The sequence below is a fragment of the Molothrus aeneus genome, chromosome 7, assembly GCF_037042795.1.
Source record: "Molothrus aeneus isolate 106 chromosome 7, BPBGC_Maene_1.0, whole genome shotgun sequence".
Lineage (NCBI taxonomy): Eukaryota > Metazoa > Chordata > Aves > Passeriformes > Icteridae > Molothrus > Molothrus aeneus.
This window is the reverse complement of record NC_089652.1, coordinates 12,514,425-12,658,603: the sequence shown is the minus strand read 5'-3', so window position 1 is coordinate 12,658,603 and position 144,179 is coordinate 12,514,425. Positions and strand designations below refer to the sequence as shown.

The 144,179-nt window shown below is 39.7% G+C and overlaps 2 protein-coding genes across 2 annotated transcripts; both read right to left on the bottom strand.

Annotated features, from left to right (window-relative positions):
• Positions 1 to 28: 28 nt before the first annotated feature.
• Positions 29 to 23,241, bottom strand: FAM117B (family with sequence similarity 117 member B). The gene is made up of 8 exons (XM_066553811.1): positions 22,713 to 23,241; positions 15,866 to 16,014; positions 11,315 to 11,407; positions 10,689 to 10,802; positions 5,269 to 5,412; positions 4,032 to 4,257; positions 3,047 to 3,167; positions 29 to 843 (listed from the first exon to the last, which is right to left on the bottom strand). The coding sequence occupies exons 1-8, from the start codon at positions 23,239 to 23,241 to the stop codon at positions 525 to 527; spliced, it is 1,695 nt and encodes a 564-aa protein (XP_066409908.1). The 3' UTR covers positions 29 to 524.
• Positions 23,242 to 32,897: 9,656 nt separating this feature from the next.
• Positions 32,898 to 137,867, bottom strand: BMPR2 (bone morphogenetic protein receptor type 2). The gene is made up of 13 exons (XM_066554016.1): positions 137,753 to 137,867; positions 86,188 to 86,361; positions 84,729 to 84,908; positions 58,528 to 58,638; positions 57,915 to 58,006; positions 55,677 to 55,907; positions 52,127 to 52,241; positions 50,382 to 50,542; positions 49,183 to 49,330; positions 48,090 to 48,226; positions 44,379 to 44,551; positions 42,063 to 43,324; positions 32,898 to 40,366 (listed from the first exon to the last, which is right to left on the bottom strand). Exons 1-13 carry the CDS (start codon positions 137,826 to 137,828, stop codon positions 40,116 to 40,118), a joined length of 3,111 nt encoding a protein of 1,036 aa, XP_066410113.1. The 5' UTR covers positions 137,829 to 137,867; the 3' UTR covers positions 32,898 to 40,115.
• Between the last annotated feature and the right edge of the window lie 6,312 nt (positions 137,868 to 144,179).

Genomic DNA, 144,179 nt, shown 5'->3' with positions numbered 1-144,179 from the left:
AAAAAAAAAAAAACAGGGTAGGGGGATCATCACCAGGAAACACCATCTGCTATAAAGCAGAAAGGCAAAATTTTGTTACAAAATACACATTTTCATACAAAAGACATCTTGCAAAACCATCTGATTGCCCCTCCCTCTGCAGATTACAATGGTAAATGGGATCAGCTGGCTGGTCTTGAGACTTGTTTTAGTGGGGAAAAAAAAGTCAGAGGACACACACCATCAAAACAACTGGTCCTTTAAATGGGAAAGGATTATGATAGTCTTTGTTTTCACCAGTGTTTAAAAAAAGCAGAAGAGAAACAGAACCAGAGTTTTCCAAAGCAGGAAGTACAACAGCGTATCAGCTGCTGCATCCTCCTGAACTTCTCAATGTGCTACAAACTGTCAATTATACAAACAGTTTTGATTATGGCAGTGCCATAAATTGTTAAAACAATGCGTGTGTGTGATCAGAAAGGTCCGGTCAACTGGTTCCATTTTTTTCCCAGTAGTTGCCCAGAAAAATATCAAGACAATCTAAATTATTCTTCAGCTTCCTCAATACATCCTGACTGCTGGAGCAGAGAGGTCTGTGGCATTACTGTACTTGTTCCACGAGAGATTCTGTCTTGATCTGTGCTTGTAGTCAAGGAGGCCATAGAAATGGGCTGTAACAAACCAGGTGTCATGCTGGAGGAGACAGTCAGGCTGTGTGTAGTGCCCTTAAGTGTGAGATCCTGTGTGGGAAGAAGTGGCTTGAGGATGCTGACAAGACAGAAAGCAGAGCCACTTTTCGGAATGAAATTCACTTTGTTCTTGTCAGGGCAATAGAAGGCTGGAATTTCGTGCAACGGTTTTGGCCTAGAAATAAAATACACACAATAGTTTTATGGAACAATCAAATTCTGCCAATGGCAGGGAAGTATTGCTGAACACATCATCAGAAACAAGTTGAGGTTTCAATGTGAAGTATTTCAGCTACTCAATAATGCCTTAATGACACTCACAGCACACAGCAAATGACAAGATGGTTTAAACTGCTTGTTTAAAAGTGCTGCAACTAACAGCATGTTCTTAGGGCAGGCTGTTTCCAAACCAACTTCATGCTTGATCACAAACCCTATCCATGAATTAGCACGTTCATTATATGAGAAAGTATTTTCAATCATTTTCTCCAGAAACTTTCACAACCCAACAGTTCTGCCCCACATACAGACACTATTTATACAACAAGCCCTGTGAAAGAAAGCTGGCATAGCAATGATCCTAATACTGCATATCTCAAAGGAGTTCATAATCATCTGGGGTTCCCCTTTTCTATACTTTTGCCTTCTTTGCATGTTCACATGAGTGTGCCCTGACTCTCTGCAGAAGATGACTCCAATCTTACTAAAAAACTCAATGCAGAGAGTAAAATGTAGTTTTCCTCATCAAGTACCTCTAATCTGGGAAGGAAGTGTGAACACAAATTTAGATCCTGACTTGCAATTTTGCCATCTCAGCAAAGAACTCAGCCCAAGACATGCTTTAAGAAAAATAGAGCTGAAATGGAAATCATGGATAGCTTAGGAATGCCTTCTGTGCTCTAACGCTGCAATGCAAATCTACTTACAGTAGCCAAAGTCTACTTCAAGACAGAACTATAGAAATCTGCTTTAAATTCTCTCTTTACTGCTTGAAAATAGCCACCAGAAACTTTTATTCACTTTTTGTTGCTGCCAGCATTGTCCTTTAGCCTATAACCTCTCCCTCCCTTCCTTGTGTTTGTAAAAGAGCCATGTTCACTTCTTTGTTTTACTAAGCCAAGCAAGCCAATCTTCCATTGTATTTTTGTAGAGATAGTTTATTGTGAAAAGAAATCCTGCTCATAAGATAGGGTACATTTCCATGCTAGTTGATTCTCACCAGCATCCAGAAAATACAACCCCACTTGTAAATTTTCTTCCCAAATGAAAATCCTGTATAGGATTTTCAAACAGAAATTCCATTAAACAAAGGTTGAGCTTTAAATAGTTACACTCATGTATTCCACATACACATGGAATTCAAGTAACAGATGTGAAAAGATGTTTTTTCATCAGACCTCAGTCCATCAGTGTCTGAGGACTGCTATGGCTAAGTAGAAACTTCTGCAGAAGCTTTTTTCACTCTACAGCAGAGCAGTCCTACAGTTATGCAGAGAGGACTTCCGCAAAGAAATGCAAACGTGAGTCAAACTGCAATAGAGTATGTTCCTGTAGCAAGTGAATATTAACTACCTGTCAGTGATACAGTTTACAATGTAATACAGACAGGTAACTTCACTCACTGTAACCCTTGCCACATTGCCATGGGACAGGCTGTAGAGACCTCTCAAAATCCATTTGCACAGGTGAGCCAAGCTCATTTTCTTTTTAACTAACATCTATACTAGATGGCATTCTTGAGATAATATAAGAGAATTGTAACCAATCTATACTCCTTGTATACTCCATGTGACAAGATGGAATTTTTAACTGTAGTTTAAGATTCTAGTATACAAGTGACATAAGGGTATAAAAACTACTCTGAAATAATAAAACATAACCTCCTAGAATATTCCCAAATCACAAAAGCTGGCTTTTCCAGAATAATCAAAGCATCAAATACTCAGGATCAAGTTCACTCTCCTGTCACTAGAAGTTTCACGACTTCACATTGATTTAGCTGAAAAGAATATGGTCTTCAGAGTCTAGATTACTGGATGTGCCTGTCAAGCTGTGACATAAATTCACTGATGTTACAGCCTGTTATTACCTCTCCCCCTATCTGATTATTTGAGTTCTTCTCCCACTATCTGCCAGGTAAGAGACTCCTCTCAAATTATGCTGGTTTTTAAAAAACATCACCCAAGATTTGAACACTAAATTTCAGCAGTAAAATATATTCAGATATGCCAATATATAGTCACACCAAAAAACAGAGATCAGGTTGTTAGCATGGCTTTAGCAACTGGACTAATAACTTCTATCTGACACAAAATCAATAAAGCAAAAATTAATCTGATTCTTAGATGTTATTTCTTATGTAGCAAAAACCAACTTACAAGTTTTCCTCAAAGACTTTCACCTTTTCACAGCCCTCAGGAGGTTCACGCTTGAACATGTAGCTGTTGTTGGGTTTTGGTGAGGTAGCGTATTTTGGCAAGGGAGAATTATTCCCATTTTCTGCAGGAAGAGAGTTGCTCATTACATAAATGTGACACACTATAAAAAACCAGAAGAACTACCTTTAAATGCCCCCTGAATTTAAAGCCATTTCATTACCAATGTTATGAAATTCAAAAACATTTCATTTGCCTTCAAAGCCTTCATTTGCACAAAAGCTTTCTTATCTCAATTTCTTTCCTTCTTTCTGTTTCCTCTTATAACATTTTCAGGCTCCTCTGCAACATCTGGTCATTACTGGACATTTTCAGTTTTTAACTGCAAACTGAAATCTATGGTTCTGTACTGTCACCATCTACCCAAAAGAAATGGGCAGAAGCCATATTCTTTCAAAAACAGAACAGGTTTATGTTGAATTATAAAATTCTCCTAGGATCTCTCAAAAGATTCCAGATGAAAAAAGAATAATTAAATAAACCCTAAACACTTAAACTTTTATGGGTATGTCTATGAAATGCTATAAGGTTGTAGATTTTGGCCAATATCATAAAAAATACCCAACACAAGCAACAGGACTACTGTGTTCTTTCACCTGATACTGTACATTCTTGCTTCTTCAACCTGCTTAAAATACTCAAATAATCTATTATTTAAAATAAAAGCTTTTTGGAAAACACATTCCTCAGTCACATCTATCCAGTTTTAATTAATATGTGTGCACACATATGGAGCATTTTGAAAAAATCTGATCATGTACAATAAAACATACAAAAAAGCCCACATTCTACCATTCCTCCATGGATGCAGGGAACGAACCCTCTCTTTTACCGATGTAGCTACTGTAGTTACTGTAACTACTGTACTGTAGTTATGTAGCACATCACACAAGTTCAGCATTGTTGAACTTCTGAAGTGACACAGTACCTTTATCTCTGGAATCACCGAGCAGATCATCTGCAGAACACGGGCTTTCCTCACTGCCTTCATTACAGATGGTGAGAAAGGAGCTTGGAGACACGGACTGGGAGCGGCTGCTGTTGTTGCTGCCCTTGTCTGCTCCACCGGGCGTTTGGGTGTCAATGCTGCGGGTGCTGCTGCTGCGCTGCGCCAGCGGAGGCGGGGCACGGTGCCCGTCTGGAATATCTTGAGGCTGTTAGAATCAAAGGTATCAGACAGCTGCTCTTGTCTGGATAGCAATTGCTTTAAACTCAGTAATGGTGAGGGTCTTTTTGGGTTTTATGAAGCCATTTGAGGAATAAAATTTTATTCGTTACATGCAACTTCAAAAGAAACTAAAATGTCAGGTTCAGAAACTAAGGACAACAATTTGTAAGATTTCTCATCATCACAGAATTCCTGAGGCTGGAAGTAACCTCTTGAGATTATCAAGTTTAACATCTCTGCTCAAGCAGACTCAGGTAGAACAGTGTATCCAGGACTCTGTCCAGTCAAGTCTTTAATATCTCCACAGACAATGATTCCACAGCTTCTCTGGGCAACTTGCTCTGGGCTTTACACACCTTCACACATTAAAAAAAATCCAAACAAACAAAACCCTAACATTTTAAAATTTATGCCTATTGCTCCTTTCCCCATCACTGGGCATTACTAAAAAGAGACCAGCTCCCTCCATTTCTGCACATGAGATGTTTATATACATTGATAAGATCCCTGGAGCTGTCTCTCCTCAAGGCTGAACACTCCCATCTCTCAGCTTCTCTTCATATCAAAGACATTCTGGTTCCTTAATCATCTTTACAGTCTGTATTTCTGATACTTTAGTACTAAATTACCTCTAAAAACCATTAAAATAAAATGAACATTAAAAATGGGCAAATTATTGTTCACCTAACATGGGGATACTTCAGCATGGGCAAAAAAAAATTAATACAAAAAAACTCTCAAAAGACATTTTGCTTTTCCCTGTTTTACTGAGATTTCTTATTTAGAGGAAAAGGTTCAGATTCAAGCTTTAACTCTTTCATTCCTTTAGCTTTCCAAGAGACTTTTCAACTTACCCTTATTAAAGAAAATAGTAAATAAAAATATAAATAAAATTAATTCCATACAAATTTAATTCAAAAACAGTGCAAAAAAAGTTTATGATCTCAAAGCAAAACAAAAATAATTATATAGAGCAAAGATGGTAGCAGATACATACAACAAGTTGTTCCTCCTTGTCTCCTGTCTCCTTAATTATTATCTCAATCTCTTGATTCAATCCTTCTACACTGTTCCGGAACCGTGACCCCGTTGATTTGGTAATAGGTATCACAGGAACAAGAGCACTCTTTGGGATGTGAGCCTAAAGAACCAATAAGAAAACAATGTAGATTTATAGACAGAGACAGTAAGAAAACAATGTAGATTTATATACAAAACAAAGTTACTATTTCTACCCAAAACAACTTAGGGAGAACTCCACATAAAGAATAAAATCCCAAACCCAAATGTTAATACTTAGTTGCTTAAGAAGGAAGATTAACAGTTTAAAAATCTAGTGTTTCAAAATATGCACAAAAATTTCATTCTCAGAAAACACATTACTGAAATTTCCCAGAGCTCCCTTTGGCACACTACAACTTCTTGAGATTTCCCAGTCTCTCCATTAGCATCTGCCCTCCTGTTAAAAAAGTCTCCCTGCCAGAATATTAGAAGATTCTGTACTCATTAAGCAGTGGTGTACTCCAGGTAATGTAATACTTTCTGCAAAAATTCAGTTCAACTCAAAGAACAGCACAACACACTTAAGTCACAGTAAAATTCCCATGTAAAATTCCTGAACTCTGTGGCCTAGTGTGCCATGATTGAGAGCAACTCCTCTAATGCATGAAGGACCAGCATTATCTGGTCTTCAGAATCTATTTTTGTGAGGGGGCCTTATTTTAATTTTTCCTTTAAGTAACAAGACTACATAGACAGAACGAAAGCACTTTAATTTCCTGTGTACATTCTCAAAAACCACACAAAGCTTGTCTGGCAGAAAATCTACCTCAGAAAAATTAATGTACACAAGACATTTTCATCACAGACCATAGTGGAGATTTCTTGTAACAATCACAAATCTCTACAGCAGCAGAACTCATGAATTATATTGGTTCTACTTTCCTGAAACATTAGGTTAGCCATAAAAAAACCCCAAAACCAAACATCTTAAAAAAGACTTGCACAAGAACTACGAAAGCTTCTGTTCAGGAAATGCTTGTCACTCTGTTTCTGTCAACAAAAATGAGACAGTCTCATGATGGCCAAACTTGTAAAGAGTTTCTAAAGTCTTGCCTGAAGATGAAAAAAACCACTGGAGAAGAGCACAAAAAAGTCTGAGAAAGCAAGCCTGCTAATTCTGTTCCAAGCAAGGCCTTGGATCAACAATCCAGTTAAACTAATACAGGTTGATATTCAGTAACAATGTAGATATATCAGCACACGTTCAGGAACTAAAGGCTGTTTATGCACCCAGTTATTCAACATACACATTCTTAGGACAAGCTGAGCTTGTTAAAAAGTAGAACACAAGTATGCTTTAAGATTTCAGCAGCCATTAGCAAAATGTGGGAATTCTTCACCTTTAAATACGATTGCCTACCACAAAAATTCTTGGGTTCATGCTAGTATTTGAAGAGCTCAAAGTAAATTCAGTAGCGTTCGATATAGTTCAGTACAGCATGTCTCACTTCCAAGAAAAATAATATTCTGTACCTGACTGAGGATGATTTCTTAGCCCAGGGTGCTAGAGGTTGGAAAAGGAAGGAGGTATTGTGACATGGGTGGAACAATCAGCCTCAAAACAAGAAACTTTATTACAAATACTGCCTTCAGAGAGGTCTGCATGGACACGCAGGAACAGGCCACCAGCTCTGGACTACTTATCCAAATACCCGGAATGCTCACAAGGAGGCAAGGTGCCAAGAACAGGATAATAATGACTGTGCTCAACAGTAACACACTGGCACAGAGTTTTCAGTTCTGAGACTTACAGGTATGGCATACACCCATGAGGTAGGAAAAAAGGGTGATGACAAATCTAAATTGTTCACAGGCATTTCAGGAAAAATGCTCTAAGCTCTTCCAATTTTTCTCAAGTAACAAAACTTTAAACAGAATCCCAGGGCTTGTGATGCTTTTGCATCAAGCCACCTCTAGGCTGAATGTATCATGGTAATACTACTCAAAAAATGAAATGTTCCACCTGGTAAGCTGGTGACATCAAAAAAAACACAAGCCCCCAACACTGTGAACTGCATGCAGTTGATCTCAGTATCAATCAATTGGTCAGACACTGGGGACACAGGGTTGCTAGGAAAATGAAAGGAGCAGAGGCCTTGATGGTTCAGAGTGCCATGTAAAAATGTAATATCAGCCAAGTGCACTGAGGAAAAAAACATTTTGTTGGAAAAAAATAATCCATTTATTCTTCCATCTGTTTTCAGTTCTGGCCTCAATTCTTGTTTCTTCCTTATACCAACACTGAGAATATAAAAAGATCCCATTGCTTTGACTCCTGTTCACAGATTTAGTACCATGCAATTAACTCAAAATGTTCTCAGAAGCATCCTGAGATCACCTGAATAAGCTATGACCTTTCTGCAAACCCCTCTTCCAGTTAAAGAGAGACAAAGGAACATTTCCTAAGTAACGAAAAAACCACACAAACAAAAAAACAACCATTCGTTCTGAAAAAAAATCAACGAGTCCTTGCTGTAGTCAACAGCAAGGACTCGATCCTCCCCAACTATTTCCTGATTGTGAGCAGAGGGTCAGGAACAGCCAACAAGCTTATTCTATAGAGATTGTGTGGATTTCTTTCTTCACACAAAAATCATATTAGAAAGAAGCACAAATAAACAACCAATCAGAAGCTTAGCTAGCAAGAATCGCTAAAAATTTTGCTATAATTCAAGAATTGCAGTAAAGTTTAAGTAGGGAAGAAAAGAGGAAATAAATCCACTGAAATTTCTTCTTTTAACTAGAAAAGAATTCCATTTTCCAAATGTTAAACAGAGTTTACCTGGTCTCTGTAAAGGAACTACTGACACCATTTCCTAATACGTTTTCTCACCTTGTCAGGAATCCAACTCCTTGAGCTCAGAAATCTTTACATGACCCTTTAGAGTCAACAAACACAAAAGTTTCCTTCAAGCTAGGAATGTAAAAAAATAATTTCTAAATATTCTAATGACTAAATTCTGGTTTCCACACAGTCCTTCCCACAAATCCTGAAGGAACAGAGCCGCTGCCAAAAATTCTAGTTTAGCAGTTCTCAAAAAAATAATGAGAAAACACAGGAACTTTGCCCTTTATGACTACAGTTACAGATTTTCACTGAGTTAAAAAACAGCTGCTAAATGCCATTAATCTAAACGCTTCACTTACTCTTTGAATCCTTCTTTAACTTCTTGCCTTTGCAAATAGCTTGACACAGCTGGCACAAAATTCACCAAGAAAAACAATGTTTTGTTTTGTAACACAGTCCTGGAAAAGCTGCTTTGCTTCAATTTATATTTTATAGTTTGTTTCACAAGCCCAAAAACTAATTATCCATTGCACAATATTTTATTCATGTACTATAAGATTTGGCAGAATGTAAAGACATCCATACCAGAAACAAAATAATAAAATTAGTACATTTAAAAAGTTGTATACATAATTTAGGGAGGTATTTTTCAGAACAGCATCATTGTTGTTCACTTTTGAAATTAAAACTCACTAAGATCATCTGTGCTAGAGTGGCAATACCTTAGCATTCAGATAACCACAGGTTTGTAGAATGCCAAGCAAGCCTTTTAAAATGCATGTAATTCTCCAGTGTACTAAAGGGCCCACATCAAAAGTCCTTCAGTATACTTTTTGGTTGAAAATGTCCTCAAGTTCTACAAATTCAGAGAAAACACCTTAATCAAGTATGCTACTCTGTCTTTTGTTTTGGTTTGGTTTTTTTAACCAAAAGTTTGACACATTTTGTATGTTGATTTTCATGAACTTTCTCAAAACCCCCTAGAAAGGGATTGGGTCAGCTGTCTTTCTTCGTTCATAATTTTGGACTGTTCTGACTTGAGTAGTCAGTAAAATAAGCAGCACAGTACACTGCACTCACATTTCAGTAATTCCTAAATTGCTATGTCAAAAAATGTAATTCTAAAAAAAATTCCTAAATACTTCCAGTAGCAGAGAATTCAAACTCCTGACAAACTGAATTCAAGAGGCACACAAATCCTGAAAAGACATGACTGCTAACTAAATGTCCTACAGCAGGGATAAGAAGTTAGGGTCTGAGACAAAAGGTGCTCATGACTTCTATACGAAGTAGGAGTTAAGAACAACAGAGTAGAAGAAACTCTATTTTCTTATTTTCATTCTTGAAGTAGAACACATTCACTCAGACACCTGACTTTGAAAGAAAGAATCAAAGAACCTGACCTAAATTACTTCCAGAAGGACGGAATGACAAATGAAAATTTTTATTAACTGTTGTCAGATTATGATATTTGTTGGAACAATTAATGGCATTTCAGGAGTAATTGGGAATGTAATTAGATTTTCAGAGAAGTTTCACAGCTGAACTACTTTCTCAATTCACAACACTGACAGTTTCCTAGTTTCTTTCAACTACACTGCCTTGCCAAGGCTATTGTGAGGGATTTGCTCTTTTTGTAACTGTTAAAAAAACTGTGTGTATCAAATGTACATTCATGAGATATCAGTAGTGAGAGAAAAAAAACTTTCCTTCTGAAAAAAAATTACCAAACTTTTCTATTGGTTTTCCTAAAGTTACTCAACAAAAACACACTTGAAAAATGATCTGTGTTTTTGAAAGCCTATAATTTTTTTTACACCTGCTATCAATTGAGCTAAAAATATTACACCTCTGTCAACCTGACCTCATTAGAAGCCTTGAAATAAAACTGAAACTGCACACAGAACGTGTGGTGGCCTAACCATCACGATTTTTGTAGAAGGGATTATTACTTTAAGTCTCAAGGCAAGATAAATGGGAAAAAAAGGCAAAATCTTAAAAAGGCTAAATGATGTTATGAAGTGTGTAAACAAATAAATAATCTCATGGAGTAGCCTTTTGTCAGGTAAGCTCTCTAAACCTCATCACAGTATTAGATGAGTGTTTGGCAAAACAACAAAATGTGCTCAGAAAAGCTACTTCTTATTTGAGTACACAGTTTTACCAGCAGTTTGCTCCATGCCATACTCTATGTGCAAAGTCATAACTGCCACAGCAACATGTAATGAAGAAGATGGTCTGTAGTTTTAGATTTACCTTATCTGTCATCCTTTTGTGGAACCTGCAGAATGCACTTTAAAAACCTTGCTTCAAGGACATATTTAACTACCTGAAATTATTTGAAAGAGGGAGTTCAAAGCCAGCTCACCCAAGTAACAAAAAGATCTGGGCTCCCATTCACTCAAGCAGCCAAAAGAAAGAGCTCTATTTCACAGAATTCACCTATAGCTACAACATATTGAGCAGTCTGTGGTATTTTTAAGTTCCCTCTAAGACAAATCACAACCTTGAAAGGACCTGAAAGTAGTATTAGGTACCCAATAGAGGCAAAAAGCACCCAGCCTTACCTGACTGTGGTTAATGGCTGCGTGGTTGCCATGAAAAGGGGACTGCCTTTCCTTGTCCCGATGATGCCTGCTGCTGTGTTTGCTTCTCTGCAGCTGTTGACGCAATTTTGCAATCTAACAATGGGAAAATTCACATCAGATTTCAACAGGTGTATTCAGGTACACAGGTAATTCCACCCATTTACTCCATCACTTCTTTAAAACTATTTACTACCATAACATTCATAATTACTCCCAGCACTAGATTACACTCAAGTTCTTTCAAATCGAGTATGCTAGCTAGCAGTTCAGCTGACCCTCAGAAGACACCTCCAGAGGTTTAGTGAAAAACTTGAAATAGATAAAATTTCAAAGTAGTGAGGTCGCTGCTGTTATTTCCCTCTTTGATAAAAAAATGTCACTTGCATTTAACATTTTCTTTCCCACACATTCAGATTGAAAATATTAATTGACCTGCATTTTTATATTAAATCAATAGCAAATGAAAAGCAATTTCATATTTTTTACTAAGTCCGCCATCTGTATAATTACACAAAGTAGTAAAATACTCGTGCCTTCCTGAAGCATCATGGTAACAGTGCATACCAAAAAAACATTTAAACCAAAGTTTTCAAGTAATTTCTGACCTCCTTGAGCTGTTCATTGCTGCCCCATGATGATGAACGTTTGTGTGAACTTCTCTTCTTTTCTAAATATTCTTCAGCCCAGGCACTTTCTGTCTGTAGGAAGAAGATTACAGGACTAATTAAAAAAGGTAATTGCTACTTTCTGGCAGAATATTTGGAGACAAATTAGAAAAGAGAACATTTAAGATATGCTAGATTCAGAACTGAAAATGAACAGTAAGTAACTAGAAGCCTTTCTCACAGGTAAAGTATGAAAAAGCAGAGTGAAACTATATAAATAAAAAACCCCAAACCCACAACTTTCAGACCTAGTGTAATATAGGGATGTGCTAGTTTCTCTTCCAAATGACTGAGCATAAGGCAGTACTCACAGCCAGATGTACCACAGGCTGCTACAGAGCTCTGAAGAGCCACTGTGAACTGGGGGAGATGTTGTATTTCATTTCCTGCACAGATGCTGACCTTGTTATTTCTGAAGCATTAGCAAGGGTGGCTTGGTGTAAGCACTGTGAAAAGCCTGCACCAGCACAGCTTCAAAACCACGTTCTTCCTCTCAAGAATGAGAAGGAAAGCAAGGCATATAAGCACCACTAGAGCTATTGCAAAGTAGGGAATAAATTTATTAATGCCTCAGAGGGTTCCAGGTTCACAGTTGGCCCAGGCCAAGCAGAAAGCAACACACATAATATTAAGCTGATTTCACAGAGCCATTAGTGTTTAATAAAAAATCTCACAAACATATTGTGATTAAGGCGTTTTGAGACATGCAAGGTATCATTAAGACACACAGTATCTCACGTAAGAAAATGCACAGGCAAGCCTGTGATAATACTGCATGATACTGCTTTATGGGCAGTTTGTATTCCCACCTAGCCACCTCCAGGAATGTCTTCAAACACAGTGAACTGTAAAGGCTCTAGAAGACAGATAGTAGCATCTACCAGGAATCTCTGAGCAGTCACAGGAAGTAAGGGGAATAACCTAATGAAGCAAGGGGAAAAATCTCTGGAAGCATTTTACACACTGAAAGAGACAGAGAATTCCTTGAAATTCACTCTTGCCACCAAGCAGTTCTTAGCACACAGCGGTGATCTAGCTAACCTCATTTCCTGGATATCTCACTTTCTCCTATAGAGAAGAACTTTGATTGCCTCAAAGTCTTCACATTTACAGTGTGCCATGGTTGTTCTTACATATGAGACTAACAGCTTGCAGAAGCCACATGCTGACCTTTCCTAGCCCAGCTGCACTTGTATCACAGAAACTCAAGTCTTTTGTGGTATTAATCCCTATTTTGCAGGGAATATGGAGCCTTAACTCCAAATATACAGGTTGCAACCCCACCAGTTTCAGTTACAGACACAAGTTTCATATAAATGAAACCTCCATTATCAGTACTTTTTAATCTTCATCAGTCCAAATCAAAAACTAACTAGGACAAATCTGAAAAATAAAGGTAATAGGGTTGCTTTGAAATTTCTATTTCATAGCAAAATCAGAATCCATTACAATCTGTTTTTCTAGAAAAGCACTCACTGATCTGTATAATCAAATAGAATAATTGATAACCCCCATTCCTAAGCACCAATCTTTGTCTAATCAATTCTCAAATGTCAGTCAGGAGTACCATCCTATCCTCTAACTTCTGGAACAGTAAGCTTTAGCTACTAATTCTAGCTTCCCAACTCAGCACAACCATTACACTTGCCTACAGGAGAATAATTAACACTCTAATTAGTCTTTGCCTTTAATTTATATTCAAGACTTTGACTCAAAATTCAAGAATTATTTAATAAATTAATATCTGATTCATTTTAAAGCATTAAAGTTGTTTTGATGCTCATCCTCAAAACAAATAGTTAGAAATCTTTTCAGATTCAACTATAGGAAACCTGTACATCAAAACAGAAATGCAATAGTATTTTAGCAAGTCTTCTCCTATTTATTCCCCAAATTTTGATTGTAATATTTATTATCAAGAAATAGACCAAATAACCAATAGGCAAAGTGGGATTTATAGTTCTCTGGTTTCTCGAAGTACTACTACTTGCTTATTAGTTACCATGCACAACATCCTCCCTGCTTTCTAGAATTAAGAAGAAATTAATTTAAGGCTGAATTTATTACGGACAGTAGAACATTTCAGAAAAAAAAAGTCTTAAGAGGCAAAAATTTTCCAGTCAAAATGAATTATTTAAGAATTAAAAAAAAATACAAAGTAATTGTTTCATTTAACTTCTAAGACAAACATGTTTCATTTAAAGCAAAAATGATGAGATTATTAACACCTGGTTTATGAGCACTTAATAAGTGCAGGTATGAATTCTAGCCAGACCCTTGGATGCTCAGTAATACACCTATTCATCATCCAACAACTATTCTCCACGTACACAATTCAGTCTAGTTTTATAGCCAGGTTTCATCAAAATCCTCAGCTGCAGGAGGAGTCTGACAGAGAGACAGTGTCTGCATGACCTGGGGTCCCTTACACAGCTCTCAGCCATGACCCATGGCCATCTCTACAAAGGCCTACAAGATGCAGTGTGCCACTAAATGCTGTCTCTTCCCAGTCTGCTTCCTGAATAACTCCCTGTGCCATAACTCCACACAATCAAGACGCCCTGCTTACTCAACTTGAAAGCCTTTTATAACATTGCCAATTAAATTCCTGTTCTCAGAATCAGAACACATTCATTTCTTGTCAGACTTTGTGAAATCTGAAGTTACACACACTGGAACCAGAGTATCTCACCAGTGAAACTTCATCCAAATACGACATTTTCAGAAAAGCTGAACAGTACAAATGGGCAGCCTGATTTATCTTAGGAAACTAACCATTTTAAGTCACATTTTAAACTTGTCCCTGGCTCCACTGGCTGCTCTCAGGAAGATTAAAAGCAGTAATACCTCATCAGTGTCATATCAACATCAGCTTTGGACATACAGATGTATGTCTGTAGCCCTAAACTTTCTACTGGTTTGATAAATTCTAAATTAGGAAGTGCAAAACAGATCATTCTAGTTCTCACAGAAATACACTACCATAAATCACCACTAAATGTACTCATTGTGCAGAAATATCTAATGCCCTTTATGGTCTTCCCACTAACCCTTCAAATACATTTCCTCTACAAAAGCCCCACTACCACAGCAGTTAGATGTGTCAGAATTGGAAGAAAAAGCCAAAAGCAAACCACAAGCCAAAAAGGACGATATCTGGAAAATACAGATTATGAAAGCCTAACCATGATGCAGATTATATCAAAACTAACCTGAATGAGATCAGCTGAACATAGCAAACACTTTGGCAGCAGTAGAGAAATACAATTATTTTGTAAAAAGTATTATTTTAAGGAATCATATATGAAGATAGTTAGGACGCCCGTATGGGTTTAGTTCTGCCCTTTAAAGATGCCTTTTAATAGCTAGGCACAAACAGCCACTCATATCTTATATCACATACCTTTCTCCATCCTCCTCCTCTTACTTCAATTTGCTTACTTTTTTCACCCTGTCTTCTAACCGTTTTTTCTCATTTGTTCTCCTGCAGAGAAAACTTGCTCCTCAAATCTTTTCTTCTTCACTAGCTCCTAATTCCACCTTATCCACATGAACCTATTTCCCTACAAAACACCTTCCTTCCCCACTGATCCACTCTTTGAATAGTTGTCCTTCCTCCCACAAAAGGCTGAGGACCTCAAAAAGGCCCCACAGTAACACTGCAGACCTCATCTGCTCAACCCCCTACACCTTCTTAAACACTGAAGACTATATGGACACATTTTTTCTACTGTTACCAAACCTAACAGGGGTTCAAACACAAGGATGTCCCACATGCTATGAGGTCCTCTTCCAACTGCATTCTGCTTATGTTCTTTGGAATTAGCGGAGACTTCTTGTTGAAACCATGTTCCAGGAATAGGGATTTCATTCAATTGTTTGCTGGTTCTGTTTTTACAGGTGGCATGGGACTGAACCTTTAGAGCTTGTGAAATTTGGTTAAGCAGGTGATGTTTATTGGCAAATCATGTATTTTTTTAACACTTTCCAGTTGAACTAGACTTCAACACCATTCACGGTTCAAGGAGGCAGCTCTTCAATGCATATAATTCTATACTTGGTGCACAAAACCCAGGTGAACATTATGGGGCTTTTACAAACAGAGCATGAAGAGCTGGAGACACACATACATATAAGGATACCTCACTGAGTTCTCTATATAAATCTAAAGTAAACAGTACTTAATTCCAGCCTATCTAGTGTACTGCACCCTGTAAGAACAATAAGAATACAGATGTACAATGCAGTACTGTTTTCCTCAGGCAAGAAGGAAGCGGAACACCTAAAAGATACTACAGTTCTCAGTCTTTACTTAAAGAATGCAAATAATTCACACATGCAGTAGCAAAGGTAGGATTCCTGCAATTTGAAAGTGAATAGGAACTTGTGAGCAAGAAAGCTAAAGTGAACGTTTTCAAGGGAAAAGCTTCTTACATTTAAATCCTGTCTTCACACTTAAGTGCTCCAAAGACAAAAAACCCCATGTCCTACCTGTGTGGCCTTGTCTCTCATACAGGGAGCAGCGTGTCCGTGATTATCCCGAGGCCACTGCCCAGCGAGGTACGGAGCAGCGAGCGTATCCAGTGAAGAGGTGCGGCGAACAATGCTGGAAGGGCTTGAAGAAGGGGGTCTTGATTTGTCTGTTGGAGCAAGAACATTTGATTACAAAGAAATCAAGAGAGAGAGTTTATCCATTTAACAGTGTACAAGAAATCATAAGAAATTGGAACTATGTTATTACGTACACAACAAGATACTTTCAATATGGAAATTAAGTTTGCTTTTCCAGGCTCTATTCTGTTTGAATAGGCTTGAAATCTGTTTTTATGGTTTCCTTAAAAACATCCTTGTGTCACAAATGTTGCATTAGTGCTTACACACCACTATTTACTCCTTTAAAAGTCTAACAGTCATTTGTCTCTTAAATGATGAAGGTGTAGAAGTAATAAAAATAGCTATGTTTACACATAAATAAAGGTTAATTAAGAAAAACTGGGTTGAACTTTTTCAGTTTAATGCTGAGCTTACAGTTCTTCCCACTAGTCCTTCACCTACATTACTTCAAGGGACACTATAAACCTGCATGTTTTAATCACCCAGCAGATGACACATGGCATAACCCTTAGATTCAGAAGTTCACTTGGTAATGTAATGATTTACATTTTACAAGCTAATTGAGACATCTCCTCCCTTTACATGGTAACTACATTCATATTTGCCTGCTGCTGTATCTTCTGCAACACCTCATCTGTAGTGTATATACTGGCATCCTATTTCAAAACAATTTCAATACTAAGAGGAATCCTTATTTAAAAAGGTTAAATACAACAATCTTTGGAAGTAATATGAGAAGGAAGACTACTGTTAAAAATAAAAATTTGTAACTATCCCATCTGTCAATGATGTCTTAAGTAAAGTGGCATAAAAGACTACACCACAAGCTATGAAGAATAAACACTGAAGAAAGTTTCCTCAAAACAGTAACTGAGGTTGGTAAATTTAAGAGATTGATAAGCAACGATGACCCAGGGTTTAGATATACATACACATTCACACATTTTGAGATGAAAAATACAAATCCTAAGCATACTATCATCTCATCTACTCCCCACAAAAATAATTCCAATTATATATGAAATAATTGTGCATTAATCTTACCTATAATTAATAGAAAGTCCTGAAATACATGGCTACAACACAGCAAGCAAGATTCAGAAATCAGATGGAAGCTTTAAAAAAGGGCACTGCAAAAACTCAGTCATCTGTCCTCTCTAGCTATGCCTTAGCATTAATTCTGCACTAAAAGTATTTGTATTATACATAAACTCATTTACAGGCAAAGAAAATTGGGCCTAATTAGTGTCTGAATGCTAGTCAGACAATAAAACCATTGACACCAAAAGTCCAAAATTCAATTTCTAAGCTGTTGCAATCTACTAAAAATACATATGAAAAATATTAATAAAATCTGTTAGGTATAGATTTCAGTGGAGTGGACAGAACTTAAGTCTAGTGACATTCTACACTAAATAGCCTCATGCAAATTTATTAGAAATGTACACACTAAAAATGTGGAAAATATTTCAATTCAACTTTAAGGAAACAATTACTGGCACTATAATCAGCCACACTCACACAAAGTAGTCAGGAAACCTCATCTCCTTTATTATTTCTACAAGTACCAACAATGTACAACCTTACTAGTGAGCTCATAGCAGATTTGCTCTCAGGGTGTAGCAGCAAACATGTTTTGGAGTTTGCACTTAAGACTCCTGTATCAAAGAAATTCTCTGACTACTACTACCACCACACAGCACACTGAACGGTCTGTTTGTATCAGATGACTTCAAAACTATTCCCTTTGTATGTACTATAGGACAATGTGGCATGCTAACACAACGTGTCATTCCTTAAAAATTACACTGGCTTCCAAAGTTAAATCAAACATGTCATTTGTCTTAGAATTAGCTGCCATATCCGCCCTGTTTTTCTTCTCAGTTATTATTCTTCCTCTTCAAGAAGCTTCTCTCTTCTTACCAAGGGGAAACAGAAAGGATGTGAAAAAAAAAATATAAATCAGGAAGTGTACGTAGTCAGCCACATCATCTGCAAAAGCCACTGCAGCAGACAGCTTCAAAACTGGAGAAGCAGAATCTGTTACTCTCTCCTCCCTGCCACAAACAAAACAAAAAGCAAGTGGAAGACTATTTTGCTGAACAAACAGAGAGAATGAGAACTGAAGAGCCTGTTTACTATTTAAGTTCAAGGGGAGCTGCTCATTTCAAGGCACAAAGGCTGTAAATACTCTCTTTTCCTCTAATTTAAAGAAATTCTGTTTTCAAATGATTTATATTTAGATGGGGAATGATGTTTGGACATGTTTTTACTTTTCCACCTTCTCAATATGTCTTTATATGAATTCACAAAGTCTACTACACAATTCTTACTGTTTCAAAACATTTCAATGGGAACATGTTTTCATTGCACTTTCCCTTCAATACTTGAAGCAAGTGTTCAGCTGCTATTTTTCCTTGATGTGACCTACATAACAAGAGATCTGCCTCCATAGAGATAACAGTTACAACAGCTGTGGCTGATGAAAAACAATGGAGCTGTTTCATCAAATAGACACTTCTTAAATATTCGATCTCTTTTAATTGGCCTGATTATCTATCTAAACCAGTATTTGTGATAAATATCAACCCTCCTATCCATCCACCACTAGTATAGATTTATTTAGAAATTAAAATCTTTCTGCAATCCAGTCTCAAGCAAAGCAAATGAATAGAACAAACCCAAGGCAAACATACAGAGCACAGATCAAGAAGTCCACAACATGGGGAAATAACAAGCAAGCTGCCACGTCTTCACCAGTCACCACTGCTGTACAGGTGACCAACACAAGCTGCTACAGGTGACCTGGTATCACACACACCACCTCCTGCAGAGCAAAGGCACCTCCAAAGGCAGCAGAAGTTCAGGTACTCAAACAGTGGGACTGAAGAGCAAAACTGAACAAATATAGATGCTTACCAATAACTAACTGAAAGGTATGAAAGAAACCAAAAAACACAGTCTAACACGTACTGTGAGAAAAGCAGCAGAAAAGCCCAGGATACCACTGAACTCACAAAATTCTCTGACAGTTCCACTTGAGGCTTTTTTAATACAAATGGGCTACCCAAAATAGTGAGAAGAGGTGAGACCCAACCAGCTCCTCTGGCATCAAGGCATACAGCTGACCTTTTTGTTCTGTTTTGGTCAGGCTTTTCCCCAGGAAGGACATTGATGGGATCTCTCCCATACACAGCTGGCACTGTCATCTTTTCCAGAATTGCAACTGATCTCTGGGGCTTCATCTGCTTTTCATGTTTCATTAAAAGAACTGAACAGAGTCAGTGCACTAAGAACAGACACACCACCCAACTGTGTATACTCCCTTTGGAACAAAATCTTGCCTATCATCCTCGCATAAATCTGAAGAGAACTATTCACTAGTAATTCAAAATTGTTCCACTGCAGCAGAGTGACAGAATTAGTGGTGTTTTACAAAACCAAACCTCAGAAAGCCCAAGATGTTCAAGCTACTTAACTCTAAGAAATGAAAGTATTTTTAATCCCAATAAGTGCACTTCCCTAAAGTGCTTGCCACAAGAAACGTACAGTATGATGCTGCAAAAATGAATTCACTTTCTTTACTCCTACCATTTGTCAAACAGCTTAGGTAAGCAGAGCGGGAATGTAATGATACACAAAGTCTTCTCTCTTATTCCACAGTAATATCTTTCAAAACTACTGCAAAACCTTGGTCATTGAGGTTGACAGGTCTGCAGCTACACAAGTAGCCTTTAGTATTACCCTTCCATAGACAAAACAAGTTTTCCTCCAACTAAAACTAACTAACTTTTCTCCTTAATTTTCAGACTGAGTTTAGATGTCCAATACAGTCAACTAGAATATACCAGAAAGTCCAGCACCCAGCAAAGAACTCTCCCACTACCTCAAGGCACCTGAAAGCAAACAACTGCTAAGGCTCTGGTCTTGACCTTCTTGTTTACTCAGCCGGGTACACTGTAACATTCTTGCAGCTGAGCAGTTCAACTCCTCTAAGATGTGTTTCATATAAGGACACAAATAACAAGATCCCATTAGATCTTTACTCAGCGAATAAACCAAGGCAAAAGCAACCAAGATAGAGAAATGTGTAAGCTCTAGCTCATATTACAACAGTGTACTGGTAGGTCAAAACAATGGCCTCTAATGGGAGGCTTGCAGACAGCTGAAGAGGCATATGGGAAAACTGAACCAAAACTGGAGATTGCAGGACAGACATTGCAGTGCAGAAATGAGGCCTCAACAGAGACAGGAAGGGCAGAACACATTAACAGGCAATTGGAAGCTGAATTCTGGGAAAGAAGTGCTAGAGACTGCAGAAAGACAAGTAAAAGATGAAAAACAGGTAGTAGCAAGATCTAGGTTTCTGGTCATATTTAGGAGGGAGAGAAGTGGCAAGAAAAGCATGGAAAATTAGAAATTGTATGACAGAATCTTCCATTTGTAATTATCCCATAGTCAACAGAAAATTCAGTTGAGTATTTCCAACATTTAATTGCAATTCAGATCAGAAAACAAGGGCTAAAAAAACCTCCAAAAACCACACCCAAACCCCACAAAAGTCACATTTGTAAATTCACAAGTTAGGGTTCTCAAGTGTAAAGCAGATTCATGAAAACTAAGTTCAAAACTATTCAACTGTTTCCCAGGAAAGAAAATCTGAAAAATATGAAACTGAGTCTGAAGTATACAACTTATATTTAAATACAACTTAAACTTAGATACAACCAGTATCTAAGCTCAGAAAAAGCTATCATTTGTCTAACCTCAAGGTTCATTTTCATCTAAAGAAAGACGCCTGCAGCTGCAGGAATGAACTAAAGCCATCATTAACTGAGAGCAAGAAACAGAAAAAGTTATTCTGCAGCAGATTCTCACCAATACCCTCAAACGTCCTGTGTGTCTGCACAACCATTGCCTCATTAGTAAAAAAAGTTCCACCTCCACGTTCTCAGCCAACCCTGTTTACTCATTTAGATGAAGAAAAAACCTGACATTAACTGAGCCTCTATCAAGCACTGGACTACACAATACAAATGTTAAGCAATAAGAAAGAGGTTTAACTTGCATTTGGGGCCAGTACAAGTACTGCCTAGGAACTGGAACATGTGGAAGCAATTAAATGGACACCACTCTTCTGTTTTCACACATCTTGTAAAAAGCTAGTGGAGTTATCTTAACACAGGAGAGTGATCAAATGACTTCTTTCCTTATACATGTTAATTCTCCAAAGCAGCAGAGAGGCCAGCATGGTTTCAGCAGGCTTCTCCACAGTGACTAAAAGACAGTGCAATTCTTCCACCCTAAGTGGTCTGACACATGCCTTTACAAACAGTTTTTGAACCTGGACCTCAAGGCTAGCCACACTCTTCCTCATTCTCCAGGCCAGCAGATTGCATCAGAAGAAGACAGGGTTTTGTGATATGTATAAAGTCTTTCAGGTTACTGATTAACAAGAACCTCAAATGAAGAATACACACATTCCTCAATCCAAAGCCTTTAATATAATACAGCCTTAATAAAACCCTCATTACTCTTATCTGGAAAGCGGAAAATCTAACTCATAACCTTATCAGTCCTCTCTTACACTAGCAGACTAGGAGGCACACAGTCATCTTGTACCAACTGGTTATGATTGTCTCATTTGGCAGTACCACTCCTCAAAAGCCAGGACAGGAAAAAAGAAAAAACCCAGCATGGTAGACTGGTTACAATCATTATTTTAGAAAGGGGGCGGAGTATTAGGAGAAGCAGAAGTGTTAAAGGGAGGGCTAGTCCTAGATTTCCACATGTACACTTCTGCATATTAGTCAGCTTTACTCTTTAGATTACCACAGGCAATTTCGTGGAAATGAGTAGCTGCAAGCTTTGATATCCTAAAAGTAACAGATTTGAGGACATTAACACAAAACCTCACTGATGCATTTTTGAGTAAACTTTTAACCCAAAAATAAAAACGACTTACATATCTCAGCCTCTATTATCCTCAGCCTGATGCCTTATATTACTTATATTCAAGCATTCCCAGTAAGATTTAATTATTCAGGAAGTTAAAATGCAGTTTGTTACAACCTGTAAGTTATCACCACGCTATTTTTTTTCTTCACTATAGCACAAGCTTGTCATCACTCTCAAGCACACACGTCCTTCTGCAAGGTTCATGCTGAAAGCAACTACTAAGAGAGACATTGAATACTTTTGTTCTACACCTATGTGCCATGCCTACAGCACTAGTTGGTTCTTTAATTACAAGCTTAGGGACACTGTTTGGATAACACCACATACACCATCTGGCACGAGGTGTGCAGAAAGAGTAATTGCGAAGGCTTCACAACAGCCCCCAAACACCAAATCCACCTTAAGTTTGTGCGCAAGCACCCTAAGTACATCTACCCTCCTGAATCCGAGGCAGTACTCGCGGTACTACAGAAGCGGTCGCAACCCCCACATGGCACGCTTGGCTCTCTATTCCTCTTCTGAAAGCCAGGGCGCAACAGAGCAGCAACAAAAGCAACGAGCCCTTCCACGCACACACACCCGGCAAGCCCTGCCGCCGGCCAGAGAAGGGGCAGGGCGAGCACCAGCCTGGGCACAGCCCCGTCCCTACCTCTGCCCCGGGGCACGGCACGCTCCAAGGCACCGCCGGCCCCAGCCCTGCACCCGCGCCCGGCCGAGCGGCCCGGGACGTGCCCTCTGCCGCTGGCCGGGACCCCCCGCCGCTCACCTTTGCAGACGGGGGAGCTGGGACTCTTCCTCTCCGGGGAGCTCCTGCCCGGCTCCGGCGACTGCCGCCGGTGGTGGTGCCGGACCCTGCCCTCCGGCAGCGGAGGCACCGGCGAGGAGCAGGGCGAGGGCCCGCTGCCCGGCGGCGGGGGCGGCGGCGGCAGGTGGTGGTGCCGCGGGGGGCTGCCCCGCGCCCCGCCGTGGCCACGCGTGGGGCTGCCCCGCGAAGAGGCGGCGCCGCCGCCGCTCCCCGCTCCCCCCGGCGGGGCCGTGGCGGGGCCTCCGCGTCCGCCGCTGCCGGGGGGCGCCGCGCGTGGGAGCCCCGCTGCCGGGCCGCCACCGCTCCTCGTGGGGCTGCCATGTTGTTGCTGCTGCTGCTGCTTGAGCTGGAAGGGCACCGTGGCCCGCATGGGCTGGAGGCGGCTGCTCGCTCCCGCTGCTCCGCCGCCCGCCGCCGCCGCGCCGCCTCCCCCCGCCAGGGAAGTGGCGGGGGTCGGGGAGCCACCGCGCCTCACGCGCTGGTGGGACATTGTCCGTCGGGAGCCGGGGCTCGCAGAAGGCGGCCTGAGGCGGGGCAGAGAGGGAAGGGCGCAAGGCGCGGGCCGCACCTCGCGGGGTCCGACGCCTCAGGTGGCGGTGGCGGCCGCCCCAGCCCCGTCCTGGTTCCCGTCCCACTCCCGTCCCCTCCGCGCCGCTGCGCCCGCAGCCTCCGTGCTCCTCATCAACAATAGTGCCCCGGCCGCGCGCCCCGCCCACCGCGCCCTCCCATTGGGCGCGGCGCCGCTCGGCTCGCGCAGCTACGGCGCGCCCATTGGCTGCGGGGCGCGCGCCTGAGTGGTCGAGCCCGCGCGGGGCCACGGGGGGGCGCGGGGCGGCGCGGGGCGGGGGCAGCGCTTAAAGAGCCGCACGCGGGCGGCGGCGGGGCCGCGCAGCCCCGGCGGGAACGGGGCGCGCTCCCGACTCCCCCCTCACACCCGGCCGCCGCCGCCACGGGCAGAGCTGCGGGCTGGCGGCGGCTCCCCCGCCTCTCGGTCCTGTTCTGAGGGACCATTATCCCTACTCCATCATTCCTAGCCCGAGGTGCGCTCCAGGAGGGGATGGGGCTCCACTGCGGTTTATCCAATCGCTTTGCCACCAGCTCGGTGTTACCGATGATGGCACCAGAGACGTGGGCAATATCCAGGCAGACTTGACCCTCTTTTCCCTTAACTGCTGTGTTTATTCTCCTCCGTTAGGTCAGATTAGTTGCATCTTCATTGTAATCTTTTAATAATATTCGTTACCTGCTGGTATCCACTTAAACAAATTTATACATCAGAGCAGTGAATGAGTGCATGGAACAGGCCTTAGTTCATGTGTTTGGTTATTTAGATGCAAAGTAAACACATGTTAGTACCCTCAACACGAGAAAGAATCAATAAACCTTTTTTCTGTCTCTATTGCAAACGCCTTCTGAGTTACCAGTACTTACACAAATTTTTTTCAATACTGCTCTACAAGTTGCATGTTTAAACTGAAAAGCATTGCTATGATACAAATGGTGTGACAACAATTTACATATTGGTCTCTGTTCATCTTGGTTGTGCTTGGATTTCTTTTTTTCCTCTCTCCTTTGCTGTTTCTGATTGAAGTCCACTTCACTCAAAAATCCCTAATTCCCCTTTGAAGAGCTGTGGCTGACAAGTAAAACAAACCTGAAAATCAAGACACTGGCCCTTCTTAAGGATGCCTGGATACTGGCCTACCTAAAGCCTTGAAGGGTAAAGCTCTTGTTAGAGTCGAGAGCTGTTTGTGAGGAATCAGACTGGCAAAAGAGAACAGGACAGATGTAGTGATGAGGCTGTTGTGAAGTAAGCTCTTGCATTCTGGATTAATTACATTTATTTTGAAAGGCATTATGCTCTCTCACAAGTACTGTAAGTGCTAGTATTATGGCCTGAAGGAGAGCTGCAAGGGTCAATCAAAACCTTCTGCAAAAGGTTGTGCCCAGTCTCAAGAATTACCCTGTGCTACCCCTGAAAGTGGCTGCCAAGTGAAGGCACCAGAAGCCCGACATATCACCATCAGCCCTATTGTATCCCTTCCTTCAACTGTGCAATTTACTTGTTACCTTGTAAATTACACACAGGGACACTTCCCAGTCATTTTCCTGCAGCCACCATGAGCGCTGTTGGTACAATGTGGCAAGGCATCAAAATCCCAGATTCCCCATCATTAATGAAATATCTGGGAGACAGCGTTCTCCTCACTGGGAATGGCTGAGAGACAGAGAACAGTATAAGCTGTGTACTCCATCACTGGGGATAAAGGGATCTTGTAATTCCCTCAGTGACTCCATGTACATATTGAAAAAGAGAACATCAGCTTTAAAGCTCTCCACAGGTAAACACCCAGGAGGTAGAAAACCAGCACCCAGCATGTCTGGAGAAATAAATGGAACCTGTATGCTGCTTTGTCCTTCAGTAGTTTCTGTGACTCATCTGTGGGGCAACACAGCAGAATAAATTTTTGAGAAGGGGAAGAAAATAGTTCAAATCTTTCTGAAAGTCCATTTTGCCATAACACAAAGCAAGGTCAAGAGACAAGGAGAACAAGTTTTTAGGAACTAAATGGCAAGATGACATCATCAGAACCCAAGGGATGTAATCAACAAATAACAGCTATGTTTTCACCAACTGGTAAAACACCACAGCTAGAGAACAGCCCTACCTGGAGCTGCTGGCAGAAAGCACCAGGGGAAATGTTGACTTTTCAGCTCCTCACCCAGTCCCACCAGCAAAGAGGCTGGGGAGCACAAGAAGGACAGCTGAGCCCAACGGGACGGTGGGATGTTCTGCACCACAGCAGCAAGCTCAGCATGTGAATGAGGGGGAAAGCTGGCTGGGGGCTGCTGCTCAGGGACTGGCTGGGCAACTGCAGTCTGCATCACTTGCTTTCTGTGTTCTTCTGTTATTGTTATCTATATTATATACATATGTAATGTCTACTATATTATATTAATATCTATTATCACCATCATATGCCCTATCGAACTGTATCTCAACCCATAAATTTTCATTTTTTTCCCCCTCAGTTCACTTCCCCCACCCACTGGGAAAGAGCAAGCTGTGTGGGGTTAACCTGTCAGCTGCCTGACAGGTTAAACCACAGCAGAAGCCCAGAACAGTGCAGTTATCCTAAAGAAGATTAATTTATACAGTGTTTGTTTCACTTTGCTGAAATTTTCAGTCAAGAGCAGAAGACACAGTTCTTCCCTCTGAGTGGGTGACAGCACCCACTCCCAGCACCTGTACAGTTGTGCAGCAGACTTTCCTCCCAGTTTACACTTATCAGAAATATTGGGAAGCAGTATCTCCCAATACTTGCAAGGAGTATGCCAAAAAGATACTTCTGAAGCACAAAATATTCTGCATGCATTCTCACTCCTGTTACTGTTTTGAAGAGGCCAAAGTGACAGGTACTGATTCATATTTATTTTCATGCTGCATGCTATGGAGCCAAGTCACGACTTTGATTGCAGAAGATACCTGTTACAATTATAGATAGTACTTCCCACATTATTGTCACACTGCAGAGATGACACTGCTCCACAGAGTAGCTGTGAGAATATAAAGCAAAGCATTTATGTGCACTGCTCATCATCAGTTGTGTTGCTCTGCACGCAGCAGACGTGAGAGCTCGACATGTAAAGTCATGTACACAGCCCTACTCAAACACCGTGTACTTCTTACATTCATTTGTTTAAACTGTAACAAATGTGTTACAACAGGATCTTACTCCTACACCTTATGGAAATAATGGAAAGAGCTAAAGCAGGATTATGAACTTGAAAATAGTTTTGAAACTCATTTTCAATTACAAAATAACCCAAACCCTCAAAACAAAACCCCAGCCCCAGATAACTTGGATCCAGATCCCCCAGACTCTCCTTGCAATTCACACCTCTCAGGCTCTGGATTTCTTTCAGCTGTCACCTTCCTTTCTGCCTGCACACTTTGCCAAATGCTGTCCCAGGCCACCTCTGAGCAACACATTTCTTACAGTTTCATGTGGAACCTCTAGGCTGTGCTTTCTCCAAATCCATGACACTCTAAAACTCTGGCCACAACGCCTAATGTAATGGTGCCAGTAGTGATCAAAAAAACAGGAATGAAACTCCTCATCACCACAGAGGCTGTGAGCCTTCTACCTTCAGCATGTGCATCTGCCTTTTAGTGACCACAGTCAGTTCAGTGACTCCAAATGCCCTGGAGTCACATGTGACCCCACGTACACAGGGCCCATCTCCGTGTCTCCAGCTCCTCCCCGCCTGGGAATTTTTATCAACCCACTGGCCCTGGTGCTCACACAGCAGGCTGCAGTGCCACCCCAGGAGGTGGTAAGCACTCCCACATCCCACTGGCTTGGAGGCCCTCAGCACCCATTCAGAGTCCTGCCAAAACATGCCGCTCTGTCCTCAGTGCTGGGAGATGAAGCCTGGCTGTGGCAGAGAGCCCCTTGTGTGCAAGCTGTTGGCTCTTCCTTAAAATACGGCCTGTGGTAAATGCTGCAGATCCAAACAAATCAATCCAAAGGCTGAAGCATATTGAACGCCCTCAAGGGCAGACTGATCAAACACTCAGAGCTGCATGAACAAATCTGGAACCTGCTGAAAGCAGGGATGTAAACAAGTCAGGCAACTGTTCAACTGCTAACACCAAATGAAAAGCAGAGAAACAAGGGTCAAAGAGGTTTAACTAAACTGAGAGGCCCAAATCCCACTGCACACCTAATAAAACAGATAATACTTAGGGAGTTTTCTGGTACTACAGACTGAAAATGTGTGAGTAGTACTGCTCACTGCTCATAATAATATCTATGAAAATTGTTCTGTTAAAATAATAGTAATAATAGTAAACCTTACAGAAAATGACTGTACTTCAAGCAGCTTCAAATATGCTATTGTCTTATTCCAAAATTAAATAAATGCAAAGCAGCACATGTAGAGGAGCAATCTACTGCCTGAAATTGGTTTTTTTAACCTACAGTTAATGTAAGCAATATTGAAGGTTGAAAGACTAAAGATTCTGGGAGTCTAATCTAAACATTGGATTATGCCTCAGGATATTTCATTGCATTTCTCATCTCTCTCCTGCAGAGTGAGTTTGTTTTGCTTGTTTATGTGGGTGTTGAACATCAACTGGAGAAAAATACATTTAAAAAATAGGACAAATATAATAGAATTTACTTCACACAAAACCTGTAAGAGCCTAGTTAATATTCCAGAAAATCTTTGGGGATTTGAGAAGGCAAACAGATTGAAATAAGGTATTAAGATTAAAACAATAAAAAACAACAGATGGGACCTTGGACATAAATCAAACTCCCCGCAATAAGAAAAATGCAAAATGCACTTCTGTCACATTTTTAAGGTACAATCTTTAAGAAAAGTTGTCATAGAAATAACATTCAGAGGCTTCAGTTCCTCACTGGCATTAAGATAACACATTTTTGACAAAGAAACTCAGTTCTCAATGCAGCACTTACATGCCCAGCTTGGGAGATGCTCCCACTGCACATTCCTGGCACTCGTAATTACCTGGGAGAAGAACAAGGTTAATTTCTTTAGAAGCCAGTGCCAAGCTCACCTACATGTGACATGTTTCTCCATGCATACAGATCTGTTTTCTGAGCATCTGTTAAAAGTCAGCAGCAACACTAAGCAATAACCCTGTGGTGAGTGTCTAGCTGCTGAAGGAGCAAATGGAGTCTCATTTTCTTCAGTGATGGGACCTGAAACTGGTTTTGGATGGGGATGAGGGAAGAGAATGAGCAGCAGGAAAAGCATGTTGTCTGCCACATTTCAGAATCTTTTTTTCAGTAACACTGAGAGAAGTGGCCTAGTCCACTTAAACAAGAGACAGTATAATCTCCCCCAGGTACCCTACAAGATGCTGAATGATAATTTGCACATGACTCCTCCAATTCAATAATAAAGCTTGCCTACATTTTAGGAAGCAAGGAATTTTTTATTTATCTTTCAAAAACTTAGCATTTTTAGCTCATATTTACAGAGCTTGCAAATATAATAGATTTGTCTGTATTTGTGTTGTGTTTAGACATTAATGCATTTCTGTATTTCTAGTCTCATGTTAGAAGAACATGTGGAAATGACAGAAGAAATTCTTCATTTATAAACATTAAACACTGATTGCTCCAGCAAGGCACCAGCACAATTTCTGTACTGTGAGGACAATGGAATTACACACTATAAAGTATTTGTTTCAAATGTTGACACTATAAATTAATTTGGTAAGTGACAATATTTCTATACTGTAGGTTTTATGACCATGTTGTAGGATGATAAACATCCTGTGTAAGTGATGAATAGGCATGTAACTACAGACACTTAAGAGAACAGAGAGTTCACTCTTTCTGATTCAGGCCTAAAATCTTATTTTGCTTCTACTTGTTCATATAACATTTAGAAAAGGTAAAGAGTTGGTGGAAAGCATGTTGGCATGGTTTATTCATGCACTGAGAGGCAGTGACAAAATGATTTTTCTTCTCCCTCCACAGACATATACTAGCTCTGTAGTTAAACTAATTAACTCGAGCAGAGCGTGTGATGAAGCATGAGCATGTGATTCTCCAATTTGGGAAAACACTTACTGGGAAAGAATGGATCAAGCAGAGTTCTGAATCCTCCCTTGCACTCAGCCATGGGTAGCAGGGGAGCTTTTAACTTGTTTGGTCACATCTGAACCAGACATCAATTTGTCTCTGTGGTACCATCCTGTCCTCATGCATTGCCTCTCCCATTCAGCCTGAGTGCCTCCAGGAGAGACAGAGAGCCACCACTGAGAGAGAGGATGTCATCTTGGAGAGGAAGAAAGCACAGGTGGGCAAAGCCCCAGCTCTGCTGCTGTTCACAGCCAAGTGCTCAGACAAGGTGTCAGGCTGATTCTGCTCAGCAGGAGCAGGCAGACATTTCCAGCAGCTGTGGCTGCCATGGCTGAGCTGGTGCTTCATCATGGCCAGCCTGCAGAGTGTCTCCTCCTCGAGGCCCAGCCGAGCTGTGCTGGTTTGTCCCAGCTCCCCCAAGGAGGGGCACCTGCCTCAGGCTGCACGCTGAACAAGAGCTCAGCCAGCAAGAGCTGCTCTCAGCTCTGCCACACGCCAGCACGGAGCCACAGCTCTTCCAGCTGGCATCCCACCAGGGCTCATCCTGCAACAACTCTGCCCTTCCTCCTGCAACAACTCTGCCCTTCCTCCTGCTTCCCTCCCCCCCTTCCCCAGCAGAGTGCAGTTCCTCTGCCTGCCGGCTGCACCCCACCCCAGGACAGGGGAAGGATTCCCAAGGCTCTTGGTTTGCCACAGGAGAACCTGTGAGCCCTTCCTGTGGCTGGCTGCTGAGCTGGGGCTAACACAGTGCCCAAGTCTTCTTGACACTGCTGCTTGCTTCTGCCTGGCTGCAAATACTTCTCATGTCAGTCTCAGTTCACAGATTGTATAAATGGATGGGAACTTCTGCTTGTCTGTGCCTTAAAAGCACATTTCCATCCTCACATAATCACAGGGTGAAGCTCAAACACATGATTTAGTTGCATTCTGGTTTTCCAGAAGCAAACAATAAATAAAGTTAGCCCGCTTAATAGTGATTTTAAGCCAGCCACTTCTGAGGCCTGATTCAGAATTATTATTGGTCCTGTAAGAAAATTCCTGGAATGGAAAAAAAAATACAGGCTCCCAATAAAGTGTTCCCAGCTCAGCAGAGATCAGTCCTGCAGGAAATTCTCTGGTCACCCATGCACACCTTGGCTGCACCAGTACAGCTGATGTGTGCATCAGCAATGCCTACCTCCTGGGCTAGTCATACCTATACCTTGCTACAGTGAGTTGTGCCAGATCTGATGTTTTAACTAATCCAGAGACCTGGAGGTGCTGGAAGTTACTCTTTACAACATCTCTGCAGGGATCGATTATTACCTTTCCAATAAGAGGAAAGAGGGAGTGGGACAAAGGGAGAGAAAGGGAAGGGGATGGAGAAAACAGGTGTAATTTCAATATTACAGCAGACTGGCAAAATACCAGTCACTGCAAAGCACACAGACTGTCAGGAACAAAACCAGGAACAGAGCACAAGCCAATCTCACTCCCCACAGTCCTTTGTGCACAAAAGTAGCTTTAGAAAGCTGTATTTCTAGTCGTTCTGATTAGGAAATCTGATAGCTTGTGCCATGAACTTCTCCCAAAAAAAAGGCTGCAATAGGTGACAGGGGAAAGCAAACAGGCCTGTACCTTTCCTAGGATCTGCTTGCAGGCCTGTTACACTCAGTGGCACAGGTAAAACGAGCTGTACAACCTCTGTACCCTTTTTATCACAACGCCCTACACTATCCTTTCCTGCTAGCACTTGGCAGCAACAACAAAGAAATTAGGCCAAAGACAAATGCTGAGTTCTACAGTGCTGCTGATGCCTGAAACAAGTCTCCCTAGCTTCCCTTCATGCTTTCTCCTTCCTCAAATCCACCTTGTGTACTTGAGGTGCTGCCCACTGGCTTTTGTCCATTATCTGCCCAAGGCACCTGTCTGCTCTCTACTGACTGTGTGTCCTTGTTCTCCAAAGGACTTGATGGACCGTGATAGAGGGTGCTGGAAAGCTCCTGTCCTGTGAATTGAAATGCACCTGGGTCAGTGGTTTCCAACATTTCTCAATATTTGCATCCTTAACATTTTTCCAGTGCTCATGTGAGCCCTGTCTGGAAATGCCATTTGCTCAGACACTGCATAGTAAATACAGACTTGCTTTCCTTAATCACCTCCCACAGACCAGCTGTCCTCAGGCAGCCTCATTTGTTGTCTTTGTAAAAGAGGCATCAGTGATCCCCAAAGCATGACTTCAGCTCAGATCACCATTTGTGGATTTCTCACAGACTTTCCCTGTGGTACTGAGAGCTGAAAGAAGATCCCCTGACATAAAGGAGAATACCCAAGTGTGCCATTTAAATTCCAGGAATTTCAACTCTTCCCTGGATGGAGAATGACAATGTTTCAGGTTAACATGAAAGGCTGAATTTATAGAAATATTTTGGTATAGTTGAGTTTTCCTGCCTGTGGAAAATTAACCTTCTTATCCAATAGAATGTGGTTTGGGTCATGGCAGTGAGCAGATGTGTATAATCTCCTGCACGTGGAGAATTTCCATAACATCAGCATTAGCAAGAAGTAAATAGGGAAAAAACCCTGAATGGAAACAAATGGAAGACTGACATGGCTGTGTTCCACAAAGTACGTTCTGCAGCTGCATCGCTGCTCTGGAACAAAGGGGAATATAATTATTGTTGTTTTACTTTCAATTCCCATTAGCAAAGCAAAAGCAAATAAAAGTGGTTATTTCTGCAGGGGAGAGCTGGCAGAGGTCACACAGGGAAATCATGAGGAGACTTTCTTAAGTCCAAGTAGCTCATGCACCCAAAGAAAAATATATCAGTAAAATTCACCATTCACACTCTGTTCCTGCAGGGCTGAGTCAGGCTTCTCAGATGCCCTGAGGATAAGGCTCAGCCACACCTGCTGGGGTAGGGCAGGACTTGGCTGCTCTTACTGTCAGCCAAGCCAGAAGTGAGAATTGCTTTTGGGGACACAGCTACTTTTGTCATGCTGGCCTCCACTCCCACTGTGCTTCCTGCTTCCAGGGAAAGCAAGGCCTGCCATGGTCCTTTCCTGTAGCCAAAGGTTTCTAGGTTCACTTGTGGGGCTGAGATCATTTGCCATATAGGCAGATACTCAACCATACACTACTTGCCTCAGTTTGTTGTTTCCTCCTTATTTATGACAGCAAGAAATGAAGCTTCTCATTCTGTCTCCTTTCCTTCCTTGAATTTTTGAGTTCTTTGGCCAGAGACTTGCATCACTTATTTGCTTGCAAAAATAATCACTGTGGATAGAGAAAAATAAATTAACAACAATTGAGGAGGAGAGATAAAACAAGATCCAAGGTGCAGGATGGATGCCACCAACCTGTGTATAGTGGAAAAGTGTCAGTCAGTGGAAATTTGCAGCATCCTTCTACTACAACTTAATCCATCTTTTTCAGTTCAACCAACCCACACAGCTGCAAGGGGGATTTCCTCTTCCTCTCATTCCTGGAGCATGTTAATACTCATGGCCAATAACAATATGAACCACCAACAAAAGACCATGCTTTTTGTCATTAATATGATCTTTAATAAATGGAATAATGCACCATTTTTACAGCAAGCCTTTTCTCTCAGGCCTAAAGAATAGCCTTTTAAATGTTCTTATCCAATGTCTCTGTATCAATACAATCTCTTTATTTAGGTTTATATATAACAAAGCAATTCTTACAAGTATTCATAGAAAACTCTGTAGTGGCTTTAACAATGTCAGCTTTCATAGTGGCATCCACAGATGATTAAAAACCAAAAATTAGCTTTTTATTTCATACTCACACTGTTCCATGAAACACAACTTATACAGCATAGCAAGGGTATTGCGCAGCTTATACAAAAGAAATAACTGAAAGCAATTATTTATAAATTCATACATGATATTTCCTCAGTCATTTGAGAGGAAAACCAAAAATACCCGTTAACAAAAGGGTTCTGATGAGACTCCATATTCTAGGATTTCTCCCCCTCTTCCCCCAGAAAAGCTCGCTCAGAAAGTAATGCTCTCTTTACAGTCTTTCATAAGGAAAATGGCAGTTTCATATCTTCTTACTTCAGCCTTTACAGAAGACCAAACCCTAAAAATTCATTCTTGCCATGTTTATTTTCCTCTTATACTGCATTTGGGGGGGAAAATAATCAACAGCGATTGTAAAACATTATTCCAGCTTATATAAATGTGAATAGAGCACGCTTTCCTCTAGAGACAAAAAGCAGACAAGAAACATATACATACAAACCATTTTAAATACGTTTCAACAGTGTGAAAGAGAGAGAAGAGTCACCAATCAGGAAATTCAAAAGTGACAAATGAGTCAGCTCATCAGGACTTGCCTGTTTGTTCTCGTGACTTCTTACAAACTACAAAGACCAGAAACATTAACTATTTTCTGAATAAACAAGACTGAAGTGTGAAACTTCATGATACAGTTCTGAAGCACAAAAAAGAAAGTGAATCAAGTGCTCTAGAAATAAACTTCACACATGTTTTCTGTCTTAAAAACAAGTGAATGGGCTACAAAAGTGGAGGTTTGGGAGACCTTGGAACTAGAAAGTTATAAAGGCTAATTATTTCTGCTTTAAAATAGTTACCAGGTGAGGTGCTGTGCCTGATGGACACACTCCAGTGATACATCTGCAGAAGCCTGTAAGGACTGGGAAGAAATCCTTTCTTCCTGTGCTGTGAAAGCATGTGTATGCATTGAAGTTGACCAACTGAACGACTTGCAAATTCAAACAATTGCTGATGAAAACAGCAATAGGCTTTGAAAAATGGCTGATGATTACTCTAAGAATTAGCATAACTCCAACTAGTTCCTGCTTATTATGCACATGTGTATATTAAACCACAGTGAAATAAACAGAAATGGCCATAAGAAGTAACTTGTATTAATAACGCACTGCTAACACGGACCTGCATGGAGCCCAGATGAACATTAAAGGGCCTTGGTGTAAATGAGGATTTATCTTGAACCCTTCCACTCCCACTCCCCCAGTGCAGTTCCACTTCCTGACAATGCCACAGCTGCCCTGTGCTGACCCAGCTCCACAGCCTGAATCCCCCATCAGCAACACCCAGCAAGGCTCAGGAGCCAGGGCTGCCCCTGCATCCCCACATTCCACACCAGCTTTCCTAGGGCTAATCCTCCCCAGAAACCTTTAACAGCACAGCCAGCAGAACCCACCCCTCCTCTGCCCACTGTCAAAGGCAGACTCCTGCTGGATTCCAAGAGCACTGGGCTCAGCCATGAGCCCTGGAGGTGCCCATTCCTTCAGGAACACAGGTGCTGAACATAACATCCGTTCGCATTTGCAGGAGCACAAATCTGTTCTTGCAGAAATGGAAGTTCTGCCCCCAATTTTACTTGGTACAGAAGAATCCCCAAATGAGAAAACTGATTTGTTACTCTTTCATGTCAAAACTGAACCTACTTGGGGGATGGGTGAGATCAAAAAGGGATGTATTTCTATAGCTACAGTTTCATATGACAATACAGAAGCCTAAAATGCAATTTGATTTAATGGACTAAAACACTATGTTTAAATGGCAACCACACATATAACTATAGCTACTACCTAAAAAAGCCTTGTAAAAATTATCACGTTTTAAGTGTTTTGGGTTATTTTTTGATCTTTGAGAGAGGTATCTTAAATTACTCAGCTTCAGATAAAGCTTGTCATGTGCATTCCCAGGCTTTTCTCTTTCTCTCTCTCTCTCATAAATCCATTCCACCCAAACAATCAGTGACAAGTCTATCACAGGAGATCCTGAACAACTGGACTGTGTGTCACAGTCTGATCCCAGCTTTACTGTGATGCACTACAGACAATTTTAAAATGACATATGAAAAAACCCCCCCACATTATACTTTCTACCAGTGCTACCATCTGATGCTGTAACTCACAGAATTTAATCCTGGAACTGACACACAACATACATATGCATCTAAATACACACAGAATTTACATAAAAATATATATATCTGGCTGCACTGCAATATGTATAGTTTTTTCACTGAAGAAAGGCTTGAGGTTGAACAAAAATTAGTAAGCATGTTTTAAAAAGAAGGTTAGTTACCTGTTAAAATGGGTACTGGGAGACCAGACAGAGAAGTTCAAATAATCCCAATTTATGCAAAATATTGCTGTCCAGTCTATGATCTTTCAAAGACTGATCAATCCAATTTCATTTTACTTTGATGAGCTGCTAAAAATCTTCCAGTTAGACATCAGGTCATTTATATGCTACTGTGCTTGGCAATTATTTTTATGGCTTAAACCCAGCCTATTTCAGCAATGGGACCAGCCATCATTTTTATACAAGTAAAAACTACAGCATAATTCATTTCTAATGTATAGATAAATTATGTCAATTTTAAAATTCACCCTAATTAGGCAAGAAATGTCCACAGTAACATTTCAATGGAAGAATGGTTGAGAACTTTTGTATTTTTCATTTAAAGAAAATAACGATCTGAACATCGACACAGTAATGTTGTATTAGTGAATATTTTTTAACATTTAAAAATGGAATATCATAAGAGCAAAATGCACTGAACACTGGAACTAGGGCATATACAATGTATACATATATATTTTTAAGTAAGTATTCATTACTATTAAGTTTGGGGCCAATAATTTATTCCATACAATTAAAGAACTTCCTTATCCTCCTCTCTGAGGCAGGTAGAATTCCAGATTTCTTTTAGAGAAAGCTGACAGGTAGGAGGATGTGAACTTTCTGAACATATTTATGAGGTGGGAGTTTTTTGTTGCTTGTTTCCTGACAATTGCCAGCATCTATCTTGCAATGTTTTGTGCCCAGTGCACCGAAAAAAAATCAAAATGTGTTGCCTTTGAAAATCAGGTAATTTTCTATATGAGAACTAGAGACAAACGAGTGGCACCAAGAAAGCAAAACAAGAACGCAAATGTTGTTTCTGAAAATATTCTAATTATGATACTATCAGATGGTTTTCTTTTAAATTAGGAATACCTTTACTTTAGCTGTGCAGTGTAAGTGCATCTTGGAGTTTCAAGAAAGGCCTTGGTAATACTAACTGGCTAGTATCTCATACTGTAAAGCATTATAAGCAAATTCAGGGAAGTGTTGCAGATAATCTGACCTGTAAATAGCAATTTTAGAAGACTATGAGGCATGTCTGTTCAAAGGGTTAGAATTCAAAAAACCACGTTATGTTGGTATCTCTATTACAGGAAACAGAACAAGGGACAATGCATTAACCTAAACAACTCTCCTGCCTTCTGCTAGTAAACCATTTTCTATACCCAGCAAGATGTTAGATTTTGTCTTATACAGACAAACATCAAAACTGTTTGCTCTATCATTTTACTTGAATTCTCCATTATAAATTACGTAACAAGTATTCTACTATTGCCTATTTGACAGTGGTACAATTAATAGGTATTTACACTACCATTCTATTTTAATTTTGCTGTATTTATCTTGTCTGCAATATACATGAGAAATTGATAGAAAATTATCAACTTTCATAACTTTCCTTTTTTTGAAAATCAAATAAGCAAAATCATAACTCACAAGGAATCACATTTGTTTTCCTTGTTTATTGTACAATATCAACCATCCCTGCTTTTGATTTGTAGAATTCTTTCTCTTACATATATTTTGTTTGGTTAAGGACGATTCCCTGCAGCACGAAAATTCAATTTCATTTAACTTACAGAGATAGTATTCTATGGACACTGGATTATGTGCTGTGAGGGAAAAATGGCATTACTAAATTAAACATTAAACCCAAACTTCTAATCTGATTTCATCTAGCTGTGCAGAATTACAGTATTTTGGTACCTACTTTAGAGTTTGCTTGAGTGACCTTTAAAAAAGAACAGATTTTATCTGTTTAATCTATAGGGTATTTCCTGATAAAATACATTTTTCTATCATGTTACAAATTATATTTACCCATGGTAGATTGCACAGCCAATCTTGCTACTAATTATAATTAATTCCAAAGGCCCTCCAGCAAGTAACAGAAATAGACAAAGGAAAGAAAAGAAGTATTGTTTAAGAATGTTGAAGGAAAACTGCAGAACAATATCTTCATCTGGTATTAAAGTTATTTTGATTGCATTGATCACAAAAAAGCTGGATTTCTTACAAAGGCATGGCCTGCAAAGAAAGGCTAAAAGACTGGTGCAATTCTCTCAGCAGAAAGAAGCAGCAGTCAGAGAAGTAATTTTTCTCTCCCCAGAGTAGTCTGACTTAGAGTCTTAAATATTGTTTTCAGCCCACATTCTGAAATGCTGATGGATGATACATGCAAGGCAAAGAAAAGTCATTGGGATAGGAGTGAAGAATCCTCAAGACCACGATCAGTGCTCACCAAAAAACACCACCAAACACTCCAAATGGAGACTCACAGGAGGCCAGAGGAGAAGAGAGCCCAGTGAGCAATATGAATAGAATGCCAGAAATTCTGATTCAGGTCTTGAAACCCAGCTGAGCAACTGGCAGGTTTTCAACATCTGGGATGTGAGACTGCAGCAGATGGGAAGCCAGAGAGTGAATTAAAAGTCAAACCAGAAGAAGGCTGTGTTTTTAAAAAGGGGTGATATAACTGTATTATACAGGGGGAAAGCATAATTATGCCTCAGAGACAAGAGGTAATATTTGAACTGGTGCTTAAAGAACACAGGGAGCTCAAAATGTGCCTTGTGGCTTGTATTTCTACAACTACACTTACTCAAAGTCTGCATTTATAGTGCTATCTCTTGGAGATATCTAGGAGAATCTAAGAAATGTTAAGAAGTGTTACAACAGAAAATCATAGCAATCAAGAACAAGCAAGGAATTTGGGGAACAGCAAGAATCAATCAGATGTAAGCAAGGCATGTATTAGATTAGCTGTATCAGCAGATAGAGAAGAACAGGGTTGGCAAAGTTTACCTCAGGGGGAAAAAATGGTAAAATGGCAAGGAAACAAATGAGCTTAAAAGCAGAGAGCATCTGCTTCAGTCAGCTGAAAGGAGACAGGCTGGGGGAGGCAATTGTTTGCTGCCAGTATCCTGCCACAGGAGTCTGGCAGGCTGACTGAATTGATTTTCTTTCTTTGAACATCACCAGTTTTCAGATGAAGTGATAAATCTTTGCTTGTTACCAAAGACTGATACATCTTTTTATATCCAAATAGTTTTTACTGAAGGGTTTTCAATTGGAAAGAATGCTTCTCAGGTGGAAGGCTGTTTCTTAGGTGGAAGGAGGTTCTAACTAATAAGAAAATTATTTTCTTTCAGTAGACAGTAAAACCAATCATTCCAAAAAAATGAAGGGTTTACTTGAGATAGTGAATAAACAATTTATCTCAATACATATTACATTCACATTCACTGACAGCTAAAATCAATGTGCATACAAACTGAAAGAAGGGACTAAGCAGAGGGGAAAAAAAAATCCTCAACCCTCCCCCACAAACACCCATGATTTTTAAAAGCATGCAATAAACTTTAACAAGATGAATGAGGGCCTCTAAGAACTCTGAAGGGAGGACGAGTTTCAACTCAACTTGGCAACAACAATCAATTAGGATGCACCTACCTGCATAAGTAATCAGGCTCATTTTTACCCCATCCTGTCTGTAAGGAGGTAAATCAGGAAAGACTTGTGACTCATCACCAAGCTGTTTTGTGCCAAGTAAGATCGATGTTTTTTTTCTCTGTGTAAACAAAATACGTTCACAACCCATCTTCACTCAAGCTTTTAAAGTATGACAATTACTAATATTTCTGAATAAAATGTATTTTTTCAATGTACATCATTAGTGATCTAAATAAGGTTTTACATAAATACAGGGGGTGAAACTGCACACAAAATAAAATGGAAAAAATGGTTGACACTGTCTCCTTACATTTGTTCAACGTTTTGTTACTCAGCTTCACAGGCTGGCATCTACTACTATAAAGGAAACACATTTTGATTAGGGAGGATCAAAAGAAAGGTACGGAGCTCAGATTTTTTTTTTGTTCCTTTTTTAAAGCCCTTTCAAGTTGGGGAAAATTCATGCATTGTCACCTCTGAGCACAATGTGATATTGGCAGCTGCTTCAAGCTGGCTACAATGTGCAAAGTTCACTGTCATGACCGGCTGACTGCTCAACTGTCAAGGAAAAATTAACAAATACAAAAATGGGAACATGTGGCAGTTTTAGAAACACACTTTTCAATAAAGCCTACTGTGAACTATAGACTATTGCACATTTCAACATGACACAAGGAAAATAAGGGGTTCAAAAGAGAATACACTTTGTAACATAGAAATATACAGACTAGCTTGTGCACAGAAATCAAAACATGGTTACAAGACACCACTGCAGTCAAACCTGTCTTATAGTCTGCTTATGTTCTTAGTGACCTTAAGAAACTGGTCCAAACTGATTATCAGCAATACTTTTTTTTGTTACTTTTTTTTAAAAAAATATTTTGAGACCACATCTTTGATACACATATATATATTCCGTGGTCAAAACAGACAGACTTAACTTTAGCGATACTAAATAAAAGTGCAAAAACATTCAAAAATTAAAACAAAATAAAAAAATATGGAAGCATAAGCTAAAAATTTTCTGCATAGCTGAAATCTATTTAAAGCGAGTCCTTGGTAGGGGTTGCTGACAGGAGGAGAAAGCAGTTTTTTAAAATGTCTTCTGCACGTTTTTTTCAAATAACGCAAAACAAAGGTCGGCTTTTGAAGCACTTCACAGGCAGTTCACCCCTGCGTCCTTAGAGACCATGGTAGTGGCAGTGCCCCCCTCTGCAAGGTACACAGCAGTGCTGGATTTGGGGGGCACTGCCTGCTCGCTGCCGTTGTTGTTGACCTCGCAGTGCAGCGGCTCCGTGGAGATGACCCACGTGGACGGACGCCACCGCTTGAGCGAGTACGGAGTTTTCACACGTTTCTTGATCTTCTCTCCTGAGCCTGATTTGCCATCCTGTGAGGAGTCACCTACTGAAGGGGAAAAAACCAAACCAAAACAAGAAAACAGAACAGAAAATAGTATTATGAGGAAGGCGAGATTAGACTGGAGTCCAGGGTTGTTACTTATGTGAAACAGAAACAAAAGAACAAAATCTATAAACACAGAAGCAACTGTGGGGCAGAGGCATGACAGGTCTATCCACTACAACAGCTGCCACTAAAACAAGGGCTTAGATTCTATTCTCTGTCAGAAATTACTTCAGTGAAGTAATTTGTGTTACCTGGAGTGCACATTGGCATCAAACGGGAGAATCAGCATTTGACATTTGAGGGGCTTTTGCAATCATAGTATCTTATATTACCTGCAATGGGAGGTACAAAAGAACATTGCTACTACAGGACAGCAAAGGCTAAAACTTAAATAGTGCACTGTTAGCTCCCCTAATCCTACTCCACCTGGCAAAGCATTTCACCTGAAAACAAAACAGTCCATTCTCTGTTAAGACATTAAGTCAGGATTTGGAATGCTGGGTTGCAAAACTGGCAGAACCAACTTTAACCGTGATAAAACTTCAGCAGTCAAAATCTGATTGTTAAAAAAACTTTACACAACCCCTTCTTGTAACTTAAACTTCAATTAAAGAAAGTCACTGCAATAATATTTTTCTTTATCTTGGTAAGATTTCAACTCACATCAACATGTTAAGACAAAAATTAAAGTTTCTTACTTAAAAGGAAGGCTTAAATATTCCACTGCTGAATATTAAACTACATTTCTTGAAAGATATGTTCTTGTTTGGTTTTAAACCTTTTATTTCCAAAGATGCCTGGCATCCCAGTTTTCTCCACTACTATCACAGCATCTTCCTAAACATAGTCATGAGATTTGCAAGCACCTTTCAAGACTACAGTGACTTCTGGAAATATATTTTCTTTAAAATGCACACCAGGAGATCTTTCCAATAACTCAAACAGGCTCAAATCCAGGGGATGCATCTAATTTAACTATAACTACATGATTACATTTTTACTGTAAAAAGGAGAGCCCCATTGTAACCTCTTAGACTTCTGGCCATAAAACTCTCCAGGAAGTTATTCTGAAATAAACTATTAAAATCAATTCCTTCTCTAATTACATGGATTAATATTTATGTACATGGCAAACTGATGAAGAATTGCTCTAACTGTTGGAGCTAGGACAGCAAAAGAGAAATGCCTGACTGGCCATTTAGGCTGGGCTAATACAGTAATATCAATTGCTTTAAAATCATGAAGCATATAAATAGTTACTATAATAAATTATTTTAATCAATGCATCTTAGAGACAGCTACTCTTGAAAGAATGAGGAAAAGTAAGGAAAAAAAGGTGTAAGGTGCCCCTGCAGGAAAAAAGGACACTTTTTCAATATGCTTTGCAGCTACCAAAGGTAGGAGCCTTGCAAGGAATAATGAAAGTTAACCTAGAGACAGAGTGGATGGGTTAAAAAGAGACAGATTTATTCTGTGTATATGGGAGGATGATAGTGATCTAATATAGTGGAAATGATGGAGACAGGACTTTATCAAAAAGACAGAAGTTGTGCTGAGGGAAATTACATTTATATGAGATCTAATGAGGATGCTTTGAGGAGAAACGGGAGACAGAAATAATTTCTCTCCGAGCAGATATATGCAGTTATTAGGTAGAGAGGTGTCAGGGAACCCGTTCAGCCCTGCAGGCACTTACACTGCATACTACTGCTATCCAAACTACTTGTGGCTGACAGATCCAGCGAATTAGGCCTCTGTGCTCTTCTGCTCTGGGTCTGCCCAGGATTTCTCACTACACTCTGGATACTGGCTGCAGCAGTGTCTGGACAGGGATTACTGTTGTTGTTGTTGGCGTTCGTTCGCCCGTTGTCCAGCGGCCGCTCCCTCCTGTCCACCAGGCGGTCCAGGACACCTTCATCGTGGCCCACCTGCTGCTCCCGCCTCAGCAGGGGCTCGTGCTCATCGGGACTGGAGTTGATATTCAGCCGACTGTCCTCGCCACTGAACTGGTTCTGAAGCATTTCCTGGGCCCTCTGCGCTACCGAGCTGCTGCTCTGGCCAGAGGGCACCGTGCCGTTGGCATACTGGGCTGTGCCAGCATGAGAGTTCATGCCGTGGCTCCTCCCAGCCACTCCGTTCATGGTCACTGTCACCACGTGAGGCTCTGCAGCATTGATTGTGTTCATCTTGGCTACGCCTGTTTCCACTTGCTTCAAGTTTGATTTGTGCTTGCCACCAAATTTTAACCGTGGCTCCTTGGTTGAATTTTTGGTGTTTAGAGGGAGGCTAGTGGGCCTCTTCGGAAGGTTCTGCTGCTTGGGTAGAGGATAGACCTGAGCAGCTGGGACATCCGGAATCAAACACGCCTGACCATTGGTAGCTTGTGTGAAGTCCTGCTGCCCTGTCACCTCTACTGCAAGTTTTATCAGTGGGTAAAGCAAGCTGGAACTAGTGCTGCTCAGTGGATCTGGCCCACTAAACTGCTTAAGTGAATGTTCCATCAGATTCTCATCAGAGCTTTCTTTCAGGTTCTTATCCACTTCTTTTGGATCCAATTTATTTGTCTCCAAGTCCTCCTCTGTTAGCTGCAGACAAACAGGGGTGGGCCCACCCGGCTGCATGACATTTGTAGTGTGTAAGTTTGTTTCATCCGAGTAAGGCATTTCGGATATGGTGGTCATGCCAGTGCTGGGAGTGAGGCCAGCTGTATTGGTGGTGGACAAAGTGGTGACACTTGTCTCGGGACTAGGGATGCGAGCTTGTGCTTGCTGCCGCTCATAGTTAATGGAATTTCTATTCTTTTCCCCTGAAGTCAATGGTGTAGTGGACATTGAATGTTCAGAAGAAATGTTCTTTACTATGCTGTCAGTGTGGTGGATTGAATCTTCAATGTAGGAAGAGGAAGAATAATCTGGATATGGCCTTATCTTTGACACACGTCTATGATGCGACAGATTCCTTTAAGAAAAAAGAGGTATTAAGATCATATGTGTAAAAATCACCTCATACTATAATGCCTCTCATTTAAGAGAGCTGAGCTGTTTATTTTCATGCATAAACTAAGGATAGACACTGTACAAACTGAGGTATTTCAGCAACTTCCTTGAAAAGAAAATTGGTTTTACTAGGGCAAAATTTCATCATGGATGTTATTTCCTAGGAGAACAGTAACGTTCTTTTTGTCCAATATGCTGTTTGTCCAGTTGGCAAAGTACTGCTATGGTTCTACTCTAGATGCAGAGAAGTGATGCTGAAGAAGGTCAACAAAAACCCAACAGACTAAATCAAGAAAGTGATTCTGGGAAAACGTCACAAGGTCCTAACCCATAAAAACTCTACTATTTTGACAATTTAGGTATTTTATGATTTGAACATAATATTTTTTTCATGACAATGAACAGTGTCATATACAGCAACATTATTCTTCTCTCAAATCTGGATTTCTAGAGTATATTATTAAGCACTAAAGTCAGCTCTGCAAATTGTCATTCCCTCTGGATCATATATAAGCAGAGAACACGCAGCACTTCTCTTGCTGAGGTCAGAAGAACAACAACTTAAACAATGGACCTGCACTTTGTTAACTGAAAAACCAGAGGTTTGAGACTTGGTAATTTCCTGAACTCACACTGACTGCAAATTCACAGTTTTTAGCAGAACACTTTAAACAGTAGTTTGATGCATCATTTAGCAAGTGTACTTAAAGACAATTCATTTTGTCACTTTCCATCATGGCAAGCCTGCTGAGACAGTTTGCCTAAGCTGAGTTTAAAAGGCCTCTCTGTGAGAAATACAGTTGTATACATAAAAGGTGCCTGAATTCTGGGGACACACAGGAGATCTTAAGAGCACAAACAATTGGAATTATGTGATGCAATACCCATATGCAGACTAGGTCATGTAACACACATCACTGAATGGGTGCAGCAAGCTGTAGCTTCTGTCCTGGAGTGAGCTGAGCACTGCATTGGGCATTTCCTGCTGACTAAACCCAAATGTGCTCTCCTCTTACCTCTCATTTTGCATGGCAGTTGACATAGGATTGACTGTTGGACTAACTGATTTATTTCTCTCCCAAATCATCATGAGCTCTGCCATTCTCTCCTCAGCACACTGTGCTGTTAGTCGAGCTTCTGCATCTTGATCCCAACAGTCTTCAATTGTTTCTTTAAGTGACCTCACAGCCTGCCAGGAGACAAAACCCCTTTTAGTTATTTTACCTTTATACTGGGCTTCTAATTTACTGTTTTATGGCAGCATTCTGCATGCCTGGAAACAGTCACAAGCTGGTGAAAGAGAGAAACAGAAGAAACACAATTTCATTCAAAGCTAATTTAACCTATTACTAGCAATGTGCAATTTAGTATTATCACACCTCACATACAGACATCAACTGGGAAGACACTTAGCAAAAGCTACATTCACCCATGTCCATACAGCCTTCAGCCAGCCCTCTGATGGATGCATGCTCTGCTCACTCTCCTTGCCTTTTGAGAGCTGTGTCTAAGGATTGCTGATATTGGAAATTCTGCCATGGTTATTCTCACAGTTCTGCTAATGGTCACTGCCTTGCTCCCCTGCACTGTATGCAAGTAACAGCTGTGCTCACTTCATCATCCTTGTCTTCCTGTTCACCATAGTGACATCCAAATGTCTTGTATCAATGAATTTGTCTGCGCCATGGGAGGAGATTTTTGTTGCACTTGTTTTACAGGTGGAGAAACAGAAACACACACGTGCTCCTGGCATCACACTGTGGGATGAGCTGTACAGTCAGGATTAGAGCTCAAGACCTCCAAAACGTGCTGCCATATGTTCAGGGAACTGGAGAGGAAACGACTGAAATTATGAGCACTGAACACTCCTGTCTGCACTCTATCTGGAGGACAAAAGCCAGGCAGACATTTATGGGCCCCTGCTGCCAGCCTATGGCCATGGAGAGGATCTGGTCTACCAGCACAGCTCACACCTACAGCCCAGCTTTAACCTCTCCAGCACTGAGGACTGTGCAGAGTCCCAGCTGGGCACTAAGGCATTCAGTGAGTCTGCTGACTGTCTGTGTGCCAGAACTGCCTTGTGCCCTGCTGGCAGTGGAAGCCGGGACCAGCTCTGAGTAGGAGCCAAGAGCTCCTCGCCCACAGAGTGAGCTCCTGGCATGGCTTGCATCTGGCAAGCACTGCTGCTTGGGGATGCAGCTCTGGCTGCACAGGTGGGGATGAGCTCCCCCACAAGCAAACCTTTCATCTCCCTCCCCACAGCAGATAACAGGGCATAAGCCAATACCCTCCCCTCAGCTGAGGCACATGAGTCAGGGCACTGGATCCATTTTCTCTCCCACAATAAAATGCCTTCATTCAGCTTTTAGGACTTGATTTTGTCACCATTCAGACTAAATCAGTGGATATCCTAATCTCTCTTTCCTCTTCGCAAGACTTTTCAACCAGTGTTTAATTGAATACTGTCTGTCCTTTCCTTTGGTGTGTTAAGGATCATTAAAGGACACAGTAGTGACTGTACAGAGAGTTATCAACACTGGAGTTCTTCAGCATCACATTTACCACAATTATGTGTTTTCTATTAATTTCAGGTTGAAAGACAACTATGCTAAAATGAACTATTTACAAGTACCAGCACTCATCAAAAAGACAGAAGGGACCAGAAATTAGCATTATTCTATTATTCTGTTAATATCCTTCACTGCTGACCTTGAAGTCAAGCGTGGCCCCACTTTGGCAAGTGAGACAAGAATATAGTAACATCTCAACACAGCTTAAAGCCTTTGAATTATTTTATGTACATCCTCTGCTCAGGTTGTTGCTTTATACTATGAAAAACAGTACTGCTAATCAAGGTCTGTAACAACATCGATGCTTCCAGAAGCAGACTAAGACTGCATAGGTAATCACAAATGAGGATTCCAAATCTTTTGAGTACCTTAATTATGTGATTAAAAAAGAAAGCATTATTTTTTATTTATATTTCTCAAATGAAAAGGACAAATGCATTTGTTTCAAAGATGAATTTGCATGAAGGTATTACAACCCAACATAACAGCAGAGCTTTAAATAATGGAATAAAGTCTTTTATCCCATGTATTAGATACAGGAGGTTAGGATGTGGGTCCAGAGTGAGGTTATCTAGAGCTTAATTTTCTACACTATCTGCCCTAGAGTGCTCATTCAGATATTATCCTAGACTGGCATAGGGTGGAGGAAGTTGTTTGACCCCTGTGATTATTATTCTTTTCTCTTAAAGCAATGGTGTAGATCAATTCTTAGAGCTGGAGTTATCACCATTTTGATTATACAGAAAAAAAAATTAGTAACACCACAAAGAATGTGCTAGGCATTTTAAATATGGGGATCATCTAATAATGCTGGAGTCTATCAGCTTGCTAGAACATGATTAACATTTAAAATTGCAGTCTGCAAAACAAAACAAACCTTGAACTGTTTCAGTATTAACTGTCTTCAGAAACAGCTGTCAAGCTTGGTTCTTCCAACACCACATTTGCCATCATGGCTATAGTTAAAACAGCTGTTGTTTGATTTCCTATATAGTTTGGGCATTGATTTCTCTTTTTTCCTCTTCCCCCTTTGCCCCGGAGACTGGGTGGCCAAAAGTGTGTAAGAAAAGCACCTCTCTTGGAAGCTCTCAGCTGGGTTACAACATGTTTTACTGCAGTGCACCACTGCAGGCTATGCTCCTCTCTGAAAGCAGGCTCCTATCTATTCACACCAGGTGAGGCCTTGGGCCCCTCCTTGTCTGCACAGTAGCTACAAACTTATCAACCACCACAGCCTCTGAAGATTGAAGGGCATCATTCAATATGGGAATAACAAGAAGTATCTTTCTAAATAACAGCCAAACCTGGCATTTTCAGATTTGCAATTCAGCTGTGTTACCTTGTATCAGGTGGAATCCAGTCACTGTTTGCACTGCACTTTGCTTGTAATAAGACAAACAGCCCCCTCTAAGCCAAGGGGATTCACACTGCCTGAACTTTGCTGCAGATGAAAGCAAGCACAGGCTCTCACCAGAGTTCAGATGACTTGCTCTAACTTGTTGGCCCACAGCAGCAAGGTTCTAAGCCATAGCTGCACTCACTCAAAACAACAAGCAATGTTATAATGTTTATAGTCTTGAAAAAAAAATAATTGCAGATCAAATGAAGTCATATAAAATCTTTTATGTAGTTAAAATGAAATTATTTCTAGAAGCTTTAGCCTCTGAAAATCTTGAGGTCTATAAAAGTTCAAAAAAGTTTATTACAATGTTTACCAATTTTAGTTTTGGAAGAGTATATTGATGTTTTCACCAGCTATTTAGTTGATATCCTAGTTCAGTTTTATTGGTTTATAAGATGTCAAAAGTCAAAAAATGGCTTTGTGTTTCTCATTCAGCACACAGAGAACACATGGGCACTTAATGCACAATACTACAGACCATGTCTAAAATTAACGTAACAGGTTATCTTCGGTAATCACACTGCAGCATGCAGCAACAACAACAATAGTATTTTTCCTTAAAAGAAATCTGGCTTTCATGTCAATAACTTTTAAAAACTGAATTCAATATTTAAGAAGTCCATGCAGAAACAGCTCTCAATCCTTAAATACTAACAAAGAGGAAAAAAACCCAAACCCTAAAAAATTGCTTTTAAGAAATGAGTACACCCTAAAGCTGGTTAAATCACTGTTTCTTTGAAAATATTCTCTCTCACCAGGCTGTTCTCCTTCCATGCTTCAGGGAATTTTGGTCTTTGCTTCTCTCTAGACACCAAGACTTGCATATCTTCAAAAGTGGGATGGTTTCCGACTTCAGTCTGGAAAGCCATCTGGTACTCTGGCACAGATTCCCCTGTTAGCAAAAGAAAAAAAGGAAAAAAAAAATCAATCACAGATTAAAAGGCAGAGCAAAGGCTTTCAGTTGATGAAAGGCATTATCAAAGTTGCTGTCTATCGAGATGTTCCCCACTTTCCCCAAAGTCTAACTTCCAAAAAAAGCTGAATTAACTGCAAATGAATTAAGTGCTGTTCAGCAACCTTTCAAAGGATAGCATCCTGAGACTGTGCTGGTTCAGTGGCACGTTTGGAATGTCTTGGAGCCTGAAGATGACACTGACTTTCTGTGAAACACCACTGACTGATGATGTTCACTTCATTTGGGAGGAAGCCCAGCAGGATTACAAGCCTCTGCACACAAACTACAGCTGTTTGACTGCAGAGAGTATGCTGCATTTCAGATCCATTCTATATGCTGGAGCTTGGGCAGAAGATGGTGCATGTGCACAATCTCACACGTAAATTTTAAGTCTACTTCCTTTTTGTTTATGTTACAGGTAGGGAGGATTTCCCTAAATTTTCAATGTCCTATCATAAACAAAAGTACAAGTGACTAAAGGCTACATTAAGTCATAGCATTTTTTCATGGTGAAAAGTCTGAAAGACACTTCAAGCACTTCTATCAGTTCTCAGACCTGGAAACACTGCCTTTGCCATCAGCCTAACTCTCAGTGTTTTTAAACTCTGGACAGTAATAATAACAACAACAATAACACTCACATGGCAGCTAGCAAGAGGCCTGCGAACCGCCGGAACAGGTCATACCGAGCCTTTGGGCAGGAGCCACACCTTGCCCCCAGACTCACCGTCCTGACAAGCACCACCTCGAACACTAGATGGCACCGACTCAATGGCAGAAGCAACGGAGGGAACCGCTTCCCTTCTCCACTTACAAAAGCTCGGGCTCAGGAGTGGCTTTGGGTGCTGGTGCCACTTCCTACTGTTACGGTTTTCTGCAGTTCTTTTTCTTACCTGGGAAGAGGTCTGTACATCTCATGAATATCTCCCAGTAGATCAGGCCCAGAGCATACATATCTACTTGTTTCAAAGCAGATTCACAGTCCCTCAAGTTCACTGCTCCTTCAAGCACTTCTGGGGCCATATAGCGGATTGTACCAACCTGGGGAAACATCACATCAAAGCTTCACATCAGGAAGGAATTTCCAAATTCAATTAAGTTTTTTAGTGCCCTATTCTGCTTGGTATTCTCTACAATTAAGGAAAACACAGCTCCTTCCTAATCAATGTCCTCAGTTTCTAGATTCTTACCAGTCTAGTCATAACAAAACCTTTCCCCTACTCTGCCACTGTTTTGTATGTACCAAACAAAATTATTTTGTCCCTTACTTAATGTTCTCAAATGAAATACGATATAGCTGATACAATATAGTTTCTTTTTCCAAATTGCTCTGTTAAACACCAAGGTATGTATGATAACGGAAGAGGATCCTGCTGAATAGGAACTTGTTCTCTATTCCTGGACTGTCAGCAAGGTGCCACCCTACAACTCCCAGAGTCAAAGTTTATTAACAGTCTTGGAAGATACCTATTCATTTTCACTAGGACATGTGTTAGATTAGAGCACTTACTCATCAGTACTTGTAGGAGAGTATTTTGTCAGAGAATTATTCCCTATCCCCGCATTTTAACCAGCAGTTTCCCTGTTTCTTTGATCAGTATGGAAATATCTAGATGGAGCTCTTCTGCACTAGGTTTTTTCAATTTAGCACTTGCTTTCTAGAGGGGAGTGATTAGCACTGTGTAGCATGTTCTTTGAATGACATATGAAGTTTTTCTGTAAAAGCACAGATAACAACTACACTGAACTATTAGGCACTCTTTACTTAAAACACTCACTGTATTTCAGTAGCCTGTCTTAGATGTCAAAGAGAAGATGCAGAATGTGGTATGTCACCATTTCAGAAAAATTAACACCAAAACCAAAGGAACCTGTACGTGGCAACCAAACTTACCTTGTGTCTTCTCATATCTCACACAGAAACTTCAATCTGCCAATCTATCACCTTTCAAAATGGCAAGTTTGTGATGAGTATTTTGAAAATAAAACCAGTTTCTTCCTGTAGAGGCTTCAGCCCCTTCTCACCCATACTGCAGTCATTCCCATTACAGAAATTGTATCCCATGAACATTCATCCAACCATTGTACTCACCTCACTAATGGCTGCATTGTCTTCCTCACCGGGTCGTACCAGTCTGTTCCCAGTCAGTTTCATGGAGAGCCCAAAGTCACTGATGACACACGTGCCATCGTTCTTCACCAGCACGTTGCGGCTGTTCAAGTCACGATGGGATATTGCAGGTTTGTAATGCTCTGTTTGGACACACACAAGTGCTTTTACCATTTCAGCAATTCTACTGTTTGGCAAAATGAGAGAACCTCGTTATGTCTGCTCAGCTAGTATGAAAAGAGAATCACCTTACTTTTTAGAAAGCTAATGTTTTTGTTTCTTTACAATGAGCTCCAGAGGAAGCCATCTAGAGAAAACTGACTGGCACCCAGAGTTTCACTGTATCTATATGATATATTAGGCTACTGCCCTACACAGTTCTAATGTTCACCAACACTCTTCTTCCCAAGGGGTATTTCAGCACGACTTTGGCTGTGGAGACACTGTACACCTAAACATAGACCTGCTGCCACAGCCCTAACAGCCACTGCAAATACTCGCTGTCACTTCCACACTCCTATGTCAAATGCAGCACCAATTATTTACATTACAACTGGAATTATCATTGGCACTTATTCAGAAGGTATGCAGACAAAATTATTCCAGAGAGTCTGAACATGTTCATCTTGCAACAGATCTGACCTTTTCCAAAGAATAATCTCAGTTGTTCTGAATTTTTATTTATTTTGTTAGTAAAGCAGCCAGCAGTACAGAACTCGTTTTAGTGTGGAATTTATTCTATGTGTTCCTTCCTATGTATTTATTTTATGTGTTTCTTCCTAGCATTCACAGACTGTGGCTGTCTCTCCTATATGATGGAAAGCTTACACATTTTCGGTTGCTAATGCACACACCTGTCTGCACATCTCAAAATGATGAAGTTAAGATGATAGCTGCAGTTTCGATGGCACAAAGGAATCCCGATTTGGGTATTTTCAGCACTTTTAATAGCATCTTTAGGTGTCATTCTTTGCTAGTGCTCATGCTTAACATTTGAGATAGTTTGAAATTTTCATCCAAACATTAGCACCTTAATGCAGATATAATGAAACCAGCCTTTTATTTACTGCCAAAACCCTACCATTTCAGTGCCAGGCCATATTCTGCAGCCTGATACATCTCAGAATATCTACTTTATAATTATGATACTTCAGCTGCTGAAATAGTGAGTGCAGCATGCACGCAGACATAGATAGATCCCAATCAATACACTGTCACAGCCAGGATTCTAATAAAGTACTAGAAAATCTAGCAGTATTGTTTGTACACAGCAAAGACTAGGCCCAAACTTTCAAACAAAAATCCAGAGACATGATAAATAAAACTACAGTGGGGTTAGAATATTTAATTTGATAGCATACGGTTCACATACAAACTAAAAATTGCTTTGGTGATTTCTGAACTGCAAAAACAGAAAACACTTCATCTGTTTACCCTCTGCCAGAGAGACAGGCAGTGCTTCAGCTCCTCAGTAATCTGTTGCCATGATACAGCAGCACTGCACAGCTCTGTCTCCTCCTGCCTCTCCCACCTCAGACCCAGGGCTGTCACACAAGGGCCACAGAGCCACAGCATTGTTCCCAAGGAGGGAACAGAGCAGAAGTTGTGAGCAATCTTTATTTGCATTCATCAATTCCTGCTCACAGTAGGATAAAAGAAAGACTGGAATCTATGGCTTGACAGAAATAAGAATATACTGAGATCTTTGCATCCCTTCCTGGCCTTACCTCCTCGAGGCAGCTCCGTGTGCAGGTACGCCAAGCCCCGCGTTATCGAGTGAGCCAAACGGCAGGAGCTCACCCAGTCACTTGTGTGGAGACTCAAATATTTGCACAAAGAACCCTGAAAAGAACCCCAGAAAAAGACAAAACAAAAACTACAGATTAAAATAATTGTTCAGTAGAATAACTCAAAATCTTTTGGAGACTCAGCTTTATCCACTGCTTCTAAAAGGTATAAACCTGCCACTGCTTGTGTGTTTACCCACATGTTTTAAAACACAATATTTGACTGAAGTTTCTTTCATTCCAGTGCTGCCATTTTGTTTCTCCAAAGTGAAATATGAATTTTATCACAGAATAACAGGGACTGCCTCTAGAAAAAAAGATATTCATTATAAAAGTCTTGTTGTAGAACAGAATAAAGGTAACTGCAGACGTAACAGCCTGGGTTTCTAAAATGTGGGCTTTAGACCATTATCACTTATAGAATACTCAATGTCTCTCACAGGTCTTGCTATAATCTATTTATGTATCAAAACAAAAACACCCCAAAGGCAATTCCAAATAGGAGTGAGTTCACATGCACTGAGGAAACATGGAAAAAAAGAATGTCATGTTCCCCTTCTCTTGAAAGTGAAGTTAGATGTGTAAAATGAGGGATCCTCTAGTGATTTGTCACGAAATCTCTAAGAAAACCAGAAGGAATTGTGTCCGTTATGATATTGAGATATTCTAGAAACTGAGACTGCTATCCAAAACAAGACTCTGCAAACTGTGACACCTTCAATGCACAGTCCCCAGTGATTATATACTTAGTTTAAACAAACCAAATCCTCCAGCATAAAGTGCAAGTAATCTGCCTAACTAATTTCTAACAGAAATTTCATATTTTTCCTTGTTTTTTACAGTTTTTAAGAAATATAAGTCCTCTTATTAGCTTCCAAATGTCATCAGCTTAGTTTTTTTTCTTGGCTTAGTGGGTTGAGATTCCAACCCATTCTAACGGAGGCCACAGGACTGTTGTCATGAGGTGACTGGGAAATATTCACTGTATTAAACCAGCTTCAAGATCTTTCTGCTGCAGAGCCTGCCCAGCGCCTGATGTTTTTTAAGCGAGCTGAAGGCTGTGCCTTTATGCTTTTAGTGAAGTTAAATGATAACCAGGAAACATTTTAGCCAAGATTTAGAGAGAGATATATTTGTATTTAAGGCTATCTTGTGAGATCCATGAGTTACACGTTAAATTTGGGATATTTGTTCTGACTATAATTTTTATGAAAGATTATATTTTTAACAATCAGAGATTCCATTTGTGTTTCAGAACAATTTTTCTGTTGTTCTAAAGGGACAAGAGTGTCTGACTACTGGGATGATAATTCTGTGGCTATTACATATTTCCTGCTATGCCATGCCTCACAACTGACTCCTTTACTGACCTGCTACACCTCAGAGTCCCATCAGAACAGCATGCTGATTGATAAATGCACATATCATTCCTCTAACTTACCTATTTCCTTTGGTCTGAAAGCATGTTTGGATAAAAACACAACCTGGCTCAAACCCATCTGTCTTGCTTCCACCAAGGTAACACCAAGAACAATTTTATGTGTAAAAATGCCCTGGCTTGTGTGTTCTTATTTTCAGGAAGGAAAGTATTATGAGGGAGAATGATGTTTTGGATGGGGAATATTTCATCTGCACATCTTGTATTGGTTAGTCCTTATTGAAATCAGATTTATGGCTCCAGTTTGAACACTGGAATTCCCTTCTAGCAGGGCTGCCACAGCAGGCCTCCTCTTCTGCTGTTAACTCCACATACAACAGAACATCTGCTCACTAAAATACAGATCACACTGTGCATTAATTACACCTGCTGTGCACTTTTTCCAATGACTTCCAAACAACCAGTGGATTGATTTTAGACTAATCTTGCTGTTCTTAATACCACATTGGGAAGGAATCTGATAATATGGAGTCATAAGCTTCATCTGTACATTTAATCAGGTCATTAACAGAGCCTATTTACATAAGCAACAAGACACAATTTTCAATCAAATTAAATTTCAACTGAAAATCCTTTCATTCGAGAAAACAGCAAAACCAGATCACCTGTGAAGTCAGTTATGCTGTGCCCTCCTAGTAGCAGAATACTCACTTGATTTTACTTTAGTTTCATTTTATTACATGAAAACATGCCAGTTTTGTCAGAATCACATGCTTTGCCACTGTCCATCTGGTATGGGCACAACTGACCTTTTTCATGGTCACTTCCAGTTTCTGCAATCTCTTCTTAGATGCCTGTCTTACAAGCTGACATGATAGAGTGTGTTCTCACTTAGAAGTTTCACTTAAGTCACTTTTTATACTTGTGCTTTGCTGCCTTACGTTTGTATATAATGCACAAGTGTGTAAATACATGCCTATGTTTAAGGTATGTATTTACATGGCTGCATTTAACTTGCAATACAAGCATATACACAGAGCCTAAAGAACCCTAAGACAGGCCATCGTTACTGCTGTGTAGCACTGTTCTGCTCCTTTTTGCTATTCAAATAAGCAGCTGTTGTCCTACTGCCTAAAAGATCAGGCTTCAGCCATTCCCTTCACACCCCGCAGGAAATGCAAGTTTTCTTACTTGAGACTAAAAAGCTTGTTAAAGAAAATTATTCGATTGAAAAACTAAGGTTCTTTCCCATACACAGGCAAACCCCCCCCCCAAGATAAATTGTGACATCCTTTTTTGCATTTTTATACATGTATCTCCATATATCTACATATACATATATCTACATATTTTTATATGTATATCTTTTTTTGCATTTTTATACATATATTTTTATACATAAAATCATACATTTTATGATTTTTCAGGAAAGCTATTCATATTTATACTGTGTATTTTTTAAATGTTTCTATTTCTGTGTGTACACACACAGACCATGAAGTACCCTAATCCATGAATTTGAGAAATACAAGTCTTCAGTTAGCTGAGGAGATTTGAAGATAGGGTTCTGGAAAGTAAGGCTGCCTTCTTAAGACATGTCCTACATCATCAGTATATGCCACAGAAAGCTTTAAAGAAGATACCAGGATAAAAAGGCACCATGATTTATAGTACCATAAACTAGTTTGACAACAATCTTGTATCTATTACATTTCACTGTAAAAAACCCCACTATTTACAGCTACTGAGCAATGTTATAAGACAGAGATAATGTCCTAAGAAGTTTTAAATTTATTAGATTACTTTTAAGTAAAAACAACTCTTCAAATTCTGTCATTGAATAAGGACAAAATTGACTAAAAAAACCTTGCACCAAAACCAGGAGCAAACACTCCAGAGCTAGGAATTTGTAAGACTTCATTTGGTAGCACTAATCAGGAAGTCTGAAAAGGTATTACAGTAACCCACAACAAGATCCATTAAAACTATCATTGATATGGATTATTTTTGCATTACTGTCAAGAAGCACCACCAAAACCTTAAGTACATCCTTTTCACGTGGCTATTCTTAGGATTCTTAACCAAGCCAACTGATTTCCTTGAAGCACTTACATTTGGGTAATATTCCATCACCAATAAATATTCCATCCGGCCGTCTGCAGTGAATCTCTCATCCCCCACAATGAAGCGGGCGATGTTCTCGTGCTCCATCAGTGGAATCCTGTAAATGTTCCTCTCATTGACAAAGTTCTGACGATTGGCAAAAGAAAAGACTTTCACAGCAACTGGACGTTCATCTAGGGAACCTTTATACACTGCTCCGTATCGCCCCCGGCCAATCAGCTGCAAAAACCAGAAATAATCGGTTCACAAAATAATAGGTGAAGACAAAACCCGAGTTTTCACTCTACAAGAATTGTATGCCAACTTTTATCCTGACTCCTACTATAATACAGTGAAGATAGCAAGTATTTTGTAATGAAAACCAGAATTAGAATGCTTTCATAGAGGCTATTTGAAGTTAGAAACCTCAGCACAAGCCAACATAGGCTTTACTAAATTGATTTATAATCTGAATATCCAGTACCTATATCATAAATAATCTATTCAGTACTTTTATATATAGAATCAATAAAACACATGTGTTTTGTGCTGCTAATTCTCTTACAACTTTTGTCTACTAAAGATTTATAGCTTTTATGTGATCAATTTCATTTCACTCCAGAAATCACAGACTTTAAGGGAAATATTTTAGGTTTAGGACAGTTTATAAGCTTACCTTTCAGTTTAGTAGTAACAAAATATGCATTTGTAGTGCAAAATAGATGCCAAAAAAGGGTAAATAGATTTTACCAGAAGGAAGTAACTAATTCCTGACTACCTGTGAACATTTATTCTAGCCTCCACTATGTTAGACAGTCTTCAAGAATGGCCTTTCACATCTCCATAGTAACTGCAGAACAAAGAAGCGATCTCTACTCTAAGCCAAAATGCAGGACCACCTTCAGGAAGAGCCCTCATTTCTAAAGCTCAAAAAATTCCAACTACATAAGAATTTAAGCATCTATTTAAAATAATTTTCAGGAAGACCCATACATGAAACTGTAAGGATTTCATGAGTCATTTTTTAAACTTTTTAAATACTTACAAATAGAGGAGGAAGAGAAAACAGAAGGAATAACAAAAGTAATGTTTCTAAAGATTATAAAATTGTCTTACAGGAAAGTTTTCAAAAATAATGTATCATTTAATGGAGAGACTTTCTGTTTCTCAGTCCTTTGATATCACTGGGTTGCAAAGCAGCAGCAAGTCAGTTCAAGGTATGAATGTGGAATGTAATCTACCCACAGAGATGTCCAAAGGCAAGCACAGGTTTAAACATTTGTCCTACAACACCCTGTGACTGGAGGCAAGGGGTCAGCTCCTTAGGATACAAGAAGCAGGACAGAAGACACCATAGCATTTCTCTCTCCCAAATTTCAGGCTTGGAGAAAGGCTGCATTATCGCTACAAGTGCTTTCATCTGGGGCTTTGCACATTTCTACAAAACACATTGTTAGGCTCTCCTAAACTCTGCCTCAAGTACTTTTTTGGTGTCAGAAGACACCTAAGGTTCTATGCTGATCAGTGCTGACACCATCAGAGCAACTCACACTGCATGTCTGCAGTCTGCATCTCCAGGTGGGCTTTCTACTGGGAAAAAAAAGAAAAGCACCACTCTGCATCTCAGTCATTCGACTTTTTTTTTTTTTCCTGGCTAAAAGGTTTTTAAAATTCCATATGCTATATCAAGCACACCAACTGGAAGCATAACATTTAGCAGTTTTGTGATGATACATCTAACACCAAGCTGAGCAGAAAGTTCTGGTTGGCCTCTGGTTGCCATGGAGCTGGATAGCGCCCCACAGGGAAGAATGACTACACAGAAATGCACCACTACTGAAATATGCTGCCCTATCTGCAGTAAATTCTATTTTCCAAGAGTGTTACTAAAGAATTTCAAATTCCTACAGTAGGACACTGTATTAAAAGTAAGCAGTGTCAAGCAAAACAGATGGATCTTTTGATGCAATGTTGAAATATAGCACCTTCTAATTTCCCCCACTACCTCCCAGTGTTTCTTTTTTTGTTCTCAAGGTAAAACATGTTCTAGCTAATGCCAACAACATTACCAACAAAATTAGACAAAATGTGCCTGCAGTAATCCCTTTTTTATTTTAATTTTTTCTTGAAGCTGTGATTTAGAAGAAAATATTACAGGAGCACTGATTTCTGTAACTATGCCTGGGATATGATCAGAAGCATTATACTGAATAAAAATGAAGATTAATAACTGAGTTGAATATTTACCTCTAACAACTTTAGATTATCCAGATCCAATGAGGGCTCTGATGCTGCTGCCTCCATCATGTTCATACTGTGCAAACCTTGTTTACGGTCTCCTGGGGAAGAGGGTGAGGAGGAAATCAGCCAGTTTCCTTTCTGGACATGCTCCAAGTGAAAAAAATGCAACTTACCTGAGACCTGGCAGAATTACATATTGTAGGCAAGGATGAAATAAGTAAAAAGGAGTCCTGTAAAATCTTCTCAAAGTCAGCAAAATGAGCAGTGAAGGTGCTGATAAGCCACAAACTACAGATACCTGCTACACAACTGTTTTGATAATTCAAAGTCACTGGCAATAACTATAAAGCATGTTCACCATCTCACTTAAACTGTGCTGAGCAGAGGGTTTGTGGAAGAAAAATGGGTCCCCAAATGCCAGCTTAGAGATGTCATAACTCTCTCCAAACTGTTATAAAAGGGATATCACCATAAAATGTCAGAGAGGAGAAAGGGGAGCAGCATTATGTACAAGCATATAACAGGGACTGGGGAGAGCAGAAGACCTAAGTATAACTCTGAGCAATAACTAAATAAACAATGGAAAAAAAACAATGCCAAAAATATTGTCAATCCCTACCTGCAAGCATCCTGTATCCAAAGAACAGAGCAGCTATGAGAACAGCCAGTACAGACACAGATGCCAGGGCAATAACGATGGTCTCATCTCGATGAAAAGAATGAGAAGAATCTGAAAGCAAACAAGATGAGAACTCCTTAACTGTAAATTTGAAAGAATCAACATTATAAAACATGTAATTGTTATTACAACAATGAGAAGAAAAATGTACTCTGGATTGTCAAACATCCCACATCCTTTTCCCCTCAAAATCTAGGGATGGCAAAAGAGTTGATCAGCCCAAAACAAGCTGGGCACGCATCCATCAGCGGCCTGGCCCAGGCTTCCCTTGCTCTGCAGCGAGAGGCACTGACAGCAGAAAGTGATTCTTCTTTCTATCTGGCAAAGTTCAGCACAGCCATACAAGGCCAAGCTGATGCAGTCCTCATCTGTTATCTGTGCCTTAATCCAGTTTCCTGGTATGAATCAGGTTTGTCAACTTTACAAGGTGTTTTTGTTGTTTTTCCCAGGACAAAAATCTCACGAGTTTGCAAACTGGGCTGCAAATATGATGAAAATTGAATGTTTCACATTCACTCAAATACCTAAAACATACATAAGTCCACTTAAGCAAATATTTCAAAATACTTTGAGGTTTTGATTTGTGTAAGTGCTCAGATAATTTTTTTGGCATAATTCTTAATATACAAAAAGACAGAAGTATCTCTACAGACTGAAGAAGGAAACCTGAAACAAAAATAAAACACTAAACAAAATTAAATGAAACTAGTTTTATTGAGTCTGTTGTAAAATATAATTTGACTCATTTTTGTCAAAATGAGTATCTTGCTTTTTCAGGTTTTCTTGGTTGGGTTTTTTATTTTCCCAGAGAGGAAAAAAGATTTCCTGAAAACATTTATTAGTGCCTTGAAATTTTCCTCCATGTCACAGTCCAGTCTTGCTTCTTTGCAGGCATATAAAAATCCAGCCACTTTAATATAAAAAATTATTAGTGCAGATACTCTTCTGGTGTCAGAATCACTGGAATGTGGTGCTACAAGACCTCATTTACTTTGGCTTCAAAACCAAGTTTGGGAACTATGTTTAAACATGTTTTACATACTGCAAAAAGTACTCCTTAAAAGACTGTAATGAGACCTAACTAGGCTAAAACCACATATAAATGCACACAAGACTTAAACATTGAAAAAACTTTTAGGTGAGACTGAAATACAATTTATCCCAATCTATGCTAGCTGAATAAACTGACAAATTCACTCTTATTGAATTGCATTTAAAAGAAATTCAACATGATTCACTACTTCATATTCTGCGTATGTACATACACAAGAGAACCATGTAAGAAGGAAAAGCAAATTTAAAAGACAACAACTGTCCTTTTTACATAACCACCATGGTAAGGGGAAATAATGAAAAGCTGGTAGAATAGAATGCCAGAGAGAACTTCAGCTGTGACAGAAGTAGGTGAAAAATCATCTATCAAAACCAACATGCAGCTCATATCTGATACTCCCCTTAAATAAAACAGAGCTTGTGATAAATCACGATACCATCAAATTTAAATTTGTTGTCAAAAGAAATACCATCACTACTGGTTTTGATAAAATAACTTTCTCCATGAAAGTTATTGCCATAGCACACTAATGTGGAATATGAGCTGTGACTTCTGTAGTGAGGAGATGAAAAGATACACATTACAATTGTCATCTAAATTATGTATTCAAAACATTGACATACATATCTATTGAAAGCCACAACATCATAAAGGAAACTGTTACATTATACAAACCTATATGAAACATGACACAAGTGCAGGCAGATGAGTAACTGCTGGCAGGGAAATGGTAGTTTTGACTTTCATATTTTTATGAATGAAATTTACATTTTATTGGGTTATCTTTTAAAATATATATTAAATGTGGAGGGTTTTGCATCAGTTCAAGACAGCGCTAGCACGTACTAAGGAGTAGCACGCTTTGAGAGACTGCCCCTTGGGTTATAATCCCAGCTGTATTTTCCTTGCCTGCAGAACTAGAGCACTGCCATTTTCTACCCTCCCATTGCCAAATAACCAGCAATCATTTCCCCCATGGTTTGCCAAATGATATCTGGTGCTCGAGTTTGATTGCTCTTCTTTAGTTTTCTGTACAATCAAAGGCTTAACAACATGCCTCCATCAGGAGGGCCCTCCTCTACCCTGGAAAGGATTTTGCAGTTCAAGGGCATCCTGAGCAACACATTCTTCCACAGCTCTGGCTGCCTTGGCACACTCCCCTTAGAAGCCTGTGAATGTTGACATTCTGCAGGCTGAAGAGATACCAGAAAATCTCAAGACAGCATTTTGCTCGCATCAGCAGCTGAAAAACACACAGAGAAAAAGGATAATTTCTCTCTCCTTCCTTGATGGACCATCCCTTCTGCAGCCTTTTTCTGTTTAGTGGGTAGTTGTGCAGCCACCAGGTAACCTCACAGACGTCCCTAGCCTTCCAGAGGAAAGAATGTTTTAATTTTTTTTAAGGAGAGTTGTTTCATAAGAATTTTAGATTGGCATATCTTGAACTAGTTTTCAATTCTTACAAATATTTAAAAATAAAACTGTTGACATTCCAACAGCCAAATCAGTCCTACAGTGCAAGTTACTACTGTCAGGATGATGAGCAATAGTAATAAATTTAAGAATAAATACAAATTTCTTTGTAAGGGTAAGTGAGCATCTCAATGGAGTGATAACATGCAGTTCAAAACAGCATGAGTGAGTAAAATGCTGTGTGTGACAGCCAGTCATTTCCCAGCAAGGACAACTTCACTATCTTTTGCTTGTAAATCTACACTAAAAGGAAAGCACAAAAATCCTGCCATGACAAAAGGTCCAGACAGCTCCAATTCCTCCCTCTCCTCCAAAATTGTTATTTCCATCAACCCTCTATCTGCTTTGTAAAACAACTACTTTTGATGTTGTCAGATTATCAATCTTTCTTAAACAGAACAAAAAGGATATGTCACTTATCAACCCAGTTTCAAAACTTTCCAAAACTTAACAGAACTCTTATTAAAATCACTGATTTTATTAGTCCTTCTCTGGATATATTTCATCTTTAGTCTTTTACGCCATACTCACCTTTAAATGCCTAGCTAAGAACCATACAGGACCTCTCAAGGCATATGGAGAGGTTCACATTTGCTCTTTTATATACTTCTAAGCAATTCATACAAGTTTTTTATATACATATGCACAAGAGTCATAATTCTCTTGGTATTATTTGGAGATATGTTTTAACTAACTCACCAAAAGACACATCAGTGTAGGTCAATAAAAGTAATCACTAACCTTTAATCAAGGCACTTTTAAAAGAAGGATGTAAAATGCACAAGTATAGAAGATTCTTTTCATGCTTTTGTCCATGAACTTATGGTCTGGGTGAAAACAACCACGACTCATCATGATTAGGACATTCATTATGAAAGCCATGATTTGATATTATATTTTTCTGAACTAACACTTGATTGGTCTTCAACTGTTGACAACCCCTCCCTCAAATCAGTGGACTCTGCTTTTCAAGTTTATTTACAGGACCAGACACACGCCCTACAGCTTCAGTATTTCTTCATCATGTCATTGTACAAACTGACTTTAAACATGTCTAAGAACCACTCAATAATCTCATTTGAATTTTTGGAATCATTAACAATATTTGGGTACATAGTGACAACTATCAACTGATTTAAAAGCCCTGCTTTCAGATCTCAGACTGGGAGTGCTGGTATCTCAGTATTATTCCCAAACCAATGCATTGCATAAAAAAAGCAATGTCATAAAGAGCAGAATTAGCTGCAGACTCTAGAAAATCCAAGGATTAAGGAGTTGGCTGCTGAGCTAAATTCTACCTACAGTTGTACACAGAAGATCTTGTCAGAGCTTTCTACTATTTATGTTACTGTAACTGAAAGAAAGGCTAATGAAGGTGCTTGTTTCACTGCTATTTGTTAGTGAGGCTTTATTTCCAACTTCAACTTAGCCTCCCTGATCTACACCAAATGTGCCACAATCAAAAACTGAACCAACAGAAACTGCTCTAAGGCCCAAACAACCTTAAAAGCCAATTTCTTATCCCACTTGAATGGGAAGGGGAGCAGTGCTCCCAGATCTACTGACTCTACAAGCAGCAGTACAAAGATTCCATGTGGAAGATACCCAGCACGTACACACTTCTGTCTTGAAACATTTTGCCAGTAATTCTTACAGTCTACCAAGTCTACCAATCCCATCACAAAGCAATACCACAGCAGACAGTGTAAATTGTTTTTTCTTTAAAGTAAGAAAAAGAAACAAAGCACAACTCATCAAAACAGAAGGACAACCTCCTTCTGGCTGGGGAGCAGCTGGTAACCAACAAGCCACCATTCCCAGAAGTGTCCTGACCTCATCATCAATAAAGGGCTTGTTTTCAGGTTCCAAAACCCGAGTACAACAGCTCCTGTGTATGGACAAGGTACACACAAATAACTGGGAATGTATTTCAGAGCAAACCATGAAGAGGAATGCTTCCAGTATTCAGTTAGAAGTGAGTCATCTGGCTGAACCCAGCCCTGCTCTTGGGACACTCCCTGCAGGCACTTCTACCACATGAAGCATTTCTCTCCCTTTTCTCAGACATTACTGCCATAACAGTTTCCAAGCACTTATATAGTATATTTGATGAATTGAGGTTTTTGGATTAAGCTTCCATACTGCCACACATGGAAGTTGTCAAACTGCAGCCTTCCTAACCTTCCCCAGGAATGACATACAATGAAGAATACTGCCAGTGCTAATGGCATCAGGAAGAACAATGTTTTTTCTTCAAAGTAACTTTTCCACTATAAACATAAGCTTGTAATATTAATTAATGCAAAAGTATTCCAATCTGCGCCTATGCTTGAAAAAAACTTTTTATTTCCCTCTAATTTAACTTTCAAAAATTAAAGCCTCTTTTGTAGGCTTCCTGTTTCCATAATTCAAAATTAGCATTTATCCTATGACCAAAGAAAGTTGTGAGAAATGAGAGAAAACTGAGAGAAAGCCAGGTAACAAGAGCCAATGGCAAATGAGTCTGTAAACATACAGAACTTCCTGGGAGCCAGAAAGGGGATGCACCATTCTTCTATCTTCCTTCCCCTTCAGCAAATACTGTGAGAACTGCAGACAGGAGGCTGCTCTGGAAAAAGCACCAACCAACCCACCACCACTGCCAACTCCATAGCATCAGGTCAAGCACCCACATCTGTGCTCTTGGAGAAACATTGCAGCCTGGATGATGAACTGTGAGGAAGCCAGGCAAGTTCTCCTATTTCCTACTTCACCATTCAACACATTGTTTCCCCAGTACTATTACTGAAATGAGAGGGTATGAAGCAAATGGAATGGGAAATGAGGAGAAGGAAGGACAGTCTTTTCCCTATGGCAGCTGAAAGCTGTCCAGAAATCTTCTCTCTAACCCTCCACCAAAGGTGCTACACTGCAATGGCCAGAGAGCTCCCTGGGATGCCAGAGAGGTCACTATGACAATGAGACATCTAAAGACAGCCATGAGAAGAGACACTAAGTGTTAACGAAGTTGAAAAACTAGGAGTCCCAAGGGGGAAAATTTGATTGTGTAATTAAAGGCCGTATCCCAACACAAACACACAAAAGGATATGGCCTTGAAACTGTACAAGCAATGACATTGTTTCCTTCTAATATCTGAATATGAAACCTTGGGCTTTGGAATGCTGTTTCAATGCTATATATTTACATGGTGGTGATGACATAATAAAGGACATTTGCACATAAATTTCCACCAGATCTCTATATTGCTATTAAAGCTTTTCATTCCATTTTCAGAAATCTGCTGGCTCTTCATGTAAATGACTCACAGCTGTGTATCTGCCACACACTAGTAAATAATTCTAGAAAATATATGTGTGTATTTAAGTTTTCAGAAGCATTGTATAAAAACATTTTAGACAAACATACAATTATTCTATATAATCAAAACCAGTTTTAGAAGTAATTACCTATGTTCCCACAGGATTTCTGGTAGCTATGTATCAAAAGCAAAGTGATCTCAAAGCCAATCAGTACCAAAATATTAACATTTCTTTAATTTGCCATATCACACATAAGTAGCAACATTAGTCTTAACAAATGAGGAAAACACCATCCTTTAACCTTTACAGCACAACAGTAACATCTGATTGTTCAAAACAACTACAGCTGTATGGACTCTGATCAAAGTCAGTAAAATTACACAGGGATTCAAAAGATCTGCCCATACAGATCACTTTAAAAAGAAGCAGAGTCTTCACGCCATCCTCCAACTATTTCTTTGATGTGATAGATTCAATATGTTCATAGCCAATCTGGTGCACAAGTTGCTCTTCCATTAAGGAATCTCAGTGATAGCGAGGATGAGATCAGAAGGAAGAGGGAAAGCTTTTGGTTCTGTCACCAGCAGTGTGAGATGGAGGCTGCAGGGTGGGGGCAATGTGGCCCTCAGCTGCAGATAACTACAAATATGCTCTGCACATCAGAAAGAGGCCTTTCAAGTATATTTAATTCTACTTGCTTTTAAAGTCACATTTCTTTTCACAGTAGCCCTGCACAATTTTCATGACATTGATAAGATCTTGATCCTTTGAAAAAACATACAATTAGCAATCTTTTCCACGGGCTCACAGACCTCAATTACAATCTGTTTATCTGTTTTGTCTACACAAAGCTTGGATCAAACGTGTCCTCAGAATTCTCCACAACTAGTAAAACATGCATCCTTTACTGCATTCTAGCAGCACATTCCAACCAAACCAAAACACATCATAAGGTCTTTTTTCCTCTCCTCCTTTCTGGACAGTAATCAACATTTCTTTCTGACCAAGTGACCATTGCTTCATTAATGATCCACTGTCCTGCAGCAAGAGAGTACAGTCTTCATCACATTAGAGCAAATGACAAGAAAGCCTCTGATATAAGCACTGTGCCAGAACAACCCAAATTGTTTTATGTAAATCCTAAATTCATTCAGTGAAGATAACAAAACATGTAAGGGGAAAAAAAGTACAAAATTTTAACAAAAAAAAAATGTTAGTAGCCTTTTAGATACCAGGGACACTGGTCAGATTATCACATAATGAAGAGTCCCATCTACACTGATTTAATTAAAAGCATTTAAACCTATATTTTTAGTTAAGTTGGAGTTACAAGGTTGGAATACCTTTAAAATATGGTCTACAGACATTTACAATAAACTCCAGCAGGAGCTGTTCCCAATTTTCTATTAAATCTATGTATAGCTGAGAATGACGAAAGGAAAAAATAGCATTTCCTAACAAATTCTGCTATTGACCTAAGCTTTTACAGGTGTATGTTTTAAAACAACTACTACCCTAATTCTGTTTTATGAACTCATGTATAAGAGGTAAGGTTGCATCTTTCTGTAAGCATTTGACAAATTATTAATAAAATTAAGATCCATGTCCAAATTTTGTAGTAGGACTACAAAATGTTATCAACATGACCATCTTCAATACTTAAACCAAAGTTAAGGTAAGGAACTACTCTTTCACATAAAATTTTGGAGGCACTTGAAGGCACAATGAAGTTAGCAAGATAACTTCTATGGAAGCACAGTGCACACGCAGATGGAAAACACAATGGGAACTGTTTTTTTTGTGGGAGATGGTGCAACATTCTTTAACAGAATAATCCTGCCAATCCATAACCCTAAGGCAGTTTTCTTTCATAACTGAAAATGGATGTTTTCCCTGGACTTAACAGCAAGTCTCTGGTTTCTAGTCTATTGGCTTAGATGAAACAGATAATTTGCACTTGCTTCCAATCATTACAGTGTTTGAAGAAAAGATTTAAACAGTCACAAATATGTTTCCACTTTGCACTTAGCATCATCATATTTGACTGATTTTAACTTTTTATATAAAATTTTATATACTTATTGTCATAAGGTGCCCTTTATGACACATCTTTTCATATTTTTCTCCACATCGGGAGAGCTAAAATTTTAATACACTTTTCACATAATCACATCTCTGTGTGGAACCTGGATGTCAGAAAGCACCAGTCTCTCATGAGACTTGCAGTAACATCAAAACCTGACACTCATGCATCACAGATCCATCTGCCTCCTCAGTGAATGCCTCAAAACATCATACAGCTTGGGCTGTAAAATTTATTTCCCATAATGTGCTCCAGAGGAATCCTGCTATAGCTGGAAGTCAGTCATCCGTGGTGGCAGAGTTTCAGCAGGCAGATCTCTCTTCAAAAATCTGCTGCTGGAAAATGCAATTTGAATGTAAACTTTGTCTCTAAAAGCCCTCCTCTGCCCTTCTCTGCTGTACTGGCTGCCACCAAGCACCCAATCTGGAGTTTTTTTTGATGTTGAAGATTGCCGTGATACATCAAAATCAAAAATGAAGCAAGAGTGGTAATGTCTTTGGCAGGAGAGTGGGTTATGAAATCCCTAAGTGCTCTTTCTTTGATGACTAGATACAGAGAGGTGAATTAGCAGCTTGTCACATGTGTGCAGAAGAAATTAATGAGTTCATCAAAACCCAACAAAACTCCTCTTCCTGCCTTTTCTTCTGGGAGTTCAGGGATCTTCAGTAAAATTTCTAACACTACTGAATAGAACCTTATAATCATCACGTATGTAAAATAAATAGCAATCCTAACACAAAATTAAATCTAGGTTATTCTTTCTGAAGTTCCCTATATACCAATAAATATTTGATTACTAGAGAGATAAAAGAAGTATCTTGCTTCTATAGTCAAACTGTTTTTGAGTACACTTCAACCTTACCTTCAAGCTAAACGGAAAGCTACTTTGAGCACCTAACAATATACTGGGGACATCTTCCATATTGAAACAAAAGTCAGAAAAATGTTTTTTAATAAAAAGGCTGAAAATAACATTTACATTATCCCCTTATATTCATCTTGGACCAACAGGACTTCCTGCTTATCAAACCAAATGGTAACACCAGCTTTAACATATGGCACCCTTCCAGCCTCTGTAATGCACTGGATCAAGAACTACATGTGCTGCAATGGAAAAAAATGAGTGCTTCAGAAAGCCTCTTTAAGGATATTTGAAGTTATTTTAATTCCAACAGGTTAATAGCCACATATTCCATGTCTGTAATGTTCCCAGGCACCAAAAATAGAGCCCAAAAAATTACATCAAAACACTGAAATGCCTGTTTTTATACGGATGAGCTAACAACCAACCCCTCAGATCCTTCAGAAAAGGCAGCTCAGATCCCTTGTGCTGCATTTTTCATGTCTCCAAGAGTGCTGAAGCCCAGGAATGCTGTCTGCCAGGCAGCCAGGCTCCCCCTGCTCCTAGACAAAGCCAGCCCCCCGTGCCAGCCCTCTGGTCGGTGGGAAGGCGAGGCAGGCGCAGGCAGCGTGGGACGCTGGGCCTGTCCCAGCAGGTTGCAGCTGGGCACACCTGAGGGAGTGGCAGTGCCTCTGTTCCCAGCACAGCAGAGATGTGCTGCTGCTCCCGCGTGGGCAGGGACACTGAGCACTCGTGGCCTGTCAGCACAGCTGCACACCTCCTCTCACTGCCTTCCAGCAATAGCTCTTTTCTCTTGTCAACCTTAGCAACAGGCAATGAAGAACGAACTGATTTAAATGACATGATTGTACAGGGTGTTTATTCCAAAACATTTCCCTAAGCATGCAATGAAATCTGGATTATAGCACAATTTTAGGCAGCCAACCTGTTTCAAGTACAAGCCCAAGATCAATACAAACAGGGTAAGAACGAGTTCTGACAAAATCTTTCCTTATACATTTGGTTTATGTCCTAGTATTCCAGATCAGCTAAACCCTAAATCAGCTTAATATTGTAATCCTCAAGTGTAATCCTCAAGTGTAGCAAGTATTTTAGTACTAAAACTTAACTTCTCCTACTCTCTTTAATTCAGGAACGTATTTCTGTACTTCTAGTACAACTCTGTAGAGTGTATATTCTTGTACATAACAGGTTTTGTGAATTTAAATTTGAAGGCCAACACTACAGAGTTGTGAGTTAAACCTGTCTGATATTTTAGAAATATTCACAGTTAGTAAAAGATTGTGTTTGTCTGGCTAATATAAATTCAGACAATGCCTGTATTTTGCCAAAAGGTACACATCTGCTCTAGCTCTTACTATCATGGTTTAGAAGGAGAATGTAACATGAATGTACATGTCCTGTTTTCCCATTAATCCTACCTACTTACTCGCTTATTTTCCCCAATCATCTTCTCTACCTGGCCATATAGTTTCTAACTTTAGCAAATGCTTTTTCTAGGACTTCAAAAATATTTCAGAAGTCTTCCGTAATTTTAAGATGAAAATAATCATTACATTTCTCTATGCTCTAGCATTGTACTGGTTGGTCTTACCAGGTATGTCCCAGATGAAATGGTTATTGATTGGGAGGAACTGAGCAATGAAGCAGAAGCTGGGATCAGACAGAATTCCCCCTCCTACCTCACTCCAGGGCAGCTGCAGAACGCTGTGAACAGCATCTCCCCTTCTCTTCCCCAGGACCACTGGCAGTCTCACTCAGTCTGCACCGGTGTCTCAGAGTCTCAGTCCTGCTCCTCACTCGGTCCCACCCAGCACAGGCCATCCCTGAGGACACTGCTTGCCCTGTGTCCCTGCCAGTGAGTGGAGAAGGGTGGCAGAGCAGCTGAACCTCTCCTGGTTCCTGCTGAAAGCCACCTCTCCTTCCCAGCTGAGAGGCCTTAGCAAGGACTGTTTCCCTCTATTGTCCTTGCTTAAATGGAGATGCAGATGGTTTCTGGGCAGGAAGAACCTCTCTCTCAAAGATACTGCATGGACAGGAGATGCAGCTATTTGGGGACATCCTCAAGCAGAAGGAAATAAAGGACAGAAAAGGCTGTGGGAACCTGACAACCTGCCTGTGAGGAGGAGGCAGTGGCAGGGCCAGCACTCGGCAGGGCAGGAGCTGACACAGTGAGAGGCCCAGAGAGGAGAAAGGCTTTAACCTCCCGAGGACCCCAGCAAAATCAATAACCTCCTCTGCCACACAGCTTCTGTTTCCAAGGCACCAGCTGCAGTGACCTTCTTCAAACAGAAAATTGCATCTTGTATGAAGGCACACAAGTGCACCTTAGATATGTGTAAATGCATTTTCTTTTCCTAAAGGAAAGAAAAAAATTTCAGAACTTGAAATATAAAACAAAGAGAAACTTAATTGTGTTTCTGGCTCTGACACAGAACAGCCTGATCTTAGGTAGGTTACTTTGCTTCTTAGTGCTTTATGTTAGCTAGGTATATAATAGGGAAAACAGTACCTCCCCTAACTTCAAAGGTTATTCTGATTACTTTAAAATAGCATGAAGATGAAAAAGGCAATAATGATAAATGGCAATCCTTAGTTTGCACTTATGCAAAATCCCTTTACAGATCTAAGTGCTTGATTTCAGATGAAATACAGACACCGTTTGATGTTCAGCTCTTGCAGCACAAGGGCCAGCTCAGGCATCCCTTGCCTCCTACTCCCAGGTGCTGTTCCAGCCCAGCAGTGCCCAACAGCTGTGCTGCACAGCCACGGCTCTGCTGAGCTACAGCAGCCAGCGGGGAGACCATGGGAGGGGAGGAAGGACCATATCTGAGGCAACTCCCTGCCAAAATAAATATACATCCATCAAGTACAAAGGCTGGCATCAAAGCTATCAATTCGTGTTACAGCTGACTTCACTTGTATAACATGTTCTGTCTGCCCTACAGCAACAAACTTGTTTCAAACCAGGAATAAATATTTCAACACAAATCTGAATAGGTCATGAGGAGACATTTCATAATCCTATGGAAATGACTTGCAAACGATGTTGGAATCTGCATGATTGCTAGATGAACTTCACAGACTGAATAAAACATACTGAATGATATGGCTTCTGTAACTCTTCTACTTTAAACATATTTTCCATGTAATAAAAACTTTCTTAAATGAATCCCTGAACTGGTCACAGCCCTTAGTATTGGTTTCAGCTGTTTTAATGATGCTTTACAATTAAACTGTAAGTCTAAAACCTTCACAAGACATTTATTTACACAGATACTGTAGAAATTAGAATGGAAAAAGGAGCCTTTTAAAAAATGAATACAAAGAAGTCTTCTGTCAATCTAATTTACTCAAATCCTGACCATACCATGAAATCCTATTAAATGAAAGGCAAAAACCTCAAGTCCCATTGAGCAAGTAGAAATCTTTTTTTGCAAAACAAAAAAACCAAAATTAAACTTGTGACAGACTCATTTCTGACAGATGCTCCTGCTTTAACACATCACAAACTATATAGGCACAGGCAAAGTTTTCAAATGGCTCTTCTGGTTCCCAGCTGGTCACCATCAAAGCATTTCTACACTTCATAGAAGACACTTTTAACACATCCTAGTTTGGTCACTTGAAATTTAAGACACCTTCAATCACTAGTCTAGATTTAGGAATATGCAACTCTATAAGCCTTCTCAAATTGAAAATACATAACCAGGACAAAAATGAGGATTTATGATTGCAAATCAACTTCATGCTTTCAGCCTTATAGCTTCATAGCCTATAGCTTCATAGTTGGGTTTTTTTTTTCCTTTTTTTCCTTGCTTATTCCTTCTAACAACTCACAGGTAATCACATCAGTTATGCCTCTGAGAAGATATTGTCTTATTGTTTTAGACAAGAGTTCTGGTTCCCATTCTGTCCTTTAAAAAAGAATATCCAAGTTTTCCGTGAGTTTTATGATGCTTACACAACACACTTCTTTCTTTCACACTTTTTCTGTCTAAGCTGCCATTTCCTGCAAGGTTTCAACACCTGGAAAGGTCTGTCAGGAGCCCAGTTCACTACAAAAATGTATGAAGTTGTCAAGTACTTGACCACATTTCTACCAAACAATCAAAAGATAGATCCATTACAGGTGGAAGTTGATGGCATTTGCAAGAACATATCTGCTTCTCAGAAAAACCTGCACCTACCTGATAACTGTTTCATTCCATAAGCATCTAGAAAGAATGGAAAAGCCTGCCTTCCAATCTCATTTCAACTGCTCTATCATAACACAGGCTGGCATTGTGCCAATAGCACTTTTGGGAATAAGACATAACCCATTACGATTACCAAGACAGTGCAAGAAATTCACGTCATGCTTCTGGCATCAGATGTGCTAGGCTACTCATCAGGTTTGGCCTAAGCACTATAAATGCCTAAAAAGTGGCAATTTAAATTCTTATACAGGTAGAAAAAAACCTAGAAAAAGCTCTAAATTTACCTGCTTATGTCCACCTACCAACTCACATGCAAGTGTGCAGGCATAAAATGAACATATGATGAACATTTAGGTGACACATGATCTTAGCTAATCAAATACTTAGCGCTGCATCCCTTATTCAACAGGAAACTTCTGTTCCACAACAATCATGGCACAATGACCACACAGCCAGAGTCTTCTTAAATGTAGGACTATGCTCACCTCCACTCCCTGCTCTGAGTAGTCTACTACAGACTACAATATTACACACCAGCTCAGTGTAGGATCAAGTGCAGCAGAGTTGGGAGAACCTACTCAGACTGATATCTTCAGTACTTTATTTCATTTGATCTATTCTGGAATATATAGTGAAATCAAGGATTCACAATTTATGAGTTTCCCCTCCCTTAGCAATATTTAATTATTATTGTCTTCATCACAGGTATCTAACATTTCAAGACTATTATGAAAATTTCCCCCTCCACTAAAGAACTTGCTGGTTTCAGTTTTAATTGAAATAATAAAAACAAAACCGCACCAAACAAACAAACAAAAAAAAGCCCCCTCCCCAAAAACCCCAAACCAACTAACCTTCCTGAAAAGAACACTTAAGTGTAGAAAAAGAAGGAAAAGTAATGTTAGCACACCTAAGCTAAATACTGAAATCTCAAATTAGTTTCAAACCTTTTCCTTGATGCACTCCCTCCCACTGCTCTTACTCACTTAACCATTCTCTTTGTGCCAGACAGAAGTCTCCTATTTAACCCTCCACAGCTGGCCAGGGACAGCCTGCACCTCCCTGGGCTCTGTGTCTCTGGCCTGGGGACAGCAGCCCCAGAGTGCCTGGCACAATGCTCAGAGGTGTGTGTGTAATGCTCCTGCCTGCAGTCTGTACTTATTTCACCCACACACAGCTCCAGTTTGCTCCAGAGATGCCATGAATGGCTCTGCAGCTGGGAGTGTCTCACCCAGGGTGAGCAGGGCTCTGCTCACCCAAACCCACGGTGGGGGCACAGCACAGCCTCACCTGCAGGTAACAAGGGCAGGATGGAGCTGCTGACCCTGCTGATACAGGCAGAGAAACTCAAGTTACTCCTCAGACTCATTGAAAAAACTTGTCAAAAAAAACAGTTAAAATATTTTCTACATGTTCATCTGTCATTGATTTCTCTGGTTTTCCGTGCCTTAATTTGCAGTAAGTTTTCCACATTCTCTCTGCTTTCCCACAGCACTGTGAAACAGCAGTGTCTGGACCTGCATCCAAAGGAAGAACACTGCTCACTGCAATTCACTGAGGCTCAGCATCATCCATTTTGCCTTAGTCACTGCAATTATATCCTCAGAGAACAGAAATGGAGAAAAACAGAGGCACAGTTTGAATATAACCAATCTGTATTTGCTGCAGTTTGAATGTCTACCCTGTCAGGAGTTCATGTTGGTGTGAATGTGGGTATTTTCTCCATGCTTGGGGGTTATTTTGTCTGGTTTTTCTATTGGGGAGCAGGGGGTGGATTTGGGTTTTGCTTCTTTTTGAAGTTTTTATGTGTGTATTATATTGGTTTTAGTTTTCTTAAAGAGAAAAACCCCCCAGGTCAAAGGAATACATACATAAAAACTGTGCTTCTGTTTTACTAGACTAGTACTAATTTATTGGGGTTTAAAGCTATATTTCTACATGCACCACTACTTTAGAGCAGGTTAATGCTTTAATAGGAGAAACAGAGCTACAACCAAGCAAAAATGATCACAGTGGCTCCATACAGTTGGTTCAGCTGTTTAGAGCACATATCAGCAGTGTATTCCTTCAGACAAACATATCAGCTTGTGAACAAATTGACAGACAGGGCACTGAACCACAGCTCAAAGAGAAAAAGAAATAAGAGAAAAAGAAATATTTTTATTTGGCATAGGGGGGAAAAAAAGACTTTCCCTGCTACAGCTCCAACACTTGTATTTCCTGTTCTAGCATTATGAAAGTGAGAAGTGTTTTCACACAGGATGCAAGGATACCTTACACCCTTGCTCCAACTATATATAGCTTTAAGTCAATACCAATGTCTGGAACAAGGAATCTTTTGCTAGTCTCAGAAAATACTTACAGGCCTGCAAGCAGATTCTAAATAAGCCTCATGCCACCAGGCCGAGGGAAGGCAAAAATCCAGGCCAAAGTCAAAAGCTGTATAATATCATTCACAGGTACTCCAGAAGCATTCAGGAAATAATAATGCCAAGAAACATATATGCAGTATTTTGTAGGCTCAACCTTTCAAATAAATGTATATAACTGTAGTTATTAAACATTTGAGTCCACCTCACTGGAATCTCAAAGGAATTTAAAAGAACTGGATCACAAACTCCTATTTCACTGCAACTTGATATTAATGTCTTAGAAAAAGAAGTCCTTCCTCACATCTCTCAGAAAATTATAACTCTTTCTACTTCAAAATAAGAGGAAAAAGCTAAAGCACAATTAAAAAAAAAAGCAAAGGTAATGGAAAAATCTTCACACCTCCTTCTTTCAGTACATTCCTTGCCTTTAAAGATTGAATTCCTAACTCCCCCTGCTCAGACATATCTATACAGTAAATGTTTTTCCATTAATTGATTCTGCAGGGAAGTATACGACACAAACTGAAACAGGGTGAAACTCAGTAAGTTATATTTTAAGGCTAATTAATATATTGATTTATTTCAAATTAAAAAATGTGTTACAGAACAAAACATCTTAGTATCCCAAAAATAAACCACTAATAAATAAACCAGAACTTCTGAGAAAGAAATGTATGGACTATCTAAATAAATCAGATGTTTGGTTTTAGAAAGATCAATAACCATTCTGATACTGAAAACATGGAAGCTAAAATACAACAAAAAAAATCTGCAGACCTCAAATAGCTGACATGAAAAATGAGACCTCCTACCACACAATTTAGTCCAAATGAGAATTGCAACAAGGGAAAAAAGGTCTCTGTTGCACACAAAAATAGACACAACACTTGGTGTCCTAACTCTAATGTTTATGTAATAGTGTCCATAGCAACACCTCACCATTCATTTTATTTAAATACAAACCAGCAAAAATAATAATAGTGAATGGCATACATCAACAACAGCTAATTCAATACATAAGGAAGAAAGGAACATTCCCAAACCTATCAGAGAAAGAAAACAAAACTGCAACATGACTAAGAAAAGTAACACCGCAAAATACCAAGATAAAATAAAAAGACATAAAGAAATACTCAGTATTGGTGTACAAAAGTAGTTATGGATTGAGGAACTGTATTCTTTATAACTTCATTTAGGTCTCCATATAACTTTTTCAGAAACTCACCACACCCTAGTCTGACCTATTAGGCACAGTCAGCTTTCTTCATTATACAACCAACACAAATGTAAACAGACTTTGATATCAACTTGAATCCCTGTTTAAGTACAATTACATTCACAGGACTCTTCACCAAGATTTTAGTGAATACACTGCCATCATCTTCCATTTGGACAGCGACAATAGGAGTTATTCCATCTTAGAAATTGCAGCTTTGCAAAGCCTGCAATTGCTGTATAATCAGGGGTAACACGACCAGGAGCACAATGATTGTACTGGCTCCCCTGGATGCTCTAGGAACTCTGTTTTTCAAGCATGAGTGTTCTGTTAGCCAGAAAGCCAACAGATCACCTCAGGCAACTTCAAAACAACCCTGACATTTCAGTTCTTTAGAAATAATGGAGATATCTATAGCCAGGATGACATATGTCAGGAGCTAGATGCCCAGTTACAGAAACTTCACATTGAGAATTCCAGAGTTAGTCACACGTTCACAATCCAAACACTTGAGGCACTTAGCTGATTTGCCATTCACTCTTTTAATAAGAAGGATGTGAGTCTTTCCTTGTAAGGAAAACTAATTTAAAAAAACTGATCCCCAAAATCCATCCATATGCAAAGATTTTCTCTGATATGTTAAAAGGATGAAGGGAAAGAGACAATCCACATCTTCTATCAAGTATAGCTCCTAACCCTTTTTACACTCCCAACAGAAGATGGTCCACCAGCACAGTTGTGAAAGAACTCAAATCACACAAAGAAGAGTCTCTTAGTGCATTTATACAAAGATAAGCACAGTCTCAAGTTCAGGCTCTGGCTGCAGCACCTGCAAGCACAATCCAACCCAGCAGTGGGCTGCCTGCAGCTCCGCTCCCTGCTTTGGGGGAATGCTGCCATCTCCACCCACAGCCTGCTCTGCACCAGCCTCTGCTCCACAGGAGCCACCTGGCAGCTAACCTACAAAACTCCAGGTCTTCTGTCTAAAAGTAATTCAAGTATCCTTAGAAACAACATCACACTCTTAAAAACAAATGCTTTATTTACCTAGAGCTCCTAGGATTGTGCCAGATTGTCATTAGCATTTTACCTCCAGATACCCTCTCTGAAGATATCCTAAATGTTATAGGGAAAGGAGACAGAAATCAATGTTAAGTAATGTATTGGATTTTCTGGACCACATTATTTTTCAGATAAAGAAAAAAAAATTATCAAAAACAGCTTAATAAGGAAACGTGATTAATGACCAGCTTTGAAGGGCCAACATATTTTAAGTGTTTGTCTGGACTTTCAGTCTCCTCTGAGGCATTGTGCAGAGCTACAGCTGCAACTCAGGTAAGACTGAAAAGCAGCTGGGCTAACAGGTTATTCTGAGAGTAAGTCAAAATGCCAAGAACCCTAAAGCTTTCTTTATAAATTGTATCTATTTCAAAACCACGACAGAGAATCAGATTTTTGTCAGCAAACTAGCACATAGTACAGAAACAAGTGAGGCTTACTGAAAATGTCAAATTAAGGAGCAAGAAAAAGACATGAAAGGTTTTCCATGATCTAAACACTGTTCTACACAGATGAGCCTAATAGCACTGAACACCAAATAAACTAATATTTATAAGTGATCTTCTGTTTTGTACTTAACAGCTCTAGTCCCAAGTCTGTCTCTTACTATGCCCGTAGTCTGAGGACAAAGACTATTACTGTGCTGGGCACAGGGTAGGAATTTATTTGTAGTAGCTGGCAACACCTAGCAGTGCTTTATAATCAAACTTCACAGAGCTCTTGTGCCTTTTAATCTTAACTCCATTCATTGCAAAACTGTTCAAGAAAACCAGAGCAGAGCCATGCTAAAATTCCTGAGGAATGCTTTGTGGGTAATATGGCAGGACAAAGGAGGTTGTGAGAAACAGTGTTCACAGCAAGCCCAGCAGCTCCAGGCTGCCCAGGGAGACAGAACTGCAGTACTTTGAAGCTAATGCCCTCTGTCAGGAGCTGGAGCCACAGAGCAGCCTGTGCACAGCCATTTCTGCCATTCCAGCTCAGTGCAGGAAGGAGCCTTTAGCATGACAAGACAGGGAAAGCAGGAGATCAACACAGCCAACGTGAAAATAAACATTTGAAAAAGCCCAGGGACACAGACAAGCAGAACATCCACAAAACATAAACAGTGTTTCCATTTTGCTTGGCATTGACTTCAATATACACTATCTTGGCTAATTCAGTGAGTATGCTTTGTTGAGCAGAGTTACCTAAACAAAATTCACAAGTCTTTAAAGGAGAAATGCTTCCACGGGGGTGTAGTTTTAACTCTCACTGAAATATCAAAACTTACAGCACCAGCTTTAAAATATTTGAGGAATAGTTACTGAAGCCTATCACCATTGGAAAGCCTGTTGATCTATGTCACCCAAAAGTGCACTGATATGTCAATCTGCCTTCCAGAGAGCTCTTATCTATTTCTCAAATTATTTGTATTAAGTAGCAGTATAGGGTTTGTTTAGAATAATGATGATATGGCATATATGTATTACAGTACATACTGCAGCATGTGGATAAAGACATAAAAATTATAGCACCCTTGTCTATTCTCCACTTTGCCTTGAGATGAGGTGAAACAATTCCTTATCTGTTACCTTTATTATTTACAGTCCAGCTTTCCACTAGTGCATTCTGAAAGAGTATCATTCCTAGGAGCCTTATCTACTTTTACCTTGTGTCTGTAAGGCATTCACAATAGAGCCCCAACACACACTGTCACAAAAGGTATCAGCTAATGATGACATTGAATGTATTATACAACACATAAAAGTCTGACAGTACACAGCATTCCCAGTAAATGGAAAGAGTATCTTTACTATATTTGTATTACCCAAAGATATTTGCAGATCTTTAAAGTCTTAGAAGTGCATAAAACATAAGCAAGTAACTTCCAGCTGAGATGCAAATTAGTGCCTCAGGAACTGCACATGATAACAGACTGTGATTCACTTATTTACAGATATTGGTTAACTTAAAATGCACGTTTTCACTATTACTGAAGATGGAAAAACCAGTGATTACATTATAAAAAAATTGTGTTTCCTTTCTTAATTTTAGATCTTAAATATGAATAAAATATTCGCTGTGGAGTACTAGAAACAAGCAGGCTACTTCAAGGGTGATAAAGATGCAGATCAGACAATTGTATCAAATGAATAAACTAGAAGTTATGCTCACATGTACTTGAGCAACCAAAATCTCTAACGACTCAAGAAAAATATATTTAGCCCTCTGAAACAAAGCACAAATACAGCTCTAGCACTTAACAAACACACCACATTGCAATGTCAAGATATAGAAAAAATCCCACCTCACATCCAAAAAAATTTAGATTCCAGCATATTTTTAAGAGAACTTTGCCGAAGATCCTTGCTCATGGCCCTCCAGGTCACAATGCACTACTAATTCCTGCAGTTGCCTTTCCCACCAAGTGTGCTCCAACAAGAGGCTGACAAAGCAGTAAGGAACGTACTCGTAAAAGGAAAAAAAATTTAAAAAGAGTGTTTGGGTTTTGGGTTCTTGGTGTCTTCGTAAAAATAATATTTGAAATGTTTCTGTTTTTTCAAACAAACATGTTTGCTCTTTTAACATGGTTTTCAGCATTTTGTGGGTTTGGTGCATAGCAGAAATTTAAAAACATTTCCAAAACATTTCAATGTCAGTGCAAGTAAAACACTTCAATTTCATCTTCCTGATTAAATGTTTCTGTAAGAGAAAAAATTTACACATACAGATTTCTGCCTAAGTATGTTTTGCCTTCACAGCTAACATTTCATATGCAAGACTCCAATTTCACATCAAAGCTTTACTTTTAAATACAGTAAAGATTCAAATTTAATCTCAGGAGACTATGATGTCTTAGAAGTTAGAACAGCCAAGTGCTGCTACCAACAATCTTTAAGAGATTCTGCTTTTGATAGATTCAGTTTTAATGGGAAACTGAAGTTATTCGACAAGCATTACCAGTTATCTTGAGAGACTTGCAAAGCATTGCACTGGTTCTACAGAAGTTAAGGCTTTCACTTGAATTTCTAAATAACCTTCTATAGCAATTGCTTTAATACTGTGATTCCTGCAAAAACTTTCACTTCTCTTTCTCCACTACCCTAATCCACAACACCATCACTTTTCCCTCAGTTGCAATGACACAAGACATAGCCTTAATTAGCCAACATTTCTCAAATCTTATCACTAAGCATTTGTAGCAATGTGTACCCAGTGTCACAGCCGCCTCCACAGTTAATTAATTTCCTGAAACCAAATAAACAGCAAAAACACCCCACTAAGCACTAAATTTTAGACAGAAAGGCAACTGAAGGTTCAGGAGAAGACATGTTTATTAACAGCTGGCTAAAAATCCAAATATTTCATAATGAAGCCAGTATATTAAGAAATTGTTAAAAAAAGCCCTACATTTCATTTCCCCCTCTCTCTATCAGCTGCTCTACATACAATCTCTTAAGAGAGACACATACTAAGAAATCTCCATTCACATTCACCTGTACCTCCTTCAGCAGTTCAGCAACTTCATTTTCTACAGCACCCTAAAGCAACTTCCTCAGAGGCACAATACCATCCTCTTGCATCAAATGCTTAACTGTCTCAAAGTAAATTTCTTTTTTTTAGGAGATATTTAGGCCCTTAATTACTGTCTTACTATTTCCTCCCCTGCCTTATAACATAGGGGAAGGTGCATTAACAAGATAGAATGTCTCCTCACTGAAGGAAGAGGTGCCTCACTGACTCCCAATCATTTCAAGGGTACAAGTTTTAATCCTTGTGTAAATCACTCCCACCTTCATCTTTTAAAACCTGAGATCTGCCACCTTGCAAAGCTTTGTCATTTCCTCTTTACATCTAAATCACCTGAAAACAAAAAGAATAATGCACGTGAAGGAAAAAGTTTATTTACAGAGTGGCAGATCAGAAATTAAAGACCAGCTTAAACATCAGCTACAAACTTAGCTGCTCAGGTGCTGCAACCCAGCTGAAGTAAATGCATTTCAATTATAAATTAATATCGGATGCTGTTCTCCAGAAAAAGCAGTTCAAGACAACTGAGAGTGAGCAGAGTTACAACTTTCCAAAATTAGCCTGACATGATCTAATTCAGTTTCAGTGGGAGTTAGATTGGGCCACGTGCCCACAGCTACATGAGTCTAACTGCTGCCTCTCAAAAACAATAGTTAAATGAAAACTGTCTCATTACTATCATAATTAACCTGTCCCAGCCACATACATTTGTAATTACTTCTTTTTTTTAATTGTAGCTTTTGTCAAAGTTTCCACACAATTCCATGAACACTTCAACACAGACTTTTACATATCTATTTCATATACATAGCAAGAAGGCTGGCAAAGAGAAGCAAGAAGGTTACACTGGAAAGATAAGCCTGTTATCAGTGTTTCAGAGTGAAGAATAACTTCCTTGATTGTGTGAGGTGATCTCTTTCTATCCACAACTCAGTGCTCTTATTTAACAGAGGTTTCCTAAATCCTCTAAAAATTGCAGCCGCCATTCGCTGTTATGAGATGAAAACCCTATATAATATTCAACCACATGTACCAGTAACTGCTCAACTCTTGCCAGGGATTTTTTCCACATATCACACAAATACACCACCTGTCATAGAAAAATACATTCTTAACACTCAGTTGCTGCTACATTAATTTATTTGCAGCACCAGGAAGCAGCCTTAAGGGAAAAAATAATTAAAAATTGCTCTTTCATCTTGATGTTATTTTAATGTGAATGTTTCATTACAGCAATATATCTATGACCAACAAGAGAGATCATTTAAGCATTTAGCTACTTAATTTCTATTTAACTGGCTATTATGAATGATTGAAGAACTAATAAATTTGTCTTCAAAACAGTCTCAGAATTTAGGAAGCATTCTGTAGTCATAACAGGCAGATATTTAGCATGTCAAACTAAATATTTGACAAGGCCAACAAAGTAAATACATCTCAACACACTGACCCAGGAAGCCACAGCTGGCCCCTTTTAGAGAGGGTTAAGGGGTATATGAGTATACTGACTGAAAATCTAAGATGGAAGAACAGTGAATCTATCCATGAGAGATTTATCAAAGAAGAAAGTACATATTTCCCTTTTCTTGCAAAAGTGCAAGTTAAAGATAGAGAATGAGCGGTTTTTTCTGAACATCTGCATTTGAGCAGCTCCAAACTCCACAGGCAAATCTTGAAATGAGAAACAGACGCCATTCTCTAACCACTACTTCTCCTGGCATCAGGATACAACTATCTTAATCTCTGCCTTTTTAATACCTCCAGAGTGTGGCTTCTAGACTATCACCCACCCTACAGTATTTGCAAAATTCTAGCTGGAGGGATTAGCAACTAACAGCTACTCAAATCTGCCTGGATTATCTTTAAGATAGAAGAGATGAATATTATGACCACTCAGACGTATGATTGTTTTAAATTACCAGCTGCACATTAGGAAGCAGTAAGGATTAAATTTCAGGCTTCAAGAACCTGTTTGTCCTCAATCTTATATTTCATTTGTACAAAAATTTTGTTACAGGAAGGTTGGATTATATGTATTTATACTCTAATCAAACATAAATTAAAAAAAAAACAACAAACTGTTCTGTTCTACACAGATACAGTTGTGAGATAAATGTTTTGACATCCTAAAAACAACATTGACAGTATCTTAAATGTTACACTTAATTTTTCTAATTGCTATATGTTACGACAATGATAGTTTGGTATATCTAACATGTATTAAGATCTTAATTTTGTCTTCTTGAATCATTTATGGTCTAGCTGTATCTTTCAACACACCACTGTTCAGTATCATAGAAAAATGGCAACCAAAAGATTGTATAAAGTAATTGTTTTATTCCATTCTTATTCTGGGTGGATTTAGCTCAAGGGCCTAACAGTATTCTGCTGTTTCCACAGATCCTTAATTTGGCTGCAAGGAAACATCTTTAAAAGAATAACTGCAAATTTCCTTAAAAATTAAACTTTAAATTGATTAGGGTCATCAGCAAGGTCTTCGGGTTCCATTAGGTTTTAAACTACAGCTGAATTTCTGCTTGTCATTCCAGGAACTTTTTATTCTGTATGATTTTACTGGAAATGAGAAAAAAAACATTTACAAATACTTAGTTATCTGTTGGCTGAATTAATCAGGCTTCACATAATTGTACACCAGTCACCTCCACTTCAACATTTCCAGGATTGTCTAGGAGGTCTCATACCTTACTTTGGGCCATTCAAGAATTTTTTTTATCAAAAATATAGATGAAAAATAATGCTCTTACAGTTCACAGGCTATAGTGAAATAACCTTCTGCAGAAGATTTCCCATGTGACTGTGACCCATTCAATTTAATAATCTAAAAGGTATGGAAACACAGATTGCCACAGCCTGTGCAGCTAACCTTGCTAATGTCCTTACAGCATTCTGTCAACTATAACAGAAAGGCTGGAAGGGTGCCCAAGAAAGGTATCCAGTAACTAATACAAAGCTTCCCAAAAATTCTATAAAAACTCAACCTTGCCAAAGAATTCTGTACTTAATACACGTGCCAAAATATATCTTATTTTGCACAATCTAGCACAAAAATGGGTTCTGGAAGGAGCTGAGAGACCATGAACACTCCACCACTTGGAATGTGGGTCAGCAACACTGCAGGGATCTGTGTGCTGCAGCCTCCCTGCTTTTTCACCCCTTCAGCTTTCTCAAGTATCCTGTACCTCCAGAATGGTGGTACCAGAGTGCTGGATATGAACAGCCAGGAGCAGCTCCATCTCTGTCAGATGCAGCAATGGTAGAGCTTCACAAATGAAACACCAGAGTGGTAAACAAGGCCATCCTTGCTGCTGGAACGGCCCATCTCCATCTCCTAACCCAGTCAAAGCAGACAGACAATTGTGCTCTGAAGCAACCTCCTTTGCTTGTGCTTATGCCTAAAGCCAAATTTGCCTATTATGAAAATGGAAGGTGACACAATAACAAAACCAGTTTGAGTCAGTAGAAATGTATGCTGCAGCACTCAATTACAGCTGGGTGAATTAAGGACTGTGTTGCAGATTTAATCCACCCCATCCCCCCCACCCCTTTGCAAGTCAAGATAGATCCTTTGGTATCAAAAAATCCATTTAAAATTATTTGAAGATCTTATTGCTCAACAACTGAATCAATTCAGCTTGTAATTTTTATCCTTTGAGAAGAACAAGCACAAATCATTTGGTAATAACCTGGTCTTCCAGAAAGGGACAAGGAATTACCTTTACAGCTGTTTTTCCTCCTGTCTAATTTCCCTGCACAACACTAACTCCAGTTACATTTGGGGATGACTCTTACCAAAGTCAAGCAGAGTCTGTTCTGCACTGCACAGTGACACTGATTCCAAATGGTGATTGTTTACTGGTTGTACAAACAGTACTGTCATCTAAAGGGCAGCATGTTCTACCAACTTGCTTTACCCATTCATACTGTACACACTTTCCAAGTTAAAGATCACTGGTTTTTAGCATGCCAAACCAAACCCTCATTTTGATCCAACTTCCTTACAAATACCAGACCCTACAGCCATTTTTGAAAGCACCAGTGATAAGTATCAGCATCTTCACACTGAAGTTAATTCAAACACTATCATTCCTAAACACAAGCTATTCATTTGACATTCTACAGCTGTAAATGCTATCCAATTACACACCTTCATTTCCCAAAATACTTTCCACTGATAAAGAACTCTTGATGTACAGAACAGCTGTACCTCCATTTACATACCTAACTTTATTCAACTTCCCTCTCACAATTCTTATGTAGAAAAGGCTATCCAAATGTTTAGATTAGGCCACTAACTCAGCTTCTTCACAGGTTCTTAACTTTTGGAACACAGTGTAGCAGTGCACCTGCTAATTATGATCTTGCTTCTGACATACCAGGTTAAGGGGTCTGATCCCTTGATTTGGATCTGTATGTTAGGCTGATTTGATAATAAATAACTGAAAAGAAAATTACGTTGCTCAAACTAATATTCTTTGAGCATTATGTCAAAGTTAGCCCTTACCAGAGATATGCAAAAGAAAGAAGTCAGATTTCAGGGACTGTTGGAGAGAACTTCTGATACAAGACCAGTTCTACCACTCAAAACTACCTGTGATTCATGACTGACCAGACAGGTCAGTACCTTTCCAAAGGTACCATAGTGTTAATGAAACCACTGGCCTCTTCTCAACAGAAGTCATGAATCTTCTGAATACCTCCATAGGCTTCTGAGGTTGAGCATCCAAATATCAAAACAGACAAGATTAGAGACCATTTTGAAAAATATAATCTGTATTCAGCAGTTGCCAATACAAACAATCTTGTAAGCATTTCTTTGTGGAGCAATGTGGAATATGAGTGTGACAAACTTCCTAAGGGAAAGCTCTGTTCTGTTTGTCATCCCTGTGACACAGAAAGGTCACAGGTTTCACATTTAACAGTAGCACAAAAAGAAAGCTCTTTTCTTAAAATCTTTATATCATGAAAAGACAGAAACACAAACATCTGACTTACTGTAAGGTGTTGTATCAGTGGGGTCAGGAGGTGGGAAGTTTTCTGTGAAGTTGACATTACACAGGTCTGTACTGCAGCAGCAGAAGCGGTATGTTCCATTCTGAATCAAGGAAGGGGTGGTTGTAACTATACACTCTTCAAAGTGACACTCCTGGGGGTCTCCTATATGAGACCAGCAACCTGCAAAAAGAAGCAAATTACTTTTTTTTCTTTTTCAAGTAAGCATAAAATTAATTCTACTGACTGGATAAACACACCTACAGAAATCCATACATTACCTGATTAAACATTACATAGTGGGGTGAAAACAGTTATCATAATTTGCTTGTCTGACTTTACTACCATCTTTTAAACCTAAACCTGAAGAATTTCTTTTAGAACTCCCCATAGCCAAGGAGAAGAAAATATGTGCAGGGATGAAGGCCAACATTCAGCTGTTGCCTTACTATGATAAAATCTGAATTTCTGAGCCTTCTAAGCAGAAATATGCTATTCCTCATCTCTCTGATACCACAGACCATATCACCATTTTCTGGTCCACAGACTAAATGAGTTGTGACCCAATCCCTTCCTTAGGACACAAGACTGCATCTACAGCTTGGTGCTTCTTGCATAATTTTCAAAATTCTGCCCTTCCTCACTGACAGCATCACTGGACTTTTCTACAGGACCACAGCTTATTGCCTGGCTCATACCAGGTTCTTTGTCCCTGCAGCAACTGTTCATTCCCAAGCATGGTCAACAGCAGTTAAATGTCATTAAATCACAAATACCTGGAAGGGAAAGGGGCAGCAGTGGGGCAGAGGTGAGGAGTCAAGCTGCTCCCTTCAGCAGATTGCCAGATCAAACAGGAATCATGGACTACAACTCCACAGGCTATTTGTAAACACCAGCTGCATTTTCATTCAGCCTTATACTACATTAACTTGCATCCAAGTAAAAAAGAGAAGAATCCCTGAGAATCACAATCAAAACCTGTCTTCAGAAACTGCAAGGCCCTCCACACCTCCGACCTTCATTCTCCCCACAGAACATCACTCAATTACAGTACTGATATCTGAACTATAGCTGCAATTTCCTTTGTAAACAAACATCCAATCAATATGAATGTACACTTTTTACTTAATAAGACACTTGCTGTTAAATTTATCATTACATCAATACATACACTGAAATTCAAGAAAGCCATCTTCCCCTGGACATCCTATGTAACAAGAAATTTGAATGCTTCTTCTTTCAGCTGTACATTGATGCCTTTGGTCTCTTTTAGAAGTTATTAATTTCAAACAAACTTTCTGTTCACATTTAAAATAGTTAAATGGGAAGTTTAAAATTATGCATTTTAACAATGTGCAAGAAGTTTAGTTCTGCACCTGTGCAGCTTTGGATGAGCTGGCTAGATCACAAAGAAGGGAAATAAGTAACAAAACTACTGCATTAAAACTGAACTGTTACATACCTTGTTTTACAAGATGTATGTCTCCTTCTCGTGTTTTTTCCCAAAGTCCATAGCAGGTACTACCTTTCATGCACAAAATTGTGCCATTCTCCTGGGAGATTCGGCTCTCACTGATTCCATGGTCCTGCTGATAGGGGTCTTTAAATGCACACAGCCGCTCCTCACTCTGGGTAGCTTTAGCCAAAGAAAGAAAAATAATTTTTGTCAGTGATTCCATGCATAAAATATTACCTTTAATAAAGAGATTATTAAGGTCTTCTGAAAAGATACATTCAAAAAAAGCTTGATGAGTAACTACAAGGCACTTAGATGCTATTCAGAAGTACAGCTCAGCAAATATCCAATCACAGTAAGAATTTGTAGTACATTTTTCAACAACTAGACTTCATCCAGTTCTTTAATTCCCATCAAAGCATTGGCAGCAAAAAGATGCAAGATGAAGTAGATTGGTCTTTTGGGTAAAAGAGATTTTGAACTTAAAGTAAAATTATAGCATATGTAATTGTAAATTATTAAAGGTCCTGTATAAAATATCTTCTCACAGATGGTTTATTTCTTTGATCATTCTTCAGCACTGGCCCCAAAGAAGCCATGTTTCAGCAAGGCAGACTTACTGCAAGAACACTGCTTCACTGTGTCACCAGCTGGGGTGATTGGCTAAAAAAAACCATGAGACTTGGGTACATGTGTCTCACTTTTAAGGCTATTACTACTCATTAGGAGTCAAAATTTGTAATACTTTTATGCTGAGACAACTATGCATTGCTGCACTATTCAGGCCAGCATTCTGTCAGTGTTTCCCAGTTTATGGTGTGGCAGCAGTAATTAAAATAGCACAACTTAGCTGATTTTTCTACTGGTCTGGCAGAGCATGTGTGATCAGTTGAGCTGCATGTCAGCTCAGTGGGGGCAAAACTCTCAGCTAAGGAGAGAGAAACTTCTTAACCCAGCGTAATTCAATCCCTTGCAGCTCCGCACACTCCAAGAACCTGGCGGGCAGTCCATGCTGCTCACCCACCTCTCTGAACTCTGGTCAGAAAGTCAGTTGCCTAAATTTCACATCTGATTTTTTAAAAAAATCTCTCTGAGCAGAGTTAGTCAAGTTACTGAGTACAAAAAGGTCACACATGAACAGCCAGCACATGCTGCCTCCAGCAGAACTTGCCAGTTGCACGCTGCAGTTTCATTCTCAGAACAGCTGAGTATGCCAGGCGTGAAGCATCTGTCCTGCATTCTCTGCTCCATGACACGGCACTGGCCAAGAGACAGCGTATGAAAGGACAGCACCCCACTGCCGTAAGGGAATTGCATCTGACTCACTTTTTGAAAAGTCAAAGGAGAAAAACTATCACAGAATTATAGTTTTCAAGACACAATGGGACAAAAGTGTACAGCCTTGTGAAATAGGACACATCTGCTCTGAGGGACAGTAGGAAGGTTTTAAAACCTCTTGCATATGATAGCTGAGTGGGGCTAAGGCCATCCAAGATCTGGTTGTTTACAAAATGCTCAAATTGCTTCAAGATAAGCCCTTTCATTAGTTGCCTTTGTGAAAAATTGATTTAAAGGAACAGAATTTATGAAACAGCCACACAAATCTGGTTTCCTTATTTAAAAAGAAAAGTAATTCCAGGAAAGTCCACTTTAATAATACCTCAATATGTTAAAAAAAAAATCTTTGAACCCATGAACTAATATAAGAAGAAAAAAGACCAAAACAAACCAAAACCTTTTGAGTTTGCCTTGGACTCAGACAAAAAATAATGATATGTATCATGTCTGTGCACCACCAACTGAGACAGCTTTAATTGCTCCCTTTTCAGGTCGCTTAATCCTTCTATAAAACTCCTAGGATCAAGATTGAGAGGTAAGAATATGAGAAGACACCCCAAAAAAGAGAAGTTTTTAAGAGTCATGCTAGATGCTGTCCAACCATACAAGTACTACAGAAAATAAAAGTAACTACCAAAGGCTTTTCTGATTTAAAAAGACTGTATTTCCCTATAATAATACCTGCAGAGGGGAGGATGGGGCAAGCATGAGAAAACACAACACAGAGCTAGCTACCTGATTGTCTATCAATTTTCTTGCAAAGTAATAAAAATACAAGTGAAGTTGACACAATTTAATGTCAGATGATCTCAGTGGGAAACTTTTCCAACAAAAAAATAAAGGTTACTCATCCAAGAAGTAGAGTTTTCATGCTGATCACTGCACATTCCTGCTTCGATTATAACTCGGAGAAGCACGGCCCCTGTGGGAGCAGTACCCACTGCAATACTCTGCTGACCCCTGCCCCTTCCCTGATGGCATGGAACATCTGGAGAACAGGGGACATGGAACAAAAGCTACTTTATTTTTCTCCGTGGCCTCTGTACGTTCATTGTTGAAGTTGTAATGCCGAAGAAAATTGGGTAGGGCATTAAGATGTACAGAAACCATCTTGCAGAACAACAGAATAGATGAGCTGCTTCAGTTACTGCTCGTGATTTCAGTACATTCCTGTTCTGGCATTTCTTTCTTCCAGGCAGTGGAAACTAGTCAGATTTAAAAACTTTTAGTACTGGAATACTTCTAGGTCAGGTCTTGAAAGCAGCCTAGGTGAGTATGCTTGTATACTTTAAGCCTTGCCCAAAAGAAGTACTACAAAGTACTACTACAAAAACCCCACAGAAGTTCTGGAGTGCCTCTTTATAAAAGCTGACCTATTTCAACAGAAATCTTACTCTTCAAGGTGAAATACCATTGCTCATTTGGATTTCCACATGTTCACATGGATGATGTTTGTGAGTTTTCAGTCATCAAGGAAGCCAGTAGGTATGCAGGGCGCATTCAGAGCTGAACCTCATCTCCCTGTCCCTTGGGAGCTGTGCACCTGCAGTGCTTGAGGGCAGCCACTAACACACTCTGGAGCAGCTTAGCTGGAAAGAATTCCAAAGCTGCTTCTCCATGCTTGGAGATAGTTGAAAACTGTCTAGATACGATCCCAGGCAGCTGGCTCTAGGTGAGCCTACCTCGGCAAGGAGTTGGAGCAGATGACCTTCAGAGGTTCCTCTCAGCCTCAACCATTCTGCAATTCTTGCATGTCTCCAATGTGCAGCAAACAAGACACAAAAATTATTTCTCAGCTGGGCTACTTGCTCTTTTTTGTCTCCAAGGCAGGCAAGATGGTAGGGTAAGACTAGAACTACTGGATTCTCTTGCTTGTCCTCAGTTCAAATAGATCCAAACAGACCCGAGGAAATACCTTAATGTTAAGATCCTCATTAAACAACAAGAGCAATTAAAATAAATAACTTAGCTTATGAAGACTGAGGCTGCTGAACCACTTTATTTGATACATCCAGTTCATTTGCTACCTGTCAGAAACATGCAGACGTGTGCTCACCAGATATTAGGGAGCCATGAGCAGTTCACTGTACAGTGCCCTTTTCCTTACAGATCTCACAGACCCAAGATGCACCAGCAGGGTATCCTCAAATCAGCAAAATGCAGAAGCCATTCATTTACAGATCAAGCTATGCAGTGTATCTGCCCAGACATGAAATGTCCCAGCACACAAACACAACCAAGATCTAGCACCAAAGTGGCAGCATAGGTTTCACAGGACATGTGCTGCATGGCTGAAGCCATCCTTTAAAACCCCGAATTTACCTTTATACGGTAATTTCATAGTAAACTCCATTCATCACATTGAACTTATTACACATTCAGATCTTTTCTAATTGACCCTTTAATGAAATTTCATGAGAGATTTTGAAATAAATAAATGGCAACTGAATGCCTACATGTCATACACCACTGAAAAATTGGCTACTGGAGAAACTGTAGAAGCAACAGATAGGATGACACTGAAGAGGACAAAAAGGAAAACAGACAAGAAATTATGAAGGATTTATAATGAAATGTCAATTTTCCATTCCTGTTGTATTGGCATACCAGACAAACTATGTCAGAATACTTAAACAGAAATAATAAAATGAACTCAAGCTTCTGTTCTCTCATCCTGCAGAGATTTCTAACAAAGCCAAGAAGGGAAGCACCATTTGCACAAGTTCTACCAAGGAAAAAGCCAACAAGAGCATGGCAAGCTCTTCAACTCCCTATCATAAACCAGAAAAAAACCCAAACCTCAAAATGAGTTTTGCTGCTCTCCAGCCCATTTTACACCTCTATGTATACAAAAATACACTTTTATATACAGATTCAGAAACAAACATAAGTGGCATTCGGATTGAATATGGGTGCTCCCAGCAGTCATCTAAGAAACAGCAAATGTTCTCAGCTTTCCTGCTTGGTTGCCACTACTGGTGAGTCTGATCATCACACACACTTGTAACAGACTTTACTTGAATCAGACTGTGAAAACTTATTGTCATTTTCCAAGAATGGGTAAACAGACTACAATAAATTACTTTCCTGGAATCACAAAGGAACTGGGAATTTCCCATTGTTTCCCAAGTGGCTCACGCTTACTGTCTCAGTGGCCTGGGGGCATAGAGCTCACCCCCATACCACTATACAGCCCAGAAAAAGAGGACCAGGGCTTCAGGAAATTCCTTCTGGCATACAGCTCAGGGTTTTATGTGATTTACCATCTTAATCACTTCTACTGTCAACAAAAAGAAATCTGAACGTTATCACAGAAAAAACGCTATACAGATTTTTTTTCAGTATTTTCTCCCTGCAATTACGATGTTATTTCCAGCTGCTCAGAAACAGAGAACTGATTCACACTGATAAGTGAATTCTGTCTGTTCACTACAAAAACACCCTGAGATGTTTACTACCTGAGTATTTGCCTTTTTTCCCCACTAAACATATTTCTGAACAGCAAAGATCAGAAGAAAATTCCAAGTGCATCTACTGTGTAGAAATGCAGTATGCAACTAACACACCATTCATCCATAGCAGGAGGAGTTCAAACAAACGAGTACGTTGCTGTTGTTTTTAATATAGTAATTCTTTCATGATCACTGCGTGTTCTAGGAAAACAACTACTGAAAACAATGAAAGAGAAATACCAAAAGTTACAGCAATCCAACTGCAAATCCTTAGAACATGAGTCATATTTTCATTAATAGCATCGGAAGTCGCTTCCATTAGTACTTCACTGATGCTTCCTGACCCTGCATCTATCCAATGCAGTACACAGAATTCACATCAAGTGTGAAGCGAGGGGGAAAGGAACAAAAAAAGGACTCAAATGTTACTTGAATGCTACTCCATAGTCTAATCATTGGGATTAAAGATAAATAACACACTTGCCACTTCATGATTAATGCCAGGCAAAACATTTTGTGACTCAACAGTGACAAATAAAAGAATGTGAGAACAGTCTGAAGACAAACCTGCATGCAATCTACAAGAACAGACCTGCTGGCATCACAGACCACACACAGGGGTACCTTGTTGGTAATTACACCAACTGCCTTTAAGTCCATAAAGGTGGTGACTTAAAAAAAAAGGCAAAAAAAGAAAAAGGTTTCTGAGCATGTTTGCCTGTAATGGAATTTCTTTAAATACAGGCCACCACACATTCAACTGGAAATCTCAGTAGGCTGCAACAGATTTGTTTTCAAAGATCAATGTTTTTTCTGTAACTTGTCCTTTCAATTAGTGAGATTTTCATCAGAACAGCCTTAGACACAAAACCTGTTTTATTTTGGCTCTGTCAGCTTTCTGTGGAACTCTTTTATTTACACAATAGGGGGAAACATCATTGCCCTCGAGACAAGGTTATGAGATAGTTTGCATCATGAAGACATGCTATTCTAAGGAAGGTATTCACCAGGAAGCTCCTCTGAGTATATCTTTTCAAATTCTGATAGCTGAATTCTCGTGTGATGTACAAAGAAATAGAGTCTTGAAGAAATCATCACTTAGTAAATACTCTGTTCCTTTTTTAATCTTTTTCTCCTCAGAGGCTTTAATTACAAATATTTCTAAATGTGTATCCACTTATATTAAAATATAGCATAAGCAGATGTCTTTTGAAGGAAGTTGTGCTTCTCCAGACAGACCACCCTCAATACCAACTAGAGTGGGAGGAAAGAAAGCTAAACTACTGGTAACCTTCCACATATTTATACTTCCAGTATTCTGTTTTGTAGCATGTTTGACCAACTGAACAGCAGAGCTCTGTACTGACTGGTTAGAAAAACAAATAAATTGTCTGCCTAAGGATTAGGCATGAGGACATGGAGGTCTAAACCAACCTGAAACGGCCTGGAGACTTTGTGAGCAGGAGGTCAGGAGCAGCTCAGTGCAATACAAAGCCTGGGAATGTTTGGTCAGGCAGGCTGCACATCCTATTGCTTTACACAACCACTGGACTAATATTTTAAAGACATGAAGATGAAATAATGGAAATTTGCACAAGAGAATACAGCAGAACTTCTAGGAAGGAGGAAGGAAAGTAAAGAAAAATGCTTCAGAAATTTAACTCTGTGGTAAATGTACATATTTTCCTCTCCTCCTAAGAAAAGGAGGGGAAATAAAAACCATCATAATCCTTAACTATTTTACAGGACATAATATGTACCTCAAGATATACTGTAACATATATTTTGACAAGAAACCCTTTACAGTTTATACTTGGTGCTAAAATCTTAAATAATCTGTTCACAGTACACTGCATGTCCTTAGCCTTCGTTGATGAAAATTATTTTGGTTTTGTCTGCTTTTGCTGACTAACATCACAGTTTCAAATGCTGGCAATTACACAGAGCCAGGCTTTGACTGAGAACTAGTGCCAAAACTAAAATGAATGCTTGTACTGATACCCATTTCAAAGTGATTGACTGCACATGCAGATGACAAAATAACTCATGTTTACTACAAGGTCCTTTGCCCTTGAAACAGACTAGAAAATTCAAGTGTCTTTTTTCTGTATATGGATATACATGGTCTTTCCTTCTTAATCTAGCCTTCAAGCAAGCAAAGAAATTTGAAACCTGTTTTCTTTCCTTGATCACTTTCTAACAGGGCTGATCAGGGCTACAAGCAGCAATGGAGACACCAATGGAGCCTCTTCCTGTCAAGTTTTCTTTAATAGTCCTTGGGTATCTTGGTGTTTCAGCTTCATTCTGCAGAACCACTGGTCTGCTGGCACTAAATAAGTGCAACAGAGCCGGATCACGTGGCAACTGTATTGAGTCATGGTGTGCAAAAGGTTCACATTTTGCTTTCCACTCAGGCACTGCTGTCTCAGACCACTTTGGTACACAGTCCATGGCTTCCTCTGGGACCAGCTGCCCCTCCTGGCACAACCTCACTGGCTCCTGGCTACCAACACGTGCCCCCCTTGCAGCCTTACACTAGTGTTGTACATCTCTGACCACCACACCAGCAATCCCACTAATTGGAATTAATGTAAATAGCCATTATGGAGAGGCCAAAAAGTAAATTGTCAACCCAAATTCTGTACTGAAGGCCTTGTTCTCCTTTTACCCAAATTCACTCTCAAAAGCAGTGTTGCCTTAGAAGAACCCAGCTTATGCAACAGAAGCCAGGCAGCAAAGAACCAGGATGGCAGAGATTTATTGCTAGCAGCTGACAAATTATGTCGTTCCCAAACGCTGCCAGATTTTATGAAAAAATACCTGAGTTTACTGCCAATAAACCATGTCACTGCCTTATTTCTACAACTTTCTAAATGTTTCTGAGGACCACCAGACCACCTTGCTGTGCAGACTTCATGAGAACCAGACATTGCCACAGACGCAAAGTTTTATCTATCTAGTAAGAGAACAAGACATGGTGGTAAGAAAGCCAGCAACACCTCTGTTTTGGGTCAAAATTCAAGAATGTCAAGTGAATTTGAACAGTTAATACTGCTTTACATCAAGAGGATAAGAATTTTTCAGCTGATATGGGAAGAGATTCGAGCTGAATCTGTAATGAGGATATTGACTCAGCCAGGGTCAGAGAAGGACAAACTGCAGAATTAAACCCAAGCGTCCTAAAGTCTCCACTACAGCCATAACGAGTTGATCTTTGACTACATGAATCACTAATCAGAGCTTCCTCCACCTTACAATATCTCCTCCACAATGTATACAACTAAACAAGAAAAAGAATCTACCTCTCACAGTGACTCAGCATTTTCCTTAACATTGTTGCATAGCTGCATTCAGCCAGTATACAATAGAAACAAATGTCCTAAGTGTGTAAGCCTGTCTAGTCCAGCAGGTTTCCTCCTTCCACCTTTTCCCCTCTCTGCTAAAGTCCCCCTGATTTTTAACAAGACAGAATTAAAACAAAAGGCACGTAACAAAAAGGTAGTGGGAAAAGGTTATCAATCTGACCAATGTGAAATTCCCAAATATATCACTTGCTAAGTCTGAAAAAACCCCTCTGGTATGTTAAAAAAACTGTACCAGTATCTTAGTTCAGTAATTACACAGGACTGATGACATTTTATCACACAACTTGGCACTTCAGAAATAGTTGAAGGCTTTCGAGAAAGAGACTGCAGCAGGTTTCTTGGTGTTGTAAATAAAGTAAAATGTCATGGCATTTTAGGATTCACTTCATTAAGCTTTAAAATACTCATCTTTGTCATTAGACTTCAATTCAGAGTCATTTCCAAAAACTTCATTTCGTATCAAAGCAAAATCCAGTCTGTGTGTTCTATATGGAAACACAAGGGTCCAAGAAGATTCAAAAAGTCTTCTGAAAAAGCTGTTAAGCTCAAATACTCCGAAGTAGAAGCAAATTAGCATAAAACATTATTAAACCATTAAATACCATAAAAGTGTCAAATCATAGAATATGTTTAACACTCACTTAAGGGAGAATCTAATCTACTAATCTAAACACATTAGTGGAGGACAAAGTATAAAAAATTACCCTCAACTCCAAATGCTTGTTTAAAAAAATCTTAGAGTTTTCATGAAATTAATAAAGTTGAAGATTATGATTTTCTGTGAGGATTCACATGGCAAAAAGCATCCTTGTGGCTGCAAATCCACTGACTTGTTTGCACTGTCTTGTCTCTAGATGAAATGATTTTTGCTTATTTTACTCCATGAGCAAACAGGAATTCAAGTCTTTACACATCGCTGAATCACCTCAGAGAGAATCTACTTAAGACTCACAACGTAGAGCAAAAAAAAAAAATTCAACAAGAAGTATTTTGCAAGCCAGCTTTAAGTATACCTTCCACTTTATTCAAGAATTAGTCCAACATGCACTAATGTTCATTTAAACCCAGATTTCTGGAAAAGCACAGGAAAGGGAGTAGCTGGCCTTCACTGACTTGACAGGATTTTAGACATCCAACTTCTCAAGGTCTCCCTGAAAAATCCCAGTCTACATTTAATCTGAAAGAGTGACTAAGTTAGAGGATTTAAACAAGTCCTGCACTTTTCCAATTATTTTTTTATATATTTTTCACTTCCTAAATGACTCTATCTCCATTCAAAGAAAAAATAAGTAAGTTCATGTTACTGTTTAGCAATTATGTCAGAATAGAAATCACCACAGCCTTAGTCACACAATCTTTTCCAGTGGCCAGTGTCTATTTATGGAACTGAAAAAGCCTGAATTCTTTATCTTTGCCCTAGACTGGAGTTCAGGATTTTTTTCTGGGTATGAGCGTCTGGCTTTTGTTTATCTGGGCTGTCAAAGTAAAGTATTTGCATGGAATAACACAGGAAACTCTGCAGCAAAAGCAACAGTAAAGCAAACTAATGATGTGATATTTATCCCCCAAACTCAGACTTCCCACAGCAAAATTGCTTATTTCAGAGTCTGCTTTACATTCCCTCTAAAAAAGATCTGCTACTTGGTAGTCCCCCAACACATGTAATGCACTCACTTTTCTACCTAGCAGGGATGCCATTTCTACTGCAGATATTACTGAAACACTTTCTGGAGAGCTTTTCAGTACCTTAAATCTGGGAAAAGATAGAACCCATACAGCCTGGGTCTTACAGCGTATTACAAAAATTTTTCCTATAAACATTTTCAGGACGCTGTGAATACGCTACTGTGAATATGCTGAAACATTCAAAAACTGGCAAACGTTCTTGGACCTGAAGCTACAAGGAAATTAAGCTCCAGAATCACAATCATATTTTGCCCTCAGACAGAAGCATAATCTATTTGGCGTTGAAATCTTCAACCCTGAAGAAAATGACAAGAGCAGCAAAAGGCAGAAACTAGCTTCTACCCACACATGCTTCACGAGGGTTTGAAGCTTCTCACCTTTCCAGAATTCCTCACAGAATACATGTTTAAGTTCAAAAACATCTCAAGTCTTTTTCTTCAAGGCATTTATTAGTATGCCACAGAATACCCCACAAACCATTGTTATCTTGAGTCAAGAGCATGCTCAACATGAAAGCTCCTGAGGCACCCTAAGGCAGCCAGCACAAGGTGAAAGGCAGCTCACGCAGAGGACAGGCTATCGAGGACCTGGGAGAGATTGTGGGCTGCTACAGGAACTTGGGACTTACTTCAAACACTTTGTGTTCCTTAACTGAGAGCAGGAATGGAAAGAATTGTCAGCTAAAGGTATTTATGGTGTTTGTTGAACTGGTCAAAACCAGAAAATATTGACTTTTGTTTCTGTTAGACTTCAAGGTTATCAGCCCATTGAACAGAGGTCACCTGTTCATGTATTTCTTGATGTTACGGTGCTTAAATTGTTAGAAATTTATGGGCACAGCACTGCACTATTTAAAATCAACTCATACATTTTCTTTATGCATTTCTTATTTTTCCATTTAAATCCTTGTTGTACCAAAACCAACTTCATTGGCTAAGAAGGTGATATAGGCAAACTTTAGCAGACTTAGTATAATAAGAAAAAAATCAGTGTCTAGTTGAGACAAGCTCTTCATTAAGTTCTGATTTCTAAACTTAAGCAGTTAAAAAGGGCATGGTTGGTACATGCAGACAAGCCCAGGTTACTGAACACACTTGTTTCAAGGACTGGCTTTCATGTACTGAAGTTCAGTACGTCACACCAAGGAAACAACTTCTGGGGACAAGGAAACAAAAAAAAAAATTAAACAGAAGAAGATTGTTTTTGATTATCTCTGTTGATGCTAATGACAGGAAACATGGAAAAGGGCACTCCCAAAATAGACACTCAAGGAAAGGACTGTGATCAACTTGCTTAACATTTTGCATTACACACCTGAGGATGATGGCTAGAGCTATGCTCTAAAGACCATCTGAACTCCTCACCCTGCACATACACTTCAGGTAGCACAGGTTAAAACACCTCTCAAGACACAACAGAAGTGTGAGCAGAAAACATCAGGTTCTTCAGGTGCCAAGACAGCCTAATCCACCAGCCAGCTGCTGGGGTGTGAGTACAGAGCCAGACTGTGGGGGCTGCTCCACATGCTGCAGCTCTCTACCACAGACACAGACAAGATCAGCATTTCAGTCCAGCAGAGTTTGAACTTTTTCTGATTCAGACCTACTTAAAAGGAAGGAAATAAGCACAAACAGCATCTTGGCATTTGGGACTAGTAAGGAAAGAACAACGCCAAATCTCATTATGACAACCAAAAAACCGCAAGAGCATAGAGGCTTTACAATGGCAGAATTTACCAGTAAAGAGGTGGTTTCCTCTCTTTTCACTTCTTTTCCAAGAGTTTAGTCTTTCACACCACAAAGTGTTATATACACTTATTACAGCGACATTGAAAAAATATTACTTAGTTGATTTGGTGTCTTTTGAAACAAAACTGTGATCAAACACTTTGTTAGCCTCTACTGAGAACATTTTCACTTATGACTGGGGACATAGTTTAGTGGTGAACACAGAGGTGCTGGGTTAATGGTTAGACTTGTTAATATTAGAGGCCTTTTCCAACATTAACAATCCTATGACTGTATGAACTAATAATTTTTTCTCTTTAATTTGAACTAGAAACATTAGAAAGCAATATAACTTGCAACAAACATTTAAATAGCAGCTTGAAATAAATTCGGCTCAGGTTTATTAACTCATGTACTTATTTCCTAGAAAACTGGCTCTAATTTACGAAAATTAAAGTGCAACATAAAAAAATACTCATGTTTGCACATGCATTATTCATGCTTTTTAATAAAAAATACATGGTTGCACAGATAATTTTAAGTAATCAATATGCACCTACAAAGAAGGTTTTCTATTCTTTTTAGCAGATTTGTATAAAGGAAAACTTACAAGCAATCTCTCTGTAAATAAGAGATCCTGATCCGAGCCTGAATTACTTGACAGGGTGATAAGCCAGATAAGGACAATTTCTGGTGATTAAAATACAAATCCTTCCAGTGTTAAATGAATTTAAGTTCAGTACTTTGCTAAGCAGTTTTATGACAGACATGTCTTTTTTTTCCCCCTTTAAACATAAACATGGGTATCACAAAAGGGAAAAACCCAGAAAATACAAAACTCATAACCTGAATATGTGTTTTAGAGTCTTAAGGCAAGATATAATTTATTCTAAAATATTCACTAAACACATTTACAGGATCAGACAGGTTTTCAGAATCTCTGAGACAAACTAATACTGCAATCAAAGGATTAACAAACCAGCTGCCTATGTGCCATTACAGCTGATTATCATAGACTGTAGACAGCTAGCTTACTTGGAAAGTGCTTTCTGGAATACTCCATTGTTGCCAGAGAGAAGGGTACAGAAGGATAATGTGATAATAACTCATTATTTTATTTATGATACATAAAAAAAGAACGTAAGTAATAGGAATTGCACGAGGTTTTTGAAAATCTTGTTATAAACTACATTTACAGTAAAACGTGGCAAAATGAAGAACCGGAGGCTTACTAAACACTGCCATTCAGAGCTAAGGATGCCGTGCAGTGAAGGTTTGACTTTTCAGCCTTCTTCCCCAGTCTCACTCACTAAAAACTAAACCAATGACAAAATTATTCTTATCATGAGATCTTATTACCTTATACATGCTAGAATAAAATCATGAAAAGAGAAAAAACTGAACAATTTGGAAGTTACAGGCTTATCTTCAAAACGTTTTCAAGTATCTTTTCAGTTCACGTGTAGAAAAAATTGTGAAATAGAAACTTCCAAGAGCCCTCAATAAAAAAAAAAATTCCTTGGTATTAAATAGTCCTCTAATAGTTTGTTATGTCCAAATATTTTTCCCTCCCTAAGGCTGTGAGAAAGAATTATTGTTCTTAATGGAGACTGAGCTACTACCAAACAGGAAAGCAGCAGAACTCAGCATATTTAAAAAGATACTGATGTGTTTACAGCACTGCTTACAAAAAAAAAAAGGAAGTGTCTTTAGTTTTCTGCTGACACTAGCAACCAACTTACTTCATCCCTCAGGTAGTTGGTAAAAAAAAGAATGTTTTCAGAGTAGAGCTGTGTATCTCTATCAGAAGTATGGACATGGCATTCTTTTTGCTGCATATGGTTTACTTTGACTAAGAGTGGTTTTAGTCTATGTAACTTGAAATTAAATATTAAATCCTAAGATTCCTGTACAGGGAGAAAAACAGGATCATCTTGATCACAGTATCTAGCTATTGATATGGCTTCTATATCTCAGAAGAGGAAGCCAAAGTCAGAATATCACAGCCAGTCAAAAGAGGATAAGACTGCCTAGGGGAACTACAGAAGTATAAATATGCACCAGTTATTCAAAGCACAGCTTTCCAGAAAGCTTTTAGATTAAATAGATTATTCTTTCCTCCTTGCTTCTTCTCTAGTTTGTCTTTTCTCCCTCACCTTCTGGGGATTTAAAGGTCTTTGAACATCCTGTGTCGGAGATGAGATGAAACAACAGCCACTCACAGTTTTTAAATGCTCTGCCTGAACAAGGCAGAGTAGTTAAAGAAAAGCAGCTTATCATAGTTTTATCCTCAGCTTCTTTGTTTACAACATGGTTATTCTCCAGATCTTGCTTGCTGTCTCTATCCCATAATACTGAAAGGTAAATCTCTCAGGTTTGCAAGCTTTTTTCACTCTTACAAAAAATCTCTTGAAATCAACCTCCCTACCCCTTCATCCAAGTAAAGATGTCTAAGAAGGTCTAAACACAAGTTCATCCACACTGCCTTTGTCTTCTTTATTTTTAAAAGCTGTATTTTCCATTACACCTTTTTTTCTAAATCACAGTTGCACATCATTGAGGACAATGAGGATGAGAAAACAGGAAATATTTGACTGATGTGAGGTTTAATCCTACCCAGCCACTGTATTATTCAGGGACCAGAAAACACTAACAGAAATTACAATGAAGAAGATCCCAACAACAGAATCAGTTGGATCTCAGGGGAAATATAACAGGAACTCATGCTCAGCTTCATTAATCTTTTCCCCCTGCCTCTAATTAGTATGTTGTAAGTGCTCTCTGAGAACTCTGGACCATATGGATGTATGACACAGGTATCAATACTAAACTGAAATTAAAATAATGAAAATGTTGGCAGATAAATAAGTCGCTTCTCTGTGAAGAGGAGAACAGAACACAAAACACAAACACAAAAATCCAGCCCAGGTCATCTTTGTAGAGTAACAGCAAATGAAAGTGAAGAACATCCAACAAAGGAAATGTGCAACTGTTACCATCTGACAATAAACCAGTGACCACCAGTTACAGAAGAAAAGGAGCATTCCATGGATCAAAAAAAAAAGAGGGATTAATTCATTTATGCTTGAGCTTTCTCTACCTAATAAGCAGAAAGTCACCATTCCTTTCAGCTGAAGCTCTCTTGGCTCAATACAAAGCCAAACAAGGAAGCAAAAGACAAATGTAAATAAAGTTCTAAACAAAAATAATTGTTTTTTTCTGTACATGAAAGTCAAGCTTCAGGGTATTTTCAACACTACAGAAAAACGTTAACAGGACACGACAATTCTCAAGCTTTGAAAAATACTAACTTGTAACTGAAAACACAGGCAAGATATGTACAATGAATTTCAGCAATCTCTGAACACACTGAGTAGCTTACTCATAAAATACTATCATTGTAATAGTAGTATTTGGACTTTAAAAGCTAATGAAACAGTGAGTGCAGAATCTGCCCCATGACATTTACAATTCCAGGTAGGTTTTACACCACCACAGGAGTCATTATTATGCACCTTTCCACCTCCCTGCTGCACCCCTGAAGCAGTAAGGTTCTCTCTTGCTATTCCTCCCTCCCCTTGATGCTTAACCTCGTTATACCTTACCTTTCAAAGTCCCACCACATTCAGTCCCTACTGATTTTTTTTTTCAATCTGCTTATCATTTCCATGCCGGCTCCTCCCCTGATGCATTGGTAGCAGCTGCCAGTTTCTCTCTTAGGCACCACTACACCTTTTCTAGGTCACTCTATACACACGGCACAGTTCCTGTGAACCGCTGCCAAGTCACCATCACTCTCACCTAATTTTATCCAAGCTTGTGCGGATATTAATTCCTACTACAATCTAATTTCACGATGAAGAAATTAGTTCCTCTTTTTTAAACCATTAAAAAGTATCAGCAGCAAAACCCCCACACTAACAGATGCATTAAGTTGACACGACACATGGCTCCATTGTGACTGTCTTTGGCATCCTTCAGCCTGTGACCTGGCCTCCACACTTCAGTATTTTTTGCCCTGAGTCATTTCATTGTGTCTTTATTCTGATTATTAATAAACTGAGACAGGATCCAACTCAGGCTTTCATCCAAATAAATATCAAAAACATTAAAATAAGAAAGATAAAATCCATCCTGGTTACTATCATGTTGCCTGTTACCACAAAGTTCTTATCAAAGTCCCTACTCAGGAGAAGCAATTTGTTCTCTCATTTTACGGGATAACATATGTAACTCCAGAATCTGAGGGAGGGAAGGTGAGGACATTCCAGAGACCCCTATGGGCCCTGGTAAATTGATTGGCACACATACCTCTGTGCAAGATTCTCTTGGTGACCCCAGGTGAGCCTGCCAGCCAAACCCACAAATTGACCCGCAGGAGCTCACGTTGGTAGGCACCCACCAGTGGATGGGCACAGCACTGCAGTAACAATGACAGCAGAGGAGATTTCCCCCACTGCTTTGTTCCTGCCCACACAAAAAGGAGTCCCTTTCTTAACCCTGTGTCCGCTCCATAACCTAGAGACACCAGATGCCAAGACAAGAGAAGCTCTTTTTTACAGACTCTGTCCTCCTCTCCCGCCCATCATAAAACATTGCTCACTCGCAATTTCCAATCAAATTTGACAGAAAAGTAAACATCTCATGGATACTCATTTCTGCAGAGTTCAAAGAAAGCATGCTGGCTAGAGGTGAGTGGCACCAGAACCACTCCAATGGAAAGAAAAGGAGGCACAAGAGATTTTACAGCCAAAGGAAAGATTACTTAAAAGTGCCTCCTACTTAATCCCTGCACAGCAGCTCTCAGAGGACCTCCGGCAAACACAGTGCTGCCAATTTGGCCAGAAGTTTTCCCATCATCAGCTCTAATCCCCATTTCTCACTTCCATACCTTTTTTAGCATACACATGTAACCATTTACACTTTACTTAAATGGAACTAAAGTTCCGGTCAAGTGCCAAATGGCAGCGTTAGAGGCAAACACCATGTCAGGGTGGAAGCTGAGAAACACTGCAGAGATCTCTCTGCTCCTCAGCAGAGCAAACAGCTTCCCAACCAAGGCACTTGCAATGGAACAGGGAGGAAGTGGAAGGAGAGGCACATGCAGTGTCCTGCTGTGTTTTAACCTGAGCTCAGCCATACGCTTCTCACAGAGGTGTCTGTTTTTAAAGCATCACAAACAACTGAATCCTATGGGATCTACACACACACCCCCCCATCACCGTCTGCTGAAGCACACACTAACATTAATCCTACACTGGCACAAGCAGTATCTTTAAAAAATCAAGAGTTTTGTCTATTAAAACCCAAAACTTACACTTGGCAGTAGCGTGAAGAGAGCAGACATTCTTTTAATTTCATACAGTTTTCTTGACATGCATAAATTGATTTAAAAGATTCCACTCCAGACACCATTTAAAGCCAAATGAATCTGAGGCTGACAATTTTTTATTTTCTTAAGCTTTACTTTTTATACGTGTTCAAAGAAAAGTATTGAAAAACATCACTGCAAGCATCACTATAGCAACTGCAGCTCTTGAAACTTCCTTGATGCAAGATACTCAGATTCCAGATGGAACAAAATGCCATGTCTATCTTGCTTTTCTAAGGAGCCTCTCTTTCCTACAAAGCCTCCAAGACTAGCAAGGACATCTGCTGCAGAAGTTGCTCTTGCAAAGACCACACAGACTTGGATAAATTCACCTATTTTCACAGTTCTGAAAAGAAATAAAGCTATCAATATCTGCACCCAAATGCCTGCAGGAAATGCCAGCAGAACGAGAAAAGAGTTATGCAAGGTATTTATTTGAGTCCCTTTACAACCCAAGGGTTGACCTCATTAAAGTCAGAGGCAGTTTTGCCACATATTTCAGCAGAGCCAGAATTCCACATTTACAGGAGATTTCTCTGGTAGCCCAGCTCTTTGACTCACCATGCTGCATCCAGGGTATTTTGTAATATTTCATTACATCTGCTGCAAACCAATTCTGCCTAACTACCTGGGAAGGTTGTATATCCTTGAATCAAAATCTTAGAAAAAACTAACAGCAATAGTAATTTTTTAAGAAGTACTATGGAGACTTTTTAAGATCCAGGGTTGTTTTACCTCTAGGAAAAGACAGAAGACTGGAATAAGGGCACCATTGGCTTATCTTTTTTATGCAGCCATCCAGGGGTGAATAACAGACAATCGTTTCGCATAAAATTCAATGTTATGGAAGCAAGAAAAACCAAAAGATCCTTTCAGGTGCCAGTGCAAACTGTAACTGCCATTATAATATTCAAGTAAAAATTAGAACACCATCAGAATGCATTAGTTCTCCACTGTATTCCTGTTGCCAAAATCACGTGGATTTAATGAAAATTCTGATAGATTCTCTGGTTTGGCTCCTAGTCTGAAAAATAATTACCAAGACATTCGCCAGGCTCTGGTCCAATCAATTTTTTGGAAGTCACCCCTCAGTTGCAAGTTGAACTTGTGATATTTATTGTACCTTCTGTGCCAAATGAAGGCCCTGGGCAGGGCTGTGGTGCCAGGAAAGACGAGTACCTCAGCACTGCTAACAGCAGGCACAATGCCAGCATCTACAGAGTGCTTGCAGGCCACCATTTCCAAATGGCAGCATGGTCCTCTACTGGTAACATCCCAATGCCCTGGAGATTCAGCCCTGTGTCCTCCAGTACACATAAATGAAAACAAGTGTTAACACACCAAAGAATACTGCCTATAGTTCTTATTGCAAGTTTCTGCTATAGCTGACAGATGGCTCGGTTCTTATGAGTAGAAGAAAAAACATTTCTTAGCAGACATCAAATATTTGTGCTTCCTTGGCACACCTCTCAAAGAATTCAAGAGCAGGAAAATAGGGACAGTATGAATTCCCATTCTGAAAGGAGAATAAGTAATGGAAAGAAATATAGAGGTCATTAAATTAATTAACATTGTGCAGGCCATATTTGAAAAATAGTAGACTGAGCACATATCTATTCTTCCCTTCTAGAGCCCTAGGCATAACACTCAAAACAACCTCAGCTGCCAATTAACTGGAGTCCCTACAAAATCCATCTATTGCAGTGAAGAATCCGACAGTCACTAGTGGGGAAGTACAATAAAAAGGTTTAAGTTACCATTGTCATTTGACAAATGTGTAAATAATAACTTAAATTCTTTTTCTTCAATAATTTTTCATTTTTAAAATCATAAATGAGGGAGTAGCTACAATTTTTGATGGGTATCTTCTGTATAGAGTTGAGTTCTGAGAAAAAATTCAAGTAGTACCAGTATCTAACCTGCAAGCAATGATGAGAAGCTACCATCAACAGCAAGAACAACTGAAAACATTTCTTAAATGGCTCTCTAAATTCTTAAACCAACTATCTAACCAAAAAATATTTTCTAAATTACATACATGGAGCTTTAGGTAATGCAAACCCAGACATGCAAATTTGATTACACATTTCTGGCACACTATCAAGGCACAGAAAAACACCTCATATACTTGTTTGCTTAACTTTAACAAGAAATGATTTTGCTCATAATTATTCAGAATCTTTAAAAGTTTTTTTTTTTGTGTGTGAGCTAAACAAGTTCAAGGAGATCACCTCTCACTTGTGCATATTTTGTGGGGGAAAAAAGTAAAACTTCAGTGAAATTACTTCCTTCTAACTATCTCAGCTACTTCTAAGCACAAAGATGGCATGCAGGATCTATGGCTGTAGAGCTCCCATGTCTCAAAATATGGCTCTAAAAATAGCCAGCATTGCTTAGACTGTGTCAAGGGAACCTACAACTTCTAAATTTGCAAATAGATACATCTTTCCCATCTATCTCAAAATATGTCATTGTCAAGCTTAGGGGGGAAAAAGTTAACAACAAATGCTTCTGTGAGGATTGTTACATTTGTTCTTCACCCATTCTAGCATTACTAAACAAATAAGCTGCAGTGGTCAGTTACACTTTTCCTACACACTATTATCAGTAGCTGTGTACTATTAATGTAGTAAATGTTCAACTTATCTTTTCCAACTGGGGGAGGAAATCTGAGTTTTCTGCTTGGTCAGCAATATTTGCAATATTTTTTAGCTTTTGACAGGGTTGTTTCACATACTTGCAGAACTGCAATTTCTTGAAAAACAAGTCTACAGAAAGTAATAGCCATTAGTAGATCCTCCTCTCTCTGATGCTACATCCCCTAAAAATTAAATCAGTATTTTATGAGAAACTGTAAATCAACTCCCTTGAGGCTCAAGTACCAACTATATGTCAATACCTGTGTATCAATTCTGATCACTCCTCTCTATACACAAGATTTACCAGCAAAAGACAACCATTGACTTTGACTGAACACCTGTTTGTTCAATCCTTACAGCAATTTTAAATCCCTGTGAAAAAGCAAACAAAAAAAAGAGTACCTTTTCTTTCAGAGAACTTATCTGCATTGTAAAACAAATGTTGGTTTAAAGCTAACTGTAACCACTCAGCAGCTCTGCCCCTTGCACTGCCCTGCTCCCAGAAAATGATTAACACCACCGTATGGGCCAGGCTGCTTCCCTCCCTCCTAACCAACCCTGCTAAGTTTTCAGACAATACAGGACTATTCAGATCCCCATCCTGGCCTGCTTCTTTATGTCTCTATCAACTGACCTGCAGCTGTACAAACAGCAGTGTTTCACCAGCATACAGTCTCCTTTACTACAATTTATCTCATTCAATAGCACTTCCTAAAGCTTAAGTAAGTCCAATGTCTGAAAAACAGCAACAAATACCTTCAAGACATACTCTCTAGTCTACAAAATTATACATACAGGTCCCAAACAGTAAATTGCATGACAGTCTGTCTACTGCATCTCCACAAAGGGGTTTTGCTGAAATCACAAGTCCTGGAGAGTCTGAGGGGCCATGTGTTAGTTTTATGAATATTCTGACTCATTATCAGGTTCCGTTCTCAAAACAGAAAACAGCACTGTACAAGCTTTGCCAGCACAGCCATCAACAAAAGCCACCATTTATTTCCTCAGGTAGAGGAGGTTTCCCCAGCTGTGCTAAGAATGCCATCATCTTCCTAAATAAACTATTAAACTGATGAGGGGACTGTAATTTCTAAAAAAAAAGTCTGGAAAGAGTTGTTTTTTCAAATTTGCAAAACAAGTCAGCTAACACGAGCAAACAGTCCCTCTCACAGCTGACATCCCTGGCTGGCAGCAGGTTGTAACTCATTTTCATGCTTCCCCCTGCTCCCCCTGCAATCTTTCTGGGCACTTCTGGGTAAAAGAGAAAGACAGAAGAGAGATCCAGACACATCCACCCAACACACATCCAATCCACTGTTAAAAGCAATCCACATTACAATGGCTCAGCTACACTAAATTATTCTGGATTGTCTTTGCACGGACATCTCAGGGCACAGTTTTTCATCTTAGTTGTTCAAAACATTCAGCAGGGGAGCACTTAAATGAAAAGCTTTTTATATTGGTGCTGCTTAGAGCTACTGTGTTTTTTAGAAAGTCCTAAATCTTTATCCACATCAAAATCATAGGTTCAATACAGAAGGAAAAATGTGGCATCAGAGTTGAAAATCCTTCTGTCAGGCAGAACTTCTCAGAATCTGTTCTTTCTTGATCTCTTCCAACAGTTCCCTCAGTTACTGAATATTTCAGAAAAGTTACAAATTAGCTGAAATTTTTGCTGTAACTAATATAGAGGATATACTTTTAGTATTAGACAAAAAATCGTTTTATGCCTTAAAGAAAGTATTATTTTTACAATTCACAGTTTAAGAAAATGGATTTGAATAATTCTTTTTTAATAATTTACGGATTTCAAAGAATGGGACATGTGAAAACAAGATTGTATTTTTCTAAGGTGGCGATGTTTACGTCTTTAAGACATTATTTCCCATTTGATTTCAAGTATAGAACAAGAGCAGGGGAAAACCTTTGAATGTCCTGTTACAGCTATTGTGTCTCACTAACGCCAAGGAAAAAGGCCAGGGACAGGAGGGGCCACATTCAACTTTTACAAGAGCCAGCAAAAGTTACAGCCCGGAGTTTATTTCCAAGAACTCAGCTAACCCCTTCAGCACAATAAAACGCAGCAGTTGATGGGTGAAGCCCTCTTTTCTTTCCCCCCTCCCTTTCTGAGCTGCCTCTCTTGGCTGGGAGAGAAAGGCTGAGGCTCCCCTGCCCTGAATGCCTGGCTCTGCTCCAAGCTGCGCTTAATGAGGTCCTGGCAGCTCCCGGGCACTGCAGACGCCTCTGAGCGCCACAAACAGCCCCCATCAAACACATGGGCACCGCGGGCACACGGGCACCCTGCCTGACAGCAGGGCTTTTTCTTCCAAAATAGACAGACAAACAGACATGCTAGAATATCGCATAGCCCGGACTTCATCTCCGCTAATCCCAGGTCACTTCAACTCTCCTCCAAGAAAAGCGGGCGCTGATACCTTCTAACAATTAACAAAGTTTACATATAGTGCTGCTCATGTCACCTAACATTTGATGAAAAAGAAATCCTTAACTCTTCTAATTTCAATTGCTAGAAACTCAGTTATATATTCAATATTTGAAGGGGAAAAATTCATTTTCCCTCTCAAATCTTGAATATATAATTTTTTTTCATAGTAAGGAAGTTCTGATTTATTTTCTAAGCATCTCTGATAGGGCAAATAACTGCAATAGGAACCAAATTCTACAAAGCAGAAGGAGATTCATTCTTTAAACAAGTATCAACTAAGGAAACACCTCAGTAACACATCAGTGTCACCACTAACTCCATTTGCTCAAGAATGTAATGTTCACTCATACTTTCACATTTTTTAAATGACAGTAATTTTTATGCTTCATATCCGTATTTTAGATTATCTCCTTTTCTGACTGACTACAAGCTTGGTTTAAAACAAAAAAATATTACAATACAACCTAATTGTACAAAAGAAAGCAGTTTCTCTGCTTCCCAGCGGATCTACATTAAGTTTCAAGTTAAAAAATAAAATTAGCCACAAGACAATGAATTGTGCACAGAAAATGCTGCCTGTTACCCATTTATGGAGTAGGATTTTCTTGTCTGGCTTAGGGGTTTATTTACTTGAAAATAAATGTCACTTTTCTCGACAATAATTTGCAAACTTTATTAAAACTGTAATTTGAGTTTGACTGACTATCATATATATTACAGGGTATAAGCCAAATCCTTGCTAACAAGGTCCAAAACACATCCTTTCAAAAAGATCACTTGCACGCAGGAGGGACACCCTGCAAGAAAACACACATTCAAATCCTACTGGCAGCCAAGTTCCATCTGAACAGGGTATAACTTCTGTAAATTACCAGCAGTGAACCAACAAAGAATCCCATCTCCTCAGGCTCAATGCCAGCACTGCCCAAGCTCAAAAAACCACCTAGGAAGTTTACTGCCATTACCATCTTGTGCTGAAAGCAGTTCTCAGCCCTAGCCTTTTGTTTCAAACATAAAATTACATACACTATTTAGCAAAGGCATTTACTCTGCGAATCTTACATCACAGACATTCTGTTTGTAGTATCTAATGAACACAGCAAGTACATCCTGGGTTAGGACCAGCTCTCTCCACCCAGAATGGAAGAAGCGTTTCCCAAAGGTAAGGGAGAAGGTTACTGCTTGATCTTGTATCACTGAACAAGGAACAGCAAGAGACTGCACCCAATAAAATACATGGATGAGCTTTAATGAGCACAAAGTGAAGTTGTAATGAATGCTACAGATAAAACCTAATGCCTCCCTATGGCTGAGAGGAAGAAGGGGGTGCAGGTCTCTCCAGAGGACACTTGGCAACGAGACTTTGCTCCATGCGACAGGCATTTCCTAGCGTGCTGCTCAGTAAAGCACTGCACCTGGGTAATTCTGCTAAGGAGAACCATTTAATTAAATACAGTACTAACAGCACACATAGGGTGTGGGAAATGCACACAGCAAACAAAAAGTACAGATAAGGAAGATTAAGGGTGCAAGAGAAAAGATTCTGGAAGACAGCAGCTAAGTCCATCTGCCCAAGAGGGGCAAAGCACTGGCTGGGTTACCATTGCCATGCAATCCACTCCCACATTCATCACAAATTATATATCCACTGGTCATAACCCAGCTGAAATGTAAAACCATTTTTATGCCTAAATAATGATTTAGTGTATTAGTTATCACTTAATTTGAAAATTAATTGGCAATCTACTATATGGTATTGAAGGAAGGGCTTGCAACTAACATCATGCTCTCACTTTGTTAATTCAGATTATGAAATACATACAAATGAATGCCTGTGAAATGCAAAAATAAGAATTTATACGTAAGAATATTTGAGAAGAGACACTAATTCTGCATAATTAACAGGATGGAAGAGACGGAAATGTTTGCTCTTCAGCAACCTGTAATTTAGCAAGCTGCTATCACGAAAAACCTGTTATTCCATTTATCATTTTCTCACCAAACTGGACTAAAATTTCCGTCTGGATTCCATTTAAATCTTTGTAACAGTGCATCTGAACACGGTTCCATAATCACACTACGGAGTATTTGCTAAGTAGGCTATATATTGAGAGAGAAGGAGGTGAAAGACCTTTTCCTTTAGATACACTAAAGTAGCCTTTGAATCAGACTGAGGGACAGAGTGAAAAGCCATCAACAATGCCCACATCAGGGTAATGAAGCAGAAAAGCAGCAGGATCAGCAGCAGCAGAGGGAAGGAGCTGAGAGGACACTGGACCTCCCCCACCGCAGGCAGGATGGCACCAGTGCCTACGTGACAACGCGGTGACAAAGCACACACAGCACAGTAAGGATGAAGCTTCAGATGAAGGCCATTCACCTTCCACACACTCCTTCAGGAGCCGGTTATGTGCTTTGGAAAACCACACTTCTGATTTATTTGTACCACCACGGGTGTGCAGCGCAAATCCCCTGTGTGATGCTTAACAAGGAGATGAGGAAATGCACAAGATTGGCCTTTCACCATTCTTAATGTATGGGCAAAATTATCAGAAGACCTTTATTTCCAGTATGAGAGAAAAGGTTTTTCCCAATGACCAAATACACATCATTTACAAGGATTATCCTGCTGGTTAAAAGGCATTTCAGCAAGCTCACTGCTCAGGGTGTGAAAAGGTCTTAGGGTGTTACATTAGTTTCCCTCCAGCTATTCACTTGGTGCCAGTAACAGAGTACAGTACTTTTGAAATCCAACACTTACATTGCATATGTTTTCTGGATGATTTCCAATTCTGACCAGTTTCAGATGTTAGACACACAAACATACAATATTTTCCAGTACACTTTTCTGGTTTCTAAGCAGCAGCAGTTTAGGGCTCTCTAAGTCAGAGATTATAGTGTTTTGTGTAAATAAAGAAAAAAAAAAACTCTAGAAATTTTTCTTCTACAGATATGAAATGAGTATTTCTCCTTTTCATCATCCTGTTCTATCCTGCACATCTACCAACTGTCTTTAGAAAGAAACCAAATATCAAATCACAACTTCCATAGAAAAGCAACAATGGGCTTTAGTCAACTAGAATGCAAATATGGATGTTAAGCAATTCAAAATTTTAAATGCAATTCAATACCCTTTAATGTCATTAATCAATATTCTTTTCCGGAAGGTAATGGCATGAAACAGCTTGCATTAAAAACAGCAACCAAACATTTTGCTAGCAATGACCTCCTTCAATCTTGGTAAGATTTACATCTTTCTCTAGAGTTGGAATAGACAATTACAGCCTTAGAACATGCAAGCTGACATTTGAAAATGCCCATAACTGACTACCAAAACCATTTGTTTACCAGGTTACATAAAAAAATGAATTATCCAAATGTGTAAAAGTCCATTATAAAGTATTACTTTATAAAAAAGCAATTAAGCACCAAGAAAAGTCTGACTTTATGCAAACCCAAGCTGTTTATTACGAACACAAGATAAATGTCTTTGTTTGGCTTATCATTCGAGACCAGTATTCAGCAGAATAAATGTATCCTTAACTTTGCGCTTATCATTAAAGATTTGTTCATTTTCTGTTGTATGTGCCCCAAGAAAATACGATTTTGAACCTGGTATTTAGCAAGTTTGCAATAGATCATACAGTGGTAAAATCAATAGTCTTCATATCCTTCTTTTCTTGCTTATGCTAGTATCTCTAAAAATCATAGAGCTGTCTAACATCAAGTATCCATGCTGCATTTTCTTCAAAAATGAACATTACTTTCTAAAAATCTCAAGCAGTATACGCATTGCACATTCTTCTGTGTGTTGTTCTTACAGTTTATCCAAACATGATGCAGAACCCCGCAGTAACAGCTCGTGTCCATAATGCAGCTATTACTTTATCAAATAATCCAAAACAGAGCAAGATGAAATGGGAGAAGAAAAAAAAAGACCCAGTCCTAATCAACTCTTCAGTATGAAATATTCAAATTATAAATAGGTTCAGTACAACCTTATGCAAAATTGTACTGATGATTTATTTTAAAAAGCAGCTTTTCAGAACAGCAATAATTATTTTAATATTGTAATAATTGAACAGTTATTTTATATTATTTAATATTATTTTAAAAGACATCAAATGTGATACAGTAGCAGAGCTAGAAACAGCTCCTCAGAGCTCTGCAAGTTTTCTGTTTCAATGTCTCTCATCTCTTACTGTCTCTCCCACTATAGAAGTCTCTCAAAAGCCAGTTATATCTACAGTATACTTTTTAGACAAAAATATCCACATCATTTACATATCTTTATTATTTACATTTTCTCATTATCTTGAGTAACCAAAGGCTCACAAACCCAAAAAGTTTATAAAGCCTTTACCCTCCTTCTGCCAGGGATTAGCATATTTAAGCATTCTAGGGAGGCCCTCATGAAACAAAAGAAAAGGGCTGGGAAGTACCACAAAGAAATGCTTCTCAAGTAGAAATGGGTGCTCTAAAATAAAACAAAAAAAGGGAAAAACCCCAACACTTAAGCATTCACACCACTTGCTATTTACCCAGTGACAGAAACAGAGGTTAAAAAAAATCACTGCAGAAATTCAAAAGACGGCAACAAAAGTCGGTGTATCACACACAACCAGCTCAAAGTTATCCAGTTCCTTTTTTCTGGCAGCAAAGGTCTGCTCCAAAGATCACTAAAAAGCACAACACAGTCAAGCCCCAAAACAGGCCTCCATCTCCTATAAACCAAGTAAACTATCAAAGGGAATAGCAGAACAAAAAAAAAGAAATCTCTCTCTCCTCAGGCAAGAAGTTCCCAAAACATCAACACTTAAGCCAAGATTTTCATTGAGACAATGCAGTTTTAAATTGTTTAATGTGTTTTTTTACACACCAGCAGTGAACTACTGGGTCCCTTGTGCTCCACGGATCAATTGTGGTGAGACAGATTTTTCTTCTAATCGGCTGCTCAATAACTCTAGACAACCCTGTTATTCAGTAATCCAGGAATAATTCTCTCTTTCCCTCCTGGGCCATTACACTGCCTCTCAACCCAAACTGAAGCAGGATTAGCACCATTTTGCCTCTTCCCCTCCACTACTTGCTGTTTCTCTTGAGAGAGAGCTGCCACTGATGGAACTGCACAGAGCAGCAGTTTGGAGCTGCTCTGGGCAAAGAACAAGCTGGGAGCAGGGGGATGTCAGTACTGAGCAGCTGCTCTCAGAAGGGTCTCAGTGAAGCCTGGGGCTGGCAGGGAAGAGAAGGCCAGCTGGCGACCAGTGCAGGCTGGAGGTGGGTGGAAGCCTACAAAGGTAGGCCCTGCCAGGTCAAGGTTCAGATCAACTTCAACCACCACAGAACTGCCCTCCCCCCAGGCTTCACTGCTTCCTTCAACAGCAAACCAAACATCTAACAATTCTACAAATGCAAAGAAACCAGTATTTTTGAGCCAGTGGTCATATCACTGAAATAGAAATTTGTACTCATCAATGCTGGCTGGAGGCACGTTAGAAAACTGCTCTTGTTGTCTGATTGTTTCACTATTCCACTGTGTCATTCCTTCCACACATCTACAAATTAAAACCCAGACCTTTATCATGGGGAAATTATTTTTTAAATCATTGACTTGTCACATTGCCTTTATGGGTATTTTACAGAAGTTTAAGCTGCAACCTCGTCCTGCACCGAGTAATTAACAGTACGGAATTTTAAGTAAAAAGAACAGTAAAACACTAAACCTTTGAGCACTAAATGCCACTGCACTGCATTCTTTGACCTCTGTGGAGCTAAAATGTAAGACCATCTATTTCCCAGCAACCTCTTAACAAGTACATCTACCAGTTGATGAAGAAATTTCAAATTTCTTGGTACAGAAATGAGAAATGCAAACAATCTGCTATGTTACTGATAACACTTCAGGATCGTTTGGTTCAATTTTTTTGAAGTGCTTTCATACATTTTTGATAGCTCAGTGAAAGGACTTCTGGGTAGTCAATTTGCATATATTTTGACAGAATATGCAAAGAGGTTCTCTGAACATTCCTTTAAATAAACTACAGAGAAAAGATTCATTATTTCAGTAACTACGAATGATCGATTTCTCTGTCCCAGAGAAATCAGACACCCATACAGTCTCTGCATTAAAATTTAATTGGATTATTTACTAACAACGTGATTCCCTTCCTGAAAACCATTTTATACTCATCTCTAACAAGCCTCTAGAAACCTCTAGAAGCCAAGTGAAAAGTTGAAAATTTTAACACAATTATATATTTAAAACCAGATTTTTTTAAAAATAAAAATAAACAAATCCACATTGAAATACCCAAAATCAAAAGCAGATTATTGGGCAACCATCAGTCAAGTTGAAGAGCAAAATCAGCAATGAGCCTGCTAGTCACAGGTGCCTGGATTCTCCCCAGATTTTATAACTCATCAGTTTTGGCTTTTCAGACTTCCTATTCCCATAGAGCTTCCTGTGAATAATTACTCCACACGGACATTTCCGACCCATCTCTGAGCAGTAAATCTGGTACTTCTTTCTTTGTGTTGACCCTGAGTAACTTCACTCCTGGACAAATACCAGTGGACTTTGGAATTTCAAGTGTTGCAAATAATCAGACTTGCCTTTCCTTACACACAAGTATTCATGAAATTCAAGACTACTTGTCCAATGCAAAATTCTCAGGTCTTCCTCTAGGATAAGGCAAAGGCACTGGGAACAGGGGGTGTTTCACAGAGAGATGATGTATAAAGACAGGTTAACCACACAAGACAACTGCACTGTATCACAACAAAAATGACCTTAAATTAGTTTTATGAGAATGAACTTTGATAATAATGGAAGATAAAAAGGTGTTTGATTATTCAGAACATCCCTTTAATTTCCTTAACGTAAATGGTTACTAAAATAAGGAAAGATAAGCAGGCAAATAGCTTCCACGCTTTTCAGCTCGGAAGGCAGGTGAATCTATCTGCAGGTAAAAAAGTTCAAAGATTTGCTGTTAGAAGAAAAATACACAGCAACAGAGTCTTAAAAATTTGTATCTTATGAACTTTGCTAGTTAATCACCTGGACCTTTCATAATGAAGCATTTCTGTTAACTGCTTACACCTTGTAAACCATTTTGTACAGCGCATGAATACTGTATTTTTCTACAGAATTCTACAGCAAATTTCACATTTGAAGTGTGGTTGTGACATTATAATATTTCATGTTGTTACAATCATTCATCTCCTCTGCAGAAGAGTCCTGCTTCACCAACAGACATGAATTATGTAATCAGTCTGATATGTAAAGGGTAAGTTTAGATAGCTAGCTTGAAATCTTGCTCCAGTAACATAAAAGAAGAAATACAGACCATTCTGCACCAGAGGGGAAGTGCCACAGGCTCTTCAAATTTAGAATTACAATAGGATATAGATGTGGGTTATTAAGAAACCCAGACACTCACAGAATCTAAGTACATACACAGATTGTGTTTCACCATCCAACAGCCTGAAATTCCTGAATAAATAGTGAGCAGGCAGAGCTAAATTTCTTTCTCAGAATAATTGCCAGAAACATTGAAAATTTCAAAGCAGGATACAAAAGCACTGCACACTCCCACTATTTAACAAGTGTTGGAGCTGACCCACAGCAGGAGCCCCACGAGCTGCAGTAACTCACCAGTCTGGCAGAAAACTAGGTCAGTAGCCCCACAAAAACACTGCTTAAATTTCTGCCAGTTAGAGACTTTAAGCTGCTTAATGAGGGGCTCCAGATGAGTACAAGGGAGAGGAAGGACTACATTGCTAGGAGCAGGAGAGAAGCTGGGAGAGATTTCCTAATGGATTGCTGCTGTAGAAGGATGACTAAATCATCAGCTCCAGAAGCCTCAGTTTCCTGCCTAGCTCCTGAAGGTTTTTGCCAGAATGAGACAAATGGGACACAAGTAAGCAAAGAACTCCAAGCACTCCAAGCCTCTTCCTATCTCAAAGGGCACTCACTCACCAAACCTCAACAACTGTTAATTGCAGACACTTCTTCAAAAGCAATACCATGCAAACCCCAGATTTGGTATTCATAGTTACAAATTTGTACATAATCTTTAAAAACACATTAAACACCATCCCCACAGAGAAATTACTTCTGTTTGCCCCAAAATGAAAAAGGAGAAGGGTGGCAGGGGAAGGGATAAGGCAGAGAGAAATGTATTTCTTGATAAAACTATCTACATAAAAGAAGTGCAGCTAGAATTTTGTAGAATTTAGAACAGAATAACTTATTATCTCATGGGTTAGCTATTTTCAAGGTAACAAACTGCCCACTAAACCAAAAATTGAATGAATGGTGACACTGTAGCACCATTTGCAAATCCCAATGCACTGACCTTGGCAAGCACCATTCTGCCTCAAATTAATGACAAGTGAATATTACCTTTGCTTCCAGCTGCCTAGCTTGCATACCAGTCCTGAAGTTTCCACTTTGTCCTACCTGCTCCAAGACCACCAGTAACACAGATTACATTTCCAAAGCACTGAAATGCAGAGTACATCCCACCATTGACTATCTGCAGCTGAAAGGATTTGAAGTATCTTCTAGCTATGGTGCACTACCTCTGTGTATATTCAATGAACACTGCTCAGTTGCAGCTGTTAAGAACAACAGATAATTCATTCATAAAATGGTAACTTACTCAGAACTCTTCAAAAATTTACTATCTAGCCTTACCTTAAACAGGAACCATGAAAAGTCAAAAAAAAATTTCTTACAGTGGTATATATTAGCTCTAAAACTGTTTCCTCTGGGATAATGGCTTGCTTCTAATGAAATAATAAATCACAAGGAATAGTTAAGAATCAGAAAAACAAATGAGACATCTATTACTATTTATGAACAATATTTAGAAAGGTTCAGAGAATTTGTCTGCTAGCTTCAGTGACCATTGGGGGTGTGTCTGGGGGGAATCTACCTTCAAAACCTGTTTTTCTCAGTTCCACACCACTTTTGAAAACATATCATATCCATAATCACTGTAAACACTGTAAAATTAGGCAATTAAGTTATAGTAGTAAATATTGTAATGTTGGTTAATATTTGATATTGGAATTAACACCAAATACACACCTAAAAACTCCCACAGACTGCTTTTAAAGATGTGCTGACATAACCTAAAGCCTGCAACAATAGTACTAGATAATAAATTCAAGTTTGTAGTAACAGTATTTGAAAGCAGCAAGAATCCATGAGATACTGAAATGTAAGGTGTTCTGAAATTTCCCTTAAAATCCAATTGCTTATTTCTGCTGAATTCCTCCCTGATGTCCATCCAAGACAGCCAGCTGCCTCTGTCCCATGCTCTGTTCAGACAAGGCTGTGGACCTGGGAGGCCTATGCAGTCTAAGCTGGATGGCCACAAAAGGAGTTTACCATCTGCTAACAAGTCTGTTCTCAGGCAGATTTCCACCTGGGATGTGGAGGGTGAGAGTAAGTTTGGAGGTAGAGAGAAAGAAGTGTAGTTTTGTTGCTGTTGTTTTAAATATACTATTTCTGCCATACCAAGAGTGGGCAGCATGCTCTCCTCAACAAGCTTGAACTGAAGTGACCTTGTCCACCCAGCCTTGCTAACAATACCTGAGAAGAGGATCTGTGAATCCCTTACAGGCTCTTGATAAGCAAAGCTATAGTAGCTTATCAGAAGATGCTATGCCAAACACACATTTTAGCCGCCTTATAAACAAAACCAGAAAGCTCTACAAACTTCCAGGGCTGCAGTATCAGATTACAGAGACAAACCCAGCCAGTACTTCAGAAAACCCAATCTGACCTTCTGACTGGCTGCCACACAATCTTTACTTCCTTTAAATTCTGCTCCAATTCTACTCACATTGTTTCATTGCTTTAGGGAGCTTTCACTTCACAATGAGGGCACCTCTGCCAATGCAGCCTTGCCTCTGTAAATAATTTACTGGTTACATGATTTCATCATAAGCAGTGACTGGAACTGCAGCATTGGGGAATTTAAAACATGAGTGTCAAAATATGCACTTACCAGAATCCCCCTACCATCTGCAGTGCCTGGCAGACCTGGAGCAGGTCTCCCCTTGCTGCAGGAGCCACCAAATATGTTTCATCAAGATGGGGATGAAAAATTCCCTCCAAGAAAGGTAACTACTTCAACACAGCCACTGGAAGCTTCACCTGGTGTACACAAAAGTAGGGGGTACTGTACACTGATTCCCCCCTATACCTTTCAGACAGTTTTTCATATTCCTTTGAAGATTCAACATCTCATGGCCAGAGAAAACAGTGTTGAGTCAATTAAGAAACATCAAACCTCTTGCTGGCCCCATCAGAATACTACACTGCCTCATGCAGGCTCTCCAAACTATGGAGGGTGTGATAAGGTGCCTCATCCACACCAGCCAGCTGCACACCCTCACCTGTGCAGCCATTATAATGCCCTCTTCACAAGCGGGACCACGACAAACAGCTACTTCTCCTGTAAAGGCCTTGAAAACAATCTTTCATACATAAAACTAGTTGTCAGACACACAGTTTATGCCACTGGGATTGTCCAAGAGACAGAACACAAAAATTTCTTTCCATTGGGATACAGGGTTTTGTTAATTGAGAGCCTGATTGTATAAATTGGAGCATGTGCAGCTCTGAGGAGTTTTATGCTCTTGTGAATAGGTCCATTAAAAACACTCACCTGAATACACATTCTTCTGCTTACAGAGCAGAAAACAAGCTTGAGGAGTCACTAAAATGCTGTCCTCCACAGATGGTAGCTCGTTTGAGAAGCACTAGGAGTGGGGACAAGCTGCAGAATAGGAGTGATGACAATTCTCCATCATTAGATAATGGAGTGCTCGCCTGTCTTCTTCAAAAGATTTTGCTAGCAGTTACAGATTTCTCCATGCAAATTTCATTTCTCCATGAAATTACTGAGTACTGAATTGATATTTTTTAGAATTTGTTAATAATGTTACAAGACGAATTCAAGCAGAGGGAAAGTTTCCATCAAAATTGCAAAACAGTGGTAATTCAGGTCAAATAGGTTACAAACATTTACATTAACACACTAGGTCTGTTTTGTCATTGGCTTTTTATCATGATTTGGTTTTGTTAAACTGACCACCACAACAAGTACTCCTGTTCTCATTTATTTTCACATTATTTCATCTCGGTATGTTTATACACATAACCTGAAATTCAAGTTTCAGGACCTCTTCTAAAAACTAATTGCACTCTTAGCCACCTTTCCAATGTTAGCCAACTGAGTACAGCATTGAGAGACAGTTGGATTGACATTATTTATATTTACTTGCTTTTAATTTAAATTGAGAGGGAAGGGAGTAATTACATTTATTATAAGCCAGCCTGGAATTCTGCCTGTAATTAAAGATCTGACACATCTCAGAAGAACTCCATTTTCAGTAACTTAAGACATTCACCAAACTATCAGTGAGGTCACAGATTTCATACAGCAAGCACTCTTCTACTGAGAAGTTAAAAACAGACTCTGTTAAAATGATGTTGTCATGACTGCAACAAGACTAGAAAAAATAGGTTGTGAAGTCCATATTAAAATACCTTTTTAAAGTATTCTGTTGACAAGTTCTAAAAGTGGAAGAAGCTGAATTTAAGCTGTGGCAGACGAGCTGCCTCATACCAAGGGTGTGGCTCCTGGTTGGTTTGTGGCGAGCTTTTTTTTTCTTGTGGGGAAGTGGAAGGGGAACAGAGAGAGGATTGCTCATTTTCTTGACAAAGTACCAAAATTATAGGCCTCTGAAAAACTTCATAAGGGGTTGTTAGTTTGGAAACTCAATTTTTCACAGACCAGCAGCGCTCTACAGTCTCCCTAGGACATGGGATTGTTGCACATGCTGCTTCCACAGGCAGGGAAAAATCTGGTGCTTTACGAATAAACTGAGGTGAACTTCAGCTCCTCATCCTGCAGCCAAGCACCTACTCTGGTAAAGATGGAACTAAAAGCATGACCCTATTTTCTAATCTTGCTTTTCCCAGGGAAACACACAAAATAGAAAAAAAAAAACCAACAAAAATATGAAGAAAGCTGGTATGTGGAAAACAGTGAAAAGGCAGAACAAAGGTCAGCAGAAAAAGCAGCAGTGGTGCCACTGCTCAGAAAAGCAGACAAAAGCAAAGGAGGTAAAAACCAAATGAAAAGGCCAAAAGCCAGGGAGAAGATGCAGCTGCAACAGAGAAAAGAAAGACTGGAAATGCTTGTGGTCTCCAATAAAGAACAATTCTGCTTCGTAGAAGTAGCTTTTTATTCTTCCCTTTCCCCTGCTCACCCTCTAGGTCCCTGGCATTTATTCTATGATTCTGATCACAATGTTGTGCTTAGGAGAAAAATATTATTGTAGCAAACAGTAGGAAATAAACTGCTCACTTCAAAGCATACAACAAGAGATCTTTTTAATAACATCTTGTTTTCACTATATGAAGTTTTGAGTTTGTGGCTGTCTTTTTTTTTCTCTTTTTAAATTAATTTCTTCCATACCTTACAGCAGAAAGCTCTCACTGGGGTTTCTGGATGCAAGACTGCATATTTGTACTCCATAGTATTTAGAGAATTACATCAACAAATAAAAATTGTAAGATAACATGTATTTTTAATTGGTTCACTGCAGATTCCTGTTTAATACCAACAAGACTACATACTACAGGTGAATATTACCCATCCTGACAGAAGGAACACATTCATACTATAGCAGAGACAGGCAATTATGCACAAACTGTGTGCACGTGTCATCATCAAAAATCTACTCCTTAGTTTATTTACTAAGAGATCTAAAAAGGCTTTAGGAAAGAACAACTCCTCTCCAGTCTTTTCTGGTGACTAACTCAAATATGGGGGTTTTCCCCACATGCTTAAACAGATCTTTATTCCATGGCCCCTGTGAAAAGGATTCCTTCTTCACACTAGCCTAGTGTCTACCTGGTGCTTCAGCCATTCAGTCACAGGGGAAAATCAAGACAGAAAAAAAGTTAATCTCCAATTATGTTATCAGCATTCTTGCACCTCACTAAATTTTCACGTGCTTCCAAGTAGTAAATCATTGAAATAACCTTTTCTGTTAGAGATGTCTTATCTTTCCATCTATTAACCAATACTCTACCACACATTCATCCGTATGCCACAAAAGATTGTGATACTTTTAATTCTACTGTACTTTTTCATTAATATAGTTTGAAATTTGTGCCTAGTTAGAATGTTTCTCCCACAGTAAAGAAACTATAGCTCAGTGTCCATGTCCACTTTCATAATGGCTTTCATGTGGCCATAATGTAAGGTTTGGCAACTAAAGCATTTTAATTCAAGAATCTAATAACACTACATAGCCCATTTTGGAATTTGGATGCTCAGAGTTCCAACTGTCCAAAGAGGACTTAAAATGTTGTCTCCTAATTCCAAAGCCAATAATTTTAATTAAGACCACAATCATCCTGAGCTTGCTCTCTCTCACACACAGAAAGCCTTCAGAAAAATTACAAAGCTCACCATTAGCAAAAAAAAGGGCTGTTAGAAATACGAAGGGATTGGAAGTCAAATGATTACAAGAAAAAAATAGCCACAACTACTAATTAAACTAATTAAAAACTAATTAAAGTTTTACCACAGTATGGGTATCTTAAAATTCACCAAACTGCACTGAGAAGCTGGCAATATCTGGGTAAATCCATGTGATCTGTTTTTATTGACTCTCAGACACTAGCCCACTGGACTCCCTCATGCTAAACTTACTATTTGAGATGCAAAAAATTAATAGCTTCAGAAAAGGTTAAACGAAAACACTCGTAGGGTTTCATCTGTTCATTTAAATGTCCTATGGGCCTAGGAATTTCTTGGTATCTACAGAGAAAGCAGGACTCAGAATAATTCCACATGTACTAGTATTAGACACCAAAGCATTCCAGCACCATAACTGGATAATGCTAAGGCTCAAATTACCTCTTCTCTCTTCTACACAGGCAGAACAGACACTTGAAGAATACTGGGCAGAAGAGAGAAACAAAAGTGAAAAAAACCAAAGGAAATACACAAATATAAAAAAAAAAAAAGGAAATGAAAATAATGTGTTCACGTCTTTAAAATTTGTTTTTTCTCGCAATATAAAACCCCAACTAGATTCACTCTCAAAAGGCAAGGAAGAAAATAAGGAACAGGGAACATTCTAGTTTCCTGCTGCTTCTAAGAAAAGCAGTGAAAGCATGTCAGAGTAAAGAGACTTGGAACTGCTAATTTAGATGCAGCTTAAGATTAGAAATTCACTTTCATCTAAAATAAGGAACATCCACCATGTGCCTACCAAATAAACACTTTTTGCTGAGTCATTAAAATATATTGAAGTAGTTGGGCAATTGTACACACTACCTCTTTAGTCATCTGTTTCTTAGCTGCTTTATTAAACATCTCAGAAGCAGCTCAATCAAAAAAGAGAAAGAGCATGAGTGGATGATACAAAACTACAGATATTTGGAATCTGTGGCCTGCTTGGCATAACAAGTTGAAGAAATGTAGTGGTCAGGAATGATTATAAAAAAATCCGTTTAACTAATCGGAATTCAAACAGCAATAGGGTAAGGCACAAAGTAAAACACTCCAAAATATATTTGAAATGACAGTGTTTTGTCTTTTGAACTTTTTGTATAGAACTAAAACAGAGCAGTTAACATTGGTGAGAAAGTAATAAATTCATTTCTAAACCTTTCAAAACAAAAATTTCCTTTTATAATTGCCATCTCTAATAGTTATATGATTTGCAATAAATCATACAACTGCCATTTCTCATAACTTTTCTCTCTGAGAGCAGTTTTACTTAGTACAAAGCCATCACAACCAGCTTTCTACCATGATAAATCTCAAAAAATCCATCAGTTTGGCATTGTAATGAACGGATGCTGAAGTGGATGACAATGCACTCCAAGGCAGCAAACCAGGTATGTGTTCTCTTTGCTGGTGGCACACTAAGCAACAGCAAGATACTTCATCTCACTGTGGTCCTCCTCCCATCCACTGTGTATGTATTTTTAAAGTACTGTCATGCTTTTGCTCATTACAATCACAGTTGGGCCTCGGTGTTTGTTTCTTCCTTTTAAACATCTGTCCCGCAATAATCAATGTGCACAGAGCAAGTTCTCAAAACACAACTGGTGTTTCAGAACAGAGCACCCAGGGAATGAGACTTGTCTCCACGTCCCAAGAAAAAACAAGATTTATGGCAACTTAGACAATTGTTTAGAGGGGAAAAGAAGCTATTTTTAACTGTTCTTCTTAGTGGCTGCACTTAAGGGAGGCTCCCATTTCCTTTCTTCATCTTACACAGCGGCCGTAACTACTACTTCCTTTTCTCTCAGCTGTTTTTACAAAATATCAGGGCTTGCAGTCTGCAACTACACACTGTCTTCAATACAGTCACAGGTTCAAAGCAAAAGCCAGATACTGCTTCCAAACCAACTTCTGCCCTGAAGGGCAGCAGGCAACTTTACCTTTGAGTGTATCTATTTCTGTTCCACACAGAAATAGCAAGCCTGAATTAGGTAGGGCCCTGAGGACAGCCAGGGGATCCAGATTCAAGCTGCTGTGTAAATAAGTGTACAAGGGGATGCAGACCTCACACAAACTACTACAGATTGTGGTTGTGCTGCTCAAGCACTGCTACTTGGTGTGATCATTTGCACTTGGGACAACTAAACTCCAGTACAGGAATCTGTAGAGACAGACAGCACTGCTAAAACAAGTCTTCTGTAGTCCTTAGCAGAACGAGATAAATGCTACCATATGCCAAGTATGGGACATGAGAAAGGAACTCTGTCTTTGTCCTCGGATGGAGACATTTGAGACGAAGACAGTATTTGTGTTCACATTTGTATACATTTGGTGAATAAAAACCGGAAGGATAGGAAGGGCAGAGCAAGCAAAGGCTACAGCAGTTCTAAGCTCACTTCCAAAGACTGATCTCATCAGTCTTGCACAATACAATTCCAACACAAAGATGAAAATTCAAAATAAACCCAGCAGAACTGCAAGGTATCTGCTATCACACTAATGACTAGATACAGATCTCCCAGAGAGCATGATCATTTTCTTTTTGCACTCTCACACCCACCTTCCCCTGCCACACAGGAGTTTACAATGTTGAGAATAATTTTGGGTTTTGTCTATGCAGTGACAAATTATATTACCAGTTTGCCTCTCAAAAGTCCTGGAACCTTTTAATAAAATGCACCATAAGAGAAATCATTTGGAAATCTGTGGCATGGAACCTGTATATTCCTCAAGGACTAAAATAGCCCTTCCCACAATTTTACCTTAACTGCCCCTCTCCCCAGATCTCAACCGAAGCTTCTTATGATTCTTCTGAAAGCCTTATTTAAATATATATCTGAAATCACTTCCTTAATTACTCACTCAAGCTCATGCATGTTTAAAAGAAGTTTAGTAGGTGAGCCACCTCTTGTGGGCTATACTGAGCCAAGTTTAGGTAGGCAATGACCGTCCTACACTGCCTCTAATCTCACCCCAACAGCATCTCCCCCAGAACAAATTATACATCCACAGCGCCTCTGCCAATTAAGAGTCTCAGAGTTTGTGTTCTGCAAGACAATAAAAGTAGAAAAATAAAGGAGCCTTACTTTTTGAAAGCATACCAGAAGAGTCAGAGAAGCTAAGCATTCCTCTAGGGAAGAATAAACTTCAGTCTCTTGCACTTCCTTTATGCACCCCAGTTGATCTGAGCACTTATCAAAGATCTCTTTTTAGTAACATGATACAACTCGTTTCTTTTCATTAAAGAGAAGAAATGCATAAAACAGCAATGTTCAAGTGGAAATAAAAATGTCTTTCTACAATAACTGAAATAAGGGCAGTAAGTGAAATTTAAGAAGAGATAGTATCAAGAAAGAAGCACACATAAAGAACCACCTCTGAGCTGGAGGATATAATATCCATGGGGAAGGGAGAAGCAGGAGAGTGTGCAACGGTGCAAGTCTATTCCCTGCAAGGCCTTGAAATTACCCCTTTTTCACCAAATGAGGCAAGTACCCTGCAGAGAAACACCTCATAAAAACCATCATAGTTATGCACAAAGCATCTGAACTAAGGTCAGATAGTTGCTATAATGAGTTTTAGGGGTTTATATGACTAATTTCATGCTTATTTATAATGCTCTGGTTTTAGGTAATTTTGATTTTGTGAGTGAAAACAAAACTACAGAACTGTGCTCATTCTCTGCTAAGAACATTTGCATCTTCCCTTCTTTAAATGCTCCACTTGGATCTTAATCTGCAGGATTACAATCTCCTGCTCAAGCAGAACAATTGACAAGGGAGAAGGAAGGATGTCCACAAAGCCAGATAACATAAATTATGAAACTACAGTGTTAATTTACTTAATTTATCCTACAGCAACTCAACATCTGCATACTTAAAACTTCTTTCCAAGAGCTGTCTTAACACTTACCACAGGTTAGGAACATGCACAGAGTCAATCAAAGCACAGCAGTTGGCAAACTAGTTTCCATCTGAACTCACTCTCTTCCTTTACATCTCTTTGTTAAGAGTTCTTAACAATTATCCTCAAGCTGTTATGGTGCATCTCACTCCTTGTGCCTCCTGTGCTATTAGGGGCATCTGCTATTAACTGTTTGTCCTCACATAACCAAGAAAACTTGAAAATACCTTTCCACACTTTTTTCAATAGCTCCCACATTTTTCCACTCCTAACTCCTCTCCAACTAATTCTAGTGTAGTGGTAGTAGTGTCCATGTAGAGATAAGGCTACCAAATCCAGCAGAAATATTTAACAGGGCTCACTTTGTGCCACATCACACTTACCTCTTAATTTTGCTATGCCTTAGAAATAGACACCATCCAATTTCATAAATAAAATACAATTAAAAAGCCCTTTTCCTGTAAATACTGTTTGAAAAAGCCAAAGCTCGCTCTGTTCCTCTTCAATTAAAGGGAACTGAGTTTCTACTGGTGCTTTCTAATACTTATTACTATAAAAGTGCACTTCAAACTTCCTCCCACCTCAACTAGATAATAAGCTTTTCCTTCAATCAAACATAATTAACTGTACAGCAATTCATTAAACCATTTCTCTCAAAAACCACTGCCCCTATAAATTGAGAAGGAGCCAGCATTCTGCAATTCTGACCACATCCCTTCAGGTGAGACCCTCAGCTCCAGGACCCGTGCTGCTGGTGATGGCACTGAGCTCTCCAGTTGCCTTTGTGCCCACCACAGCACATTCTTCAGCTGCAAGGTCACTTTTCAGAAGGTGGTTATGCTGCCCTGTTTGCTGCAGGATGAATGATGCTCTCGTGCCTGTCTAGACTGAGACTCGCTGGAATGCAGTTACCTCTGCACCTCGTATTCCCACACCTCAGGGAAGTGAGGCAAGCTGCAGAGTTATCAATGAAGCACTGAAACAAACTGCTTTATGTCATTGCCACAAAGGAATTTACTATCAGATTCCATCGCATACGTCACCCTCCTGTGCTATTAAATATTTCAGCTCAATGCAGTAACTGTTTGTTTGTGGTACCCCTGCATTTTACACCACTTGCCTGCAGATACACACTGAAAGCACATGTGGGTAACAAAGGTAAATTCGTGACATGCTTCTTCTAACCATCCCAAAAAGAATAACAAAACCAAGGGTGGAGAAGGATGGACAAATCTAGGAAAGAATCAAGACACAAATACCTTCTTCTGTAATAACACTGGTAAACATCCAGCCAGGATGTCTAGTTTTATCTGAGGAAGCCAGGATATTACAATAGGCTTACTTCTCTGTATTTCCTGGCAATGTCAATTAAATACCTGATCTCCAAAACCTCTGTCAAGTTCAAAGAACTACCTATAAATGTGTACAAATGATTAAAGTATTCAGAACACAGGAATACTAAAAAGACTTGTGGGATTACACCAGCATCTTATATATTAAGCACATGGAAATAGAATATAACTGTACTGGACTTCATTGTCCCAAAGTGATTCTGGGTTTAAGTTTATAGCATGAACACAAAAACATGAAAAAAGCAACACTGAGAGGCTCAGAACTGGCATCACATCAGCACAGAAAGGGAAAAGTGACTTACTTACTAAATTTCCATTTAAATAGAGAACATTCACATAAATGTTCATTTCCCCCTCAGCAAAGATATAAAAGACAAGTTACTTGATACAGTAAAAAAGTTCAGTATGTAGAATTATCTTGATTTATCTTCAATTAGAAGCCTGTCTAAAGGTCTTTGGGTTTTTCTTTTGCATTATATGCATGAACATACCGCAGGAAGACTGAAAGTGATATACAACAGTGTCGTTAAATGTATGCTGAATTCTGATGTCTGAAAACTATGGATTTAACTACATTTTAAGATTTGAACTTGGCAGAAAAGATACCATATGCACAACAAATACATTAAACCAGCACCAAAGAGAAGCCATATCTCACCTTGCTGTAGTAAAGCAACATTAAAACACAAACTCCATAGCCTTTCAGTCACTTCAATTCAGCACTGGTTTTCATATGTAACAACAAATTTATGAAAGATTAATCATAATCAAAAAGATAAAGACGTAAAAAAGGTTGAGATTTTAAGAAAATTCTTAGTACAACAGTGGATTATTCAGCTCTCTGGAAAAAGGTTCTGTAAATATTTGCATTATACGCCACATAAAAACTTTTTTAAAATGTTCTTTAAAAGTTAAAATTTTGCTTTTCATCTGTTTTTTACAGGTCAAACAAAACCCCGTTGCTGCTATTATTGTGAGCATTGGCTACACACAGTGCAGTTCAGACAGAGTTCTAGGACACATTCTGGATTTACTGGCAATTTCAGATGCTTTCTCACTTAGCCAGTGCAAGCTCCCTTCTGAAACAGGGCATCAGGAGTGAGAGGACAATGCACATTGCCCTGGTGCTCAACACAATTCACTCTTCTTCACAATGGGTCTCCTGGTGTTTCGTGAGAACCTTAATTAACTGCAGAGCTTTTTTTTTTCCCACCTATCTTCTTCCCTCGTTATTGGATCACCAAGTCTGTTCCTAGTTTTGTTTATACCACATTAAAAGCCCATTCTTTATTTTTCTGCATGCCTTATTATCTTCTCAGCTCAGCTCTTTTGTTGCTAACCCTTCTCCCACTCTTCCAAAACCAGTCAAGAAAATCAACTTGCTGGCCATGATATCACTTTGGCAATATTTGCTTCCTTCACAATATTTGCAGACCTTCACTTCTTCAAGATGAAAGACACTGTTTTGATGACTACTTCAAAGTACATAACATCTGAATACTTGTTTCCACATTTAACTCTTCCATTCCTCAGCAGAACTCAGTGCAACATCCCTTTCAGTATACTCTCTCTTAAATGCCCCTAGATTTTCACAGTGAAGTGACTCCTGCTCACAATATTCTTACCAGTCTCATATATTATGGCACCACTTACTATTCAAGTGTCTTAGGACCTCGCTGATATTTTCCCCTGAACATTGCAAAATGATAAGAAAATATTCTTACATTCTCCAAGCGAAACCACAAAGTTGAGTTATTATATTATTACTGTATCACTAGTGTTCCTTACTTTAAACAACCCACCTTCTCCCCATTTTTAAAATTAATTTACTCTGTGATGTCACATTTCGACTGTGTATTCCTGTGTACCCAAAGGCCACATCTTCAGTTTTAAGTAGCTATACATTCTACATACAGATTAGTAAAATACAGTCTACAGATTAGTAAAATAATATTAGGGGGTTATTTGTTTTGCACACAAACATTCTATTTCAGTATTTCTCAAAATAAGGGAAGCTAAATTTGCTGACAGCTTCCTTAATGGTACTATTTCTCTGACAGGAAACAATAAAAGACAACAATGTCTCTCTATTTGCCACTTTAGATATTTCTAAGTCTGTATGGAAAAAATCAGCAAAAATACTTATTAGATTTGAAATTGTTGGCTAAAACAATGAGAAAAAAACTGTGACCAAATAATTGTGTTCTGCTGCAACAGCATTAACTACTACAGGTTAAATTTAACTAAAATTTAATTAGGTCAGATTCATCTTAGCATAACTAAAAGAGAAATTATTTAACAGGTCCTGATAGAATCTGGATGTAATTAATAAGTGTAAAGTTTACCCATCCCACAAAATACGCCATTTATGAGGACTTTTTGGGAATTAAGAACGGCATGCAAACAGTAAATTTTCTAATATTAAAAGTTTTAGGTTTTAACAGAACATATTGGTAGAATTTTGGTAACAGTGAGCATGTAAGGATACACACACACACACTCTCATATATACATGGATGTTTTACAATTCATCTTCACTGTATCTATGTCATAGACATTAGAACTGAGAATCTGCGTATTTTCTATATAAAAAAGTTTACAGGGATCCAAATAATACCGCAGTGGGCGCGAGGAATGATTTACCCTACTGTTTCCCCAGCTTTTTTCACTCATTTAAATGCACTGAGTCATTCATCCCTGCCTGCAGAGCCGAGTAAGAATAGCACAGGGGGCTGGAAGGAGCTCTTGCGCTCCCGAGCACTCGAGCGGCGCAGCAGCAGCGGCCCGGGAGCCCCGAGCGCGGCTCCTGTCCGGCCGCACCGCCCCGGCCCGCCCGGCTATTTCGGTCCTGGCAGCTGCAGCTCCCCGGCCTGGCCCATCTCAGCCAGAAATAAAGGAAAAGAACTTCAAACATGCAAACATAAGAAACCAACACCGCGGTGGCATCCAGACGAACTTCATTACAGGGTTCCTTTTATCCTTCTCTGATTGCAACTGAAATTATTTTAATACAGAAAGCTGCTTCTTGGGCTAAGTGCCTGCTTTGCATATATATGGCAGTGCCACTGTCTAACTAAAAAGACAGCTGCTACAATTTTCCTACAACAACCTTCGTTTTCTTCACCTTACTATATTGGTTTTACATACCATTCATATCTCAGACAGGTAAATATAATAAAAATTTATATTTAACAACTGGTAATAATTTTAAAACATCTTAATTTTCAGCTAAGTCCCTTCTCTACAATTAAATATAGAAAAACAATTTCTAGTGTTTAGGTTTTAAACAAATAAAAAGAAAGACTGCAAAAATTCACAGCATACAGCACATTATCTTCTGCAAAAAATATGTCCGCACCAAGATTTTTGCAACTTGGAAGGTAGAGGAACACAAAACCTCCCAAAGAAATCAGCTTTAGTGACTTCTCTCTGAAGGACAGCATCAGAAGGAAGGACTAATTCAGCAACAATCTGACTACAACAGAACCACTCCACTAAGAAAAGCAAGTGTTTTTTTACAGTGGATAACTAAGCATACTGCTGTGAGATCATTTATTTAATATAATCACTACTAGAGAAAATAGCTTTTTCCTGATACAATTTTGTGAAGTCTAACAAAAGATTGTGGATTAATTTTCATTCTTGGGAAAATCTAATTAAGGTTCTTTAACATGGATGGTCTAGGAGTCTTGTATCAAGTATCTGCTGCTTTAATTGTAGAAATAAAACGTTTCATTTTTAACAGAAACCAAACCATACTGAGGAAGCCTCATAAGGGAAAAGCAAGAGCAGTAGATCACGTTTAGTCAGTTGTTCTTGTCCCTAAACTACATTAAAGCTTCTCACACCAGGTAAAGCTGACCTTTGTGACTTATGCAGAGGGAAGTGCACTTGATGCCAGGAATGACGAGCTTGAGATGACACTGCCAACGCCCAACACTCTGATATTAATTAGGTGCTGCATTCTCCAATGTATAAACTAAGGAGCCAATTAACATACGTGACCTACGATCATCCTTACAGCCATCTCACCACCACCAAAAAATCCAGAAAAGCCTCTCTTACCCATCTTTTTTTACACCCATCCTGCTTACAACTCAAAACAGTCAAAGGATATGTAGTAGAAGGAGCAGCAGAAATGTCAGCTTTGGGCTGGACATAATAGTAAGAGCTTCTGTACTGGCTTGTTAGTGGCAGGTGGGCAAGGTAATGCAAGGTTCCCTGAACCACTGCCAGTGTCATTGTCTGCCACTTACTCCAGAAGGTGACAGTTCATACCTTCCCATTACTCCTGCTTAAATGAACAATAAAACTACTTTTCATGAACTTGACAGATTGAAGCAAGTAGAAATATATGCATTACAAAAACATTCAAAGGGACCACTGGAAAAGCCTGAGTTACAGCACTGTTGAAAAGAAGATCATAAGGAAGCTTGATGTGTGGGATATCTGAACTACAGAATAGACACAGGACAATCAGCTAAACGCAGTTTTGGAAGTGTGAAAAACAATGCATACCATTTAAGTTACTCATACACACTGTGAAGTTCATAAATGGATGATAAGCATTCAGTAAAATGATTTGGGCATTGTTTTGCAAGTTCAGTCAAAAAAATTGGCTACTACACTGTCTCAGAAACACCAGTTGTTCCACTAGCAGCAAACTAATTGCCTAGAAATGTGACTCTTCTCCCATACTTCTTAGCCAACTCCCACATCTCCCACAGAGGGATCCCTCATTCTCCCCCAGATCTCCTACAGCATGCCAAGTGAACAGGAAAAAAACAGGACTGTGCATAGTCCAGAGCAGTGTATGCACCAACACTTACATCCTGGGCTGAGTTATGCTCCTCTTTTCCCTTGAAAAACCCCTACCTTCGAACTTTTTCCTCTATTCCTCTATTCAGTTCCTAATTTTTCATGAAAATGGTAGCAAATTAATCTCTTGAGACTTTTCTCATCTTTCACATATGGTTGAAATTGGCTAGCAGATTAAGGAGTTAGAGGTGGAGACAGAAGGGTTCACAGATGTCAGTCTTCTGGGTCCATAATGCATATTTTTCCTTCCTTCTCTCACAGAATAAACCAAAGAGAGAATACAGAGTACTGAGAGATACAAAAGGTAGACACATTTACAGTTCAAAACAGAACACACGAGAAGCAAACTCAGTAAGGCAACTGACAAAACTGACACATCCCAGTGACTTGAAACAAAATGCCATCACTACCCAAAAGCTTGTGGTTTTGAAACTTACACGACTGAAGGAAAAGGAGAAGGGTAAAGGCATCATCTGAATGACTGTGTGTCTCATTCATTCTCACAAGAAAGAACAGAGATCTTCCAAACTGCTACCTATAACTTTGCTTTGTCTCCCTTCCCAGTGCAGAAGGTTCATTCCACTCATTCTCCAAGCAAGTCTGACAAATGTTCAGACACTATCTCTGTCTGGCTGTCTCATACGCCTTGGTTCTCATCCCACAGCAAACCAGACCCAATCCTTCATCCTTTCAAATCCCTCCTGCCCCAGCCTTTCTTCCTGCTCACCACACCTCCTGACTGACCTCTCCTATCAGATTCTCAGCCGCTCAGCCCAGCTCCCAGCCCTGCAATTAACACATTAACAGACATCTCCAGTCACCAAGGCACCATCAGGAATCGAAATTCTGGGAAGAGCACAGTTCTCAAAAATTTTTAAAAACTGAAAAATTGCATTTTAAAACACTGATGATCAAAAGCTTAAACACGGGAACTTATCTAAACTGGTATTCCCTGGCAATTGCCTGTGTATGTATACTACATTACACTTTCAGGTGGATTGCCACATATTAATTATGGCATATCTTAAACAATCTTGCATTATAAAAGAGGCAAAAAAAACCAAATCTACTACTGTTGCATTATGAAAAACATGATAATTAAGCACTGTAACAGGCCAGACTACCTAGACAGGCTATGAAATCCCTCTTCACTGGAGATTTTAGAGATGTTAGACAGACATCATTATCTGTACTTACACAACCAGGCCATGGAGGAAACAGAGAAACAACTTCTAGCCTTATACTTCTGTGAACTTATGCTTCAGAAAAAATATAAGAGGGAAAAAACCCCAAAAAATACTACACCACCAAAAACCACAAACAAGTAAAAAAGAATCAACCAAACAAACCTAAAAAAAAAAATCCCAAAACAAAACAACATAAAATCCACTCTGCAGAAAATCAGTTTGCATACTGAAATGTTAGTCTTTTGGGGAACAGTTCCTGTATTTCACTTATTCTTAAATTCAAAATCAAGCAGTGAGTAGCTCCACTAAGTCTAGAATCTCAATAAAATTAATAGTTACTGCCTGTAAGCTATGCACAGATTCCAGTCCTACCCAACCTAAATCATCACCCAGCCTGTTTTATTCAGGGCATAAACATTTTGTTCCAAATGAAACTTTACACTCAGCTCACAGCCCTGGCTATAAAGTTATATTCTGCCCAGAAAATGACAGCACATACTCATAGCACAGCCAGACTGAGTCCAAACACAATGCAGCTCCAGTACCAGGCACTCTGTTGTTAGGAATAAAACATTTCTGAAGAACCCAATATAAATTTCTTGTCTCTCCAGTGAGAAAGGCAGGGGAAAATGGTATTCACCAAGGAAACAATGCCACTGACTATACAAACTACTGATAAATACTTAATGAAATATAAAAAGGAAGGGGAGCAACAACATAGAAGTCAACAAATATTTTTTTAGAGAAATTTGTAGTAAGTGCTAGGGAGATGCCATCAAAATAACCACTTCAACAAACTTCAGTGTAAGAATAATTTTAAGAAATACAGTTATGCTTCCCTCTCTGTCCAGGGTGAAGTGAGGTTGGCCTGCCTTTATCAGAGAAGGATAGGCAGACAATTGAGCCAACTTTTTATACATGGTTCCTTTGAGGGTAAAACCATTCACACTGGAGCAAGGTATCTGTGTAATGTCTCAGGGCTTGAAATTTGGGTTCCTCAGCCACCAGATGAGCACAGCTTCCATCTCCTCACAGGCTGTGCCAACACTGCACAGTGTAGTGCCCCAGTACTGAAGTCTGCTTGGGAACTGGAAGCACCTGAGTAAAAATATCACAGAGGCTCATACAGGCTGATTTACCTAATGGAAAAAAGGCTCTTCCCAGCAGGGTGAACAGCTTGCACAGCTACACAATTTCTTTACACAAGCACACAGCCCATGAAGGCCCAGCTTGGTGTCCAGGCTGCACTTGTGCTCTGGTTATCCTTCAGGCACCAGTGTGCACCTCAAGCCAACAGCCTGGCTTCCATTTCCCAGGCTAAGATTTCTGAGATGACTCCCAACACAAACAGAAAAATAAACAGAATTTTATGTTACATTTGAAAAACAAAAACATAAACAATGGGTGTAGCTCTAGTAAATAAGTAGAAATCAGGGTGCAGATAAGTTTAAAAAACCCCCACTGTTTAATATGCAAGATATATAGGATCAGTTACTAATTTGAAACACTGAATTAGAAGAACTAAGTTGAATATCTAAAGGAGATTATTCCTCATTTCACCCAATTCACATTTCAGACAAATTATGTTGAGATACTGAAGTAACTTTAACGAGCAAGACAGAATTAGATAAAGATGCTTCAGTTCACTCATTTTAATTAATAATTAAAATTATCATTTAAAAAAATTCAATCTCTATCCAATTCCTTCCACACTTTAATTTTTGCAGCCCTGTTGAACCGCACAGATACAGAATTATGAAAATACTCCCAAAGATAAAAGGATATTCTGTTTACTTTATATACCTTATACTTTCTGCAAATAATTTACACATTAGACAATGGAATGCTGTCTACCCTGGACATGTATGCAGAAGGAAAAGTGGTTCAGTATTGCATATCACAGAACGTAAGCAAGTGAAATGAGGAAAGATTGTATCTTTAATATCTGGTCCATACGAACACCCAAACAAAATTCTTTTGCAATACTGGGGAACAGCTCAAAGGCTCACCAACCACCTCTTCAGGCACAAGCCCTCATGATTAACACATCAGATTCCTCTACAATATAAAGACATATTTTTATATGTCTCACAGTTCTAAACAAAAGATTTAGAAATAAGTATTTAAAATAATTTGAAAAATAAAGAACAAAATGTTGCAAACCATTTTTGTCCAATACTGCTTTTTAAACCTCTACCCAAGACTGCTGTCAGTAAAATGTCCTCACTAAAGCATTTCTCTTTACAAAGACTAATACATTATTTAAACGCAGACTTATCAGATAACTGTTAAAATCTGTATTTTATGGAGGAAGCCAGTAATATTTTCCTCCTAATAATCAGCAAATATTTCTGCATCTAGAGCTAGTTCTTTATTGTATCTTCAATTAGAAAGGGGAAGGAAGAATCACTTTCTTGCTTCATTCATATTCCAGATTATGAGTGGAACTATCATCTACAACCCCATGGTAAGATTTTTTGTGTCATCTTCTTTATTCATCGTTTTATCTTCCCTTTCCTGTCCATACTAAACCCAGGTCTTTGTGGAGCTCTCCCCAGAGAGGTCCAGATATTCTCCTCCAGACAGAAACTTAAAAACCTGTTATCAAAATACTTTCCCTCTGATGTCATGATTTTGCATTTATAGTCACTCAATTCTATACACTGCTGAGATATAGTATCTGTTCACTAATCAGAAGAAAGAATTAATAGGGGTTTCAAAGCTACAAAGGCAGCATTTTCACTCTGATGGGAGCATACAGTTCATACTTTGGGGGAGGGGAAGAGAAGAAAGAGTGTTGGCTCTTTCATGAACATAAAAGGGCAGAATTACACATTAGTGTAGCTTCCCCATGTATAGACATTTTTTTCTGAAATGCAGTGTAAACTTAAAATCAGCCATTAGCTTCCTTAACTAAAGCTCAAATCATCCATGTAATTACTTTTACAGAGGATTATGACCAAGTTTTTTTTAAAATGTGAATTGTGAAAATTTCACAATTAAGAAATAAATCACAATGAGAAAATAGGTTCCTATTCGCAAACCAACCGACCAAGCTGGCATTGTTAATACCCTTTTAACAAGGCAGAACTGAAATACTGGGAATGCTGTTGCCAGGTCAGAATTGAAGTGAATTGGGTAAACCATGCAAATGGGCTCTTACAGCACCTGCCCAGCCCTTGGCCTGCTACAAATCTGTACTTGCTCCTTCAGTAACCCTTCTTCATCAGGGCACAGAAATGACCAACTCACTGAAGTTTCCACAAAGGCAAAAAAAAGCCTATAGTTTTTAAAAAAATACATTTGAAAGAAAAGTTGAGATGCTGAGCATTCTTGATTCATATGTGCTTTAATACCAAGATTTTTGACCTTCAGAAGTCCCTTCTCCCAGGAAAAAAAAAAAGAGGAGAATAAACCAAAAACGCTCCTCAGAAACGACCACAGAGAGACGCTGCAGACATCCATCTAAAATAATGGCAGTCAAAGGTCAGGATGATATAGGGAACATCGAGCTTTTCATTTATGAATCTTCCTGAAAGACACCTCTTAGTAAGCAGAAGCAAGAAAATCAGGGACTATCCAGTCAGAGAAAACTGCCTAAACATGTGTAATTTACAGGATTTTCCTAATAATGGCACCAAGTATCTTCAACTTTGACAAGTTGAAGATACTTGGTGCCATTATTAGGAAAAATAAGACCTCACTGAAATATAACACGGAAACCACCGTGCTTGTTGGGTCATCTTAGCAACATTCTGCAATTTTTCTCTGAAGATTCGCTTATGAACTATATCCAGAAGATTACAAAATATCACGAAGAAAAGCAAGCACTGCAGATTGGATCCCGATCAGTAAAACGACAGGAAAGTCGTAGGAGTCTTCCAAAAGTGTTGGAAAATGCATACTGCAAGAACAATTGGTATTCCTGCCTAACAAAGCTGGGTTACACTCGAGGGCTCCAACATGTTAATCTGTCACCGTGACAGAAAAGCAAAGGATGCCAGACCAACACACATCTCTTTTCCAACACCCTGCATATCTAACACTGAGCTTCCGAAGACAATTAAAAACAGGACTACAGTATCCAAATATACGAGTAAGGATGCTCTTAGCATTTCTGCTTCCAACTTCTTGTTATAAAAAAAGAGTACCCTTCAAGACCTTTCAGCATTCCTTAGTAGCGTTTTTTGCGTTCTATAATCACAAGTGACAAAAGAAATAGCTCCATATTTGCTTCAGATCTCTCCAGGGGGAAAAAAAAATACACATTACAGTAATTCTGTTACAAAACTACAGCACATGTGTAAGGCCCCGAGAAGCACCGATGCTGATAAAATTAAAAATGGCTGTGCCCGAAGATCCCACAGCGAAACAGGCACAGCTCTGCTGACGATTAAAATATATATTAAAAATTCCTGCATTACCTTACAAAGGGCGAGGTATGCAAAACAAAAAGATTATATATATTTCCAAAACTGAAGTAAGTTATTAGACAAGAGATGCAGATCTAAGCAAAGCATTCTTACTGAGTGCAGGTCGAGCTCATTTACACAATAAAGCGGATTTTATTCCCCGAGACACTTAACGTATCAGGATTTCAAAACTTTTATCAGGCTTCTCCACCAAAATACATGCCCAGCACTTTGTAAAGAGGCACAGATGTGCCCAAATACCAGCGGACCCCACCCCCTTCCCGCTGCCAAAATGGCCAGTTCGTTCCACCCAGTGGCTACTCACCAGCCGCAGTGCCGAGCAGCAGGGTGGCACTGGAGAGCAGGAGCACCAGCTCAAGGTGCTGCAGTGAGGCAGGCATACCTGGGCAAGCCACGGTTCGAGCCGCCAGGAGAAACAAATAGGGGGTTAAAAAAAAAAAAAAAAAGCCAAACCCCGAAGAGAGGAAATTCCTCTTGCTTTCGCACAGCCTTCCTTAACTCTCTCGGTTTACAATCCCGTCTGGAAGGGCAAATGGCAGATGAGAGGAGCCGTCTTCGCTCTTACTCCATTACAGCCGCCTGCCTTCATGCCTCGGGAGCAGGCAGCGCTCAGCGGACACGGGGGAAGCGCCTGGCTCTGCCTCCCAGCCCCGCGGCATCTCCCCCGCCGGGGAGGACGGCGGCACGCTCCCGACCCCGCTGGGAACCGGGCTATTTCCCACGCAGCTTCACGATATCGAAGAAAGCGCCCGGTTGGGAAGGGAACATATCCAGACGCGCCCACAGCGGTGTCAGTCAGCGCGGGCCCTGCGGGCTGGCCGGGGCGCGGAGAGCGAGCTAGGTGCTCACGGCGGCGGCGCGTCCCATCCCGGCAAAGGTCTCTGTCCTCCGGCCGCCCCTCCTCGCTGCCTCACGCTCCGGGGAAGGCGGCGGCGAGGCCCCCTGTTCTCACGGCGAGGGCTGCGGCTGCATCCCGGCCCATCTGCCTCCCGCGCCGGGCGGGCTCCTCCGCGCTGCCCGGGCCACCGCCGCAGCACCGACGCCACCCCCGGCCACCCCGACGAAGGTGGGGCCCGGGGCGGCGAGGCCCCTCCTCGGCGGCTCCAGCTACGAGCGCACCCGGCTGCTCTCCGCGGGCGAAGGCCCTTCCCGTCCTCTGCCTCCCGCCCCGAGTTTCCACAGCGCCGGGCAGCGTAGCCCGGCCTCCTCACGCCGGTCTCCGCTCAGCCCCTCCGCGCTGCCAGCGCCTTCCTCCCCCCGCGCCGGGCTCGCCGGCGAGGGGCCGCTCCGCCTCCTTCCCCTGCCCGCCGCCGGCTGCGGGCGGGAGCCGAGCGAGGGCCGAAGCTCCGCCGCCCGCGCCCCCTCTCGCCCGCCCGCCCCAACAGCACGGGCGGCTCCAGACACAAAGGGGAGTCGCTGCAGCCGCCGGCCCGGGCGCCCGTCCCGCCGCACCACCCCCGCCGCCCGGCTCCGCCCCGCACCATAGAGGTGGCTCCAGGTAGGCAGAGCGGGGCCGCCGGGCGGAGCTCCGCCGGCTGAGGGAGGGGGCTCGGGGCCGAGGGCACCGCCACGGGCGGGAGCTGCGGGCGAGGGGCGGCTCCGAGAGAAGGGGAAGGCCGCAAACGGCCCCCTCACCCCATGCAGGCTGTCTGTGAGAGAGGCTGTCGGCAGGGAGGCGTGAGCTCAGGATTCACGAAAAACGCTGTAACAACAAGAAAAAATGTTTAGCAGTCTCCGAGATTGCGTCATGCTTGAACTCGGTGGCCTGCCTGTCAAACACCCGGAGCTTCTGCCTCGTCCTCGGGTTCAAGCCCCCGTTGTCTCTGTCCCTGTGAGCTCCCCGAGGAGCGCTGGCCATACCATCTACTGCTCTCCCGCGGTGAGCCCAGGCAAGTCGCGGAAACACGGATCCCTTAGGTTGGAAAAGACCTCTGAGATCATCGAATCCAACCTGTGACCGATCAGCTGACCCTGGCAGCTAAGTGCCATCCAGTCTTTCCTTAAACACCTCCAGGGACGGTGACTCCGCCACCTCCCTGAGCAGCCCATTCCAATAGCTAGCCACCCTTTCTCTGAAGAATTTCTTCCTAATGTCCAATCTGAAATCCACTCAGCTCCTCTGGCTTCAGCCACGTGACTCTCTCAAGCAAAACTATTATCTATGTCTTAAATTAAAGAGATTTTATGATTTCAAAACAAAGATTAAGTGAGCCCACTCAGCTGTTTGTATGCTTTAACCTTTGCTGTATTGCACAGGACCAAAGAGCTGATGGGAGAGCTGTGACTGGAACGTAGTGTCTGATGTTCTGGCCTAGCAAGGCTCTTTCAAACAAGTTTTACTGGCTGTTGCATAGAAAAAAGGTTCTTAACACCCTGCACACCGAAGGCACCTTCATATCTGGGCATCACCAAAGGTTTGATTATGGGAAATGCTTCCCTGTGCCAAAATTCTTATACCAGTTATGAGTTCAGAAATCCAATTGCACACCTCAAAATATTGAATGCTACTACATAAAATGGTGTAGTTGCAAGTCAGAGTTAGAATTTTAGTGATAATAAAAGTTTTCTGCATAATTCTGTTCCTCTTCACAAGCCATAATGGATGAAATAGATGTAATCTGATACTTTGATCATCAAGAGAATTATTAAATAAATTATACTAGAATTTTCTTCATTGTGGTGCTTTGGCCAGGGTCATAGTTTGACATTCCTAGGGTCAAGGTGAATTTACACTGATAGTTATAAAATATTTTTAAAGTTTCCTACAATATTTTTACTTCCAATCTATGCAGATCCAGCATGGATATGGGTGAGACAATAAAATATAGAATCACAGATTGTAATTTGTATTGCCACTTTCCAGAATTGCAACCACACGTTAACCACAGTATCCTTCCTGTTATTTGTGAAATACGAATGTCAAGAAATAACCTTTAGAAGTAACACCAACACCAAAGCTTCCCCCTCAACAGCTAGAACAATTTTACCTCCAAGAGAGGAAAAAACCCTAACACTGAATATTTTTCTGCAGCACCAAAATCCAATGTTCTTTTCTGGTTCCACAGACACCAAACTATGCAACACACCTTCTGCCCAGCTGCAGCTACCAATAAAAGAAGCAAGATCTACTTTGTTCAGAGAAAACAAGAACCTTGCCATGTGGGTTGCACAGCACTGCCACTGTTTAGATGGTAAAAGAAAATTACTGTAATTGTTTATGACGTGTATGAAAACCTGCTCAGCCTGAAGTAAATGACAGAGGTCTCACTTGTTTCAATAATTCTAGTTTTGGCTCATTGATTAATACTAGGAATTCTTCTCCACAAGAAATTGTACAAAAACATACATTCTGCCTTAAAACACTTTTCTTTCTTTCTCTCCACAAAACAGATTTGAATTTTGTTCTGTCTTTTCCTAAAATAAAGGAAAAAGACATGTAATTTTTAATACAATTACTTCCTTTTAGTTTCACAAAAAACCCAAACCCCATCAAGAAAACACCCTACTGAAGGGCAGGGGGCTGTGCATCTGCTTTGCTGGAGTTCCTATCAGCCCCTTGGACTAATCTCACACACTTGCAGTTTGCAAGATTTTCCCCTGCTTCCCTAAGCTATGTTGAGTCCTGCAGATGTTCTCTGCAAGGGCCGGGTGCCCCTGGCCCGGTGTGACTGTGCCCGGCTCCGGTCACACCCCGGTGCCAGGCGGCAGAGCAGGAACCGCAGAGCAGGAACTGCGGCACCCCGGTGTCCCCGGAGCCGGCAGGGCCCAGGAGGGGCTGACCCCCTCACAGATGCAGAAAGCAATCGCTGCTGTCTAAGCACAGAAGCAGCTTCCTTTTCCCACGGTGGTGGGAGGAAACCAGAGATCCAAACTGTCACAGGCTCGCTCATTGTTATGTGCTTGGACAAGAACATATTTATAATTCTTCCTGTGATATTGTTTTATCTGTAAGCTAGGATTTCGCTCTCCTAATATTCAGCAACACCAAGTAAAACCTACAGAAAAGTAGTCAGGTTAATGAAAAATTGCAGAGTGCAGGACAGTAAATCTGGGATGCAGGTTCAGGTAAAGATGGGGAGACGAGAAAACACATCAAATTTACCAAGATTTAAAATATTCTGACTGAAGCACTGTATTTCCACCAGGAAGAACTCTGACCAATGAAACAACACTACTGAACTTAGTGGAGATAAGACTGTTAAAAAATATGAGGAGGAAAGGCCTTAGGAAGCAGATGGTCTTTTGCAGCTGTGTTCACTGTTCTCCCAGCCAGGCAGAGGCAAGGCTGCCCCAGCAGCACGGTCATGGGGCAAGGACGAGGAGGACAGTGGCACAGGAGCCAGGGTCTGTGGCTGGAAGCTCCCCAAGATGAGGGTCAGATACAGCAGGGGACGTGTATCTTGCCCTTGGGTAGGGAGCTCTGAACAGCACAGGCACAAACAGCACGTGGGGGTTGCCCTTTGCTTCAGTGAGACACAGAGAGGAGAAATGCAGCTGATAGGAGGCTCAGGAGTGTCCCGCTCTGGCTCAGACTGATGCAGACACAATCATGTTGATATCACTGCACGTAAGAGAAATTAAATGTGTCCTTGTTAGCAGCATCCCCTTTAAACAATACACATCTTTATTTTTAATTAACTGGAATAAGGGAAACTATTTTCATGCTACCAAGAGAGTATTCCAATCAGTGGAAAATAAGATGAACAAAGAATGAAGAAAACTCAAATGAACTATGAAACAATAGCTTGAGTTTCATTTCTTTTCAGAAAATCCAATGTTCAGGCACTTTTAAAAGATTTCTCAGGGTAGGTTCACTGTTATCCAAGAGTTTTTGAGCGCTGATGCAATATAACTGTTATCATTGTTAGGACTCAGGGGACTGTTCTTTTTGACAGGGCCTTTCATGAAGTCAACAAATCAGTTTAAAACAAGCCATAAATTATATTTGGCTGCCTGTCAGCTTGGCTGGGGTGTTCTCTCAGTGCTGCTGTAAGCATTGGGGAAAGAATATAACAACACGTCCAGATATTTTGCTTTTAGGAGATATTTTGTTCCTAATTTAAAAAGAAAGCATCCCCCTACCATTGACTCTGATGCATAAACATATGTTAGAACAGCCATCAAGATTTTTACAGACTTCCCTACAAATAAATACACCCGTTCTGGATCCTAAGTGATAGCTTAATAAATAATGGACTCGGTACAGATCTCCCCAACAAATGCCTGCCACTCATTGCTAAACTAGGGAACTGTCAGCAAGATCATCACCCCACTCTTGCTCCTGTATGTGGAGAGAGGTGGTTCCTGATAGATGGGATCCAAGCCTCCTATAGCTCTCTAGATATTATTAACATCCTGAATTGCAGCCAGAACTCACAGAAAAGACAATAGTGTCTACTTACAGTCTGCTGAGTTAGCAGCTACAGCTTCAGCCAGTGCAGCCAAACAAGAAATCACACACAGACGTCATTACCTTTGGAAGTGTTCAGTTCCTTGTTTTATATAGATTTTCCCATCAGTGTCCAGTCCTGGCTGCTGCAGAGTGGCATCAACACACCCCATAGGTCCCCTTGGAGTCAGGGCAGGGAAGGTGGCTGTGGGAAGACCACACTTACAGGGAAGCAGGCGCATATGCATAAGGAAAACCAATGAAACCTCTGGAGATTTCAGAATCTGAACACAGAAGTACCTACCTCAGTCATGGACATGTTTCCTTGGGAATAGGGAAAGGCACCCTCTCCTTCAGAGCCTTTTTACAAACTACCAGCAGCACTTTCATCTCGTCTGAATTATTGTTGGGTTTTGCTGCTTTTCTGGGGCTTGATATTATCTTGGGAAAACAGATTCTGCAAAGGAGGGACAGAGGGACACCAAGCCTTGACTAAAATCCCAGAGAAGTCCTTTATGGGGTAAAGTCTGTTTCTTTCTGACAGGATGGAAAAGCCCTGTCCACAATGGTCAGCCTGTCCTGACAAGATGTGAGAGTGGCAAAAGCTCCCGTGGCATCACATACCAGACAAGGCTCTCGTGCTCCCAATTCTACCAAAAGCCTTAAGGAAATGGTAAATCAAATTCCCTGCCTCAGAGGGAATTAATTTCCCCTTTAGTCCAGTTAAATAATCTGTGCCAGACATTACTTTTGGCCTTTAGACTCATAAAAATCTGTCTGAGGGCTGTTATGACTTCATTTTTCTTTGTCTCTGAGGCAAAGAAAAGAGCACCTACTGTTGAGCTTTTGAAAAAACCCCAAAACATTTATGAGTATGAACTAGTAAATGTTTTCAGACTTGAGTTTTTCTAACTCTACCAGGCTGTTGTGTAATCTAATGCAAGGTGAACCACACTGTGCAATGAAGTCATGACAGTCTTTGACATCAACATTCTAAATCAGATAAGTTTTGTGGTAGCTTTGTTTACCTTTTGATAACAGACTCTTAATAAATTGAATGCAAAAATTAATTGCACCACTCTTGTGGCAGTCCCCAGAAAGATCTATTTTGATGTTTCGCTTCTTTTTTTTGTGCTGGTCTCACATTCCCTGATTTTGGTGTAGCAAGTGGTTTCCTATGGGGAGCCCGTAATTGCATGATCAAAGGATCATGTGTGAGGATCAAGCCTGGAAACATAGCAGGTGGGTGAGGCACAGGTCGGCCTTGAGCGTGCAAGGAGGAGGAGGAGGAAGATGCACGCTGTGGGTTAAACAAAGGGAGTATTTTGTTTCTAAAAGGATT

Excerpts from the sequence above, each read along its gene's own strand:
- FAM117B (XM_066553811.1), bottom strand. The coding sequence starts at position 23,241 with ATGTCCCACCAGCGCGTGAGGCGCGGTGGCTCCCCGACCCCCGCCACT. Across the intron at positions 10,803-11,314 it reads GCAATGAACAGCTCAAGGAG|ATTGCAAAATTGCGTCAACA; the intron begins GTCAGAAATTAC and ends TCCCATTGTTAG. Across the intron at positions 3,168-4,031 it reads CGGTGATTCCAGAGATAAAG|AAAATGGGAATAATTCTCCC; the intron begins GTACTGTGTCAC and ends CTCTTCCTGCAG.
- BMPR2 (XM_066554016.1), bottom strand. The coding sequence starts at position 137,828 with ATGCCTGCCTCACTGCAGCACCTTGAGCTGGTGCTCCTGCTCTCCAGT. Across the intron at positions 48,227-49,182 it reads ATGTACAGACCTCTTCCCAG|GGGAATCTGTGCCAGAGTAC; the intron begins GTAAGAAAAAGA and ends TTTTGCTAACAG. Across the intron at positions 40,367-42,062 it reads GGATAGCAGTAGTATGCAGT|TAGGTGACTCCTCACAGGAT; the intron begins GTAAGTGCCTGC and ends TTTCCCCTTCAG.